Consider the following 144179-nt stretch of genomic DNA (forward strand, 5'->3'; position numbering starts at 1 on the left):
CTCTCCACAAAAATGAATTCTGTCAACCCTCCTCCCACTCTGGTAAATTTCCTCTGCACCATTTACTAGGTCATAAGATCCTTCCTAATATTTGCAGGCCAGAATTGGAGACAAACCTCAAGCTGAGGCTTAACCAGTAATTTACAAAGATTTAGCATAACTCCTTCATTTTGTACATTATGGCCCATAAATTCGGGTCGGGGGCTTCCCGCGGGTGTAAGCCCCCGACCTGCTCTTACCTTGCGTGCCGGCCGTTGAGCTGTGGGCCCCCATGGAATTGCGATCCTGGGCCTCCTCCAACTGCCAGCGCACAATGCTTGCTTATCCCAGGGGCACAGTTAGTTCGATGCGTCCCCTGGGATCACGTGGGCCTTGTAGCGCCAATGGTAGCAGAGAATGCATCATTCCTAAGTTTGACAGGAAGGGCTGTCAAACTTATAAAAGCTATAAGCCCCAAAACATCGCGAAATCTTCAAAGTTTTTTCTTACAAAATCACATTTTTAAAATACATGAAATAACTATTTTAAACTAATTTAAATTTTTGAATAAAATTAATTTTATATTCTAACGGGGCTAAAAATGAATTTACCTTTCTTTAAAGTATTTAAAAATAATAAGTCCGTGGAAAAAATGTTTTAATTTTGATTAATTAATCACTTACCTTGTAAAGAGCAGGCCTTGCGTCTGCTTTGTATATGTGCAACTCCTGGAGACTTACCTTCCCAGGAAAACCTGCAAAATAAATGTAAGTTCGATGCACATGCACAGCCTCTCCTGTGCACTTGTTTGAACTCTGAACCCCTTCCTTCAGGGTAACGGAAGTGCCGGTTTCCTGCGCATGTGCAATGCAAGCAGGTAACCGGCACTTCCATTGGGCTTACGGGTGAGGAATCCATGTGTACACACCCGTGGAGACCCGAATTTCTGGGCCTATATCTCTACTATTAAAGCAAAAGGTCTTCAAAGATTTTTTTTAAAGATTGATCATATGGTCCTTCCACCTTTAAAGACTTGTGTATGTGCACTCTGTTCCTGAATGCCCTGGAATATTTTCCATTTCCCTGTACATTGCGTCTCCTCATTCGTCTGCCCAAAATTCATCACTTCACACTTCTCTGCCTTAAATGTCAGCGGCAAAGTATCTGGCCTTTCTCCAGTCTACCTCTGTCCTGCTGAAGTCTGCTGCTATCCTCCTCACTGCTTACTACAATTACAAGTTTACTACATATCCAACCATGCTCCAAGCTGACTTGCTTTTCAGATGAAAAGAATGCGGAATGCAGAAAACATCATTTTAATTTTCGTCGAAACAGAATTTAGTTCTTGTTGTTCCAATGTCGTTAAACCACTTTAAATTAATTGGACTCAGAAGCAATCTACATTGATTTCAATGCACAGCTACATTTGCAGCACAATACAGCGAAAATAGGCGGCTTGTAACCTTAAATTCTTCCACTGTGTTGTATTTAAACCCCCTAAATTTATAGTTTAGGAAATGTTAAGTGGAATATTATCTCTTCATGTATTTTAAGAACATAAGCAATAGGAGCAGATTTAGGCCCTTTTCCCTTTGCCCCTCCTCCATCATTCAATAAGATCATGGCTGATCCTCTACATCAAATCCAACTTCACGCACTACAGTCATAGAGTCATAACGGCACAGAAGGAGGCCATTTGTTACATTGAGTCCTTGTCGGATCTCTGCTGAGTGAACCAGTTAGTCCCACTCCCTCGCCTTATCCCCGTAGCCCTGCTAAAAAAAATCCAGCTTCTCTAACCTGTCCTTGTAGATAAGATCCCCCATCCTGGGAACCAATCTGGTAAATCTCGGCTGCACCTTTTGAAGGGCCTTCACATCCTTCCTAAAGTGGGCCGACCAGAACTGTATTCAATACCCTAGTTGTGGCCTAACCAGTGCTTTATAACGATTTAGCATAACTTATTTACTTTTGTACTCAATACCTCTATTATGAAGCCCAAGATCCCATATGCTTTCTTAAAAATTCTCTCAATGTGCCCTGCTGCCTTCAGGGAACTGTGTGCATTAACTCCAGGGCCCCTCATTCCTTGCACACTAATTAAAACTATGCCATTAAGTGTATAATGCCTCTCCCTGTCCCTTCTGCCAAAATGCATCACATCACAATTCTCTGTATTAAATGTCTTCTGCCACTTGTCTGCCCATTCTGCTAGTCTTTCTATGTCCTGATGCTTTCGATTGGTATTAATATCATTGTTTGCCATATCCCCAAGTTTGGTGTCATCAGCAAATTTAGCAATTTTGCTCTGCATTCCAATATCCATGTCATTGATATATCTCAAAACAAGCTGTGACCCCAGCACTGACACTTGAGGAACACAACTGTCTGGTATCAGACACTCTGAAAAAGAGCCATTTAACACAACTCGCTGTTTTCTGTCCTAAAGCCAATTCCTTATCCAAGCTGCCACTGCCCCACCTATTCCATGCACCTCAATTTTGATAACCAGCCTTCTATAGGGTACTTTATCAACGCATTCAGAAAATCCATGTAGACAACATCCATTGCATTCCCTTCACCAATACTCTTTGTTAATTCAGCAAAAAATTCAATTAAATTAGTCAAACACGTTCTGCCTTTCACAAATCCCTGTTGGTTCCCCTTAATTAGCTTGAACGTCTCTAAGTGCCCGGTAATTTATTTCTTGGTCATTGTTTCTACAACTTTACCCACCACTTATGTTAACTGACCAGGTGTAGCTGCTAGGATTTTCCTTACACCCTTCTTCTACAATGGTGTCACATTTGCCACTTTCCAATCCTCAGGCACGACCCCCACATCTAGGAAAGATTAGGAAATTATGGCAAACCCTTCCGCTATCTCCTCCCCCAATTACCTTAGCAACCTGCGATTTAAGACATCTAGACCAGGCGACTTGTCCGCTCTAAGCATACCCAGTCTTTCTAGTACATCCTGTCTATCAACTTTCAACCCTTCTGTTGCTTCTCGCTTTTGCTCCTCTATCGATATTTTGACAGCATTCACCTCTTTATTATACACTGATAACATGTGCTCATTGAATATTCTAGCCTTGCCCTGCGCCTCGAAGCATAATAGCACTTTCTTTGTCTCTAATAGGCCCCACACCGTCTCTTACTATCCGCTTACACTTTACAGGCTGGTAGAAGATTTTAGTGAACTTCCATTCTACTATCATATTATCTCTTTGTCAATCTTCCTTTCATCATCACTTCCCCTCTCAACTTATTGCATTTCGTCTGGTTCTCCTTTGAAGAATTCACTTGAAATGCATCATGCAACCCCTTTTTTGTTTCATTATTTTCTCTATCTCCCTCGTCATCCAAGGAGCCCTTGTTGGAATGGATCATCTCCTCCTTAAAGATCACTCATTGTTCCGTTGCAGTTTTCCCTGTCAGTCTTTGTTTTTCAATTTTACCAGGGCTAGATCCTTTCACATCCCATTGAAGTTAGCCCTATTCCAGTATAGAAACTCCACTCTTGATTTCAGAAATTCCTGCCCCTCCTTTCCCTTTACCCGAGCAATATCCCAATCGATATTTGGGTAACTCAAGTGCCCCAACATCACCACTCTAAAGCTCTTGCATATCTCTGCAATTTCCCTGCAGATTAGCCTGTGGGGGACTACGATCTCCCGCATAAAGAAATAGGCAACACAGCGAGCTGCAAGATATTGGTCTTTACTCCAACTCTCACAGTAAAGTACTGAATTTGTGAAGCCCGCGAACCTGTGATGACTCACGGATTGGTCACCTGCTGGAACCTGATTGGTTTTCCTTCTATCAGCAGCAGGCAAGTCTGAACGTGCCTTATTCCTCTCAGCTTGCAACTGTCTTGCGGGGGAAGGGGAATACAGCAGTTAAAAGGGGATTATACAGGTTTATCTACATAAACACAGTGTTTCCCCAATGTGGCAAAGGCACATACGCCCCCCCAGAATCCTCGTTAACTGTAAAAGTCAGTCTCTGCGGAGGTTTGACCAAGCGGCCGTAGCGGCTGTAGTAGCCATCTGGCGTGTGAGGAGGGCTGTCTGGGAGGTCGGCCGGTTGGTTCGTCGGCTGGTCTGGCGGATGGTCTGCTGGTGGGCTGGCTGAACGGGCTGCCGGTGAAGGTGGGGCGGCGGCCGGAAAGTAAGGTTCTGGCGTGTCTTGGTCCTCTGGTGGGGCCGCCGCCAACACAGGAGGTCTGCCCTGCCGTGGGGGAAGAGCCGACCGAAACGGGAAGCTAAGGTCCAGGTGCGCCGGTTTGAGGTGGTCTACTGAAATAAGGTCCGGCTGCCCGCCGACATCGATAAGAAAAGCTTTTTCCTCTGTCTCCAATACTGGGAAGGGGCCGGTGTATGGTGCCTGCAGTGGGCCTCTGTGCATGTCCCAGTGCACGAAGACAAACTCTGCATGTCGGAAGTCTCGAGGCACATAGGACGGCTGCGGGCCGTGTTGCGAAGTGGGCACTAGACAGAGTTGCTTGGCCGCGTCCTGGTGCAGGGAAAGCTGTCTGGCGGCCGACCACGGCTCCGTTGTCAGGGGGAGGAGGTCGCCTGGTACTCTGAGCGGTCAGCCGTAGACCATCTCGGCCGCAGAGGCGCGGAGGTCCTCTTTGGGCGTGGTACGCAATCCGAGGAGAACCCAGGGTAGTTTGTTGATCTGTCTGGTATCGACCAGGCTGGCGCGGAGAGAGGCTTTCAAAGAATGATGAAAGCGCTCGCAGAGCCCGTTGGCCTGCGGGTGGTAGGCTGTTGTCCTGTGGAACTTGGTGCCGAGGCCGGCAATGATGGCATTCCACAACTGGGAGGTGAACTGGAGGTGATATGTCGGTCGGCACACCGAACCGGGCCACCCATGTCGAGACGAATGCTCGCGCAACGTCGGTCGTGGTGGTGGAGGCGAGGGGAACCACCTCGGGCCATCTGGTGGTGCGGTCGACGATCGTGAGCAGGTGTGTAAAACCATGCGATGGCGGCAAGGGGCCTACCAGATCGACGTTGACGTGGTCGAAACGCCTCTCGGGAACCGGGAAACACTCTAATGGTGCCTTGGTGTGCTGCTGGACCTTAGCACGCTGACACGGCATGCATGTGTTGGTCCAGTCTCTCACATCCTTGTGGAGTCCAGGCCAGACGAACTTGGCGGACATAAGTTTCTGAGACGCACGCATCACTGGATGTGAGAGGCCGTGGATGATGTCGAAAACTCGCTTGCGCCAGATGGATGGAACGACCGGCCTAGGCAAAGGGACTGAGACATCACACAGGAGGTTTGTGCCAGCTGCGTGGAAGTGGATGTCGGACAGGGTGAGACTGGTAGTTGACGTCCTGAGGGCCTGGATCTCCGCATCGGCAGCCTGGTCTCTCGCCATGCTGGCATAGTCGATGCCCAGGTGCACAGCGTGGAGCGAGGGTCTTGAGAGGCAGTCGGCCACCAAATTATCCTTGCCGGCGACGTGGCGGATGTCCGTGGTGAACTCTGAGATGAAGTTGAGTTGGCGCTGATGGCGCGCGGACCAGGGTTTGGTTACTTTGGCCATGGCGAAAGTGAACGGCTTGTGGTCCACGAATGCGGTGAACGGCAGGCCTTCCAGAAGGAAACGGAAGTGCCGGATTGCCAGGAACAGGGCCAGCAGCTCTCTGTCGAACGTGCTGTAAGCCTTCTCGTTCTTGCGCAGCTGTCAGATGAATGATGCCAGTGGCTGCCACGCCTTCAACCCACTGTTGCTGGACGGCGCCGACGGCGTAATCCGAGCGTCCGTGGTGAGGATGGTCTTGGCGCCCGGGATGGGGTGGGCCAGTACTGTGGCGTTGGCAAAGGCGCTTTTGGTCTGGTGGAAGGCTGTCGCCATCTCGCTGGACCAGGTGAGTTGCTCTTTGCCCGTTTTGCCCCTGGTGGCTTTGTAGAGGGGGCGCATGAATGCGGCGGCACTGGGCACAAACCGATGAAGGAAATTGACCATCCCCAAAAATTCCTGCAGCGCCTTAACCGAGGTGGGCTGGGGAAAGCCCGCCACCACCTGCACCTTGGAAGGTAGGGGAATGGCTCCCCTTGGCGAGATTCTGTGGCCGAGAAAGTCAATTTGGGCTGCTCCGAACTGGCATTTGGCCGGGTTGACGATTAGACCGTGTTGGCTGAGGTGCTGGAAAAGGGAACGCAAATGCGCGATGTGCTCGGCCTTGCTGGTACTGGCCACGAGGATATCATCCAGATAGGCGAACAGGAAGCTCAGGTCCTGTAGGACGGAGTCCATGAGCCGTTGGAAGGCCTGTGCGGCGTTCTTAAGCCTGAAGGGCATGCGCAGGAACTCAAACAGTCGGAAGGGGATGATGACCGCCGTCTTCTGGATGTCTGCGTGGTAGACGGGGACCTGATGGTAGCCGCGAATCAGGTCGACCTTGGAGAAGATGGACTTTCCTGCTAGGTGTGCCGAGAAGTCTTAGATGTGCGGAATGGGGTATCTATCGGGCGTGGTGGCATCGTTGAGCCGTCTGTAGTTGCCGCAGGGGCGAGAGCCACCGCCCGTCTTGGGTACAATATGGAGGGAGGATGACCAAGGGCTGTTCGAGCGGTGGATGATGCCCAGTTTTTCCATCGTGGTGAATTATTTCTTGGCCACCGCTATCTTGGCTGGGTCCAGGTGTCTGGCTCGAGCGAACACTGGTGGTCCCGTAGTGGCGATGTGATCTTCGACCCCATGCTTGGCTGCCGTGGCTGAGAGGGTCGGTTGTGTGAGCCTAGTGAAATCTGTGAGTAGGCGGGCGTAGTCGTCATGCGGCAGGGCGGAGCAGGACCCGACGAGGGCTGGGCTGTTGCTCTGCTGGCAGGCCAGTGAAGCGAAAGTTGCTGCATCGATCAGGCGCCTGTCGCGGACGTCGACCAGGAGTCCGTGGGCGCAAAGAAAATCGGCGCCCAGCAAAGGATGTGCCACCGAGGCCGTCACGAAATCCCACATAAATCGCTGGCCATTGAAACAAACCTCGGCCCGTCGCTTTCCGAAAGTAGCAATGGCTGCGCCATTTGCCGCCACGAGGGGTGGGGCACTGCGTCCTGCCTAAATGTCGAGCTGTGAGGCAGGAATTATGCTGCATTAGGCTCCGGTTTCGCAAAGGAATCTGCACCCAGAAAGAGAGTAGGTTATGTACAGCAGTTTTACTGTGGTGCCAATGGCCATCGTGGCGGCGGGGGTGCGGTCAAGCGGGCCTGGGCGGCGGCCCGGGGCTGGTGCGTTGGGCCGGGCGGCCACCTTGGTTTGATCAAAAGAGCAGTGTGCTCTGCAGCGTTGGGCCTTGTGGCCAAAACGCGCGTGGTAGTAGCATAGTTCTGCGGCCTGGCATGGCGGCACGCGCTCGGTGGTGTCAGGGAGCCTCGCGGCTGCACAGCCGAGTTGGGCGACGGTGAAAACTTTGTCCGTGGCGGCTGCCAGTTGTACGCAGTCCGTGATTGGGGACCCCGCGAGGGCAGTCTGTACCTGCTGAGGAAGCAGGCTGAGGAAAAGGGCCCGAAACAAAAGGCACTGCGGTACAGAGCCCAGGAGCGCAAGCATCCGGCTCATCAACTGGGTCGGGGTAGATTCGCCGAAACCTGGTAGTGAGAGAAGCCTGCGGGCCCTCTCCTCCTTGGACAGGCCATAAGCCTGCAGCAAGCGGCCCTTAATGATTGAGTACTTGCCGGTCTGTGGTTGGTTCCCCAGCAGGTCGAGAACTTCGGTGGTGGTAGAGCTTGCTAGTGCTGAGACTACGTGGAGGTACCTTTCTTCATCATCTTGAACCCTGCGAAGGGTGAATTGGGCCTCCGAGTGCGCGAACCAAGCTGGTGCTTGGTGTTCCCAGAAGGTGAGGTGCTTCAAGGACGCGGCGCCGGCCGACATCAAGCTGCTGCTGGTTGCCATCGGGTCGTTCCTGGCCTCTGTAGGGCTGCGTGAGTCGGGGGCTTCGGCGGTCGACATCCGGGGTCACCAATGTGGGGGACTACGGTCTCCCGCATAAAGAAATAGGCAACACAGCGAGCGTCAAGAAATAGGTCTTTACTCCAACTCTCACAATACAGTTCTGAATTCGTGAAGCCCGCGAACCTGTGATGACTCACGGATTGGTCACCTGCTGGAACCTGATTGGTTTTCCTTCTATCAGCAGCAGGCAAGTCTGAACGTGCCTTATTCCTCTCAGCTTGCAACTGTCTTGCGGGGGGAGGGGAATACAGCAGTTAAAAGGGGATTTTACAGGTTTATCTACATACACACAGTGTTTCCCCAATGTGGCAACGCTCCTGTATATCACTCTAACTCTTTGGAGTCCTATAGAATACGCGAATACCATCATCATATGCTCTTTGCTGCTGAACTCTAACCAAATGGATTATGTCATTGTCCCCTCAAGAACATCCACACTTTCCAACAGTACAATGTTTTCCTTAATCGGCACTGCCATCCCACCTTCCTTTTTTCATTTGCTCTCTTTTCTGAATTCCTTGTACCCTTGAATAATAAGTGTCCCGTCCTCACAGTTTCAATGCCACGTTTCCGTTCTTGCCACAACATCATATTGCCACACAGCTATTTGTGATTTTAGCTCAAAAACGCTACTCACCACACGTTGAGAGTTTACGTACATGCATTCTAAACCCATCTCTGAATTTGTCATTGTCTTTTTTAGTCTGCTCCTACATAAAATTGTATTATTACCGCCTCAAGTACTGTCTTCTCTAGTACTAGCTAACACAAGCACTCTTTTATGCACCTTATTCCTCTTTTCTACTTGAATATGCTGGTGCTCTTTTCCCTGCCAAGTTAGTGTAAATCCTCCCCAACAGCAATAACAAATCTCCCCCCGAGATTAATGGACCGGAGTCTGTTGAGGTGCTCACAGGTGATGAGTTCATAATCCCACTTTAGGAAACTTAAATCTTAAATTGGGGTAATTGATTAGTTGACGGCAGGAAAATAAATAGGAAACAACGGGAGGTCGTACATAGTCAACTAGATAATTAAGGTCCTTCAGGGAAGAGAATGATAGTAAACTGTTTGGGGTGAATTGTCACACCGCAGGGTGGAAACAGGCGGTAGCGATTTTGCAGCCCGTTTTCAACCCTAATGATTGTTGTTGCCGGTTATTATTGTCTGATATTCAAATTTTGTAACGCTGGAGCTTGCAACGTTCCAATCCGTACTGCATTCCAGCTTGTAAACAAACTCAGTGCTGTTGCTTTAATTGTGGGGATCACCTCACTTCCTGCCAGCCTCTCTTTCTGCTCTCAGTGTCTCAACGCTTCCTGGTATGAACTTCTGCGAGGCGGAGCAAGACAATCAGTCGCCGTTAGTTACAGCTCTCATCTCTCAATTTAGCTCACACTAGAACATGGAGAGAGCCGCCATGTTAATGCTATTTGGTGAGTCGTGATCAATTTCATACCTGCTTTGCTGGATTCTGGGTCTGCGAGGTAACTGAGTGGGCAAATGTAAGCAGGAGAGTGGGACTGAATCCGGTGGTGACCGATCTCCGGTAGTTCAGTGGATTAAAGCAACTCCTAGCAAACTAAGTAGACCACTTTAGATCGGCAATCTGTCAGAGTGGATATTTGTTTGTGCTGAATTCTCCATGAGTAACATTGAGACAGTGCAAGTGGTATTAGTTTTCGGGAGAGGTGAGAGATTTGCAGCGTCTGAGATCAGATATGCAATGTATCCACTCTCCCCAAGGGCAAAACAGAAAACCGGCGCCCTTACAGCCATGTTCCAGGGTGAGTCTCCTTCTTCACAAAGGAGAGGGGAAAGATAAGAGTAATTGAAATAAAACGGTTAAGAGTATGTCTGATAAATCACAATATCACCTGATGAGTTGTGCGGTTTCACAATGTTGTTCGGTTGACTTAAAGGTTCTTCTGTCGGTTCAGTAATGCCGGCTAATCTGTGGAAAAGAACAGGAATGTACCCGGTGGGCAAAGGAAGATGCTTTCTGGCCGGCACAGTCACAATGGATCGAATGGCTTCCTGTGCCGTACGTTTCCATGTTTCTACAATTTAGGAGGTTTGGAAAGAGGAGAAGAACAATATTATCTGACAGTGGATATTACAGTAAATATATTTTTAGCACTGCCTTTGTTTCTGGGACACTTTTCTTTCCGTGAACATTCGAGTTGAAACCGCAGCCTTCCGTTTTCACACCTAACTGTTGCTACTTTTCTCTGCATGACTGAACATTGTCCATTTGTTTGCTTATTTTTCATTCTCTTTTCACTCTTTCATCTCAATGTAAGGCGTTTTGTGATATTTGTGAGCCTGCGTGTACTGTCTGTGCAATTACATGTTTCTGGTGAATATTTCGGGCAGCTTGCAGACCGAGAAATTTATTTTAACCCCTCTTCCTCATTCAGTCTACAAGAGCTGAGCATCTGATTGTGATATTGATCTGCCCAGAGTGCGGACACTAATGTCCGTTAACAAACGCTGGGCTGCATCTGCCCTGCGGTGCTGATAATTTATCTCTTAGACTCCATTTTTTCAATCTCAATTTCCACCGTCAGTACCTCCATTCATTCCATAAGGGAGATTCCACGGTGGACTTGCTATTCTTTTCCGTGCTATGGTCGATTGTGGAGATTAGTAAAGATGCTCAGTTTTTTCACACACACACCACCCAGCTGCTTTCCTTTGCCTTTCAGTAATGGTTTCACTCAGTCACAAAATGGACCATGTGTGTATCTGTGCATCATTTACCATGGCTTTGTTTCTTCAAGGCAAAGGCACATCCTGATACCAGCCATGGATTTTTGAAATTGTTTACACATGGTCGTCTCGATAGGCCTTATTTATTTAGCCATTCAATCTTACAGTGCAGAAGAAAGACATTTAGTCCCAGGATCGAGGTTTTAACACATAACCATGCAAAATATGAAAGATTATATGGAATCTGATTCAATCACACTTTCAGGTAGTGTGTTCCAGATCTTAAAAAACCTCTGTGTCAAATCATTTCACCTCATCTCCGCTCTGGAACTTTAGCTGTTTATCTGAAATCTTTGAACTTTGCTTGCCGACAGTTTATCACTCCTTGCTCTATCAAAGCCCCATATATTGCTAATAACTCTGTTGTAAGGAGAGCAATTTCAGCTCCTCCAATGGATGGCACTCATACCGAGTATTATCCTGGAAACTTTCTCTGATCCCTCGCGAAGCACTTGAAATCATTTCTAAAATGCGGTGTTTAGAATTTTACACAATACTCCAGTTGAGGCCTAACCAGTAATTTGTGAATGTTTAGCTGGACTTCCTTGTTCATCTATTCAGTGCATCTTTTTTCAAAGCCAAATATCTCGTACACGCTCTTAACTGCCTCTTTAATTTGCCCTGCCACATTCAATGATCGGTCAGCATGTGCTCCCAGTTACCTTTGCTCTTTGACAACTTGAAGATATTGTCATTTGTATTATAATGCCTCGCCATGAAGTTTCTACCAAAGTGCTTCACTGCACTGTTAGCCACAGTAAATTCCAGCTGTCATAGTCTGCCCATTTCACCACTCTGTCTATTTCCTCCTGAATCTGCTGCTATCCAGCTCTCTATATATAACCTTGCCAAATTTTCCATCAGTGCAAAATTCGAAATGTTACCCCTTATACACAAGTCCAATTCATGTAGGTAGAACACGATTATCAATGGTCTTAATACCGCCCCTTGGAGGAATACCACTGCATATTTCCACACATTCAGTAAAACTTCCATTCACCACTGCTCACTCCCTCGTATCAATATATTATCGCCCCTATAATACCATGAGCCTCTGCAGTTCGGGTGATTCTGTTATGTGATACTTAATTGCAATTCCAGATATACAAAATCTACTGCACAACTTTCATCAGCCCTCAGGGATATTTCATCAAAAAACTCAATCAGGTTAGTCAAACACAATTGTTCTTGAAAAAAGCTTGCTTCTGTAAGTGAGAACTTAATGTTGTCCTTGACAATGGTCTCCAGTAGTTTTCCCAGCACTGAAGGTGGACTGATTAGCCTGGCATTAACAGATGTATCGCTCTCCCCGTTTTGAAGAGTCACGTGATATTTGCAATCCTTCATTCCTCTGGCGCTACTCCCATTTCTAAGGGGTTTTGTAAGATTGCGGTCAGAACTTCTGCTATCTCCTCAACCACTTCCCTCAGGAATGTAGGATACCTCCCATATGGATTGGCTGACATGTTAATGTAATTAACGCAATCTTATTTTTCATATTCTTTTTATGTATTTTATCCAATCCAGTAGATCTACTGCAAAAATGGACTCCATCCTCTTCCTATGTGAAGACGGATGCAAACTACTCATTCAGTACCTCAGTCATGCTCTCTGCGTGCACAAGAATATTTCCTCTTTTGACATTAATCGGCCCCACCATTCCTTTAAAATTTATTAAAGGTGTATATTACCCACTAATCTGTTTTCATGGGCTTCCTTTGCACTTCTTATATCGTTTTTACATTTCTGCCTGCACTCGCCCTATTCAACCTGGTGTTATGCTGCGTTCTGCAATTCACATTTGTCATAAGCCTCCTGAACTCCGCTTAGTGCAATCTCTATTCTGTTTCTCATCCAGGCACTCTAACTTTGGAAGCCCCATTTTTCCTTCTTATGGGCACATGCTTGCTTTGTACAGAGGAGAACAAATCCAGCTTCTCCAGCTTCTCCACATAACTGAAGTCCCTCATCCCTGGTACCATTCTGGTAAATGTACTCTTACCGTTCTCTGCCATAAGGTGAACATTCCCAGCTTCACAGGTCTCTGCACATAACTGAGGTCCATCATCCCTTGTACCATTCTGTTTAATATTCCCTTAACCTTCTCTGCCATAAGGTGAACAATCCCAGCTTCACTAGTCTCTCCACATAACTGAAGTCCATCATCCCTGGCACCATTCTTTTTAATATTCCCTTAACCTTCTCTGCCATAAGGTGAACATTCCCAGCTCACTAGTCTCTACACATAACTGAAGTCGATCATCCCTCGTAGCATTCTGTTCAATATTCTCTTAACATTCTCTGCCATAAGATGAACAATCACAGCTTCGCTGGTCTCTCCACATAACTGTAGTTCATCATCCCTGCTACCACTCTGGTTAATCTTCCATTAACCTTCTCTGCCTTAAGGTGAACAATCCCAGCTTCACTCGTCTCTCCACATAACCAAAGTTCATCATCCCTGCTACCATTCTGGTTAATCTTCCATTCACCTTCTCTGCCTTAAGGTGAACAATCCCAGCTTCACAACTCTCTCCACATAACTGAAGTTCATCATCCCTGCTACCATTCTGGTTATTCTTCCATTAACCTTATCTGCCTTAAGGTGAACAATCCCAGCTTCACTAGTCTCTCCACATAACTGAAGTTCATCATCCCTGGTACCATTCTGGTAAATATTCACTTAACCTTCTCTGTCATAAGGTGAATAATCCCAGCATCTCAAGTCTTTCCACATAACTGAAGTTCATCATCCCTGCTACCATTCTAGTTAATCTTCCATTAACCTTCCATGCCATAATGTGAATCATTCCAGCTTCACTCGTCTCTCCACATAACTGAAGCTCATCATCACTGCTACCATTCTGGTTAATCTTCGCTTAACCTTCTCTGCCATGAGGTCAACAAACCCAGCTTCACTAATCCCGCCACATAACTGACGTCCATGATCCCTGCTACCATTCTGGTAAATTTTCCGTTTACCTTCTATGCCATAAAGTGGAAAGTCCAAAATGCACTAGACTCTCCACATAACTGAATTCTGATTATCCTCCTGCAATTCTGGCAAATTTACTCTGCACCGTTTACAAGGTTATCAGGTCCTTCCTAATGTGTGGTGGCCAGAATTGGACACAGTACTCCAGCTGAGGACTAACATGTGATTTACAAAGGTTTAGCATAACCCTTTTTCCTTTTATATATTATGTCGCTAATATTAAACAAAAGATATTAAAGATTTTTTTGACACATTGATCAATGAGTCCTGCCACATTTAAATACTTTTCTATGTGCGCTCTGTTTCTGAACGCCCTGTAACATTTTATAATTTCCTATACACTGCCTCTCCTCTTTCGTCTGCCCAAATTCCAAAACTTTATATTTCTCTGTATTAAATGTCAGCTGCAATGTACCTGCCCATTTCACCAGTTTCTCTCTGTCCTCCGGAAGTCTGCTACTATACAGCGCATTGCTTACTACATATTTCAAGTTTACTCCTTTTCCAACCAAGCTGCAAGCTGACTTGCTTTTCAGATGAAAGAAATGGAGAATATAAAGCACTTGGCTTTCATGCACTTCCAAATGCAATTTAAAGTTTTTTATTTCAATGTCGTTTAATTACTTTAAATTATTTGGACTCAGAAACAAACTACATTGATTGCAATGTTCAGTTGTATTTGCAGCACAATAGTTGTGTAGTAGTCGTTTGTACAGTTCTATTTCTTCCATTGTGTTTCTATATAATTCCCCTAATTTATATTTTCCGAGAGGTAAAGTGGAACATTTTCTCTTCATATATTTTACGAACATAAGAACATCAGAATAGGAGCAGAAATAGGGCATCCTGCCGTTCTCGCCTGATCCGTCATTGAACAAGATCTTGGCTGATCTTTGAACCCCACTGCACCTTCACGCATTATCCCCATACCCATTGATTCGCTTAATAACCAAAAAATGATCGATCATGGACTTGAATATATTAACGACTGAGCCTCCAAAGCCCTCTGGGGTAAAGATTTCCAAAAATTCACCACCTTCTGATTGAAGAAATTACTCCTCATCTCAGTCCTAAATGGCTGAGTATGTATTTATAGACTGTGAACCCTGGTTCTGGACGCCTCAGCCAGGGGAAACATCCTTCCTGCATTTACCCTGTCTAGCCCTGTAAGAATGGTATATATTTCAATGAGATTAGCTCTCATTCTTCTAAACTCTAGAGAATATAGGCCTAGTCTGCTCAATCTCTCCTCATAGGTCAATCCACCCATCCCAGGAATCAGTCTGTTGATACAACGTTGCAGTCCCTCTATGGAAAGTATATCCTGCCTTAGGTAAGGAGATCAAAACTGTACACAATTTGAAGGTTTGGCCTCACTGGGGCCCTATATAATTGCAATAAGTGTCTTGAATTCAATTTCATTAATAATTGAATGTCTGAGAATCATTCTGTTAGTGCACTTCTAATTGTAAATGTCAAAGCAGAATAGTGTAAATGTGTCAAATGGAAAATCTTGCAGGCCTATGAGGAAAAACATATGAGGGGGTCTAATGTTTTGGGTCTGAAAAAGAGCCAGGACAGGCACGAGGGGCCGAATGTCCTCTTGCTCCGCTGTCAGGCTCTGTGATTCGCTGATTCTATCTGTGGTGGTAAGCAAGGTATTAACTAATTATACGGTTAAACTATATCAGAGAGATTGTCACAGTGCATTTTCATTCAATATGTTTATCCTCATTCTTGGGTCTGATGCCGTTCCCTTGCTGTCAGGGTTGAATTCCTCATTGTACGAGGTGACGCGCTTCTGAGCTGTAACCAGGGGTTCTGTTGTCAGCATTTTCTTTCACTGTTAACCTCAGGCTGAAATATTTTCATCATCTATTTTTATCGGTAATTAAATCCACTTTTTAGTTCCACACAGATTGCACCTGAACAACCCCAGCTTCTCTCATCCCTCCTCATAAATTAAGTGCATTTCCCTGGTACCATACTGACAAATCTGCACCTAGCCTTCTCTGCTCAAAGGAGAAAAAATTAATCTTCTCTAGTCTCTCTTAATAACTGAAGTACTTCTTTCCCGGTATGTTTATGATAAATCTCCCCTTAACATTCTCTGCTCTAAGGAGACAAATCCAAGTGTCTCTAATCTCTCCGCATAACTGAAGTTGCTCAGGCCTGGTGCCATTCTGGTGAATCTCCAATTACACCTCTGCGCTCCAACGTGGACAATCCCAGCTGCTCTCCTCTCACTACATAACTGAAGTCTGTAAGATCAAGACCATCAGTTCAGCTGCTACATCACACAGTTCCCCTGATAACAACGCTCAAACAGTTCTGAGGCTTCGCCCTCTCTGAGCACTGACTCTGAGTCTTTCCCGAATCTCTCTCCTATCCCCACGCATGCTCTTCCCCTGTTTAGTTTGCCTGTGAAACCCATCACCTTGGCCTTGAACTTATTTTTAGTGAACAGCTGACCATCTGACTTATTTTCAGACCTTAAACAAGCTGATGTATTGAATTATTGTCACTTCAGTTACTGTAATTCTCTTGCAAAACAGCATTCTGTCTGATAGTATCCTCCGATTTATCCCATTCTGTTTTGTGATGTCCCTAAGCACATCCCCTTTTCAAGTTTGGAAGTTGCTGGTGGAATATGAAATAACTATTTTTATTTTAATAATTGAATCAATTTGTACTAATAAACGACAGTATGGATTTCCAGTCGGCTAAAGCAACGCACACGGTGGTGGATTATACAAGAATTAATTAATTTTTCAGTTGAAATTGTATAAGAAAGATTGCCACAATGTACTTCTTTAAATGTGTTTAAACACATTCTCGGTTCTGAACCACTGTTCTTACTGTCAGGGGTTAAATTACTCTCTGTCCGAGGTGAAGCGATTCAGAGCTGAAACCATAGGCTTCTGTTTACAGCATTTACTGTTACTGTGAAATTCAGCCTGAGAATTAAATAGAATACATTGCAATAACAGCACAGAGACAAGGCCATTCGGCACCAAAAGGTCTATGCCATTGATTATACTCCACATCAGACACCTCCCAATCTATTCAGATGACACTATCAGCATATTTTCCTATTCTTAACTCCCTCATGTTACCAAATAGTTTCAAATTAAATGCATCGATGTTATTCACCGCAACTGCACCATGTGATCCCATTTTCCTTATTGTGTCCAATCACTGCGTGAACAATTGTCTCCTAAAGGCCTTATTGGATAAATTGAACTAAGTCATCATCTCTCGGTTTGAAAAAGCACGGTTTAAATTGTTACTGGACTTAATTTGGAGAATAGTGTTTATTGTCAGGAGAATAGTGGAGCATACTGATCCCCCGATAGCTCAGTTAGTGCCTGCAGTGCAGACCTAAGAAGTACATAAATGTAAGGCCGAATGGTCAACATCGGCTCCTTGCTGAGTTCCCTGATCTCCAACAAGCGGATACTGGCGCTACCATTCAGCTCAGTGCTCTGAGGACAGTGAAGGAAGCCTCTGCCAAAAGTCGTGATGCAGCACTTTGATATCTGTTGCCTGCTGCAGAGCGAGCATGCGCGGTAGGAGGGTAAAGTTCTGCCGGGCTCACCACTGCTGACCTCAGGTCAAGCAACCCACTCAGTGTCTGCACTCAAACATGAACAGATAATGCCGGGGGTATTGGACACTTCGCGAGAGAAACTGAATTTTTAATACAGTCACTGTATATTATACTAAATACATTGTAGTTGTCTCGCTTGTTTTGAGACACTGTTCTTTCTGCGAGCAGCTTTGTTCCTCTTTCTTTGAACTGAAGTTCCTTCGAGTTGAAACCGCTGACTTCCGATTTCACAACTAACTGCTGCTGCTGTTCTCTGCAGTATTTAGCATTTCCCTTTGTTTGCTTATTTTTCATTCTCTTTAGCATCTTGCCTCTCAACTTCAGGCACGTTTTGCTATCATTGAGCGTGTGTATACTGCTTGTATATCTAAATCTTTCTGGTGAATAATTCAGGCAGCTTTCAGATATAAGAATTTATTTCAATTCCATTTCCTCATTCAGACTGCTGGAACTGAGCATATCACTGAGAAACAGATCTGAACAGTGGGCTGAGACGAATGTCCTTCAAGCAATACAATGCTGCAGCTGCCTTTGGTGCTCAGAATTTAGACTTTATCTCTTCAACTCAATTTTTTCCCAATCTGAATTCCTACCGTTACTGCCTCCATCTAATCCATAATGGAGATTCCACGATAGCCTTGTGTTTTGTGGTATGGTCGCATGTGGAAATCTGTAAAGATGCTCATTATTTGTACACAGACTCCACCCAGGTGCTTGCTTTGTCTTTAAATGATGGTTTCACTCCATTAAAAATTGACCATTTTTGCATCTGTGCATCCCTTAATGGTGTTTTGTTTCTTTAAGGCAAATACACTACTCTCTGCCTCTTATCCCTTAGCCAATTACGTACTCAATTTACCATCCTGCCTATACTGTCATGTGCTTCTACATTTCGCATCTGTTATGTGATATTAATTGAAATTCCAGATATACAAAATCGGCTGCATGGCCTGTTTGTTATTTCTTCAAAAAACTCAGTCAAGTTAGTCAAATATGATATTTCTTGAACAGCTCCAAGTTGACTGTTCCTTTTTACACCATGCTTCTGTAAGTCAGACTTAATATTGTCCTTAACAATGGTCTCCAGTAGTTTTCCCACCACTGAAAGTAGACTGATTAGCCTGGCATTAACCGGTATATCTCTCTCCACTTTTTTGAACAGTCACATGATATTTGCAATGATTCAGTCCTTGGGCACCACTCTGATTTCCAAGGAGCTTTGCAAAATCGTGGTCAGAACTTCAGCTATCTCCTCCACTACTTCCCTCAGCAATGTAGCATACATTCCATATACATAGATACATAGAAGATAGGAGCAGGAGTAGGCCATTCGGCCCTTCGTGCCTGCTCCGCCATTCGATGAGATCATGGCTGATCTTTTAATTCAGTATCCCGTCCCCGCCTTCTCTCCGTAACCCTTAACCCCTTTTGCCCGTAGAAATATATCTAATTCCCTCTTAAATATATTTAATGAGCTGGCGTACACTGCCCTCTGTGGCAATGAGTTCCACAGGTTCACCACTCTCTGAGTGAAGAAATTCCCCCTCATCTCTGTCCTAAATGGTTTAGCCCTTATCCTCAAATTATGTCCTCTAGTTCTGTTCTCACCCGCCAAGGGAAACATTCCTTCTGCATCCAGTCTGTCTAGACCTGTCAGAATTTTATACACTTCTATGAGGTCCCCTCTCAATCTTCTAAACTCCAGTGTGTACATCCCTAAACTACATAGTCTCTCCTCATAGGTCATTCCCGCCATTCCTGGTATCAGCCTGGTGAATCGCCGCTGCACCCCCTCCATGGCAAGAACATCCTTCCTCAGATGAGGCGACCAAAACTGTACACAGTACTCGAGGTGTGGTCTCACCAGTGCCCTGTACAGCTGCAGCAAGGTATCCCTGTTCCTGTATTCTAACCCTTTTGCTATGAAGGCCAGCATACCGTTTGCCTTCTTGACCGCCTGTTGCACCTGCATGCTCGCCTTCAGTGACTGGTGTACAAGAACACCCAGGTCTCTCTGTACTTCCCCCTCTCCCAATCTATTGCCATTTAAATAATAATTTGCCCTCCCGTTCCTGCACCCAAGGTGGATAACTTCGCACTTGTCCACATTATAGTGCATCTGCCATTTATCCGCCCAATCGCCCAGTCTGTCCAAATCGCTCTGGAGCTTCCTGGTCTCTTCCTCTGAGCCCACCCCCCCTCCTAGTTTAGTGTCGTCTGCAAATTTGGAAATGCTGCATCCGACTCCCTGATCCAGGTCATTAATGTAAATTGTGAACAGCTGGGGGCCCAGGACAGATCCCTGTGGTACCCCACTTGTTACTGCCTGCCATTCAGAAAATGAGCCGTTTATTCCAACTCTCTGTTTTCTATCTGACAGCCAGTTCCCTATCCACGCCAAAACTTTCCCCTTTATCCCATGAGCCTCAATTTTCCATGCTAATCTTTTATGTGGGACCTTATCGAAGGCCTTTTGGAAGTCCAGGTACACCACATCTACTGGCTCTCCCCCATCTATTCTACCAGTTACTCCCTCAAAAAATTCCAATAGATTAGTCAAGCACGATTTACCCTTTGTAAATCCATGTTGACTCTGTCCTATCCTGTCCCCATTTGCTAAGTGCTCCGCTATTTCATCCTTAATGATGGACTCCAGCATTTTGCCCACAACTGATGTAAGGCTTACAGGTCTGTAATTACCTGCTTTTTCCCTACCCCCCTTTTTGAATAGTGGGGTAACGTTAGCTACCCTCCAATCCATCGGCACTGTTCCCGAGTCTAATGAATTCTGAAAAATCATCCTTAGTGCATCCGCTATCTCTAGGGCCACCTCCTTCAGTACCCTAGGATGCATGTTATCAGGCCCTGGGGATTTGTCCACCTTCAATCCCTTTAGCTTCCTTAACACCATATCCTTAGAGATATTGATTTGCGTCAGTTCCTCCTTTGCCAATGTCCCTATTTTTCCCGATATCCCAGGGAGGTTTTTTGTGTCTTCCTTCGTAAAGACTGACCCAAAGTATGCATTTAGTTGATCTGCCATTTCCTTATTTCCCATTATATATTCCCCCGTATCTGACTGCAATGGACCAACTTTGGTTTTCACCAGTCTTTTCCTTTTGATATACTTATAAAAGCTTTTGGAGTTAGTTTTTATATTTTCCGCCAGCTTGTTTTCGTAAGCTATTTTGCCCCTCTTGATTATGCCCTTTGCCCTCCTTTGCTCTATCTTAAACTGTTCCCAATCTTCCGCTCTGGCGCTTTTTTTGGCTATTTTATACGCCCTATCTTTGGATATGGATCGTGCGAATTGTTAATGTTAATATCGGCAACTTATTTTCTACATCCTTGCTATCTATTTTATCCTATCCAGTACATCTACTGCAACATTAACTTCATCATCTTCCTAAGTGAAGACAGCTGCAAACTATTCATTCAGTACCCCAGTCATGCTCTCTGCCTCCACAAGAATCTTTCCTCTTTTGACATTAATCGGCCCCAACATTACTTTAATGCTTATAAATGATACATTTTACCCGCTAATTTGTTTCCATTTGCTCCCCTTTCCCTTCTTATGTAATTTTTCAATTTCCGCCTGCACTCTCCCTATTCTACCTGGTGTTCTGCTGTATTCTGCAATTGACATTTGTCATAATTTAATTTAACCTCCATTGTCTTTCTCATCCAAGCGCTGTAGCTTTGGAAGCCCCATATTTCCTCCTTATGGGTACATGCTTGCTTTGTACCGAGGAGAACAACCCCAGCTTCACCAGTCTCTCCACATAACTAACTTCTGTCAATCTTTCTACCATTCTGCTAAATTTCCTCTGCATCATTTATAAGGTCATGAGATCCTTCCTAATGTGTGGTGGCCAGAATTGGACACAATGCTCCAGCTGAGGCCTAACCTGTGATTTACAAAGGTTTAGCAAACCTCCTTCCTTTTGTATTTATGTCTCTACTATTAAAGCAATAGATCTTAAAGGTTGTTTTAACATATTGATCAATAGGTCCTGCCACCTTTAAAGATTTGTGAATGTGCGCTCTGATTCGGAACGCCCTGTAATATATTTTAATTTCCTATACATTGTCTCTCCTCATTCGTCTACCTAAATTCCATCACTTCAGATTTCACTACATTAAATGTACCTGCCCACTTCACAAGACTGTCTCTATTCCGAAGTCTGCTGCTATCCCCCTCACTGTTTACTACAATTTAAAGTTTACTGCATTTCCAACCAAGCTCCAAGCTGACTTGATTTTCAGTTGAATGAAATGGTGAATATAAAACACATGGATTTCATTCACGTCAAAATTGAGTTTTATTCTTATTGTTTCAAAGTCGGCTAATTTCTTTAAATTAATTGGACTCAGAAACAAACTACATTGATTTCAATGCACAGTTACATTTGCCGCACAATACAGGGTTATTAGGCGGATTGTATCATTCTATTTCATCCATTGTGTTTGTATATAATACCACTAAATTTACAGTTTACGAGATGTAAAGTGGAATATTATCTCTAAATGTATATTAAGAACATAAAAACATACGAAATAGGAGCAGGAGTAGGACATCTAACATTCCAGCACTATCCCTAAACACCATGATTCAATTAATATCCAAAGATTAATCGATATTCTGCTTGGATATAATTAACGACTGAGCCGCCACAGCCCACTGGCATACAGAAATCCAAAGATTCACCACCCTTTGAGTGAAGAAATGTCTCCTCATCTCTGTCTTAAATGGCCGACCCATTATTCTGAGACTGTGGCCCCTGGGTCTAGACGGCCCAGCCAGGGGAAACATCCTTCCTGCATCTACCCTGTCAAGCCCTTTAAGAATTTTATATATTTCCATGAGATCACCTCTCATTCTTCTAAATTCTAGAGAAAATAGGCCTAGACTACTCAGTCTCTCCTCATAGGACAATCCCCCCATCCCAGGAATCAATCTGTTGAACCATCGTTGCACTCCCTCTATGGAACTCTAATTGTAACTGTCAAAATGGAATGGGCTAAATGATCCAAAGTGAAAAACTTGCAGGACTTTGAAGAAAAAACATATGAGTGGGACTAATGTGATTGGTCTGGCAAAGAGTCAGCACAGACACGATGGTGCTGTGGTTCCAGCGCTGCTGGAAAGTTCTGTGATTTGCTGATTCTATCTGTGGTGGTAAACACAGAATTAATTAATTATATGGCCAGAAACATAAAAGAAATATTGTCAAAATGTATTTTCCTCCTTAAATTAAATTCCTCATTGTCCGAGGTAAAGTGCTTCTGAGCTGACACAATAGGTTTCTGTTTTCAACATTTTCTTTCAGTGTTAGCTTTAGCCTGAAATATTTTCAAAAACTATTATTAACTGTATTTAAATCCACTTCTTAGTTCCTCGCAGACTGCACCAGAACAACTTCAGCTTCTCTCATCTCTCCTCATAACTGAAGTCCATTTCCCCAGGAATCATACAACTAAATCTCCACCTAGCCTTCTCTGCTCTAAGGAGATCAACGTATATCTCAAGTCTCTCCTCAAAACTGAAGTCCTTCATTCCCGGTACTTTTATGTTAAATTTCCACTTAACATTCACTGCTCTAATGACACAAATCCAAGTCATTCTGGTGAATTTCCGCTTAAACCTCTGTGCTCTAAGGAGAACAATCCCAGCTTCTCTAATCTCTCTACAAAGATGAAGTCTCTAAGATCAAGTCCATCAGTTCAGATGCTACATCACACAGTTTCCCTGGTCACGACGTTCAAACACCTGAGGGTCCGCCCTCTCTGAGCTCTGATTCTGCATCTTTCCTTAATGTCTCTCCTATCCCCACACATGCACTTCTCCTGTTTAATGTGCCTGTGAAACCCACCACCTTGGCCTTGAACTTATGTTAGTGAACAGCTGACCATCTAACTTCCTTTCAGGCCTTAAACAAGCTGAAGTATCGAATTATCGCAAAACTGCATTGTGCCTGATAGTATCCTCCGATTTATCCCATTCTGTTTCTGTGATGTCCCTCAACACATCTGCTTTTATACAGGTTACAAGATGCTAGTGGAATATGAAACAGCTTTTTTATTTTATTAAATTGACTTGAATTGAATTGCACAAATAAATGACAGTATGGCGTTTCAGTCTGCTACTCCATCACACATGGTGGTGGTTATAGAGTCATAGAGTCATAGAGTTTTGCAGCACAGAAAGAGGCCCTTCGGCCCATCGTGTCTGCGCCGCCCATCCATCCCTGTCCAGTCTAATCCCATTTTCCAGCATTTGGTCCATAGCCTTGTATGCAATGGCATTTCAAGTGCTCATCCAAATGCTTCTTGAATGTTGTGAGGGTTCCTGCCTCTACCACCCTTTCAGGCATTGAGTTCCATATTCCAACCACCCTCTGGGTGAAAAAGTTCCTCCTCAAATCCCCTCTAAATCTCCTGCCCCTTACCCTGAATCTATGCCCCGTTGTTATTGACCCCCCCACTAAGGGGAAAAGTTCCTATTTATCTACCCTATCTATGCCCCTCATCATTTTGTACACCTCAATCAGGTCCCCCCTCAGCCTTCTCTGCTCCAAGGAAAACAACCCCAGCCTGTCCAGCCTCTCTTCACAGCTGAGGCGCTCCATCCCAGGTAACATCCTGGTGAATCTTCTCTGCACCCTCTCCAAAGCAATCACATCCATCCTATAGTGAGGCGACCAGAACTGCACACAGTACTCCAGCTGTGGCCTCACCAGCGTTTTGTACAGCTCCATCATAACCTCCCTGCTCTTATATTCTATGCCTGGGCTAATAAAGGCAAGTATCCCATATGCCTTTTTAACCACCTTATCTAACTGCTCCGCTGCCTTCAGGGATCTATGTACATGTACACCAAGGTCCCTCTGACCCTCTGTACTTCCTAGGGTCCTACCACTCATTGTGTATTCCCTTGCCTTATTTGTCCGTCCAAAATGCATCACCTCGCACTTTTCAGGGTTAAATTCCATTTGCCACTTTTCCGCCCATCTGACCAACCCGTTTATATCGTCCTGTAGCCGGAGGCTTTCCTCCTCGCAATTTACCACCCCACCAATTTTCGTGTCATCTGCGAACTTACTGATCATACCTTTTACATTCTCATCCAAATCATTTATGTAGATCACGAACAACAAGGGACCCAGCACCGATCCCTGAGGTACCCCACTGGACACAGGCTTCCAGTCACAAAAGCAACCATCAACCATCACCCTCTGCCTCCTGCCACTCAGCCAGTTTAGGATCCAACGCGCCAAGGCACCCTGGATCCCATGGGCTCTTACCTTCTTAACCAGTCTCCTATGCGGGACTTTGTCAAAAGCTTTACTGAAGTCCATGTAAACCACATCCACAGCATTTCCCTCATCCACCCCACTAGTCACCCCCTCGAAAAATTCGATCAGATTTGTCAGACATGATTTACCCTTGACAAAGCCATGCTGACTATCCCCGATTAATCCTTGGCTCTCCAAGTGGAGATTAATTTTGTCCCTCAGAATTTTTTACAATAATTTCCCCATCACAGATGTTAGACTCACTGGCCTGTAATTCCCTGGTTTATCCCTGCTACCCTTCTTGAATAATGGTACAACGTTAGCTGTTCTCCAGTCCTCTGGTACATCCCCTGTGGCCAGAGAGGTTCTGAAAATTAGTGTCAGAGCCCCTGCAATCTCCTCCCTTGCCTCCCACAGCAGCCTGGGATGCATCTCGTCCGGGCCTGGGGATTTATCCACGTTTTGGCCTGCTTAAACCGCTAGCCTCTGCTCCCTCTCGATGCTAATATGTTCAAATATGTCACAGTCCCCTTGCCCGATTTCTATGTCTGCATCGTCTTTCTCCATAGTGAACACAGATGCAAAAAATTCATTTAAAACCCCGCCTACATCCTCTGGCTCTACACACAGATTGCCACTTTGGTCCCTAATGGTCCCTACCCTTTCCCTGGTTATCCTCTTGCCCTTAATATACTTATAAAACATCTTAGGATGTTCCTTTATTTTGCTCGCCAGTGTTATTTCATGGCCCCTCCTCGCCCTCCTAATTTCTTTTATAAGTATGCCCCTGCACTTTTTATACTCCTCTAGGGTTTCCTCCGTCTTTAGTCTTTTGTAACTGCCAAAAGCCCCCCTTTTATTTCTAATGCATTTTTGTATATCCCTTGTCATCCAAGGTTCCCTTTGCTTGTTGGTCCCACCCTTGACCTTTACAGGAACATGTTGACGTTGTACTCATTCAATTTCCCTTCTGAAAGTCTCCCATTGTTTTGATGTGGATTTTCCTATAAGTAGCTGCTCCCAGTCCACTTTGGCCAGATCCTGCCTTATCATATTAAAATCGGCCTTCCCCCAATTTAGAACCCTTATTTCCGGGCCGTCTTTGTCTTTTTCCATGACCACCTTAAATCTCACTGAATTATGGTCACTGTCGCCAAAATGCTCCCCTATTGACACTTCCACCACTTGCCCGGCTACATTCCCCAGAATTAGGTCCAGTACCGCCCCCTCTCTTGTAGGACTTTCTACATGTTGGCTCAAAAAGCTCTCCTGGTTGCACTTTAAGAATTCTGCACCCTCTAAGCCTTTCACACTCTGACTGTCCCAATTTATATTGGGGAAGTTGAAATCCCCCACTATTATTACCCTATTATTTTCGCACTTTTCTGAGATTTGCCTACATATCTATTCCTCTAACTCCCCCCGACTGTTTGGGGGCCTATAGTACACTCCCAGCAAAGTGCTTGCCCACTTTTTGTTTTTAAGTTCCACCCATATGGCCTCATTGGAGGAACCCGATAATATATCATCCCTCCTTACAGCAGTAATTGACTCCTTAATTATTATCCAATAATTAAGAACATAAGAACATAAGTACATAAGAAATAGGAGCAGGAGTAGGCCAATCGGCCCCTCCAGCCTGCTCCGCCATTCAATAAGATCATGGCTGATCTGATCCTAACCGCCAATCCACTATCACAGAACCATCTCCTGAATCTAACAAAATTTGACACACGAAATAGGAGCAGGATCAGGCTACACGGCCCCTGGGCCCGCTCCGCTACCCACAGGGCCATGACCGATCCGAACCTAGACTCATGTCCAAATTCCTGCCCGCTCCCCGTAACCCTTAACTCCCTTTACTTCTAGGAAACTGTCTATTTCTGTTTTAAATTTATGTAATGATGTAGCTTCTACAGCTTTTTGGGGCAGCATATTCCATGGACCTACCACCCTCTGAGTGAAGTAGTTCCTCCTCATCTCAGTTTTGAAAGAGCAGCCCCTTATTCTAAGACTATGCCCCCTAGTTCTAGTTTCACCCATCATCGGGAACATCTTCCCTGCATCCACCCGATCCAACCCCTTCACAATCTTATATGCTTCAATAAGATCGCCTCTCATTCTTCTGAACTCCAATGAGTAGAGTCCCAATCTACTGAACCTCTCCTCATATGTACATCCCCACATCCCCGGGATTAACCGAGTGAACCTTCTTTGTACTGACTCGAGAGCAAGTATGTCCTTTCACAATTATGGACACCAATTAATGAATTATACGGTTGAAAGTGTATAAGAAAGATTGCCAAAAAATACTTTTTCGAAGTGTATATATACATTCTTGATTCTGATGTATTGTACTTACTGTCAGGGGTTAACATACTACCTGCCAATGGAGAAATGCTTCAGAGCAGAAACCACAGGCTTCCGTTTACAGCATTTGCTGTCATTGTTAATTTCAGCCTGAAATTAAATAGATTTACATGGAAATAAAAGCACAGAGACAAGGCCATTCGGCCCCAACAGGTCTACACAACACCAGCCACCTCGCAATCGAATTCAGATGACACTATCAACATATCCTCCTATTCCTTTTTCCCTCATTTTAGCAACTAGTTTCATCTTAAATGCATCTATGCTATTCACCGGAACTACACCATGTGGTCCCATTTTCCACATTGTGTCCACTCTCTGGGTGTTGATGGGTCTCCTAATCTCCTTTTTGGAAAAGTTGAAGTAAATGATCATCTCTCGGTTTTATACGGCACTTTTTAATTTGTTACTGGAATGGATTTGGAGAATTGTGTATATTGTCAGGAGAATAGTGGAGCATATTGGTCTCCTGATAGCTCAGTAAGTGCCTGCAGTGCAGAGCTAAGAAATAAATCATAGTAAGACTGAATGATTAACATCCGCTCCTTGCTGTGTTCCCTGATCTCCAACAAGCGGAGGTACTGGCGCTACCATTCAGCTTAATGCTCCGAGGCCACTGAAGGAAGCCTCGGCCAAATGTCGTGATGTAGCTCTTTGATATCTGTTGCCTGCTGCAGAGCGAGCATGTGCGGTAGGAGGTTAAAGTTCTGCCGGGCTCACCACTGCTGAACTCGCGTCAAGCAACCCACTCAGTGTCTGCACTCAAACATGAACAGATAATGCCGGGGGCATTAAAGATTTCGAGAGAGAAACTGGATGAGAATGATTTTAACACAGTCACTGTATATTGTAGTAAATATATTTTAGTATTTTCTTTGGTTCTGAGACTTTGTTCTTTCTGTGAGCAGCTAAGTGCCGCTTTTTATGAATTAAAGCTCCTTCGGCTTGAAACCGCAGGCTTCCGTTTTCACACCTAACTGCTGCTACTGTTGTCTGCAGTACTGACCATTTTCCTTTATTTGATTATACTTCTTTCTCTTTTCCGTCTTGCATCACAATTTTAGGTGCTCTTTGATATAGTTGAGCGTCTGTGTACTGTCTGTACAACTAATGCTTTCTGGTGAATAATTCAGGCAGCTTTCAGATCCAGGAATGTATTTTAATTCCATTTCCTCATTCAGTCTGCTGGAGCTGAGCATATCACTGAGACAGAGATCTGCACAGTGCGCGGAGACTAATACACTACTAAGACACAGAGCTGCATTAACCTCTTAATCAACAACGTCTCCAAACAAAATTGCCCCTGGTAATGCCTGAATCCATTCAATAATGGAGCTCCGGCTCTGCCATTGCCATTCTGTATCGTGGTGTAGCCGCATGTGGAGATCTGTAAAGATGCTCAGTGTTTGCACCCACATTCCATGCAGTTGCATTCATTTGTCTTTCAGTGCCGTTGTCACAAAGCCACAAAATGGATCTGTTATCATTTCACGTGTTTTGTGTCATTAGGCCCAAGGGCACATTTTGTTAATTGCCGTGCATTATTGGAATTAGATGCAAATGAACATCTCGGTAGAATTTCTTCAGTCACGGTGGGTGAATCTATAACAAGGAGCAGGATATCTAAACTGATGCTAAATAATTTGGAGTGAAAACCGGAAATACTTTCTCACACAAAGTGTAGTGTAAATCTGGAACTCTCTGTAATTAGTGTCTGCCTACATTATGTGTTCATGTACTGGAGCGGGAGTTGAAGTAAAAGGAGCCAGAATATCACCAACTCAGTTACACTGTGAAATGTCCATAAAACAATACACGGCAGTCAGTCAGTATATTCAGCCGCTAAAGGTTTTGGTGTTTGAGTAACTGATTCATGTTCTCTCTTTTTAGTGGTTTTTGGGGCTCGGAGAATCGTTTCTCAAGGTTAGTGTCGACGCTTTTCTCTAATATAATGAAATTGAGCAATTAAATATCAAACTGCTCAATAAATGAATTTGTTATTATGTAATTGAAATTCATTGCTGTAATGCATCATCTTGTGAAGTTTGTAGCAGTAATGCATGTCTGCATCTCAGTAGCTTTCATTGCTCAGGTACTATGAGAGATGTCTTTATTTTCTAACATTTTGGTCAGCGATTCAAGGAAAAGTACAATAAATATAGGAAGACATATCTAGGTTCAATATACGTAAAAAAATGGTGATGGAGAAGATAATGACATCAAAGATAGAAAAAAATTCCAGGACCCGAGTGTTTCTACCCGATGGGCGTGTGGCGGGAGGGGTGGGGGAGGTTAATATGACTAGGTGAGGAAATTGCTGATGTGTTAGTCATGAACTTGCAAAAGTCTCTCGATTGATGAATTGGCCAATTCGATTGGAAACTAACAGGCACTGTTTATTTACGACGGGAGGAGAGATGAACTTGAAAATTTTTGGCCCATCAGTCTACATCAGTTTTGGGGAATGCACTACAATCTATTATTAGGAACAGCGTGACTGAGCATTTGGAGAGACATGAACTGACCAGAGAGATCCAGCATGGATTTGTAAAGTGCAAATCACGTCTATCGAACCAATTGTTATTTTGAGAAGGTACATAATTGGAGTTAAACAACTGTCTATGAATGCTATTTATAGGGACATCCAGAAGGCATTCGAGTAGCCATGCGTGCAATTGAAGGCAACGTATTGAATTGGAAATGAAATGGTTATTTTGTTGGAGAGAGTTAGTAGGGATAATGGCTCTGAACTCACATTGGCAGGATGTGAATAAAGGTGTCCCCGGGGATCTGTACTGGGAACTCAGCTTTTCACCATATTTATAACTGACTTGGATGAAGGAATAGAGAGCCATATATCAAATTTCGCTGGCGAAAATAAGTTAGGTTGCACAGTACATAATGCACACGTGAGCAAAAAGTTGTAAAGGGACATTGTTTGATTGGGTGAGCGGGAAGACAGTAGCAGATGGAATTTAAAGAGAGAAAGTGTGAGTTCTTTCCCTTTGGACGTACAAACAAGATTCTTCGATTTTCTAATTGCTAAAAAGCTCGGGAAATTGGAAACATGGAGTGAATTAAAGGTCGAAGTACAGGGATAGCTAAAATCTAGTGGAGAGGTACAGATAATTACAAAGTTTAATGGAATAATGTGTTTCATCTCAAGAGAGCTGGAATACGTGGCGGTGGAAGTTAAGTTAGAGCTGTACAGAGTCTGGCTAGACCCCATCTGGAGTAACTGGAGCTGTACAGAGCTATGGCTAGACCCCGTCTGGAGTAACTGCATTATGATCAGGGAAGCGGGCCTTAGGAAGGATATAATGGCCCAACAATTGCATCGGGCGCATAGATACAGATATAGAGATGCAGAGAATGGATAGTTGCTCCTTGGCGATGCAGAGTTGTGTGCCACGTATGACATCACTAAGGCCAGGAGTGCAGCGTACATCCTCTGCGTAAGGGAAGAAACACCCATAAATTCTGTTAAAGATAAACCACGCCCAGAAAAGGCTCTTTCAGTCTCTTCAATTGACACTATTTTTTCAAAACTTATCAAAACTTATAAAAAAAGATAGTTTATCTGGTCTTACTTCATATATCAATCCTTTGTTTTATGCTTTCATCCAGACCCACAATCTATTAGTCCCTTTGGATACAACTTCCTTTTTTGATCCTCAGTAAAGGGCTAAAATTGTCCTTTATCTCTTACAGGTAATGTTGTTGAACTTCAGAAAGAGATTCCCAACCATATATTCAAAGTTAATTTTCAGTATTAAATATATTATTCAGACCTCATTTAGGCTGGTAATAAACAAATCTATTCTCCATGATAAAGAGAGATTATTATATAAGTTATCTTGTTCATTTATTATTTGGAATAATTTTTTCACTGAAATTTGTTAGAATTTCATTTTATTTTACTTTCTTTTTCAACTTCCCAAATAAGTAAAATTAAACTCAAACAACAAAAAAGTCTCCTCCACCAAAACGTCCACAATTTACAGTCACAGATCTTTTAAAATGTGACACAGCCTCTTGTGCCCATTTTCAGTAACCGTAAGATTTGCGGATGTAATTGCTAGGCAGTTTGTAATTCGCCCAAATCTGCACCTTTCATTAGTACTTCCCCATCGGTGCAGATCATGTGTTAAGGCGAACCTGGAACAATCACAACTTCGGGAGTTAGTGCCTGTGCAAGCACTTGTGGAAATCCCGAACTTGCAGTAAATGTGACGGAGCACTCTCAGAGTACGCCGCCATACACACCGCAAAATCTGCCCCATTGGCTTTGGAGGGGGTGCAGCGGAGATTGACCAGAATGATAACAGGTCAATAAGGGTTAATTATGGGGAGATGTTCCATTGTCTAGGCTTGCATTCGCTCGAGTACAGAAGCTTAACGGGTGATCTAATTCAGCTGTTTAAGTTCATTAACGGATTTGATCTGTTAGAAAGAGAGAAACTATTTCAGCTGGTGGGAGAGTACAGAACAAGCGTGCATAACCTTACAGTTATAGCTAGGTCCTTCAGGGGTGATGTGATGAAGCACTTCTATACACAAAGTAAGCTGAAAACATTGAACTCTCACTCAAAATTACGGTTGTGACTAGATCAATAGGAAATGTCAAAAGTGAGATTAGTAGATTTGTATTAAGAAAGGGTAATACGTTTTATAAAACCAAGCCAGGTAGATGGAGTTAGGATACAGATCAGCAATGATAGTATTGATTTGTGAAACAGGCTAGAGGGGCTCATGACCTAGTTCTGTTCATATGTTCTTACATCCTTAATCTGGTGTTGGTTTATAAAGTGCACTCAGCATTCCAAGTGGAATGTATATCTTGCTTAGGTCTAAAGTGGGTGAACTCTCACTCCAACCACACTGAAGTGAATCAACTTGAGTTTTGCACACTCACTTAATCTAGCAAAGTCCCCTTGCAACATTCTGCTGCTAGCTCCTGAATTTGCAATGCCACCGAACGTAGTTTCGACATTAATTTGGATGTAATGAACTATATTCATTCCTGTAACTCATAGAGCAATGCAGTGAAAACATGAGGCCACATTACAGAATCCTGGGGACACCACTTATCACATCCTGCCAATGAGATTACATACCCGTCATCCCTGCTCTCTGTCTCCTAACTCCTTATCAATTCGCTACCAACGTCAATAGGTTGAATTCAGTTCCATGTGATTGACCGGACAAATGCTCTACTTAATGTCACGATTACTGATTTTGATCACACAAGTGGATCATTTTGTTAGCACCCCATGTACTGACATTTGGCTTGAGCCAGAGATGAGCTGCAGGAGTTCAAGTGTCAATCTGCCATGAGTCCCATATCCCTTTTATTAATTCGCTCTTTTCTGTATTTCTCTATTCTGCCCTTAATTAACGGCCAATAGCCCAACACTTCACTACTCCACTAGGTTTCCAATCCCCTGCATTTCTAGAATTGAATTATTCGTGAACAGGTCCACAGTGACCCTCTGTGCCTCTCCTGGCATTCTTTGAAAGGCCCATCGAGAGTTTTATCAATCGTTTCATGCGAGCAGCAAAACCAGTTCCCGCTCCTTTGCTGTTGCTGCTCCTCACACACATCACCTTTACTGAGGCCAAATCTCACCAACTACTAATCCGTCCCAGTCAATGAATCCTCCACTGATCCTCACACACATCGCCTTTACTGAGGCATAATCTCACCAACTACTGATCCGTCCCAGTCAATGAATCCTCCACTATCCCCTTGGACTCTTCAATGGATCAACGAACGCCCCTGCCAATTTCCATCCAGAATGATGGTTTACTATTATATATGTATTTATATAAAAAGTCTGATGTGGAAGGGTATACGTGGAATAACCAATATACTTGTGATATGGATGGCAATTACTCCTTGGAAAAAAAGTATCTAAATGGTGTAGAGGAGAAGAGGAAACTGGGGGTACAGGCACACAAATCACTTATAGTTGAGACGCAGGTTAATAAGGCCATAACTAAGGTGGGTTTGCTTGCGTTGTTTTCTATGGAACAGAGAAGTCTGAGGAGAGACTTGAATAAGATGTTTAAAATGATGAGGGGCCTAGATTGAGTGGACAGGAAGCACCTGCATCGCCTCGCATAGAGGACAATAAAGAGGAGGCATAGATTTAAAGTAAATTGTAAAAGGATTAGAATGAAGTTGAGGAAAGCTTTTTTACACCCAGAGGGGAGTGGGGTTCTGGAACTCACTGGCTGACAGGGTGGTCGAGGTAGAATCCCTCATCACATTTAAAACGTGCTTGGCTATGCATTTAAGTTCCATAACCTACAAGGCTATGGACCAAGAGCTGGGAAATGGGATAAGGCTGGATGGCACTTTATCGGTAGACTCAGACACGATGGCTCGAATGGCCTCATTTTGTGCCAGAAATGTCGGTGATGCTATGATTCTAGGAAAGCTAAGAATACCCTGGCATTCATTTCTAGAGGCCGAGAATTGGAAAGCAGGGAATATAAAATAGGGAGCTTCATTAAAAGACATGAAGGTGGATAGGAACAGACAAAAATTTAAGGAATGAATGCATGAATTTCAACAGTTATACATTCCTTTCTGGCGCTAAAACAGAAAAGGAAAAGCAGCCAAAACATGGCTAACAAAATATATTACGGATAGTATTAAATCCAAGGAGGAGTCACAAAAATTTGCCAGTAAAAGTAGCAAGCCAGAGGATTGGGAGCAGCTGAGAGTTCAGGAAAAAATGACCAAGAGATTGATTAAGAGGGGAAAAATACAGTATAAGAGTAAACTTGCAAGAACCATAAAAGCGTATTGTAAAAGCATCTACAAGTATATAAAAAGAAAACGATTAATGAAAACAAATGTATGTCCCTTACAGTCAGAAGCGGGAGAATTTATAATGGGGAACAAGGAAATGGCATGGCAATTAAACAAATCCTTTGGTTCTGTCTTCACAGAAGAGGACAGCAATAACTTCCCGAAAATTCAAGGGACCCAAGGATCTAGTGAGAAGGAGGAATTAAAGTAAATTAGTATTATTAAAAAAATAGTGGTGGAGAATTTAATGGGACTGAAAGTTAAGTGACGTTTAAACAGATGCTGCGAGTTGGGAATTGTTTCTTACTTTGCACCAAGGAAAGTGTCCGAGAGCGGGAGCAGTCAAACAACAACCTGCGAAAGCAAAAAAGCAACGTGACAATCAGGGAAGGAGCTGATTGTTAATAGGACCTGGTGACTATTTCTACAGGCCAGTCGTTAAATTAAAAGTAAAGTCTCTAGTTCAGAGTAAGTAATGTTTAAAGGGAAGTAAGGTCCCTAGTGTATTTAATATTCTTTAATTTAAAGGAAGAAAAGGGAGTATATTAAGGGTAGGACATGGCATGGCAGCTCGGCAATGTGGAGTGCTCCTCCTGTGCTATATGGGAAGTCAGGGACATTTTCGGTGTGCAGTGCGAACACATGTGCAGGAAGTGTCTATTACTACAGCTACTCGAATTCCACACTTCGGAGCTGGAGCTGCGGCTGGAGTCACTGTGGAGCATCTGTGAAGCTGAGATCTTCGTGCATAGCACGTTTAACGAGGTCGTCACACCGCAGTTAAACAGTGCACAGGCAAACAGGAAATGGGTGACCGCCAGACAGAGTAAAATAGCTAGGAAGGTAGAGCAGAAGTCCCCTAGGTCCATCTCCCTCTCCAACAGATTTTCAGTTTAGGATACTGATCGGGGAGATGGTTTCTCAGGGGGATGCAGCAAGATCCAAGTCCGTGGCACTACGAGTTGCACAGCTGCACAGGAGGGGAGGAAAAAGAGTGAGAGAGCAATAGTGATAGGGGATTCTATCGTAAGGGGAACAGATAGACGTTTCTGTGGCCGCAGACGTGACTCCAGGTTGCTATGTTGGCTCACTGGCGCTAGGATCAAGGATGTCACTGAACGGCTGCAGGGCATTCTGAAGGGGGAGAGCAAACCTTCAGAGGTCGTGGTTCAAATTGGTACCAACGACATGGGTAGAAAGAGGGGTGAGGTCTGTTGTGTATGTAACCGTTTACCTTTAAGGGAACTATAGAATGTGACCGTTCGCCTTTAAGAGCACTACTTTAGGGTGGCACTATTTATTGGCTCATGTATACTGTAATACCGATAGTGACCACACCAGTATATAAGGGTTGTGATGCGTTAACAAGATCAGAATCGCCCGAGCCTCTGAATAGTAAAGACATGCTTTATTTTATTAACCGTGGAGTCTGTGATTATTTATAATACAACCCACAGACTTAACCTTGGCGACGAGTCGGTTCGAACCCTGCGGCAGTTATTCCACGGCGGCTTCGTCCAAAGACAGGACATTGAAGAGAGGTTTCAATCCTCAACACCCCACTGAAAACTGAAGGGCAGCAGAAGTCCTGACAGCTTCCAGCGACTGGAAGCGACAGGCATTAGGACCCTGAAGCCTCCATAACCTCGTGGGTAAGCCGAGCAGCGTCGGCTGCAAAGACAGGGCCACCGATCGGGAGATAAGGGCAATCGCAATCCCTGATAAGAGCTGTGGTGAAACGCGCGAGCGGGTAAGCCAGAGCCCGGGAGGGAGCGAGCAAGAGCCGCGCGAGCGGGTGAGCCAGAGGCCGAGAACTGCTTCGGGCGGGCGGCGCACCAGCGATCGCACAGGAGATAAGGGCCGCAGTCGGGCTGAAAGTCAGCGTCGGGGAACGGGTGAAAACCGCCATTGAAGATGGCGGAGAGCGACGAGAAGCGCGGGAAAACCGCCATTGAAGTGGGTGGGGAGAGCGAGAAGCGCGGGAAAGCCGCCATTTTTCGCGGGAAAACCGCTGGGGAAGATGGCAGAAGCGTGAAACCGCCATCTTAGAAAATTAATAAGAAATTTCAGAAACAAGAAATAAGTGAAGCAATACTTGTGGTGTTCTCAAGAAGAGGGGAAACATAAGTATAAGTAAAGCAATATTGTGGTGTTCTCAAGAAGAGAAGAAAATTAATAATAAGTAAAGAAATACTTGTACTGTGCTCGAAAAGAGAAGAAGATGCCTAAGCGAGGAAATATTAATGATTTTAATGCTGAAATAGAAGACTGGGCCACGTATGTGGAACGCATAGAAATATATTGCGCAGCCAACGACATTGAGGATGACGACAAGGCAATAACCTTGTTAAATTCGATGGGAGCAAAAACATACGGGCTTTTGAAACATCTAATAGCACCAGTTAAACCAGTGGACCAGACCTTCGAAGAGATCGTAGCAGTGCTGAAGAATCACTTGAACCCCACACCGTTGATGCTGGCTGAACGATTTAAATTTTACGCCAGAACCCAGAGGCAAGATGAAAGCAATGCGGAATACTTAGTTGAACTGCGTAAGCTAGCGAAATACTGCCAGTTTGGAGGGAATTTGACAGAGGCGCTGCGGGACAAGTTCGTATGCGGCTTGGCCAAAGAAGGAATGCAGAAGCGACTTCTGGAGGACAACGACCTCACACTGGACAGGGCTGTCCTCATAGCTTCATCGCACGAAGCCGCAGCGAAAGGAACGGCGGAAATGCAGCTAAAGGCGGCGGCACTCGGGGTGGACCAAACGACTGCAAGCATTTCCAAATGCTACCGTTGTGGAAAGACAACGCACGACCAGAATCAGTGCTGGTTTAAGAATCAAGAGTGCAGGAAATGTGGCAAACTGGGTCACATCGCGAATGTATGCAGGTCCGGAAAGAAGACCAACAAACAAAGGAAGCCACCACCACAAGAAAAGTACAACAAGGTGCATCAGGTGGCTGAAAAGAGTTCAGACGAACAAAATTCAGACTCAGACCCAAACAGCCAGGAGTTGGATAGTCTGAGAATCCACAATGTGGGTAAAGTAACTGATCTACAGACGATCTGGGTCACACTAAAAATAGCTGGAGTCCAAGTACGAATGGAGCTGGACACGGGATCAGCTGTATCAGTCATCAACCAAAAGGACTATCACCGGCTATTCTCTCACATACCCTTAAGAAATACCAAATTCGTATTACAGACATACACAGGGCATCATGTATACCCCCTGGGAAAAATACGAGTCAAGGTGAGAGATAGGGGTAAAGAACACCCACGAATGTATCTGTACTTACTACCTGAGGGAGGACCACCACTTCTGGGACGGGAGTGGATCAAGGAAATAGACATGGAATGGCACTACCGACAAGCAATGACGAGTGAGGACTCGGTGCAGACAAGCAGCTCAGACTCCGAGCCGGAAGACGATAAGTCCAGCTTATGTATGAAAAACAAGGTTAACATGAACTCATGGACTAAGGTTGGGAAATTGATGGCGTGCATAAAGACAGAGAATTCTGAGTCTGTTCAAGTTACAGACATATGCATTACGGAGGAACAACGGGCTAGAACTCAACGTTATGTCAAAGTACAAGGACAATTAGAACAGTTGAGTGCCCGTCTCGTACAAGAGATGGAAAAGATGAAAAAGTTCTGGGACACCGAATGGGAGTCCCTGGAAAGACAACAGAGACAGCTCGCTCAAGCAGAGAGCGACCATAGAGCCATCGTGGCCAAGTACCAATCACATCTCCCTGAGGCTGTTCAGGAACTAGAATATACACAGAATGATCCAAAGGAAGAGGAATCTTCAGGAAGTCAGGATGGTATTCCAGTTCACCTCTACGACTTGTTGCAAGCAGAGTGTAACGAGTTGAAAGAACAGTATGAACAGGCTCGGACTACAATCCTGGAAGGGGTTAACTTGGCAACTTCCGAAATGCTCGTGTTAGTGAAAGCATATGAACGACTAAAGGTTGACCTTAAGCAAGATTTACAAAGTCTGCAGGAAATGTTTGATGAGCTTCAGGCCAAGGCTGACTCATCGTTAGGGATTCAATCCATAGAAAAAAAATTAGTGGTGGAAGACATACCAGAACAGGGAATACAGGATGTCCAAGAACTCGTTAAATTATTAAAGGAAACACAAAATAAATATGAAGCGGCAATGGCCGAGGTCCAACGACTTGAAGAACAGATGCAACTGGAAATCTTTTCAGTGGAAGAAAAGGGAACTGTAAGAAACACAGAGACCGTAAGAATGGGCCATGAACATGAGCTTAAATCGTCAGAGGAGAAGGGTTTGGAGCTCTCAAAAGTTATTGAAATAGCCGAGGTTGCAACACAGACTGAGAAGATGGCAGCAGAGCAACCCTTAGATACCAAAAGTACGCTGACTCATGTCAAGGTTGAACAACAGAACGCTGAAAAAACTGCTCCGGTAGAGGGATTGAATAGTCCGATCAATCAATCTCCAAAGGAAGTTGAAGTATTAAAATCACAAATGAGGTCATTAGTAAACAACTTGCTGAAAGCCCAGAAAAAGTTAGAGGAAGCGGAACACGTGAAGAAGTCTCTTCAGGAAAGATGTCTGGATTTGGAACAAAAGCTGGCTGACGTCCAGCTGGGTAGGGAGGACATAGAAGACCCTCTCGCTGACATGTCGGACGACTCCGAATATTAATATGTCCTGTTTGCTAGTACTGTTGGGGGGCGGGGGTTCAAACTAACTTGGCAGGGGGATGGGATAAGGATTGGAGCTATAGTAGCGGGTGATGCACACCTACATATATCAGAAAAAACAAGTCAGCCTGGAAGACAGAGCAAATATGTAACAGCACATGGGAGTATGGCAACGCTGGATGGCATTTTTTTAATGCAAGGGGTCTTGCGAGTAAGGCAGATGAATTGATGTTGGTGATAAAAACATGGGAGTCAGATATTGTTGCAATAACAGAGATATGTTTGCGGACTGACAGCTCAAATTTCCCAGGTATAGAATTTTTAGGCGAGAAGGGGGAAGTGTAAAAGAGGAGGGGTTGTCGCATTATTAATCAAGGATTCAATTACTGCTGTAAGGAGGGAGGTTATCTTAGCAGGTTCCTCTAACGAGGTCATATGGGTAGAACTTAAAAACAAAAAGGGGCCAAGCACTTTGCTGGGAGTGTACTACAGGCCGCCAAACAGTCAGGGGGAGATAGAGGAACTGATATGTTGGCAAATCTCAGAGAAGTGTAGAAACAATAGCGTAATAATAGTAGAGGATTTCAACTTCACCAATATAACCTGAGATAGTCAGAGTGTGAAAGGCATAGAGGGGGCAGAATACTTACAGTGCATCCAGGATAACTTTTTGAGCCATCATGTAGAAAGTTCTGAAAGAGAGGGGGCGGTACTGGAGCTAATTCTAGGGAATGTATCCGGGCAAGTGTTAGTAGTGTCAGTAGGAGAGCATTCATTGCGGTGACAGCGACCATAATTCGGTGATATTTAAGGAAGACATGGAAAATGACAAAGATGGACCGGAAATAAAGTGTCCAATTTGGGGGAAGGCCAATTATAACATGATAAGACAGGATCTGACCAAAGTGGACTGGGACCAGCTAATTGTAGGAAAATGCACATCAGAGTAGTGTGAGTCTTTCAGAAAGGAAATAGAGAGAGTACAACGGCATCATGTTCTCGTACAGGTCAACGGTGGGACCAAAAAACCCATCGCACACTGGATGTCAAGGGACATACAAGAATGGATTAGGAAAAAAAGGCAGGCTTCTGGCAGATTCATAGGAATGAAAACATTGGGAGACCAAGATGAATAGAGAAAGTGCAGGTGGGCACTTATATATGCGATTAGGAGAGCGATGAGGGGCATGCAAAAACACTGGCGGGCAAAATAAAGCAAAACCTCAAGTTGTATAATAGAAATTTAGAAACATAGAAGATAGGAGCAGGAGTAGGCAATTCGGCCTCTCGAGCCTGCTCCGCCATTTAATGAGATCATGGCTGATCATCCAAATTCAGTACCCTGTCACTGCTTTCTCCCCATATCCCTTGATCCCTTTAGCCTTAAGAAATATATCTAACTCCTTCTTGAATATATTTAATGAATTGGCCTCAACAGCCTTCTATGGTAGAGAACTCCAGAGGTTCACCACTCTCTGGGTGAAGAAAATCCTCCTCATCTCTGTCCTAAATGGCTTACCCCTTATCTTTAGACTGTGGCCCCTGGTTCTGGACTCCCCCGCCATCGGGAACATCCATCCTGCATCTAGTCTATCCAGTCCTGTTAGAATGTTACAAGTTTCAATGAGATCCCCTTTCATTCTTCTAAACCCCAGCGAGTATAAGCCCAATCGACGAATCTCTCCTCATACGTCATTCCTGCCATCCCAGGTAACAGTCTGGTGAGGCTTCGCTGCACGCCCTCCATGGCAAGAACCTCCTTCCTCAGATAAGTCGACCAAAACTGCACACAATACTCAAGGTGTGGTCTCACCAAGGCCCTGTACAACTGTGGAAAGACATCCTTGTTCCTGTACTCGAATCCTCTCGCTATGAAGGCCAAAATACCATTTGCCTTCTTATCCACCTGTTGCACCTGCATGCTTATCTTCAGCGACCGGTGAACAAGGACACCCATGTCGCGTTGCACTTCCCTTGCTCCCAATCTATTGCCGTTCAGATAATAATCTGCCTTCCTTCCTGTTTTTGCCACGATAGTGAATAATCTCGCATTTATCCACATTATACTGCATCTGCCATGCATCTTCCGAATAATCCGACCTCTCCAAATCATACTGGACTGTCTCGGCATCCTCCTCACAGCACACACGCCCAACCAGCTTTATGACGTCTGCAAACTTGGAGGTATTGGCCCAGTAATTCCGTTCCAAACGCGTGCCTACGGTCGGGGTACTCACGCGTCTGGCCGGCGGAAATGCCGGTTTTCAGCATGCACAGCGCATGCGGAGAAAACTGGCGTTTCATGTCCTCTGAACGAAGGGGTTCAGAGGCACAGCGCATGCAACTGCTCAGGCAGCGCGTGCGCAGTGAAATTCATCGATTTCATTCATGGATTCAGTGAGGTTCAGTCCTTACAACTTACACATGAAAAAAGCATGTGTAAAGTTGCTCCAGAGGCTCCGGTGGAAGATATATTTTATCGTGGAGCTTCTGAAAGGCAATATTTTTGTTTGGGAAAGGGAGGAAAGTTATTTTAAGAAATTATGAGATAAGTTTTAATGTTTAATTCCTTTTTTTAATCGGGTTTTCAGTACTGTAGGTAGAAGGAGCAATTGTGGCTGTGTGAATTGAATTTGCTATGTTTATTAAATGTGAAAATGACTGTTCTAAAATGAGTAATGTAACATTTCCAACATTTTTAAGAAAGAAACGGTTCATCAGTAATATATTCTTTTAAGTAATTATGTATGTATGTCTGTATATATTCCTTTACATATATGTATATATTCCTTTACTAATGTGTATAAAGGTATGTATTTAATTATGATATTCCAATAAGTTACTTTCTCTGAAAGTCATAATTAAAAACATACATTCATACACAAGTGGAGGAATATATACATACATATACACAAAGGAATATATACAGACATACATACATAATTACTTAAAAGAATATATTACTGATGAAAAGTTTCTTTCTTAAAAATGTTGGCGTCATTTTCACATTTAATAAACAGAGCAAATTCAATTGACATAGCCACAATTGCTCCTTCTACCTAAAGTACTGAAAACCCGTTTAAAAAAAAAAATAAACTTTAAAACTTAGCTCAGCATTTCTTAAAATAACTTTCCTCCCTTTCCCAAACAAAAATATTGCCTTTCAGAAGCTCCACGATAAAATATATCTTCCTCCGTAGCCTCTGGAGCAACTGTACTCATGCTTTTTTCATGTGTAAGTTGTAAGGACTTAACCTCAATGAAAGCATGAATGAAACCGGCGAATTTTACTGCGCACGCGCTGCCTGTGCAGTTGCATGCATTCTGCCTCTGAACCCCTGCATTCAGAGGACAGGAAATGCCGGTTTTCCCCGCATGCGCTGTGCATGCTGAAAACCGGCATTTCCTCCTGCCAGATGCGTGAGCACCACAATCGTACTCACGCATTTGGAACGGAATTACTGGGCCAACATTTTACAAGTCAATAAAATGAAAAATTTAACAATTGCACGATTTGCCCCCTCGCATCTGCGACTGTGGGTCCAAGGAGGTGCATTGCGCAAGAGGTTATCATCGTACTTATCCTCACACTGTTCCCTTTCGGGATCTGTATGAAGTGCTGGAAGGATTTCTGGCCATGTTAACACTCTTTCCGTGACCATAACCATTTTCATACCAGCCATTAGGGTGGTTAGTCCTATGGCGTGAGGGTTTTACGCGCTCCCACAACCCATCTGAGGGGGGGGGCACCCACACCCGCAGACGCAAGTATCCCACTGGATGTCCACCCAGAATTTATAGTTGGAGCTCCGACTCCACTTGCCGGGACTGTCTGGAGCGGGGCTCGCAACCCTATTCCTTCTGGCCCAGCAGCGGGGATGCTTACCGCTACGCAAAAGGCCCACTCCGTGCAAAAGGTGACACCCATACGTTTCCTGCGCCTTATCCCTCCCCGTGACTGGAGCCCTATGCTGCCACTTGAAAGACCAAGCTATCATCTGTCCTTTTTGCGGCGCCTTGGACTTCTCATTACCAATGATGAGCAGGCGCTGCGCCTCCACCGCGTTGAGGAGATTGCTGAGGTCATCATCAGTTCAATTGTGAGTTATTTTAATGCCGTGAATTGTGCTCATTCCAGCCATTTCTTGTTGCTAATGTGAGTGGGCCTTTGGCGTAGTAGTAGCATCCCCGCCGCTGGGCCACATGGCGTAGGGTTTCTAACCCCGCTCCAGACAGTCCCGGCAAGTGGAGTCGGAGCTCTGGCTCTAAATTCTGGGTTGACATCCAGTGGGATATTTGCGTCCGTGGGTGTGGGTGGCCCCCCCCCCTTCGTATAGGTTGTGGGAGCCCATAAAACCCTCCCGCCATAGGTCTAACCACCCTAATGGCTGGTACAAAGATGGTTACGATCACAGAAGGAGCGTTAATCACGGCCAGAAATCCTTCCACCACTTCATACATTTCCCCAAAGGGAACACTGTGAAGACACGTACGACGACGACTTTGCTAATTAAATAAATGGAATGAAAAAATGCTTTCAGGGCTTTTAAAAGGCTTTAATTCTGTTTAAAACTACTTCAGATTCTTCAAAAAAAGTAAACGTTTATAAAAGTTATCAAAAACTTCATAAAAATACCAAAAACCTATTTAAAATGCTGCTCTACATGTAAAAATGCTTTGCAGCTTGTGAGAAACAATGGGGGCGTGTCCTTTTAAAATGAGACCTCAAGGGGCGTGTCTCACTTGCACTGCGTGCTCCAGGCTTCGCGCTGGCTGCACTCCTGGGCGGCGTGACGTCAGACGCTGCCCGGGAGTCAACATTTTAAAACAGGAATTCCAGGCATCGCTGATGCTCAACGGCCAGCGCGTCGGGTAAGTGTAGATCGGGGGCTTGCACGCGCGGCAAGCCCCTGACCCGAATTTCTGCCCCATTACAACTAGTTCCATCGTCTAGATCATTCATATATATTGTGATTAGCTGGGGTCCTAGCACCGATCCCCACTAGTCACTGCCTACCACTCGGAAAAATAACTGTTTATTCCAACTCTTTGCATCCTATCTGCCAACCAGTTCTCTATCCAATTCAGTAACTTGCCCCCATTCCCATGTTCTTTAAATTTACACGCTAAACTCTTGTGCGGGATCTTATCGAAAGCATTCTGAAAGTCCAAATACACCACATGCACTCATTCTCCCTTATCTGTTCTACCAATTAAATCCTTCAAAATTCCAGTAGTTTAGTCAATCATGATTTAACTTTTGTAAATCCATGCTGAATTTGTCCGATCCTGTCACTATTTTCCAAGTGCTATATATAAGTATATTAAATGCAAGAGGATAACCAGGGAAAGAGTAGGGCCCATTAGGGACCAGAGTGGCAATCTGTGTGTAGAGCCAGAAGATGTAGGTGAGGTTTAAAATGAATATTTTGCGTCTGTGTTTACTATGGAGAAGGACAATGTAGACATAAACATCAGGCAGGGGGATTGTGATATAAATGAGCAAAATAATCAGAGATTCATACAGTTATACAGCACAGAAGGAGGCCCATCGACCCATCGTGTCCACGCCGGCCATCAAGCCCTATCTGTTCTAATCCCACTTCCCAGCACTTGATCCGTAACCTTGTATGCTATGGCGTTTCAAGTGCTCATCTAAATGCTTCTTGAATGTTGTGAGGGTTCCTGCCTCTTCCACACTTTCAGGCGTGAGGTCCAGATTCCAACCACCCTCTGGGTAAAAAAGTTTTTCCTCAAATCCCCTCTAAACCCCCAGCCTCTTACCTTGAAACTATCACCCTGGATATTGACCCCTCTACTAAGGGGAAAAGTTCCTTTCTATCTACCATATCTGTGCCCCATATAATTTTGTACACCTTAATCAGGTCCCCACTCAGTCTTCTCTGCTTTAAAGAAAACAACCCTAGCCTATCCAGTCTCTCTTCATAGCTGAAACGCTCCAGCCCAGGTAACATCCTGGTGAATCTCCTCTGCGCCCTCTCCAATGCAATCAAATCCTTCCTATAGTGTGGCTTAACTAGCGTTTTGTACAGCTCCATCATAACCTCCCTGCTTTTATATTCTATGCCTCGGCAAAGAAGGCAAGTGTCCCATATGCGTTTGAACCACGTTATCTACCTGCCCTGCTGCCTTCAGGGATCTATGTACATGCACACCAAGGTCCTTCAGATCTTCTGTCCTCCCTACGATCCTACCATTCATTGTATATTCCCTTGCCTTGTTGTCCTCACAAAATGCATCACCTCAGAATTTTCAGGGTTAAATTCAATTTTCCACCCGTCTATATCGTCCAGTAGCATGAGGCTTCCCTCTTGCTGTCTTCCACTCCACTAATTTCCGTGTCATCTGCAAACTTCCTGATCATACATCCTACATTCATATCTAAATTATTGATATTGTGGAGATGCCAGTGTTGGACTTGTGTGGACAAATGTGAGAAATCAGAAAACATCATGTTATAGTCCAACAGCTTTATTTGAAATCACAAGCTTTCGGAGCACTTCTCCTTCATCGGGTGAAGTGGAGAGATGCATATAAGCACAGAATATAGAGTCAGAGTGCACTGCCAGATGGTTACAGGTAAACCTTCTAACTGCCCTTTATCACACCTCGGCAGAGAGATAATCACAGCAATCGAAGGTGTGAATGGTGTCCAAACAGATCAGTCAGGAAAACATTACATCAAAGAACAAAGAGGTGGGGTCATAAGGGGTCAAATGTTGCAGATGCTGGGGTCTGTATGAAAAACAAAAAACAAGCAAAAAACAATTTTTTGCTGGAAATCACAGCAGGCCCGGCCGCAAATGTGTAGAGCGTTGTCGTGTGTCTTGAAGGCCGCTTTGGAGAATGCTTACCCGAAGTTCGGAGCTGAGTGTTCCCCGACTGGGAGGGAACACTGCTGCCTGGCGATTGTTGTGCGGTATCCGCTCATCCGTTGTCGCAGTTTCTGCATGGCCTCGCTGATGTACCATGATCTGGGGCATCCTTTCCTGAAACGGACAATCTCATGATGCTCCACTTCTCCAGCTTCCACCCTAACCACGTTAGAGATGCCATCCCCTATCGACAAGCCTTGTGAATACACAGGATCTGCTCAAAGGAGGAGGAACGCGATGGACACCGACAGACGCTGAAAGACGCCCTCGTAAGAACGGGATATGATGCTCGACTCTTCGATCGACAGTTCCGACGGGCCACAGCAGAAATCGCATAGACCTCCTCAGAATACAAACAAGGGACACAACGAACAGTGTACCCTTCGTCGTCCAGTACTTCCCCGGAGCAGAGAAACTATGCCATGTTCTTCGCAGCCTTCAACATGTCATCGATGACGACGAACACCTCGCTAAGGGCATCCCCACGCCTCCAGTACTCACCTTGAAACAGCCGCCTAACCTCAAACAGACCATCGTTCGCAGCAAATTACCCAGCTTACAGGAGAACAGCGACCACGACATCACACAACCCTGCCACGGCAAACTCTGCAAGACATGCCAGATCATCAACACAGCTACCATCATCACTCATGAGGACACCACCCACCAGGTACATGGTACATGCTCATGTGACTCGGCCAAAGTTGTCTACCTCATATGTTGCAGGAAAGGATTCCCCGGAGCATGGTATATCAGCGAGAACATGCAGACACTGCAACAACGGATGAACGGACAACACACAACAATCGCCAAGCAGGAGTGTTCCCTCCCAGTCGGGGAACACTTCAGCAGTCAACGACATTCAGCCTCTGATCTTCGGATAAGCATTCTCCAAGGCGGCCTTCGAGACACACGACAACGCAAAATCGTCGAAAGAAACTGATAGCCAAGTTCCGCACTCATTAGGATGGCCTCAACCGGGATCTTGGGTTCATGTCACGCTACATCTAACCCCACCTGGCGTATAGTCATCCAGACTCGAGTCGTCGTTGGCTTGTTCTCTCTACACAGCTGCGGCCAGACCTGCTGTGATTTCAGGCAAAAAATTGTTTTTTGCTTGTTTACTGTTTTTCATACAGACCCCAGCATCTGCAACATTTGACCCCTTATGACCCCACCTCATTGTTCTTTGATGTAATGTTTTCCTCACTGACCTGTTGGGACTCGATTCACACCTTTGATTGCTGTGATTATCTCTCTGCCGAGGTGAGATAAAGGGCACTTAGAAGGATTACCTGTAATCATCTGGCAGTGCTCTCTGACTATATATGCTGTGCCTATATGCATCTCTCCACTTCAGCTGACGAAGGAGCAGCGCTCTGAAAGCTTGTGATTTCAAATAAAGCTATTGGACTATAACCTGGTGTTGTGTTACTTCTCACATAAATTATTGATGTATACTACAAGGAGCAACGGAACAAGCACTGACCCCTGCAGTACACCACTGTACACAGGCTTCCAGTCATAAAAAGAACCTGTGATCATCACCCTCTGCCTCCTGCCACTAAGACAATTTTGATCCAATGTGCCAAATTGGCCTGGATCCCATGGGCTCTAACCTTCTTGACCAGTCTCCCATGCGAGTCTTTGTCAAAAGCCTTACATTGAAAAGAAAACCGTGTTTGACAAACCTACTGGAATGTTTGAGGATGTAACTGGCAGATATATAAGGGAGAAACTGTTAACATGGAGTATTTGGATTTTCAGAATGCCTTTGATAAAGTTCCACACAAGAGTTCAGTGTGCAAAAATAAAACACATGGGATTGGGAGTAATATACCGGCAGGGAGAGAAAATTGTTTAACAGACAGGAGACTGAGGGTAGGAAGAAATTGATCTTTTCAGGGTGCCGTAGGGATCAGTGCCTGGGCGCCAGCTATTCACAATATATATCAATGATTTGGTTGAGGGAAATATGTAATATTTCCATGTTTGCTGACGACACGAATTTGGTGGGATTTGTGAGTTATGAGGAGAAGGCAAAGAGGATTCAAGGCGATTTAGACAAGTTGAGTGAGTGGGCAAATACATGGTTGTATAACGTGCATAAATGTGAAATTATCCACTTCGGTTCGAAAAACAGAAATGTAGAGTATTACATAAATGTTGAAATTTTTAGAAATACTGATGTACAAAAGGAACTGGCTGTCCTTGTACACCAGTCACTGAAAGCAAACATGCAGGTGCTGCAATCAGTTAGGAAGGCAAATGGTATGTTGGCCTTCATTGCAAGATGATTTGGGAGGGAAAGCAGTGAGTGAGGGGGACATAAAAAACCTTGCAAATGGACATAGACAGGCTAAGTGAGTGGGCAGAAATTTGGCAGATGGAATATAATGTTGGAAAGTGTGAGGTTATGCACTTTGGCAGAAAAATCAAAGAGCAAGTTAATACCTAAGTGGAAAGAAACTGCAAAGTGCTACAGTACAAAGGGATCTGGGGTCCTGGTGCATGAAACACAGAAGGTTGTTATGCAGGTACAGCAGGTGATCAGGAAGGCCAATGGAATCTTGGGTTTTATTGCAAGGGGAATGGAGTATAAATGCAGGGAAGTCTTGCTTCAGTTATACAGGGTACTGCTGAGGCCACACCTGGAATACTGCGTACAGTTTTGGTTTCCATAATTAAGAAAATATATATTTGCTCTCGAGTCAGTTCAGAGAAGGTTCACTCGGTTGATTCCGGAGATGAGGGGGTTCACTTATGAGCACAGGTTGAGTAGGTTGGGCCTCTACTCATTGGGACTCAGAAGAATGAGTGTCGATCTTATCTAAACATATAAGATTGTGAGGGGGCTTGATCGGGTGAATGCCGGGAGGATGTTTCCACTGATGGGTGAGACTAGAACTAGGTGTATAATCTTAGAATAAGGGGCTGCCGTTTCAAAACTGAGATGAGGCGAAACTTCTTCACTCAGAGGGTAGCAAATCTGTGGAAGCTGCAACATTAAATACATTTAAAACGGACATAGACAGTTTCCTAGCTTATAAGGGAATTAAGGATTATGGGAGCGGGCAGGGAAGTGGACCTGAGTCTAGGTTCGGATCAGCCATGATACTAATGAATGGCGGAGCAGGCCCGAGGGGCCATATGGCCTACTCCTTGTCCTACTTCTTATGTTCCTATGTTCTTATTTGAATACAGGAAAAAAGCTGTCTTACTACACCTGTACAGGGCCTTGGTGAGACCACACCAGGAGTACTGTATGCAGTTCAGGTATCCTTACCTAAGAAAGGATATACTTGCCATAGAGGGAGTGCAGCGAAGGTTCACCAGACTGATTCATGGGATGGCAGGGCTGTCGTATGAGGAGCGGTTGGGTCGACTAGGCCTCTATTCTCTACAGTTTAGAAGAATGAGAGGGGATCTCATTGAAACGTATGAAATTGTGACAGGACTAGACCGACTCGATACAAAGAGGATATTTCCCTTGGCTGGGGGTATATAACGAGGGTTCACAGTCTCAGGATACGGGGTAGTACATGTAGGACTGTGATGAGGAGAAATTTCGTCACTCACAGGGTAGTGAACCTGTGTAATTCTCTACCTCAGAAGGCTGTGGCGGCCAAGTAACTGATTGTTTTGAAGAAGGAGATAGATAGATTTCTAGACGCAAAAGGCATCAAGGGGTATGGGGAGAGAGCGGGAATATGGTATTGAGTTAGAGGATCAGCCATGATCATATTGAATGGCGGTGCAGGCTCGAAGTACCGAACGGCCTACTCCTGCTCCTATTTTTCTATGTTCTATGTTTATAAGTTAACCTTGTATAGACCAGGGTATTACTACATTTGGAGCATTCTGCAGAGTCCTGGTCTCCATTTTATAAAATGGATATCGAAGCACTGGAGCAGGTGCAATGTATAGACCAGGGTTTAACTACACTTGGAACATTGTGCAGAGTCCTGGTCTCCATATTATCACATGGATATCGAAGCACTGGAGAAGGTGCAATGTATAGGCCTGAGTTACACTAAACTTGGAGCACGGTGCAGAGTCCTGGTCCCCATTGTATAAAATAGATATCGAAGCACTGGAAAAGGTGCAATGTATAGACCAGGGTTTTACTACACTTGGAGCACTTTGCCGAGTTCTGGTCTCCATATTATCAAGTGGATATCGAAGCACTGGAGAAGGTGCAATTTATAGTCGAGGGTTTTACTGCACTTGGAGCACTGTGCAGAGTCCTGGCCTCCATTTTATATAATGGATATCGAAGCACTGAAGAAGGTGCAATGCATATTGACAAGGAGGATACCAGAACTGAAAGGCTATATCTATCAGGAAAGATGGAACAGGTTTGCGCTCCTTTCTCTAGAAAAGGGAGGACTGGAGACGGGGATCTGATGTAGGTCTTTAAGTTTATGAAAAGTTTTGTCAGGGCAGACGCAGAAAAGATGAGTCCACATGTGGGGGAGACCAGAAATAAGTTCCATAAATAGAAGCTCGTCACTAATGATGATAATAGGGAATTAAAGAGAAACTCTTTACCCAGAGAGACACCAATGCAAATGTAGATCAGTAATTTAAATCCCTTTTATATTTCGGTTGATCATACAATCATGGAATCATGAAGATTTACAGCACAGACGGAGGCTATTTGGCCCGGCCTGCCTGTCCCGGCTTTTGGAAAGAGTGGCCCATTTTAGTCCCATTCCTCAGCTTTTCGCTTAATCCTGCAAATTAGTCATCTTCAAGTACATGTCCAATTGCCTTTCGAGAGTTCCTCTGGAATCTGTTACCACGACCCTGTCAGATAGTACGGTCAGGAGCTTAGACTTGTACGGCCTTCAGCCCTCACTCTCCCTTTATCTCCCTTATCCAGTCTCGCTGATTCCCCCTCGTTCCATTGCTCAATGATTCTCGCAGTCCTTCTCTCTCTGTTTCTCTCCCAATCCTGTTATTCATCTTTCTGTCGTCTTCTCTTTCTATCGTGTGCTCTCTTCCACTTCATTTGCGAATCCATTTAACCTGTTAATTGCTCTTTCCTCTCTCTGGATGCTATCTTTGATTTGTCGTGATCTCTCTCTCTTCCTCTCCCACGCTGTTCCTGTCTATCTCTGTCTCAATCTCTCTCCCTCTCTTTGTATTTCTCTCTCTGCTAGCCATCACGTAGCTCTGTGCCTTATAACCCCGGGTAGTTTGATGTGGACAGACTAGATAAGGTGGGGTTATAGGCTTGGAGCAGAAAATAATAAGTGGAGTATCAAGAGAGTTGTTCCAAACTATGACGCGTATCGATAGAATGAATAAAAAGAAACTGCAACCAAAGGACAAAGATTTAAATTAATTGGCAAAAGAACCAGGATGGATAAAAAGGGGATTGTTTTCCAAAGCGAGTTTTTATGTTCTGGATGAACTGCCTGAATTGGTGGTGGAAACAGATTGAATATTACCCTCCAAATAGAATTGAATGAATACCTAAAAACGGAATAGCTGTATGGCTCCGGGAAAGGGCAGCGGTTGAGACTAATTGGAAATCTCTTTGAATGCTTTTGGTGGGCCCACAGTTTCAAATGTGAATCCAAGGAGTTTAGCAGGTTGTTCACTCCTTTTTTTCGAATTAAGGGCAGCAGGCACATGGGAACACCATCACCTCAAAGTTCCCTCCAAGTTCCACACCATCCTGAATGGGTTCAATTAGAAGGCCACCGACCTTCTGAAGGGAAAACTAATGAAGGTCAGCAGTTGCTGGCCATGCCAGTGACTGTCACAGCGGTAATGATAACAATATTGCGGGCCCACCAAAACTTGTCAATTATTTGAAATGTGTGACCGTCACAGCCTCGCTGAGATTAGTTTCTAATGCCCTTCCCTTGGTGGAGGATTCATAATTGCATTGGTTCCAGTCACGGTGCGGGTACAATGGTGACATTCGCTCTCTCAGATCGCATCATCACCTGGGCTAAATTAGCAGCACTGGGCTTTTCAAAGCAAACTTCTTTGTTCTGCTCGTATCCCAGAGTAAAATGTTCAGCCTTAAACCAGACTTTTGACAGCAAACTCGAGCTGATTTAGGTTCTTTGGCACCGCCGTTTGATTTCCTACATTACAACAGCGAATACACTGCAAAAGTAATAAATTGTCTGCAAAGTGATTTTGGACGTCCCGCGTTCATGAAAGGTGCTACAGAAATGCAAGTCTTTCTTTGTTTCCTTGTAATCAAATCCCGAACTCACATTTTGTGGAATCTCTGTAAGCAATGTGAAACTGCACTTTAACACTGCACAATCAACATTGAGTTCCCAACCTGGCACTGCACATGAAAGTCCGCAGACCCAATTCTAAAGGCTATTTCTATGTATTTTACCACAGATCCGCTAACAGCGCCAGTGATATCTGTTGACCAACCGACTGGGCTTTATGTAGTAGGAGCGACAGTCACCATTACCTGCACTGTGACAGGAGATTATCGCTATAAAGCCATTTACTTTTACAAATATAATCAACGGCTGTACTCCGATCAAATTGTCACAAAGGACAATATTGGTACATTCCCGGTTACCAGTAAAGACCAAGGAGGGCGGTACCAGTGCCGATATGATATCTTCGTTCATGGAAGGTGGTTAGAATCTCACCTCAGCGAGTCTGTGACGGTCACTGTAACAGGTGAGTGACAGGGAGCAGAGGTTTTTAGTATGTTTTTTTCAAGCTCCTGAAATTCTTTATACAATCATGCTTTAATCATTGGAACAATATGAATGGTTTACTATCAGGAGAGAAGAAGATAACCTAATGGGATTTGATCTTATTGCTCAAATGTAGACAGGATTTGTCCACCCGTTTTATGCCTCGCCTGATAATGATTTCCATTTATTTATTTGTGTAAAATCGAATCGTGACCACTTGTTTCAAGGAACCAGCTAAGAAAAATTATCCTCTACATGTTCGAACTATCAAAGTTTAATGCCACAATGACAGCACGGCGCCAGGGATTTACGTCCACTGAATGTAACGTCACCTCAGAAACCTCTCCAGACTGACTGGCGTTGAAACATTACAGGTTACGCTGTCAGGGAACAGAATCTGCGTGCCGAGACTTGCAAAATGGTCCTGTATTTTAATCTAATTACATTGTGAGGTTCCAGATCAGTCTCTGCATTGCATTTCGGCAGCAACTCACAAACAGGTGACCTTCTCCACCCAGGAGGACCAGGGCAGCATGCACATGGGGAAACCATCACCAACAAATTCACAAACAAAAACATCAATTGCAAATTTCCCTCCATATAAACACTACGGCTGCTAGAGCAGATCTGAGGTGAGAAATTCTGTGGCGAATAACTCACCTCCTGACTCCGAAAAGGCATTCCACCATCTGCATGCACAAGTCAGGAATGTGATGGATTACTCTCCACTTGCCTGGATGAGTGTAGCTCGAACTCAGGAACCTTGACACCAACCAGGACAAAGCAGCCTGCTGGATTGGCACGCCAGCCACCACCTTAAACATTTACTCCAACCACCACCAGCGCAATGTGGCTGCAATGCATACCATCTACAAGATGCACTGCAGCAACTCATGGAGACTTCTTGAGCAGCACCTCCCACACCCACGACCTCTCCCTCCTAGAACGACAGGGGTAGCAGGCGCATGGGTGCACCAACACCTCAAAATCAACTCCATATCACACACGATCCTGCTGTTCCTTCATCGTCGCTAGATCCAAATCTTAGTACTCACTATTTTGTTTTACACTTTGACGTCACCGGACTTGCTGCGATTCAATTAGAAGGCCACCCGTCACATTCTGAATGGGAAGCTAGGGATGGACAGTAGTTGCTGGATATGCCAGCGACTATTCCAGTGGAAACGATAACAATAATATCGGGCCCACCAAAACAATTCAGTTATTTGAAATGTGTGACGGTCTCAGCCTCACTGAGGTTGGCGGAGGTTTCATACTTGAACTGGTAGCGCTCGCAGTGTGAGTATAATGGAGCCTTTTAATCTTTCTGATCGCATCTTCATCTGGGCTAAATTAGATGCACTGGGCATTTGAAAGCAACCTTTTACGTGTTCCGCTCGTATCCCAGAGTAAAATCTCTGGCTTAAAACCGGGCTTTGTACAGAGAACTGGAGCTTATTTAGGTTATTTTGCTCCGCCATTCAATATCCTATGTTACAACAGCGGCTACAGTTCAAAAGTACTAAATTGGCTGTAACTTGCTTTGGGACGTCACAAGGTCATGAAAGGCACTATAGAAATGCAAGTCTTTCCTTCTGTGTAATCAAATTCCGAACTCCCCTTTTGTGGAATCTCTCTATCTGATATGAAACTGCGCTTCAACACCACACATTCATCAGTGAGTTCCCAACCTTGCACTGCACATGAAAATCCGCAGATCCATTTCACATTGTACTTTCTATTTATTTTACCACAGGTCCACTAACAATACCACTGATATCGCTTGATCAACCGACTGGGGCATATGTAGTAGGAGAGACGGTCACCATTACCTGCAACGTGACTGGAGATAGTCGTGATAATAACTTCTACTTTTACAAAGATGATCAATATGTGCAATCCGAACAATTTGTCACAAAGAACGACATTGGAACAATCCCGGTTACCAGTACAGACCAAGCAGGGCGGTACCAGTGCCAATATAGGACCTCCGTCAATGGAAGGCAGTTAGACTCCCTACGAAGCGCGTACGTGATGGTTATTGTAGCAGGTGAGTGACAGGGAGCAGAGATTTTTGATATGTTTTATCATCACTCGTGATATGTTTATTAATTTCTGCTTTAATCACTGTAACAGAATTAATGGTTTAATATTAGGAGAGAGGAATATAACAGAATTGGTTTTACGAATATAAGAACTTAAGAAATAGGAGCAGGAGTAGGCCATTTGGACCTTCAAGTCTGCTCCGCCATTCAATAAGACCATTGCTAATGTTCTACATCATCTGTACTTTCCTGCACTATCCCCATATCCCTTGATTCATTAAATATTCAAAAACATATCTACCTGTCTTGAATATACTAAACGACTGAGCCTTCACAACCCTCTGGGGTAGTGATTTACAAAGATTCTTGACCCTCACAGAGGAGAAATTTCTCCTCATCTCATTCCTAAATGTCCGACCCCTTAATCTGAGACTGCGCACCTTGGAGGTAGCCTCACATTTCTCCACATTATGTTCAAATTGCCGTGTTCTTGCCCAATTACATAGCCTGTCTGTATCCCCTTGAAGCCTCATTGCATCCTGCTCACAACTTATGTTCCAACCCAGCTATGTATCATCAGAAAACATAGATATAATAAATTCGGTCCCCTCATCCAAATCATTGATATAGATTGTGAATAGTTGAGGCCCAAGCACTGATCTTGCGGTATCCCACCAGTTACAGCCTGCCAACCCGCAAATGACCCGTTTATTCCTACTCTCTGTTTTCTGTCCGTTAACTGATCCTCTATACATGCTAGTATATTACCACCAATCGAATGAGCATTAATTTTGTTTAATAACCTATTGTGTGGCAACTTATAGAATGCCTTCTGCAAATCCAAAAACACCATATCCACTGGTTCCCCCTTATCTATTCTGCTAGTTACAACCTCAAAAACCTCCAACAAATTTGGCAAACACGTTTACCATTTCATAAATCCATGTTGACTCTCCCAATCCTATTATTATTTTCGAAGTGCCCTTTTACTAAGTCCTTAATAATAGATTCTAGCTTTTTCTCGAATACTGATGTCAGGTCAACTGGTCTGTAGTTCACCTTTTTCTCTCGCCCTCCTTTCTTAAATAGTGGGGTTACGTTTTGTTTTTACTGCTCAAATCTTGACAGGATCCCTGTAACACTGACCCTGCATTCAGACCCTATGAACCTATTAGCGGCAAGGGGCGTTACTGGAGATAATGGGATGAAAATCGTCACGGGCGGAAGCGCAAAACGAGCGAAAGCAAATCAGCCTCCCGTTTCACACCCCATGAATTCAGATTCCATTGTAGGCAATGGGAACGAAAGTCCGGTGATGTGTAAAACGGGCTGATGATGGGCTATCGCTTGTTTTAGTCTACTGTACAGGACTAATGATTACCTCATTGTGTCAGAATTTTGTTAATTCAACCCGGCCAAAGAATCATGACAGCGCAGCCCGTGGCCAAACTTGGAGAGTAACTGTAACCACATTCTCCAGGTGGGAAAGAGGCGGAGAGTGATCGGCCTCCCGTTTTATTCTCCGCCCAATTATAACCTGTATTGACTTGAATGGATTGTAATATCGTGCTAGTTTACAATTGCCCCTGTGACTGAGTACTGAGGGAATGCTGTGTGATGGAGCTGAGAGACCCGATAATTAGCGATGTGAAGACAAGCCATTCTGACAGGGGAACTGCAGGCTGGCTATTATAATTACACAATCAAAGTCCCTGATTTCAAATTGTACTCCCTAAATCTCTGGGCCTACCACAGCGAAATGTTTAATGCCAAATGTCATCATCCTGATATTTTTTTATTCCACTGAATGTATGATCAATTCACGAGACACCGCCAGATTGGCTGGCCATGTCAGATTACAGATTCTCAGTCAGAAAACCGGAACTGCAGAATGAGATTTTCAAAATCATCCTGATATGTGAAATATTTAACTTAAGCACATTGTAGCATTCCATATCACTCAATGGGTTGCATTTTGACGGCACTCCGCACACCCACGACCTCCATCATCAGAAAGGACGATGGCAGCAGCTGCATGGGAACAGCATCATCTCCCAGTTCCACATCCAAGTCAGACACCATCCTGACTGGGAACTGTATCTGGCGTTCCTTCTGTGTCGCTCGCTCAAAGGCCTGAAAGTCCGTACCAAACAGCATTGTGGGAACACAAGTGGATTCAAGAAGTGGGCTGGCAATCATCTCAAGGGCAACTGGGGTTGGGCAGTAAATGTCGGCCTTGCCAACGACGCCCACGTCCTAAATTCCAGCAAAAATGAATTCCTTCATATGAAATGCACATCCCCACGTTTCATGGGAGTTGTTCACTCTGGTTAATCAGGTTATGGCTCCACAAAGTTAGTAGAAATGTGAATTTCAATCCAACCCTTCTCTTGGTATCAAAGAGGGACATTGCATCGATGAGCCCACGTTATTGAACTGGATCCCCAGCTGGTTTATTTTATGTCCCCCTTCTGTTTGAAACCGTCAGTTCCCCTTTTATAGAATCTCAACCACTGATGCGGACCTTTCAATTTTTCACGTCACAATGGTAATTGAGTTACCAACATTTGACGGCACAAGAAAATGCAGCAATCCATTTCTGTTGTTCTTTTCATTTACTTTACCACAGATTCGCTAATAGCAGCAAATATATTAATGCAGAACAGTGTGAGGTGATACATTTTGGCAAGAAGAATGAGGAGAGGCAATAAATGGTAAAATTCAAAATGAGTGCATGAACATAGACATCTGGGGTTATATGTCGACAGATCGTTGAAGGTGTCAGGGTAGGTAGAGAAAGCGGTTAAAAAATCATACAGAATCCTGAACTTCATAAATAGAAGCATAGAGTACAAAAGCAAGGAAGTTATGATGAATCTTTACAAAACACTGGTTCGGCCTCAAAGCGATTATGTCTAATTCTTGGCACCACAGTATAGAAACGATGTGAAGGCAGTAGAGAGGGTGCATAAAAGATTTACGAGAATGATTCAAAGGGTGAATGACATCAGTTACGTGGATTCAGCAGGGAAGTTGGAGTTGTTCAGCTGAGAGCAGTGATGGTTGAGAGGAGATTTACTTTACATAGGATTACATAGGATTAAGTCGGATATACGACACAGAAACAGGCCATTCAGCCCAACCAGTCCATGCCAACGTTAATGCTCCACTCGGGATTCCTCCCGGTTTATCTCATCTAAATCTATCAGCATAAACCTCTCTTCCCTTTTCCCTCAAATGCTAATCTCGCCTCCCCTTAAATTCATCGATACTTTTCCCTTCAACCAATCCCTGTGATAACGAGTTCCACATCATCACCATTCTCTGGGTAAAGACGTTTCTTATGAATTCGCTATTGCATTTCTTGGTGACTATCTTATATTAATGGCCTCTATTTATGAACTTCCCCACAATTATAAACATTCTCTCTTTATCGAATCTATCAAAACCATTCATAATTTTAAAGACCTCTTTCAGGTCACCCCTCCACCTCCTCTTTTCAAGAGAAAAGAGACCCAGCCTGTTCATCCTTTCCTTATATGTATACCCTCGCATTTCTGGCAACAGCCTTGGAAATATCCTCTGCACCATCTCCAGTTCCTCTATATTATTTTAAAATATGGCGACCAGAACTGAGCGCAGTTAGTGTGGTCTATCCACGTTTCGATTCAGGTTTCGCAAAACTTCCCTACTTTTCAACTCTAAACCTCTAGAAATAAACCCTAATTCTTGGTTTGCTTGTTGATGGCTTTGCTAACCTGTGTCGCAACTTTTAGTGAATTGTGTAGTTGTACTACGAGATCACTTTGCTCTTCTACCCAAACTAGACTCGCACCATCCAATTAATATTTGACTTCCCTGTTCTTCGTACCAAAACGTAATACATCACATTTATATGTGTTTATGTTCATTTGCCAATTATATGCCCATTCTGCAAGTTTATTCATTTCAGCCTGTAATTTGTTGTAGTCCTCCTCAGGATTGACTATACCCCAACCAATTTGGTGACATCCACAAATTTAAAAATTGTGTTTTTGATTTCAAATCTAATTCGAAAATATAAATTGTGAACAACAGTTGTCCCAGCACTGATCCTTGTGGAAAACCACTACACACTTCTGCCACTGTGATAAGCTACCCTTTACTCCCACTCAATGCTTTCTGTCTTGAAGCCAGCTAACTATCCATTCTGCTACTTGTTCCCTGACTGCACATTATCTGATATTGTATATCAGTCTATTATGGGTTACCTTATGGATGGCCTTTTGAAAATCTAGGAAAATTAAACCTACTGCATTATCATTGTCGACACTTTCTGTTAACTCTTCAAAAAATTCAATGATAATGGTCAAGCAAGACTTTCCCTTTTGAAATCCATGCTGACTAATCATTTCTATGTCTTTTGTTTCGGGATGTTCTTCTATTTTATCCTTTAGTAAGTGCTCCATTTTTTTCTACTATCGATGTTAAGCTGACTGATCTATAATTCCCTGGACATGTTCTATGCCCCTTCTTAACTATAGGTATTACATTCACTATCCGCCAAATCTCTGGCACAACACTTTTTTAAACGAATTATTAAATGTTTGTTGTAATACCTCTGCTATCGCTTCGCTAGATTCTACTAAAATGTGTGGACGCAATCCATCCAGATCAGGGGTTTTATTCTCTTTGAGTTTGATTAGTTTAGTTAATAAATCCTTTTTATTTTAAATGCACTTATCTCGTTACTAATCTCATCATCAAATGAGATGCCCACCTGTTCTATCTCCCTGGTAAATACTGAAGCAAAATAATTATTTAATGTTTCTGGCATCTCTCTATCGTTACCTGTGATATTATCCTATCTACCCGTTAATGGCACTATTCCCATCCCAATTCTCTTACTTATTGAGGTGCCTGTAAAATATTTTACTGTTGTGTTTTAAAGATGGTTCTAGATGAAATGTAAAAGCCAATTGCTGAATTAAAGACAGCTGCCATGTGAGGGAAAGAAACCAATTGATACAGGCAGAGGTTATGATCTGAAATTGGTGAAGTCGATGTTGAGTCCAGACGGTTGTAATGTGATTAATCGAAGAGGAGGCAATGTTCCTCGAGCTTACGTTAAGCTTCACTGCAACAGTGTAAGAGGCCGAGGATGGAGATTTCAGAGTGGGAGTGAAGTGGAGAATTATAGTGACAGGTGACCGGGAGCTCAGGTCACCCTCACGGACTGAATGGGGGAGTTCCACAAAGCAGTCACACAATCTGCGTTTTGTATCCCCAATGTGGAGAAGACCACATTGTGAATACGAATAAAATATACTAATTTGCAAAACATACAAGTAAATCGTTGTTTCAGCTGGAAGTAGTGTTTGGGGCTCTCGACAGTGGGAAGGGCGGAGGTAAAAGGGCAGTTGTTGCATCTCTTGCCCTTGCACGGGAAGGTGCTGGGCGAAGGGGGAGGGGTGTTGTGGGGGGGGGAGCTGTGGACCAGGGTGTCGACGAGGGAGCAATGCCTTTGGAATGCACAAAGCAGAGGTGAGAGGAAGATGTGTTTGGTGGATGAGATCACGCTGGTGATTTCGTAAATCCTGGAGGATGATCCATCGAAGGTGCAGGCTGGTGGGATGAAAGTTGAGGACAAGGCGAAACCTACTGTCGTTCTGGGAGGGTTGGGATGGAATGAAAGCAGAAGTGCGGGAACTGGAATGAACACAGCAGTGGGCCATGTGAACCATGGTAGAGGGGAATCCTCGGCTGAGGTAAACGAATTACAAATCAGAAGCACTAGTAGGGAAGGTGGCATCGTCAGAGCAAGTTTGAAGGAGATACCGGGAGAATGGAATAGTGGATGCATTGGTTGTCATCTTCCAAAATTCTATAGGTTATGCAATAGTTCCTGTAGATTGGAGGGCGACAAATGTAATACCACTACTTAAAAAAGGAGGGAGAGTGAAAACCGGAAACTACAGGCTGGTTAGCCTAACATCAGTAGTATGGAAAATGCTAGAGTCAATTATAAAGGATGTGATATCAAGACACTTTGGGCTAGATTTTCAGTTGCTAGCGCCAGCAGTTAGCGCCTTAAGAGAAGTGATTTTCGGGCGCTATGCGTATAGTGCCCATGCACAGCGCAGTTTGCGCACCGCCCCAAATTAAGTTGCCCGTTAGCGCCGGCGCAAAGTTTAGCGCCCGCCCGGATGCGCACGCAGAAAATGACGTCACATCCTCGTGCAACGCCCTTTGGCCGCCCCGATTCCAAACTTCAGTCGGACCGCCCCATTGTGCGGCTGGCGGCCGGAGCGTTTGGAAAAAGGAATGCAACACAACCAGCGCGGGCCCTGGGGGGCGCAAATTAAAGGGGACGTGCACTCCAGTATAAAGGCCAGCCTTTTTTCAGAAAACACTCTTGTGCAACGCATTTCTGGAGACACAACAAGGAGGATAGCTAACTGGTTTCAAGCAGCAAGAGCCAGGTATTTTTGGACTGAGGCCAGAGCGCTGCAAGTGGCCTTTTGGAAATTTGAGTGTTTGCCAGGATTTTATGGGGGTTGCATGGGGTGCCAACGCGGGGCTGCAGCTCCATGTCTGTAGGGCTCGCAGACGCATTGTGAGAGGGGCAGCCCTGGCTAGATGCAGAGGGGGCTACAGACGTCGGCCACGTAGGCCTTACCCAGTCAGGCTATACCGCCAGCAGCACTCCTACCTAAACATGAGTGCTGCGCGATGTGTTAAAAGGATCCGATTCCGAAACGAGTTGATTGTAGAGATCTGCCACCTGCTTCGCCGAGATCTGCGGCCAAAGCTCAGGTGCAGGACGTCTCTGTCGGTGGAAGTGAAGGTGATGGTGGCATTGAACTTCTATGCCACCGGCTCCTTCCAATACGCTGCTGGGGACATAGCAAACATCTCCCAGTACGGCACGCATCACTGCATCCGCCAGGTGACCGAAGCACTGTTCAGAAGGAGAAGCCAATTCATCTCCTTCCCCATGGCCCTGGAGACCCAGCATCAGTGCGCATTGGGATTTTCCAGACTCGGGGAATTCGACTTGGTGCAGGGCGCCATTGACTGTACGTATGTGGCTTTGCGTGCCCCTCTGGAGCATGGTGAGCAGTATCGCAACAGGAAGGGCTAACATTCTCTGAATGTGCAGCTGGTGTGTGACCACAAGCAGCGCATCATGGCAGTCAAATGCAGCTTCCCAGGCAGCAGCCACGATGCCTTTATCCTGCGGCAGAGTACTGTGCATGACATGTTCCAGGCACAGCCTCCCCCAAGAGGATGGCTGCTCGGGGACAAAGGCTATCCTTTGTGAACGTGGCTCATGACCCCGCTCCGCGCGCCCAGGACCGCTGCTGAAGAGGCCTACAACGAGAGCCATCAAACCACCCGCAACATCATCGAGCTAACTATTGGGGTCCTCAAGCAGCGGTTCTGCAGCCTTGATCGCTCCGGAGGAGCTCTCCAGTATTCGCCGGACCGGGTCTCCCAATTTGTGGTGGTTTGCTGCATGCTACACAACCTGGCTATCCGCAGGACTCAGGCACTGCCACCTGACGTTGGACCAGCACCTCAGGAGGAGGAGCAGGAGATGCATGAGGAGGAGGAGGAGGAGGAGCAGGAGTACGCTCCCAGGAGGGAGCGACCAGGGCCAAGGGCCGCACGACGCCACCTTATTACACGGTACTTCTAAGCCCCCTGTCAGGGAATGGCCAGGGGCCATGAGGGAAGATGAATGCAGCCGCTCCGCAAGCCCTCAGCCGGCGAAGAAGAACAACAACCATGGAGACTGCATGAATAAAGATAATTATTTATTACACAAAAATGAAAAGCCCTTCCCACATGAATCCCCAAAAACAATAAACGGGCCCCACAAAAAGCCCAACAAACGACTCACTCCCGCAAACTGGGGAGGAGTCACTCCACATTTCTTCAAACCGGGCCTCAACGTCGGCCTAATGCAAAAAATAAGCCCCCCAACAACACAACCATGGGCAAAATAAAGATGGCCACCGCCATATAAAAGGAAAGCTGGCCACACCCTCTACTGCGTGGCCCGCGAGGGCGAGACCTTGCCCAAACTTTTGCCTCCCCTGCCCGGCCTGCTGCTCCTTCGCAAGCTCTGCCCAGTGGCTGCTGCGAGGCTGGGGGAAGGCGCCTGAGGCTCAGATGCCCTTCCGCCAGATGCCGCTGGGGGGTGGCCTACATGGCGTTTGTGCCTCGAGGGGCCGTCTGCTGAGTGGCGCACCTGAGCCTGGCCACCATCAGCTGCAGCCGCTTGCCCTTGACGCCCCAGTGGGGGAATGGCAGCGACGGATGGCGCAATGTGGGCCAGCTGGCGTCTGGGATTCGCTGGCTGGTGCTGTGGCGCGGTGGCACTCGGCCGGGCCCGCACTGCAGGATCCGCAACAATCAGCCGTATAGCGGCTTGCTGGGATGGTCCAGCGCGGCGGCTGCCCTGGCGATGCCTGCCTGAGACAGTGCATGTGGCAGCAGTGAGTGCCCCTCTTGTCCTGGTGTGCGCCCGCATCACATCCGCCAGGGTCTTGATGGCATCAGTCAGCATGCCGCCACTCACGGCAGTTGCTGCCCCGAACTCGCGAACACTGGTCGCCAGCAACTCGATGGCCTCAGGCATGCGCCCCACCACGCTCATGAGCTCCGTGTGGCGCCGGTCCAAATCCTCAGCCATCTTATCCAGCTTCCGCACCTCCTCCGAGGTGAAGGTGTCCGGACTGGAGTCGCGACTCTCCCGCTGGGCAGGAGGGGGCCGAACTAGGGGACCCTTGTCACGTTGGTGGCGGCGAGTGTGCCAATCAGCAGCACTCCCCTCTGATACTTGCCCCCTTTGGGGGGAAGGCCGCGGGCCATGCGCACGGCTCCTGGGTGGCTGGACGCCACTGGTCCCAGAAGCTGCATTGCCCTGCGACAGTTCCTCCAGGCACTCGTCCAGTGAGGAGGTGTCAAGCATTTCCTCCTCTCCTGCGGGACGTGAATGTTCCCCCGATGGTCAGGCTTGCTCCTCCTCCTCCTCCTGCTCGGAGGTGCTGTCACTGGCAGCTTCAGGGTCCTGGTCGTCACCAGCTGAAAGCAGGAATGCACAAGAGTAGCTTCAGAGTGAGGAGACGGCATCAGCGAGGGAGTTAGGACTGGTGGCATTCAGCGCATTGGTGGGACAGTGGCAAAGGAGGTAGCTCGGATGGGCCAGTGCGACGCGAGAGGGCCAAAAGGCGAGGTCCTTACCATTGCCGGGCAGTGGAGGGTCGGCAACTCTGCACGCTGTGGGGACGAGCACACGGGCTCCCATGAGCACACACATGCACTCCTCCAGCCGCGTGAGCTTCTGCAGCTTGGCGCGGCCACCCCTGGCACGGGCCTGGCGATTAAAGGCTACTTTAGCCTGCAAGAGAAAGGACAGGCTGTAAGTGCGCAGTGTAGCCCTGATGTACTGTGCAATGCCTCCCATGGTGGAATAGCTTGGACAGAGTGAAGCCCTGATGTAGTGTGCACAGCCTCCCATGGTGGAATAGCTTGGCCAGAGTGAAGCCCTGATGTAGTGTGCACAGCCTCCCATGGTGGAATAGCTTGGCCAGAGTGAAGCCCTGATGTAGTGTGCACTGCCTCCCATGGTGGAATAGCTTGGCCAGAGTGAAGCCCTGATGTAGTGTGCACTGCCTCCCATGATGGAATAGCTTGGCCAGAGTGAAGCCCTGATGTAGTGTGCACTGCCTCCCATTGTGGAATAGCTTGGACAGAGTGAAGCCCTGATGTAGTGTGCACAGCCTCCCATGGTGGAATAGCTTGGCCAGAGTGTAGAGTGCCGAATGGCCAATTGATGCTCATGATTGTCCCAATGCTGCTGGCTGAGGGCTGGCCAATAGGACTTTCAGCTCCCTTTGCCCATCATGTCAGGTGTACATGCAAGAATGAGGAGGAGACTGGAAAGGGTACTCACTCTGACAATCCTGGTCAGATCGTTGTATTTTTTACAACATTGTTTGTGGGTCCTGGGGGCATCGCCGGTGAACGTCACCCTCTGGGCGATCTGCTTCCAGGCTTTGGTGTAGTTGTGGTGGGTTGGATTCCTCCCACTCTCTGGGAACATGATCTTGCGCCTCACCTCCAGAGCTGTGACCACTATGTCCAGATCACCCTCTGAGAAGCGCAGGGCACGCTGACAGTCCTTCTCTGGCGTTGCCATGACTCCCTGGGGCTGAGCAGCAGTGTTGAGGCCTCTTTGCAAGGCTGCAGTGTGCAGGGCGTGGCAACAGACCAATTCGTCCCTTCCCCCTTTAAGAGCTGGTCGGCGCCACGGGGTCTGCTGTCAGTCCAAAAATGACCGCACCCGCGCTGCGCCCCGCCTGGGCGCTATCCCTCTGGACCGCCAGCTTAGCACCTAAAGATAGTAGTGGAATGCCTCTTTTAGCACTCCACCAACCTCTTAGGGCGAAGCCACTGAATTTCCGGCAACGGGGCGCTACTTTGGGGCGGGCGCTAACTTCGGGCGGGCGCTAAGGTTAGCGCCCCAAAACTGCCTATACTGAAAATCTAGCCCTTTATTTTTCCTGCCAAAGTGGATCACCTCGCACTTTCCCACATTATACTCCAACTGTCATATGTTTGCGCATTCATTTAGCCTCTCTGTATCCCTTTGCAGCTTCGTTTAGACCTCTGCACAACTTGCTTTCTCACCTATTGTTGCATCTTCCGCAAACTTGGCTAAATGACACACGGTCCCTTCGTTCAAGTCATTAATGTAGATTGTAAGTAGTTGAGGCCCCAGAATCGAGTTTTGTGGCACCCCACTAGTTACCGTTTGCCAACTGGAAAATGACCCATTTATCCCGACTCTCTGCTTTTAGTTAGTTAGACAATTATCTTCCATGCTAATTTATTACCCGCTACTCTGTGTGCTCTTATCATATGCTGTAACCTTTTATGTAGCACATAATCGAATTCCTTCTGGAAATCCAAATACATCACATCCACTGGCTCACCCTTATCCACCCAACTCGGTACATCCTGAAAGAACTCCAGCAAATTTGGTAAACATGATTTCCCTTTCATATAAACATGCTGCCTCTGCTTGACTGCATTATGATTTTCCAAATGCTCTACCACTGCTTCCTTAATAAAGGACACCAGCATTTTCCCAGCGACAGATGTAAGGCTAACTGGTTTATAGTTTCTTGCTTTCTGACTCCCCCTTTTCATAAATAGGTGTGTTATATTTGATGTTTTCCAATCCGCTGCGACCTCTCCAGAGTACAGTGCATTTTGGTAGATTGCAACCAATACATCCACTATCACTGCAGCCACTTATTTAAAGACACTGGAATGCAGCCAATTTGGTCCAGGGGACTTTTCGTCGTTTACTCCATTATTGTACCAAATACATTTTCCTTAGTGATAGTAATAGTCATTAGTTCCCCCCTCCCTGTTGTCCCTTGATTACACATTAGTGGGTTAATGTTAATGTTTTCTACCGTGAAAACACATACTAAATATTTGTTCAGAGTCTCTGCCATTTCCCCGTTCCCCATTATTAATTCCCTATTCTCATCCTCTAAGGGAGCAATATTTACTTTAGCTACTATTTTCCTTATTATGTAGCTGTAGAGGCTCTTACAATCTGACTTAATATTTCTTCCTGGCTTACTCTGGTAATTCATATTCTCTCACATTATTATTTTTTGAGTAATCCAATGCTGTTTTAAAGATAATTGGAATCCTCTTGCCTCCCACCAATCTTGTTTGCATTTGGTTTCAATTTGATACCATCCTTTACTTCCTTAGTTAGCCACGAATAGTGCTGCTTTTTCTTAAAGTATTTCTTTCTCACTGGAGAATATTCTTGTTGGGAGTAATAAAATATTTCCTTAAATATCTGCCACTACATTTCAACTGCCTTTCCTTTCAATTTGTTTTTTTCCAATCCACTATAGCCAGCTATGCCCTCATGCCATTGACATCACCTTTGTTTAAGAGCAGGACACTGGTTTGAGATACAACTTTCTCACCCTCCAACTGAATTTGAAACTCAATCATGTTATGATCACTCTTTCCAAGAGGATCCTTTTGTATGAGGTCATTAATTAATGCTATCATATTACACAGTACCAGATACAAGGTAGCCTGCTTGGTTCCATTACTGAAGTCCTAGGGGGAGTGTTTGATGGTGCTGTTGGGGAGGGTTTAACTAAAATGGCAGGGGGTTGGGAGCCTGTGCAGGGAGACAGAGGAAAGGGAAGCAATGATAGAAACAAAAGACAGAAAGGAGAAAAGCAAAAGTGCAAGGCAGAGAAATAAAGGCTACAAATCAAACCGGGCCATAGTAAATAAGAATTCTAAAAGTACTAAGAGTGATGAAAAATCAAGCCTGAAGGGTTTGGGCTAGATTTTCAGTCGCTTGCGCCAGCAGTTAGCGCCTTAAGAGAAGTGATTTCCGGGCGCTATGCGTGTAGCGCCCGGGCGCAGCGCAGTTTGCGCCCCGCCCCAAATTAAGTTGCCCTATAGCGCCGGCGCAAAGTTTAGCGCCCGCCCGGATGCGCGCGCAGAAATTGACGTCACATCCTCGTGCAACGCCCTTTGGCCGCCCCGATTGCAAACTTCAGTGGGACCGCCCCATTGTGCGGCGGGCGGCCGGAGCGTTTGGAAAAAGGAACGCAACACAACCAGCGCGGGCCCCGGGGGGCGCTAATTAAAGGGAACGTCCTCTCCAGTATAAAGGCTAGCCTTTTTTCAGAAAACAGTCTTGTGCAACGCATTTCTGGAGACACAACAAGGAGGATAGCTAACTGGTTTCAAGCAGCAAGAGCCAGGTATTTTTGGACTCAGGCCATAGCGCTGCAAGTGGCCATTTGGAAATTAGACTGTTTGCCAGGATTTGATGGGGGCTGCATGGGGTGCCAACGCGGAGCTGCAGCGCCATGTCCGTAGGGCTCGCAGATGCATTGTGAGAGGGGCAGCCCTGGCTAGAGGCAGAGGGGGCTACAGGCGTCGGCCACGTAGGCCTTACCCAGTCAGGCTATACCGCCAGCAGCGCTCCTACCTAAACATGAGTGCCGCGCGATGTGTTAGAAGGCTCCGATTCCGAACGGAGGTGATTGCAGAGATCTGCCACCTGCTTCGCCGAGATCTGCGGCCAAAGCTCAGGTGCAGGACGTCTCTGTCGGTGGAAGTGAAGGTGACGGTGGCATTGAACTTCTATGCCACCGGCTCCTTCCAATACGCTGCTGGGGACATAGCAAACATCTCCCAGTATGGCGCGCATCGCTGCATCCACCACGTGACCGAAGCACTGTTCAGAAGGAGAAGCCAATTCATCTCCTTCCCCATGGCCCTCGAGAGCCAGCATCAGCGCGCATTGGGATTTGCCAGACTCGGGGAATTCCCCTTGGTGCAGGGCGCCATTGACTGTACACATGTGGCTTTGCGGGCCCCTCTGCAGCATGGCGAGCAGTATCGCAGCAGGAAGGGCTACCATTCTCTGAATGTGCAGCTGGTAGGTGACCACAAGCAGCGCATCATGGCAGTCAATGCCAGCTTCCCAGGCAGCAGCCACGATGCATTTATCCTGCGGCAGAGTACTGTGCATGACATGTTCCAGGCACAGCCTCCCCCAAGAGGATGGCTCATCGGGGACAAAGGCTATCCTTTGTGCACCTGGCTCATGACCCCGCTCCGCGCACCCAGGACCGCTGCTGAAGAGGCCTACAACGAGAGCCATCAAACCACCCGCAACATCATCGAGCTAACTATTGGGGTCCTCAAGCAGCGGTTCCGCTGCCTTGATCGCTCCGGAGGAGCTCTCCAGTATTCGCCAGACCGGGTCTCCCAATTTGTGGTGGTTTGCTGCATGCTACACAACCTGGCTATCCGCAGGACTCAGGCACTGCCACCTGACGTTGGACCAGCACCTCAGGAGGAGGAGCAGGAGGAGCATGAGGAGGAGGAGGAGCAGGAGGAGCAGGAGTACATTCCCAGGAGGGAGCGACCAGGGCCAAGGGCCGCACGACGCCACCTTATTACACGGTACTTCTAAGCCCCCTGTCAGGGAATGGCCAGGTGCCATGAGGGAAGATGAATGCAGCTGCTCCACAAGCCCTCAGCCGGCGAAGCCACCAAACACTAAGAAGAACAACCATGGAGACTGCATGAATAAAGATAATTTTTTATTGCACAAAAAAGAAAAGCCCTTCCCACATGAATCCCCAAAAACAATAAACGGGCCCCACAAAAAGCCCAACAAACGACTCACTCCCACAAACTGGGGAGGAGTGACTCCACCTTTCTTCAAACCGGGCCTCAACGTCGGCCTAACGCAAAAAATAAGCTCTCCAAAAGCACAACCATGGGCAAAATAAAGATGGCCACCGCCATATTAAAGGAAAGCTGCCCACACCCTCTACTGAGTGGCCCGCGAGGGCGAGACCTCGGCCAGCCTTTTGCCTCCCCTGCCCGGCCTGCTGCTCCTTCGCAAGCTCTGCCCAGTGGCTGCTGCGAGGCTGGGGGAAGGCGTCTGAGGCTCAGATGCCCTTCCGCCAGATGCCGCTGGGGGGCGGCCTACACGGCGTTTGGGCCTCGAGGGGCCGTCTGCTGAGTGGCGCACCTGAGCCTGGCCACCATCAGCTGCAGCCGCTTGCCCTTGACGCCCCAGAGGGGGAATGGCGGCGACGGATGGCGCAATGTGGGCCAGCTGGCGTCTGGGATGCGCTGGCTGGTGCTGTGACGCAGTGGCACTCGGCCGGGCCCGCACTGCAGAATCCGCAGCAATCAGCCGACGGGCGGCTTGCTGGGAGGGTCCAGCACGGCGGCTGCCCTGGCGATGCCTGGCTGACACAGCGCGTGTGGCAGCAGTGAGTGCCACTGTGGTCCTGGTGTGCGCGCGCATCACATCCGGCAGGGTCTTGATGGCATCAGTCAGCATGCGGCCACTCGCGGCAGTTGCTGCCCCTAACTCGCGCACACAGGTCGCCAGCGACTCGATGGCCTCAGGCATGCGCCCCACCACGCTCATGTCGCCGGTCCGAGTCGTTGGCCATATTATCCAGCTTCCGCACCTCCTCCGAAGTGAAGGTGTCCGGACTGGAGTCGCGACTCTCCTGCTGGGGAGGAGGGGGCCGAACTAGGGGACCCTTGCCGCGTTGGTGACGGCGAGTGTGCCGATCAGCAGCACTCCCCTCTGATCCTTGCCCCCTTTGGGGGGAAGGCTGCGGGCCACGCGCACGGCTGCTGGGTGGCTGGACGCCACTGGTCCCAGAAGCTGCATTGCCCTGCGACAGTTCCTCCAAGCACTCGTCCAGTGAGGAGGTGTCAAGCATTTCCTCCTCTCCTGCGGGACGTGACTGTTCCCCCGAAGGTCCGGCTTGCTCCTCCTCCTCCTCCTGGTCGGAGGTGCTGTCACTGGCAGCTTCAGGGTACTGGTCGTCACCAGCTGAAAGCAGGAATGCACAAGAGTAGCTTCAGATTGAGGAGACGGCATCAGCGAGGGAGTTAGGACTGTTGGGATTCAGCGCATTGGTGGGACAGTGGCAAAGGAGGTAGCCCGGATGGGCCAGTGCGACGCGAGAGGGCCAAAAGTCGAGGTCCTTACCATTGCCGGGCAGTGGATGGTCGGATACACCGCACGCTGTGGGGACAATCACACGGGCTCCCATGAGCACACACACGCGCTCCTCCAGCCGAGTGAACTTCTGCAGCTTGCCGCGGCCACCCCTGGCATGGGCCTGGCGATTAAACGCTACTTTAGCCTGCAAGAGAAAGGACGGGCTGTAAGTGCGCAGTGAAGACCTGATGTAGTGTGCACTGCCTCCCATGGTGGAATAGCTTGGACAGAGTGAAGCCCTGATGTAGAGTGCACTGCCTCCCATGGTGGAATAGCTTGGAGAGAGTGAAGCCCTGATGTAGAGTGCACTGCCTCCCATGGTGGAATAGCTTGGACAGAGTGAAGCCCTGATGTAGAGTGCACTGCCTCCCATGGTGGAATAGCTTGGACAGAGTGAAGCACTGATGTAGAGTGCACTGCCTCCCATGGTGGAATAGCTTGGACAGAGTGAAGCCCTGATGTAGTGTGCACTGCCTCCCATGGTGGAATAGCTTGGCCAAAGTGTTGAGTGCCGAATGGCCATTTGATGCTCATGACTGTCCCAATGCTGCTGGCTGAGGGCTGGCCAATAGGACTATCAGCTCCCTTTGCCCATCATGTCAGGCGTACATGCAAGAATGAGGAGGAGACTGGAAAGGCTACTCACCTTCACAATCCTGGTCAGATCGTTGTATTTTTTACGACATTGTTTGTGGGTCCTGGGGGCCTCGCCGGTGAACGTCACCCTCTGGGCGATCTGCTTCCAGGCTTTGGTGTAGTCATGGTGGGTTGGATTCCTCCCACTCTCTGGAAACAAGATCTTGCGCCTCACCTCCAGAGCTGTGACCATTATGTCCAGATCACCCTCTGAGAAGCGCAGGGCACGCTGACGGGCCTTCTCTGGCGTTGCCATGACTCCCTGGGGCTGAGCAGCAGTGTTGAGGCCTCTTTGCAAGGCTGCAGTGTGCAGGGCATGGCAGCAGACCAATTCGTCCCTTCCCCCTTTAACAGCTGGTCGGCACCACGGGGTCTGATGTCAGTGCAAAAATGACCGCACCTGCGCTGCGCCCCGCCAGGGTGCTATCCCTCTGGACCGCCGGCTTAGCACCTAAAGGTAGGAGTGGAAAGCCACTTTTAGCGCTCCACCTCTCTCTTAGGGCAAAGCCACTGAATTTCCGGCAACGGGGCGCTACTTTGGGGCGGGCGCTAACTTCGGGCGGGCGCTAAGGTTAGCGCCCCAAAACTGTCTATACTGAAAATCTAGCCCTTTGTCTCTTAATGTGAGGAGCTTTCCTAATAAGGTGGATGTATTAGCTGTGCAAATAGATGTAAAGGGATATGATATAATTGGGATTATGGAGACATGGCTCCAGTGTGACGATGACTGGGAATTCGACATCCAGGGGTATTCAATGTTCAGGAAGGACAGGAAAAAATGAAAATGAGGTGGGGTAGCAGTGCTGGTTAAAGATGAGACTAAAACAATAGTAAGGAAGTTTATTAGCTCTGATGATGTGGAATCTGTAGGTGCAGAGCTGAGAAATGCCAAGGGGCAGGAAACGATAGTGGGAGTTGACTACAAACCCCCAAAGAGTAATGCGGAGGTTGGCGATGGAATTACACCGGGAATTACAGATGCGTTCAATAAGGGCACAGCAGTTATTATGGGTGACTTTATTCTACATGTAGATTGGGCTAACCAAATTAGTAACAATACTGTGGAGGAGGAACTCCTAGAGTTTATACGGGATGGTTTCCTGGAACAATATTCGAGGAACCAACTAGAGATCAGATCATCTTAGACTGGGTATTATTTAATGAGAAAGGATTAATTAGTAATCTTGTTGTGTGAGGCCCCTTGTGGAGGAGCGATCATAATATGATAAAATTCTTCGGTAAAATGGAGAGTGAAGTAGTTGACTCAGAGACAAGGGTACTGAATTAAAAAACTGGAAACTACGATGGTATGAGGCAAGAGTTTGCTAGGATGGATTGGGGAACGTTACTTAAAGGGTTGATGGTGAATAGGCAATGGCAAATATTTAAAGATCGCATGTATGAACTATAGAATTTTTTCAGCCCTGCTTGCATAAAAATAAAACAAAATGTGACTCAACCGTAGCTAACAAGGGAAATTAGGGATTGCAAAAGATCCAAGGAGAGGACATACAATTTGGCCAGAAAAAGCAGCAACCCTGAGGATTCGGAGCCCTTAATATTCAGCAAAGGAAGAGAAAGGGATTAATTAAGAATAGGAAAATAGTTCATAAGTGTAACCTTGTAGAGAACATAAAAACAGACTGTAAAAGCTTCTATAGGTTAGTTAAGAGAAAGAGATTGGTGAAGTCAAGCGTCGGGTAACATAGGTCTAATGAGAGGGAGGAATTGAATGAAATCAGTATTTGTTGGGAAATGGTGTTCGGGAAATTGATGGGATTGAAGGCCGATAAATCCCCAGGGCCTGATAATCTACATCCAAGAGTAACGAAGGAAGTGGCCCTAGAAATAGTAGATACATTGCTGGTCATCTTCCAAAATTCTAAATATTCTGGAACAGTTCCCATGGATTGGAGGATAGCTAATGTAACCCCAAAATTTAAAAAGAGTGGTAGAGAGTAAACAGGGAATTAAGAAACGGCAAGCCTGACATCAGTAGTGAGGAAAATTCTAGAGTCCATTATAAAAGTTGTAATAGCAGAGTACTTGGAAAACAGTGACAGGATCAGACAAAGTCAACATGGATTTACAAAAGGTAATTCATGTTCAGTAATCTACTCTAATTTTTTGAGGATGTAACTCGTAAAATAGATAAGGTATAACCAGTGGATGTGCTGTATTTGGACTTTCAGAATGCTTTCGATAAGGTCCCACGTAAGAGATTAGTGTGTAAAGTTAATGCATATTGGATTGGGGTAAGGTACTGTCTTGGGTAGTGAAGTGGTTGGCAGACAGGAAGCAAAGAGTTGGCATAAATGTGTCTTTTTCCGAGTGGCAGGCAGTGACCAGTGGGGTACAGCAGGGATCGGTGCTAGGACCCCAGCTATTGACAATATATATAAATGATCCAGAGGAGGGAACTAGATATAATATCTCCAAGTTTGCAGATGACACAAAGCTGGGTGGGCGTGTGTGCTGTGAGGAGGATGTAGAACAACATCAGTACGATTTGTATAGGATGGGTGATTGGGCAGATGCATGGCAAATGCAGCATAATGTGAATACATGCGAGATTATCTACGTCCCTGGCAAAAACAGGAAAACAGATTATTACCTGAAAGGCAATAGATTGGGAAAAGGGGAAGTGCAAAGAGACCTGGGTGTCCATGTGCACCAGTCGCTGAAGGTAAGCATGCAGGTGCAGCAGGCTTTTAAGAAGGCAAATGGTATGTTGCCCTTCTTAGCGAGAGGATTCGAGTACAGGGACAACGATGTCTTGCTGCAGTTGTACATTCCTTGATGAAACCACACCTTGAGTGTTGTGTGCAGTTTTGGTCGCCTTATCTGAGGAAGGATGTTCTTGCCATGAGGAGAGATTCGATCGATTTGGCTTACATTCGCTAGAATTTAGAAGAATGTGTGGGGATCTCATTGAAACTTGTACTATTCTAACAGGACTAGACAGACTAGATGCAGGAAGGATGTTCCCCATGGCGGGGAGTTCAGAAGCAGGGTTCAAAGTCTAAGGATAAGGGGTAAATCATTTAGGACTGAGATGAAGAGGAATTTCCTCACCCAGAGAGTGGTGAAACTGTGGAATTCTCTTCCACATAGGGCAGCTGAGGCCAAAATCATTAAATATATTCAAGTAGGAGTTAGATATATTTCTTGAGGCTAAAGGGATCAAGTGATATGGGGAAAAAGCAGGACAGGTACTGCATTTGGATGATCAGCCATGATCTCATTAAATGGCGGAGTAGACTGGAGGGGCCGAATGACCTACACCTGCCCCCATCTTCTATGTTTCTATGTTTCTATACTGTTCTAGGAAACCATCCCAGATACACACTATGAACTCCTCCTCAAGGCTACCTTGGCGAATTTGATTTGTCCAATCAATAGACTACCGAATAAGGTCAGAGTATGCGGAGTCAGGAGATAAGTAGCAGAATAGGTTGCTAGCTGGCTTCAAGACAGAAAGCAGAGAGTGGGAGTAAAGGTTAGCTATTCACAGTGGCAGAAGGTGCGTTGTGGTGTTCCACAACGATCAGTGCTGAGATCACTGCTGTTCACAATTTACATTAACGATTTAAACTATTCAATCAAAACACAATTTCTGAATTTGCAGATGATAACAAATTGGGGCAATAGTCAATAATCTGGAGGAGTGCAATCCATTATAGGGGGATATTAATAAACTCGAAGAATGAGCAAATAATTGGCAAATTAAGTTCAACATAGATACATACGAGGTGATACCTTTAGGTAGGAAGATTAGGGAGGTCACTTATCACTTGGTAGGTTCGAATCTAGGTGGGGTAGAGGAACAACATTTCCACTGATTTCAAATACATACATTCACTTAAATTTGCGACATAGGTTAGCAAGGCCACTTAGAAACAAATCAAGCACTAGGGTTTATTCTAGAAGGACACAACAGAAAAGTAGGGAAGTTATGCTGAGCCTGCATCGCACCTTTGTTGGACTGCATTTAGAGTACTGCTTGCAGTTCTGGTCGGCATATGTTAAAAAGGATTTAGATTTAAGGGAGAAAGGGCAGATGAGATTTACAAGAATGATACAAAAATGTGATGCTATACATATAGGAAAAGATTAAATTGCTGGGTCTCATTCCTCTTGAAAAAGGAAGGATGAGGAGTGAGCTTATAGGGGTCTTTAATATTATGAAAGGTTTTAATAGATTGGATAAGGAGAGAATGTTTCCACTTGTGGGGAGGAGCATAACTGGAGGCCATCACTAGAAGAGTGACACCAAGAAATCCAATAGATAATTGAGAAGAAACTTATTTTCCCAAACAGTTGTGAGAATTTGGAACTCGCTTCCAAAGTGAGTGGTTGAACCGAATAGTATAGATGCATTTCAGGGAGGCAGGACATGAAGATGAGGGAGAAGGGAACAGAGTGTTACGCTGACAGATTTAGATTTAGACAGGAGGAGGCTCGAGTGTAGCATAAACGCCGGTATGGACTGATTGGGCCGAATGGCCTGTTTCTGTGCCGTATATCTGATGAAATCCTATGTAATCCTATCGAGTCATCATCTTCCAAAAGTCTCTCGATTGAAGAATTGAACGATTGGATTGGAAAATAGCAAGACGCAGAGCATTATTTAAGAGGGAACGAGAGATCAACTCGGAAATTATGGGCTCATTAGACTGCTCTCAGTTGTGGGGAATGTAAAACAATCTATTATTAGGACAGAGTGACAGAGCATTCGGAAATAAATGAGCTGATCAGAGAGATCCAGCATGAATTTGTAAAGGTTAAGTCACCTCTGTCGAAACTAGTTCATCGTTTTGAGGAGATACCTAAAGTGGTAGGTAAAGGACTGTCTATGGATGTTATTTCAATGGAATCTCAGAAGGCATTCGACTAGCTTGTGCATGGAATTGGAGGAAACTTATAGACTTCAAGGACAGGAAATTTACTATATTGCTGGAGACAGATAGTAGGAATAATGGCTCTGTAATCACACTGGCAGGATGTGATTAGTGGTGTCCACCGGGGATCTGAACTGAATCTCAGGTTTTCAGTAAATTTAACAATGACTTGAAAGAAGGAATAGGGAGTCGTATATTTAAGTGTGCTGGTGAAATTAATTGAACTGATGCAGTAAATAATGCACTCTTGAGCAGAAAGTTGTAAAGGGACATTGATGGATTGGGTGAGTGGGAAAAATGTAGCAGATGGAATGTAAAGTAAAAAAGTGTGAGATCTTCCATTTTGGACATAAAACAAGATTCCTGTATTTCCTATTTGGTGAAAAACTGGGGAAAATGGAGGATCAGATAGATTTAGGAATCAAAGTACAGAAATTAGTAAAATCTAGTGGAAAGGTAGGAACATCATTACAGAGACTAGTGGAATGTTAGCCTTTATCTCAAGATGTGGAGATGCCGGAGTTGGACTGGGGTGGACATATGTAAGAAGTCACACATCAACAGGTTATAGTCCAACAGTTTTATTTGAAATCACAAGCTTTCGGAGCGCTGCTCCTTCGTCAGGTGAAGTGGAGAAATGCATAAAGACACAGCTTATATCTCAATATATAGTTTTATCTCAAGATATAGTTTTATCTCAAGATAGCTGGAATTCGAAGTGGAGGAAGAAAGTTGTAGCTGTACAGAGCACTTGATTACGGAGACATGGTTGCAGCGTGACCAAGACTGGGTGCTGAATATCCAGGGGTATTTGATATTCAGGAAGGAAAGTCAAGAAGGAAAAGGAGGTGGGGTGGCACTGTTAGTAAAGGATGACATCAGAGCAATAGTGAGCAAGGATATTTGCTCAGAAAATCATGATGTAGAATCAGTTTGGGTGGAGCTAAGAAGCACCAAGGGGCAGACAACATTGGTGGGAGTTGTCTGTAGGCCTCCAAACAATAGTGGATCTGTAGGGGATGGCATCAAACCGAAAAATAGAGATGAGTGCAACAAGGGTTGTACAGTAATCATGGGTGGTTTTAATCTACAAATAGGCTGGCCAAACCAAATTAGCATTATTAGAGCGGAGGATGAATTACTGGAGCGTGCACAAGATTGTAATTTAGGCCAGTACGTTAAGGAGCCAACCAGGGAACATGCTATCCTAGATTGGGTATTGTGCAATGAGAAGGGGTTAATTCATAATTTAGTTGTTATGGATAATTTAGGAAGAGTTACCATAATATGATGCAATTCTTCATTACGATGGAAAGTGAACAATTCCAATCAATCAAATTTTTAACATTACTGTGGAGTAGGAATTCCTGGAGTGTTTACAGGATGGTTTCCTGGACCAATATGTCGAGGAACCAAACAGAGATCAGGCCATATTAGAATGGGTATTTTGTAACGAGAAAGGATTAATTAGCAATCTTGTTGTACGAGGCCCCTTGAGTCAGACGATCATAATATGATCGAATTCATCATTCAGATGGAGAACGAAGTTGTCGACTCACAGGCTTGGTACCTAAATTTAAATAAAGGAAACTACGACGGTCTGAGGCGCAAGTTGGGTAGGATTGCTTGGGGAATGTCACTCAAAGGGTTGATGGTGGATATGCAATGGCAAACATTCAAAGACCGCATGGATCAACTACAGTATTTGTTCATCCCAGTTTGGCATAAATATAAAACGAAAAACGTGACTCAACCGTGGCTACCAAGGGAAATTAGGGATAGCATAAGATCCAAGGAGAGGACATATAAATTGGCCAGAAAAAGCAGTAAACGTGAGGATTGAGAACAGTTTAGGATTCAACAAAGCAGCACAAAGGGATTAATTAAGAAAGGGAATATAGAAATAAGAGTAAGCTTGTAGGGAACATAAAAACCGACTGTGAAAGCTGTTATAGATATGCGAAGAGAAAAACATAGGTGAAGTCAATCGTAGGTCCCTTGCAGTCAGAATCAGGGGAATTTATAATGGGGAACAAAGAAATGGCCGACCAATTAAATACATATTTTGGTTCTGTCTTCACAATGGAGGACACAAATTACCTCCCAGAGATGTCGGGGAACATAGGGTCTGATGAAAGGGAGGAACTGGAAGAAATCAGTATTTGTACGGAAATGGTGTTAGGGAAATTGATGGGATTGAAGGCGGATAAATCCCCCAGGGCCTGATAATCTACATCCTAGTGTACTTAAGGAAGTGGCCCTAGAAAAAGTAGATGCATTGCTGATCATCTTCCAAAATTCGATGGAATCTGGAACAGTAACCATGGTTTCGAGTGTAGCTAATATTACCCCACGATTGAAAAAAGGTGGTAGAGAGAAAATGTGGAATTACAGACGGGTAAGCCTGACATCGGTAATGGGGAAAATGCTAGAGTCCATTATAAATGATGTAATAGCAGAGCACTTGGGAAACAGTGACAGGATCGGACAAAATCAACATGGATTTAAAAAATGTAAATCGTGCTTGACTAAACTACTGGAATTTTTTGAGGATGTAACTGGTAAAATAGATAAGGGAGAACCAGTGGTTGTGTTGTATTTGGACTTTCAGAAGGCTTTCGATAAGGTCCCGCTTAAGAGACTAGCGTGTTAATTTAACCAACATGGGATTGTGGGCAATGTATTGAATTGGATAGAGAACTGATTGGCAGAGAGAAAGCAAAGAGTTGGAATAAGTGGGTCTTTTTCCGAGTGGCAGGCAGTGACTAGTGAGGTACCGCAGGGATCGGTCCTTGGACCCCAGCTATTCACAATATATAATACTGATCTTGACAAGGCAACTAGATGTCATATCTCCAAATTTGCAGATGACACAAAGCTGGGTTGTCGTGTGTGCTGTGAGGAGGATGCTGAGAAACTCCAGGATGATTTGGACAGGTTGGCTCATTGGGCAAAAGCATAGAAGATGCAATATAATGTGGATATATTTGTGGTTATCCATTTTGGTGGCAAAAACAGGAAGGCAGATTATTATCTGAGTGGCAATAGATTGGGAGAAGGGGAAGTGCAACCAGACCTGGGTGCCCTTGTGCACCAGTCGCTGACGGTAAGCCTGCAGATGCAGCAGGCATTTAAGAAGGCAAATGGTATGTTGGCCTTCTAAGTGAGAGGGTTTGTGTTCAGGAAGAGTGATGTCTTGCTGCAGTTATACAGGGCCTTGGTGAGACCACATCTTTAGTAGTGTGTGCAGTTTTGGTCGCCTTATCTGAGGAAGGATGTTCTTGCCATGGAAGGAGTTCAGCGAAGATTCACCAGGCTGATACTTGGGATGGCAGGAATGATGGATGAGGAAAGATTGGGTCGATTGTGCTTGTACTCGCTGGAGTTTAGAAGAATGAAAGGGTATCTAATTGAAAGTTATAACATTCTGACAGGTCTGGACAGATTAGATGCAGGGAGGATGTTCCCGATGGGCTGGGAGTCCATAACCAGGGGTCACAGTCTAAGGATAAGGGGTAGGCCATTTACGACAGAAATTGGAGGAATTTCTTCACCCAGTGAGTGGTGAACCTGTGGAATTCTCTATCACAGAAGGCAGTAGAGGACAATACATTAAATATATTCAAGAAGGAGTTGGATATATTTCTTAAGGCTAAAGGGATCAAGGGTTATGGGGAGAAAGCAGGGGCCGGGTTCTGAATTTGGATGATCAGCCATGATCGCATTGGATGGCAGAGCAGGCTCGAGGGGCCGAATGGCCTACTCCTGCTCCTATCTACTATGTTTCTATGTTTCTATGTTTCTAATCCGAAAGTAGGGTCCTTAACCTAAACAAAGCAAAGTACGAAATATGAGGAGGGAGTTGGATATAATAGATTTGGGAGCTTAATTTAATTGCATGACAGTGGATTGCAATGATTAACGTTTAAGTAACGAAAGCAAGAATTGCAAAAGTTATAAATTCCTTTCTGGTGCAAAAACCGAAAAGAAAAAGCGGCCCAACAATGGATAAGCAAATAAATTTAGGATAGAATTAGCTCCAAAGAGAATCCTTATAGAGTTGCCAGAAGTAGCAAGCCTGAGGATTGGGAGCAGCTTAGAGTTCAGTAGAAAAGGACCAAGAGTTTGATAAAGAGGGGAAAATAGAGTATGAGAGTAAACTTGGAAGGAACATAAAAGCGGATTGCAAAAGCTTCCACAAGTATCTAAAAAGAAAACGATTAGTGTAGAGAAGTGTAGGTCCCTTACAGCCAGAAACGGGCGAGTTTATAATGGGGAACAAAGAAATGGCTGGGCAATCAAACAATACTTTTTCTGTCTTCACGTAAGAGCACATTAATAACATCCCAGAAATTGTAGGGTACCTGAGGTCTAGGCAGAACGAGGAATTAAATAATTTAGTATTAGTAAAAAAATAATGCTGGAGAAATTAAAGGGACTGAAAGCCGATAAATCCCTAGCATCTGATAATCTGCATCCCAGAGTACCATAATAGGTAGCCATGGAAATTGTGGATGCATCGGTTGTCATCTTCCATAATTCTATAGATTATAGAACAATTTCTGCAGATTGAAGGGTGGCAAATGTAACCCCACTATTTAAAAATAGAGGGAGAGAGAAAACCGGGAACTACAGACCGGTTAGCCTAACATCAGCAGTAGGTAAAATACTGGAGTCTATTATAAAGGATGTGGTAATCGGACACTTAGAAAATATGAACGGGATTAGAAAATGTCAACATGGATTTATGAAAGGGAAATTGTGTTTGACAAACCTACTGGAGTTTTTTAAGGATGTAATTGGTAGAATAGATAAGGGAAACCTAGTGGATGTGTCGCATTTGGCTTTTCTGGTGGCCTTTGATAAAGTCTCATATAACAGTTTTGTGTGCAAAAGTAAGTATATGTGATTGGGGGTAATATACTGGCATGGATTGTTAATTGGTTATAGACAGGAAACAGAGAGTAGGAATAAATGGGTCTTTTTCGGGGTGGCAGGCAGAGACTATTGGGGTACCGCAGAGATCAGTGCTGCGGCCCCAACAATTCATAAAATATACCAATGATTTCGATGAGGGACAAAATGTATTATTGTGAAGTTTTCTGATGACACAAAGCCAGGTTGGATTGTGATTTGTCAGGAGAATGCAAAGAGGCTTCAAGGCGATTTAGAAAAGTTGAGTGAGTGGGCAAATATATGGCAGATGCAGTATAACGTGGATAAATGTGAAGTTATCCACTTAGGTATGAAAAACAGAACGGCAGAGTACTACTTTAAAGGTAATAGATTGGAAAATGTTGATGTACAAAGGGACCTGGGTGTCCTTGTACACCAGTCGCTGAAAGTAAACATGCAGGTCCAGCAACGGTTAGGAAGGAAAATGGCATGTTGGCCTTCATTGCAAGAGGTTTGAGCACAGGATCAAGGATGTCTTACTACAGTTATACAGGGCCGTGGTGCGACCTCACCTTGAGTACTGTGTGCAGTTTTTGTCTCCTTACCTAAGAAAGGATTTATTTGCCCTAGCGGGAGTGCAGCGAAGGTTCACCAGACAGGCTCCTGTGATGGTAGAACTGCCGTATGAGGAGAGATTGGGTCGACTAGGCCTGTAGTCGCTAGAATTTAGAAGAATGAGAGGGAATCTCACTGAAACGTATAAAATTCTGACAGGGTTTGACTGGGTGCAGGGAGGATGTTTCCCCTGACTGTGGGGACTTGAACGAGGGGTCGCAGTCTGAGTATACGGGGTAGGACATTTAGAAATGAGATGAGGAAAAACTTCTTCATCAGAGGGTGTTGAACCTCTGGAAATCTCCACCAGAGAAGGCTGTGGAGGCCATAGCACAGAATATATATAAGAAGGAGAGAGATAGATTTCTAGACACAAAAGGCACCAAGGGATATGACGAGAGAGTGGGAATATGGTATTGAGATAGAGGAACAGCCATGATCATATTGAATGGTGGAGCAGGCTCGATGGAACGAATGGCCTACTCCTGCTTATATTCTCTATGACAGACCACGTCTGGTGGAACTGCATTCAGTTCTGGGCAGTGGACCATATGAATGATATGAAGGCCCAAAAATTGCGGTCAGTCTCGATGGAGCTGCAGAGAACTGAGACTTGCTCTTCGGCACTGCTTAGTTGTGGGCAGCATATGACATCACTAAGGCCAGGCGTGCAGCCTACAGCCAATGAGTAAGTGAAGACACGCCCATAAAAGCAGTGAAAACTAAGCCACGCCCACATTAACCTCTTTCAGTCTCTTCCATTTTAATTACATTTTAAAAAACTTTCCAAACTTCTAAGAACTTCTAAAAATATTTAACTAACTGGTGCTTGTACTTTTTTATATATCCGCCGTTTGTTTTATTTGTTTTCATCAAAACCACAATCTATTGGTCCCTCGCAATACAACCTCTTGTTTTGACACCCAGAAAAAGTTTAACAATGTTTTATATCTCCTACAGGTAATGCTGTTGAACTTCAGAAATACATTCCCAGCCATATTTTCAATGTTAATTTCCAGTATCAAAATATATTTTTCAGACATCATTTAGACTGTTAATAAATAAATCTGCTCTCCACGTTATAGAGGGATTATGTTGTTTGTGATAGAAACATAGAAGATAGGAGCAGGCCATTCGGCCCTGCTCCGCCATTCAACGAGATCATGGCTGATCATCCAAACCCTAGCACCCGGTCCCTACAGCGACAGCCATCCCACACAAGCTCTATCCCCGTAACCCCGCGTATTTAATCCCCCCTAACACTAAGGGCCACTTTTTTATCATGGCCAATCAACCTCACCCGCACATCTTTGGACTGTGGGAGGAAACCAGAGCACCCGGAGTAAAACCCACGCAAACACAGGGAGAAAGTGCAAACTCCACACAGGCAGTCACCCAAGGCCGGATTTTACCTGGGTCTCTGGCACTGTGAGGCAACAGTGCTAACCACTATACCACCGTGCTTCCTTTATGTTGAAAGTACAGAATTGTTCACTGAAATCTGCTAGAAGTTAGAAGGAGTAAGGACACCGATCAGCAATGATCGATATTATGGCAGAAACAGGCTCGAGGGACTGAATGGCCTAGTTCGATTCCTATGTTCCTATATGCTAATTATGATGTGGTTTGCTGAAGTGCTCACAGTATTCCAGGTGTAATATATATCTTGCTTAGGTCGAAATTGGTTGACCAATCAGCCCCCGACACTGAACTAAATTGCCCAGAGTTTTGCCCACTCATTAAGGTAGCAATGTCCCATTACAACGGTCTGCTGCTATCGCCAGAATATACAGCTTAGTGCCGTCAGTGGAGTTGGATATCTGGAACTTTATTCGTTCCTGTAACTCATAGATCAATGCAGTTAAAACACGAGGCCGCATTACAGAATCCTGGGGACACCACTTGTCACTTTTTGTCAGTTAGATTACAGACACATTATTGCTGCTCTATGATTCGTAACTGCTAATCAATTCAGTACCAATGTCACTAATTTGTCTTCAATTCCATGCGCTTTACCGGACAAATGCTCGACTTAATATTACGATGACTTATTTTGATCTAACCTGTGTATAATTTTGTTAACAACTCAAGTCCCTTTTTATCCAGCTTCCCTGGCATTCCACTCTCCTTAATTTGCATGAATGATTTATTGGTGAACAATCCACAGCGGCATTCTGTGCCTCTCTTGGCATTCTCTGAAAGGTCCATCGAGATTTCTGTCAATCTTTTCATACGAGCAGCAACGCCCACTCCCGCCCCTGCTCTGTTGCTGATCACGACACCCATCACTCTTGCTGAAGCCTAATCACACAATCTATTTATCCATCCCAGTCAAGTAATTCACCACTAACCCCTTGGGTTGTTCAATGTGTCAACCAGCACCGCTACCAATTTCCATCCGGATTAATTGTTCACTATTATTATATATATGTACAAAGTGTGAAGTGGAAGGATATACGTGGATCAACATATGTAAGTGAAATCAGGATAACACTTACTACGTAGAAACTAATTTCCAAAATGGGGTTGAAGAGCAGAGGAATCTGGGGGAACAGGGCACAAATCACAAAGATTTGAGGCACAATTTAATTAACACATAACAAAACAAAGAACGCCCTGGGATTCATTTCTTAAGGCAGACCACATTGGAGCACTCTCAACAGTTCTGGTCTTAATATTATAAACTGGATATAGAGGCACTGGAGAAGGTGCAATGTATATTTACTACGATGATACCAGACCTGAAATAATGTAACTATCAGAAGAGATTGAAAAGGCTCGGGCACTTTTCTCTAGGTATATAAAGACGAAGGGGTGATGTGAAAAAGCTCTTTAGGATTATGAACGGGTTTGATAGGGCAGTTGTAGAGAACATTTTTCCACTTCCGTGGGAGACCAGATCTAAGGTCCATCAACATAAAATCGTCATTGATGAATCTAATAGGGAATCCAGGAAAAACCTCTTTACCCAGAGAGTAGTTAGAATATGGAACTCGCTAGTTGAGGAGAAGGATATGTTGATGGGGTCAGAAGGAGAGGGTGGGAGGAGGGTCGTGTAGAGCATAACAGCAGACATGGAATTAATGGATCGAATGACCTGTTTCTGTGCTGCCGTATAATGTAATGCAAACAAACAAGGCAGTTGCAATCCATGTGGGTGATTGCTGAATTGCTTTGATCTATTGGCTTAGCCTGAGACTTGACTCACAATGGCAACATCATGAGCCTCGCTGAAGCCTCCCGACGTGCTTTCGCATTCTAGCACCTGTGGTAGCACTGTGGCCCTAATCACAAAATCTCAACGCAGACTCTACTCTTGCTCATCTGTTACCTACACTTACATTCACCCCTTCAACATGATCCACGCTCCTGGTCTCTCCACAAGACATAGTTGCCTTAAAAACTCCAGTCCCATCCGAGTCTCTTGCTAAGATATGCTTTCTCGCTTTCATCCCAGGACCTGTTCATTGAGCGACTCCTTGTCCTCAGTGTTTTCAGTTCCCATGTCAGTTTCTCTCCCCACCCCGTGTGTTCTGAGCTCGGCTGTGTTCCTAAACCTCTCCCTTCTCTAATACCCAAGCCCACCATCACCTCCCCTAGAACTTTTCATCTCAGTACACTCCTCTATTCCTAAGGTCATCCACTCAGCTGCCTCTGATCCTTCAACTCCTTCCCTTGCCCTGCAAAAGAAACCATCCCCTTATCCCGCTCACCCTGCCCTGAACTTGAATTGCATTTTATTTCCTATTATCTCCCATCTCCCCATATGCCCTATCTGAACTCGTTCTGAGCACGAACACCACCTCCTGCTCCCTTGACACAAGAGAGCACAAGTACCTCCCTGCTCTTCAGAAAGTGCCAGGGAATATTTACCATTCACCTGTGAGGAAGACAAGGACTTCGGGTTAATGTTTCATCCAAGGTTTGGTATCTCCACAGTGCATCACTCCCTCAGTACTGCAGTGGGCGTGTCGGCCCAGATTATGAGCTCCAGTGTTTGGAATGGGGCTCGAACCCACAATCATCTGACTCAGAGACGAGAGAGTGATAAACACTTACTGCACTGAACTTCGCACATCACAAAGACGGAGAATTCTAAGATGTCTCTCCACTCGCTTTGATGGGTAAACCCACCCATTTGCTTGCAACTTTAGATGCCCTGAAAAGTGCATTAGCGCCTTCTGTCAGCGAACAACGCCATCACAAAAGCAGGTCACTAACATCAATCCCTTTCTATTTCGGTAGAGCATAAATTCATAGCATGATACCGTCTCTCAGGAACAGAAGTAGTCCACTGCACCCATCATGTCTGTGAAAGCTGTGTGAAAGAGCTGTACAATTGTGTCCCACACCCCAGGTTTTAAATTAAAGCTGGACATTAGCGCCCTTCAATACATGTCCAATTGAATCATGAGTGTTCCGGTGGAATCTGTATCCAGCACCTTTTCACTTATTGCTTTACCAATCTTAAAATCATCTGAGTGAAGAAATTCTCTGCCGGTCCCTTCTTGTTCCTTTCTCAATTATTTTAAGTCACTGAGCTCTATTTATGGACCCAGTTTCCAGAGGATACAGATTCTCCCTATTTGCTCAAACTTACCCCTCTTAATTTAGAATACACCAATAAGGTTCTCCCTTAACCTTCTCTGCACAATCGCAGATTCTGCAATCTCTCCACGTAACTGAAGTCCCTCACCCCCGGATCATCCTGGTAAACCTTCACTTTACCCTATACAAGTCCTTGACATCGTTCTTATAGTTTGGTGCCCAGAACACTACACTATACTCCAGCTGCCAGCAAGTCAATGCTTTATAAATGTTTAGCATGATTTTTACCGTAGAACTTCAGCTGAAACCTGAAATTACCCTGAATGAAGAATCTGGCGTGTATTTACCCGGAGAGAACATCACAATTACCTGCAATGGCGACATAAATTCCCCGGGTAGCGATTATACCTTTTATAAAGATGGGGGCAAACTTCCATTTCCCACTACCAGCAGAGTGTCTTACATTGCGTCAACCAGCAGATATCAGCAAGGAGATTACCAGTGCAAGTATGGATACCTTGTCAACGAGCAATGGACCTGGTCCTCACTTAGTGCCGCGGTGTGAGTAACAGTAACAGGTGAGTGAGACGGGCAGCGTTTTTGCAATATCACAACTGGTAAGTTTTTTATTTATCTGGAGAGACTAGATGAGATGGTTTTGTACCTTAAAGCTGAAAAGAATAAGGGGCGGCTCAACAGAGATGTTCAAAATGATAAGGGTTATCGGCAGAGTAAATAAAATAGAAACTGAACCAAAGGCACAGATTTAAGATCATTGGCAAAAGATCCAGAGAGGAACTAAAGAGCACTGTGTTACACGGCGAGATGTTGTGATCTGGAATGCCAAGCCTGGAAGGGTGCTGGAGACATATTCAATAGCAACATTCAAGAGGGAATACATTTTTGATGCATAGTAATGACCTGGACTTGGTTATACAGATCATAAGTCTCAAAGTTGGCAGATGAGAGGAAACTCGGAAATATAGTGAGCAATGAGGAGGACAGTAATAGACCTCCGGAGGACAATTACACAATCCCAAACCAGCGACCTCCACCAACCAGAAGACAAGAGCTTCAGGTGTATGGGAACACCATCACCACCAGGCACCCCTCCCACTCTCAGACCATCCTGACTTGGAAATATATTGTAATTCCTTCATTTTTCATTGCATTAAACCGTGGAACTCCCTGCGGGAGCACTGTGTGAGCACCTTCCCCACACAGATTGCGTCGGATCAAGAAGAATACCCACCCCCATCTTATCAAGGCCAACTTGATATAGGGAACAAATGACGGCCTTACCATCAGCGGCCTCATCTGGAATGATTCAAAAATATTTTGGGACCACCGAAATAACTCCATTATTTGAAATGCGAATCCGCAGAGTTAACGTGGAGGTTCAGTTATCTTACCACATGTTCATCTTCGCTAAATTAGCAGAAATAGCGATGCCCAATTAAGCATTTTCCTTGTTCCGCCTGTATTCCAGAGTAAATTTTCTGGCCTAATATCTGACTTTGGAAAGAGAATCGAAGCTGATTTATTTTCTTTGACTCTGCCATTTGATTTCCTACATTTCAGCTGTGACTTGAGCTCCAAAGTATTACATTGTCTGTGAAGCGATTTAGGAGTTGCTGAGTTCCTGAAAGGTGCTATATAAATGCAAGTTTTCTCTTGCTTTTAATCAGGACCCGAACTCCACTTTTGTGGAATCTCAGTCCCCAATGAAAGGACTTCCCTCCAACGTAGCACAATCACTTTTGAGTGAAAAAATGACATGAACAACCGCAGATCTATTTCTAATTGTGCTTTCCGTCAATTTTACCTCAGTTCTGCTAACAAAGCCAGTGATGTCTCTTGAACAACCGAGTGGGGTGTATGTAGTAGGAGAGAGGGTCACCATTACCTGCACTGTGACCGGAGATTATCGCAATAAAGCCTTCTACTTTGACAGAGATGGCCCAATGCTGTCCTCTAGCCCAATCGTAACAAAGGGCAACATTGCAACATTCCTGATTACACAGCGTAAACAAAGAGGGCGGTACCAATGCCAATATGGAATCTCCTTCAATGGAAGGCAATTATTTTCCCCGCTGAGTGAGGCTATTACGCTGACAATAGTAGCTGAGTAACAGGGGGCAGAGTTTATTAATATGTCTATGTAACATGCTTGGTATTTTCAAAAATCCATGTGTTATTCACAATACCAAAATGAAATGTTTAACGTTAGGAGAAAGGAATAAAAGCGAATGGCCTTTGATCTCATTGCTCAAAGCTTGACAGGATCCGTGTAACAATGGCCCTGAATACACCGCTGTGCATCAAGTGTTATTAACAGCAATACTGAGATATTGCACCTGAAATTTGTCTCGGGTGGAGGAGCAAAAAAGACGAAAGTGAATCGGCTGCACGTTTTTACGCTATCCGATTCCATTGTGTGTGATATTAAACCTACTCGCTCAGCAGAAAACTGGCCGGTGGTCATTTACATTGTCCTGGCTATATCCAGCTCACAGCTTACAGCTCATGGTGGGCAATTGTGAGCAAATCCACCAAGCGGGAAAGAGCTTGTTTCGGGCCGGTTTCACGATTTACACTCCGCCCGATTTTACCATTAATTTACTTCAGTACAACGTAAAATCGGGTCGGCTGATTGGGTCACAACCTTTCGGAAATTACTTTCATTTGACTTCAAGGAGAGTATAATAGTCTGGGGTGAAAAGCGGATTGCAGAACCGTTCACGCCCGGCGGGATATTGATTTCTTGTTATCCTCACAGCTCATCCTCACAAACCATTAATATCACTTAACCTTCTGGATCAAATATTTGTGAGAGGGGAGATGGTCAGAGTTGCCTGTAGAGCCCGATCTCCATGTTCAGGGAGCTTGTTCTATTTGTACAGAGGAGGGCAAAATAATCCAATCAAAATGGTCAAAGCCAATTCATGGGAATCCGCGATCATCTTTGACATCACGGACAGCATGGGGACTGGGTCAGAAGATTACTCCTGTGTGTATAAGGGAACAATGTCAGAGCGGCAGATAACCTCAGACCGAAGTGATACCGTGGAGGTAACGGTAATGGGTAAGAATCAATTTTTTCACTGTAATACAATCGGATATCACTGCTTGTCTCTCACATAATGACAATATCGGAGAATGAAACATATGGCCTGCGGTAGCATTACATGGGCGATAGCGATTTGCCGCTCATTTTATGACCCACCTGATTATGTTTTCCATTTAATTATGTGTACAAAATCAAATTGCGGCCGCCTGATTCAAGGATTCGCCTAAGAAAATGTTTATCACTAAAGGTTCGTACAATCAACGATTAGTGCCACAATGACAGCACGGCGCCAGGGATTTAACCCCACTGAGTGTACTGTCATCTCAAGAAGCTCTGCAAGCTTACAGGAGAATCTGCGTGCTGAGACTTTCAATAAGATCTTGATATGCACGATATTTTAATCTAATTATCTCGTGGGTTTCCATCTCTCTCCCTGCATTGCATTTCGATAGTATTTCAATTCCACGGGACCTTCACCAGCCAGGACGACAAGGGCAGCAGACTCATGGGAGCATCATCCACTCCAAATTCACCTCCACATAAACACTGTGACTACTAGAGCTGGTCAGAGGCAGGGAATTCTGTGGCGAGTGTCTCACCTCCTGACTCCACAAAGCCTTTCCACCATCTCTTTGCACCAGTCAAGAGTGGGATTGAATACTCTCCACATCTCTGGATGAGAGCAGCTGCAACTCAGGAAGCGTGACACAATCCAAGACAAAGCAGGTCACTTTATTGGCAAATTATGCAGCACTTTAAACAGTCACTCTATCCACCACCGGCACAAAGTGGCTGCAGTGTTTACCATCTACAAGTTGCACTGCAGCAAGTCACCAAGACTTCTTCGGCAGCACCTCCCAAACCTGCAACCTCTCCCACCTAGAAGGATAAGTGCAGGAGGCGCATGGGAACACCACCACCTCCAAGTTCACCTCCAAGTCACAAATCAGCCTGACTTGGATATATATCGCTGTTTTTTCATCGTCGGTAGGTAAAAAATTTGAACTCACGACATTGTTTTGCACTTTGACCACACCGGCCTCGCTAAGGTTCAATTAGAAAACCACCCACACCTTCTGAAGGGGAAACTAGGATTGACAGTAGTTGTTGGCCACGCCAGTGACAACCACAACGGTAAAGATAACAATAATTGCGTGCTCACAAAAACGGCTTAATTATTTGAAATGAGTGACTATCAAAGCCTCGCTGATTTTGGTTGCTCTCTGCCTTCCGTTGGCGGAGGTATTTTACTTGCACTGCTGCCGGTCGCTGTTATGGGAATAATGGAGACTTTTACTCTCTCTGATCTCATCTTCACTTGGGCTAAATTAGCAGCAGTGGGCTTTTCAAAGGAACCTTTTTGTTTTTTTGCTTGTACCCCAGAGTAAAATCTCCGGCCTAAAACCGAACTTTGGAGAGTGAACTGAAGCTGATTTAGGTTCTTTCGCACCGCCATTTGATTTCCTACATTACAACAGCGAAAATACTTTAAAATTACTAAATTGGCTGTAAATTGCTTTGGGACGTTCCAAGATCATGAAAGGCGCTAGAAAAATGCAAATCTTTTTTTCTTCATAATCGAATCCCCAACTCTCCTTTTGTGGAATCTCTGTATCCGATGTGAAACTGTGCTTCAGCACCGCACAATCATCATTGAGATCCCAACCTTGCACTTTACATGAAAATCCCCAGATGCATTTCAAATTGTACTTTCTATTTATTTCACCACAGCTCCGCTAACAACACCAGTGATAACTCTTGATCAACCGAGTGGGGTGTATGTAGTAGGAGAGACGGTCACCGTTTCATGCACCTTGACTGAAGATTATCGAGATAAATTTTTCTACTTTTACAAAGATAATCAATATCTGCAATCCTATCAAAATATCAGAAAGGACAACATTGGAAAAATCCCAGTTACCAGTAAAGGCCAGGGAGGGCGGTACCAGTGCCACTATAAAACCTCTGTCAAGGGAAGACGGTTAGAATCTCATCGTAGCGAGTCTGTGACGGTCACTGTAGCAGGTGAGTGACAGGGATCAATGGATTTTGTATGATTTTATCAAGCTCTTGGAATTTTTATAAAATCATGCTTTAATCATTGGAACAACATGAATGTTTTAATATTAGGATAGAGGAAGAAACCGAAAGGGTTTTGAACCTATTGATCAATTCTCGAAAGGATTCATGTAATTCTGGACCTCTGTTCAATTGATGTGAATCCATTACCGACAAAGGGCATTACTGGAGATAAGGCGATGAAATTCGTCACGGGCGGTAGCTCAAAACGGGCGCTAGCGATTCGGCCGCCCGTTTTCAGCCCTGCCTGATAAAGCTTTCCATTTAATTATGTGTATAAAATCGAATCATAATCACTATGTTCAAGGATCCGCCTCCAAAAAAATGTCCCACTTCATGTTTAAACTTTAAATTTTATTGCCACAATGAAAGCACAGCGTGTGGGATTTAACTCCACTGAGTGTAGTGTCAGCTCAAGAAGCTTTCCAGATGGGCTGGCCATAACAGATTACAGGTTTCTCTGTCCGAGAACAGAATCTGCGTGCCAAGACTTTCAAAATGATCCTATTATGTGTGATATTTTAATCGAATTACTTTGTTGGTTTCCATATCTCTCTCTTCATTGCATTTCGTCAGCATTTCACTTACACGGGAACTCCACCAGCCAGAAGGACAAGGGCAGCAGGTGCATGGGAACAACATCCACTCCAAATTCACCTTCAAATAAACACAGTGGCTACTAGAGCAGGTCTGAGGCAGGGAATTCTGCGGCGAGTGTCTCACCTCCTGACTCCACAAAGCCTTTCCACCATCTCCATGCACAACTCCAGAGTGTGATTGAATACTCTCCACATCTCTGGGTGAGAGCAGCTGCAAATCAGGAAGCGTGACACAATCCAAGACAACGCAGCTCACTTGATTGGCAAATCATGCAGCACATTAAACATTCACTCTGTCCACCACCGGCGCAAAGTCGCTGCAGTGTTTCCCATCTACAATATGCACTGCAGCAAGTCACCAAGGCTTCTGCGGCTGCTCCTCCCAAACCAGCGTTCTATTCCTCCTAGAAGGACAAGGGCAGCAGGCACATGGGAACATCACCGCCTCAAAGTTCCCCTCCAAGTCACACACCATCCTGACTTGGACATATATTGCTGTTCCTTCATCGTTGGTACGTCCAACCCTTACAATTCATTACATTGTTGTGCACTTTGACCACACTGGCCTCACTAAGGTTCAATTAGAAGGCCACCCACACCTTCTGGAGGGGAAACTAGGGATTGACAGTAGTTGCTGGACATGCCAGCGACAACCACAATTGTATATATAAAAATAATTGTGTGCTTGCAAAAACGGCTAAATTATTTCAAAAGTGTGACACTCAAAGCCTCGCTTAGATTGGTTGCTCACTGCCTTCTGTTGGCGGGGGTATCATACTTGCAGTGGTACCAGTCGCTGCTATGGGAATAATGAAGACTTTCACTCTCTCTGATCTCATCTTCACCTTGCTAAAGTAACAGCACTGGGCATTTCAAAGCAACCATTTCCTTGTTCCGCTCGCATCCCCGAGTAAAATCTCTGGCCTGAAACCGGACTTTGGACCGAGAACTTGAGCGGATTTTGGTTCTTTGGCACCACCATTTGATTTCCCACATAACAACAGCGAATACACTTCAAGATTACTAAATTGGCTGTAAACTGCTTTGGGACGTCCAATGGTTATGCATGGCGCTAGAGAAATGCAAGTCAATCTTTTTTTTATAATCAATTCCCGAACTCCCCTATTGCGGAATCTCTGTATCCGATGGGAAACTGTGCTTCAACACCGCACAATCATCAATGAGTTCCCAACCTTGCACTGCACGTGGAAATCCGCAGATCCATTTCTAACTGTACTTTATATTTATTTTACCACAGATCCGCTAACTACACCAATGATATCACTTGATCAACCGAGTGGGGTGTATGTAGTAGGAGAGGCGATCACCATTACCTGCAATGTGACCGGAGATTATCGAGGCAAACATTCTACTTATACAAAGATAATCAATACCTGCAATCTGATCAAATGATCAGAAAGGACAACATTTTAACAATCCCGGTTAACAGTACTGACCAAGGAGGGCGATTCCAGTGCAAATATGGGACCTTCGTCAATAGAAGGTGGTTAGAAACTCAGCGCAGTGAGTCTGTGATGGTCACTGTAGCAGGTGAGTGACAGGGAGCAGAGGATTTTAGTATTTTTCCAGCACTCTTGGTATGTTTATAAAATCATGCTTCTATCACTGTAACTGAATTAATGGTTTAATATTTGGAGAGAGGAATAAAACAGAATTGGTTTTAAGAACATAAGGATATAAGACACAGGAGCAGGAAAGGCCATTTGGCCCTTCAAGCTTGCTCTGCCATTCAGTAGGATCATTCGCAATCTTCTACGGCATCTCCACTGTCCTGCACTATCCACATATCCCTTGATTCCCTTAATATTCAAAAATCTATCTACCTCTGTCTTGAATATACTCAACGACTGAGCCTTCACAGCCCTATGGGGTGCTGAATTCCAAAGATTTATCATCCAGTCAGTGTAAAAATTTCTCCTCATCTCATTCCTAAATGGCCGAAACCTTAACCTGAGACTGTGGACCTTGGATCTAGACTCACACTTCTCCACATTCTGTTCCATTTGCCCTGTCCCTGCCCACTCACTTTGCCTGTCTATATCACCTGGAAGCCTTCTTGCATTCTCCTCACACCTTAAGTTGCACCAGCTCTGTATCATCAGCAAACTTGAATATATTACAATTGGTCCCCTAATCCAAACCATTGATGTAGATTGTGAAAAGCTGAGGCCCAAGCAAAGATCCTTACATAACCCCACTTGTTACAGCCTGCCAACCCGAAAATGAATCTTTTATTGCAACTCTCTGTTTTCTGTCCGTTAACCAATCCTCAATACATGCAAATATATTATCCCCAATCCCATGAGCCCTAATTCTGTTTAGTAACCTCGTGTTTGGCACCTTATCGAATGCCTTCTGAAAATTCAAATACACCACCTCCACTGATTCCCCCTTATCAATTCTGCCATTTACAACTTCAAAAAACTCCACCAGATTTGTCATACATGATTTCACTTTCATAAATCCGTGTTGACTCTGTCAATGCTATTTGTATTTTCTGAGTGACCTATTACCATTTCCTCAATAACAGATTCGAACTATTTCCCTACTACTGATGTCAGGCTAACTGGCCTGTAGTTCCTCGTTTCCTCTCTCCCTCCTTTCATACATAGTGGGGCTAGGTTTTAATCTGATTCCTCAACTCTTGACAGGATTCATGTAACATGCCCTGCAATCACTCGCTGTGCACCTGCTCACCGCAAAGGGCATTACTGGAGATACTGTGACATTCCTCACGGGAATTAGCGTAAAACAGGCGAAAGCGAAACAGCCGCCCGATTCACACCCGACAGATTTCTGATTCCATTGCAGGCAATTGAAATGGAAATCCGGCGATGTGTAAAACGTGCTGATGTTGAGCTATCGCCTGCTTTAGGCTACTGTACAAGACGAAATTATACTCCATTGCGTCTGAATGTTGTGCATTCAATCCCGACGAAAAACATGAGCTCACAGTCCATGGCGACACTTGGAGGGTAACTTTAACCACATCCTCCAGGTGGAAAAGAGGCGGATAGGGATCGACCTTCCATTTTACTCTCCGCCCAATTATACCCTCCATTGACTTAAATGGAATCTAATATCGTGCTAGTTTACCATTGTCCCTGTGACTGAGTACTGAGGGAATGCTGTTTGATGGAGCTGAGAGATTGGATATTTAGCGATGTGAAGACAACACATTCTGACAGGGGGCGGCCGGCTATCTCTTAAAATCACGCAAAATCTGACCCTGATTTCCAATTTTACTCACTAAATGTCTGGAACTACCACAGTGGAATGTTTAACGTCAAATGGCTTCTTCCTGCCAAAGTTTTAACTCCACTGAATGTATGGTCACCTCACGAGGCACCGCCAGTGTGGGTGGCCTTGTCAGATTACAGATTTTCAGTCAGATAACCGAAACAGTGGAATGAGATTTACAAAAACATCCTGATACGCAAAATATTTTAACTTAAGTACATTTAAGGTTTCATATCACTCAATGGATTTCGTCTGCACCTCGAAATCCCTCGACTTCCATCATAAAAAAGGACGATGGCAGTCGTAGCATCTGAACAGCATAATCTCCTAGTTCCATCTCCAAGTCACACACCATCCTGACTTGGAAATATATTTGGCGTTCCTAAATCGTCGCTCGCTCAAAATCTTGGAAGTCCATACCGAACAGCATTGTGGGAGCATAAATGGGTTAAAGAAGAAGACTGACCATCATCTTCTCAAGGGCTACTGGGTTCGGGCACTAAATGCCAGCCTTGCCAGCGAAGCCCACATCCTACAGCCGAGCAACTCTGCACTGCCTGATGTGAAATGTAAATCCACACAGTTTATGGGAGTTGTTCACTCTTTTTATTCAGGTTATGGCTCGACTAAGTTAGCAGAAATGTGAATTTCAAAGGAAAATATCTTCTCCTGGTATCAAAGATGGTAATTTCAGCGATAAGCCCAGATTTTGGAACAAGATCCCCAACTGATTTATTTTCTTTTTGAAACCATCAGTTCCCTTTTTGTCGAATCTCAATTGCCGATACGAACATTTCAATTAAACACGTCACAATCGTTATTGAGTTACCAGCCTTTCATGGCACAAGAACATGCAGAAATCCATTTCTGTTGTTCTTTACATTCATTTACCACAGATGCAGTAACAATAAGAAATATATCAACGTGGAAGAGTGTGACATGATATATTTGGTATGAAGAACGAGGGGAGACAATAAAAACTAAAAGCTACAACGCTAAAGTGTATGTGTAACCAGAGAAACCTGGAGGTATTTGTGCACACATTGTTGAAGGCGGCAGGGCAGGTTGACAAAACGGTTATGCAAGCATACGGGATCCTGAACTTCTTAAATAGCAGCATAAAGTACAAAAGCAAGGATGTCATAATAAACATTTATAAAACACTTGTTCGGCCTCAACTGGAGCATTGGGTCTAATTCTGGGCACCGCACTCTAGGAAGGGTTGGAAGGCCTTAGAGAAGGGCAGAGAAGGTTTACGAGGTCGATTCCAGGGAGGACGGACCTCAGTTACGTGGATAGAGTAGAGAAGCTGGGGTAGTTCTCCTTAGAGCAGAGAAGGTGGAGAGGAAGTTTGATTTGTACAATCAAACCTGCGTCCCCTGGTTACCTACCTTGCTGTCACTGGAAAAACGTTCTCCTTATTTAATCTATCGAAACGCTTCATGATTTTGATCACCTCTATTAAATCTCTACTCAACCTTCTCTGCTCTGACGAGTCAATCACAGCTTCTCCAGTCTCTCAATATAACTGAAATCCCTCTTCCCTGGAACCATTCTGGTAAATCTCCTCTACACCATCTGTAAGGCATTGACATCCTTCCTAAAGTGTAGTGCCCTATTCTGGGACACAGTATTCCTACATGGCGTCTAACCAGTGATTCCTACAGCTTTAGCATATCTTCTTTGACTTTGTAGTCTAAGCCTCTGTTTGATACAGCTTTTCTTTAAATGTAACCTCAGCCTATCCCGCCACATTCAAAGACTTGTGCATGTGCACCCCAGGTCCCTCTGTTCCTGCACCACGTTTGAAATTGTACAATTTCGTTTAAACATTCCCTCTTAATTCTTTCTACGAAATTGTGTCACTTCACACTTATCTGCATTAGATTTCATCTGCCATGTTTCTCTCAATTTCACCAGTCTCTCTATGTAATCCTGAAATAAAAACAGAACATGCTGTAAATACTCAGCAGGCCAGGCAGCCTCTGTAGAGAGAGAAACAGTGTTAACGTTTCACATCGATGATCTTTCCTCAGAACTGGAAAACTTAGAGTTATAAAACATTTTAAGCAAATGCAGAGGCAGTGAAATGGGGAAGGGAGGAAAGATCAAATGGGAAGGTCTGTGTTAGGTTGGAAGGCAGGAAAGATTAAATTACAGTAGGTCTGATTGTACAATGCAAAAGGAGATGGTATGGGACCAGTAAAGAAACAAAAGCTGGGTCTAGAGGAAGTGTAAATGGGAATAGCAGAATCATGTCCACTTGATGTGTGTTGATATCATCCTCACTGCTCACTATATTTTCGACTGTCTTGTCTTCTCCAAACGTTTCAGTTATCCCCTGTGTACACAAGCCCAGCTCATTCATATTTTGGTTCTCAAGAATAAGTCTATATTGCATTTTGAATCGATGGTCACTACTTGTTCCTTTCGAATTACAGGTCTACCCAAACCAAATATATCAATGGATTCCAATGTTCTTGTGAAGGGTGGAGAAGTCACCTTTAACTGTACAAGCCCACGGAAGCTTCCTGGCATCACATTTTACTTATACAGACATGGAGAAACGAATCACTCGGATGTCCAGCATGCTGCTGCAGGGTGTAATTCTCTCACCTTCACCATCAGGAATATAGGTCATTCCGATGGAGGAAGTTACACCTGCCTGTACAAAGCGGATGTGAGCGGAAGGCGGCTAACATCGGCTCTGAGTGACCCTGTACATATAACTGTAGGAGGTGAGTGAGATTCACAGAGTCACTGTATTTATCGGACCCCAGCACAAGGGGTGCTTGCATCATAGTTAGTGTGCATCAGTTGTTCTGTTTAAGGATTAAAACTGGCATGTAAATGACATCAATATGTTAAAATTCTTATTGGATGTTGACTCATAGGCTGCCCAATTTACACCCCGTCATACAGGACTGAACAGGTGGGCGATGTGACATTGCCCACTTTTACGCCAGTGCTTGAATACCCTTTGACTCTTATTCCATTAAGTGTTTGCTACTTACTGCGTGACTGATGGCAGAACTAAAGCGCTAACCATTGGATGGTTTTACTTCTCCAACTCCGATTAAAAGTTTGATTCACTCGCTTTCTCCTGTAGTTCCTCATCGATTCTATAATAGTGCAAGATTAACCCAAGGGAAGCTGAGAAAAAAAAATATTCACGTTACCGACTTTAACAAAAGGTCATTTTAACCTAGTAAGCAATAAGCAAAACAAACAATCTGCTGTTTGAAATATACAACAGGTCAGTCGGCGTCTGTGGAGAGAGCAGGATGTTGTGACAAAGCTCCGCACCTAAAAAATTAGCTCAACTCATTCTCTCCTCGCATGCGCAGTTTTGACCCAATGACCAGAATGAAACTTACAGAATGAAACTGACTAATTTACGTGCAATCTGTTATATTTTTGCCGCCAGCTGGGAACAGTCGCTTTGTCCCAGAACACGGTTAATATCCAATGAAAGAATCAAAGAATGAACGAGGCAACTAATCAATCGAACAATGAGAATCAGCTTCGTGCTGCGTCATGTTCTCCCAATGCATTGTCACGTCAACTGCATGCCAAACCCCCGCCGACTTTATTACTGATTCGCTGATATTGCAGCACTGATTTAATGCGGGTCATTTATTATAAAAAACAGAGGAGGAGAGAACGACTTTGAACATCTGAGGCACGTTTTCGAAACAGTGAAAATCCAAGGAACCGCTAACATTAAGTATCGCGAGTGTTGGAAATGCTGTGCCATTTTATGTGAAGAGACAAGGGAATCTGAGGTCGTTCTCCTTAGAGCAGAGAATGTTAAGGGGAGATGTAATAGAATGGTTCAAAATTATGAGGGTTTACGATAGAGCAGATAAGGAGAAACTGATTCTACTGGCAGTAGGGTCGATAACCACAGGGCACAGATTAAAGATCACTGGCAAAACACAGAGGTGAGATAAAATTATTAAATAAACAAGCGAGTTGTTGTAATCTGGAATGCACTGCCTGAAAGTGAGGTGGAAGCAGATTAAATAGTAACATTCCAAAGGGAATCGGACATATACTTGAAAGTGAGAACAAAATGCAGGGCTGTGGGGAATGAGCAGAGGTGTGATACTATTTGTATAGCTCTTTCACAGGCACGATGGGCCAAATGGACTCATTCTTTTCTGTGCAATTCTATGATATTATATCAACCTTTTAATTTCTTATGTATTTTTTCTGTTTTGGAATTCACTCCGGATCCACTGCCTATCGGTGGCTTCTGTTAAGCTGCAGATTATCTATTTTTTGTAGAAACTGTTGTTTAACTTGGTTACGCTGTGTCCCTTTACCTCACTTAGATAAATCCTTTGCGCTGGAGGCTGGTGTTGGCTCTGCTGTGGGTCTGATTCTCATCTTTGTTCTGTTGGGTGTGTGCTTCTGGAAGAAAGGTGGGTTAATCAACATGCATTATCCGTTCATTACAGACACGCAGACCATGCTTACTGCCGCCTCTCCATGAACACAGCACTGACAACCTCCTCCAACCGTCTCCCACTTCACCCATAAGCTCGGACTGTAAATATTTGGAAATCGTAGACTGACAGGCGAAATAGCGAGGGTCGAAGCAGAAAGGGTCCTGGGTAGAAATGCGTCTTTGGTGGAAGCACATAACGGGAGTATTTTAAATAGCCGCCTGTTATTTGCTCCATCCGATATTTAGTATCATTGATTTCAATAGAATATAGATTTTAACGTAGAATGGGCGGCTCAACGCTACTGCTAATTTTGAGCAACTGCATTACTGGGGTACAAATGTGTCTTACTTGATCGTGCAAGATGGATGATATCGCATTTGCCACCTATGGTATTCCCCATGTATGGAACTGAATGTCCTGTGGGGTGTAGAACATGCAGAGTGAGCGATACCGCCCATTTTCCTTTACCAGTCAAGTGGAATTCCAACCCACAGTGTCACATTGTAACGAATGAATCGAAAAACTCGGTATTCTTAGTCTGGAAGGAAACGGCTGAGAGGTGATTTCGTGGAGGTGGTTAGGGTAGTACATGAGTATGGAGGAGGAAAATCTGCAACACAGCATGGAATGAAATTATAGTTTAGCGGAGCAGGAGATGGGCGCTGTGTACAATGGAAATCCTGCCTGAATTCGACCGTTTCCCACCGGTGGGTTAATTTAAAAGTACCCCCTTCGGGTTCCTTCATAAAACATTGGGTGGTTGTGTCGGGACAGTTATGGTGCTGGGGCACAGGTTTCTGTGTCCAAAAGACCTTTTCAGCTCATTGACTCTACTCTTATTCCTATTTTGTAAACCATTATTTGGCTCAGATTTCTAACACTTACATTTTCTTCTCAGGGAAGTGGAGAAGCAGCAGAGAAATGAGGTGAGATCATTGACTGTTGAATTGTCAATTACAACCACACCTGGCCAAGATAAAACTCAGATGCAGATGTTCAGGAATAATTGTACCCTGTATACTTCACTTCCTTTTCATATTAGAAAGAAACTCCCCCACTCACACTCACGCACACATTCCAACACGCAATTAGACGTATATACATACATACACTCACAAATACATATATATATACACAGACTGGTATACATAATCACACACATTCACACACAAGAACACATATATTTTCTCATACGTTCAGTGAAATACACAGATACACGCTCATAATAAAGCATGCACTCAAACTCAAACACACACATATTAAAACACACATACACACACTCAAACACACAATCATAATAAAACACACACACACTCAAACACACACACAATCACACACACTCAAACACACACACAATCACACAAACTCAACCATATTCAAACACTAATCCAGGCAGTTTTCACTTACTTCAGTAATTTTGTTTGCATCTGCACTACATCCCTTTAAATGTGTTTTTGTTCATTATCTCATTAAACTATAGCCTTTCTCATCTGGGGATCCCATATTAACGACAGCTCAATGAGAGATGAAATCCCTCTTTGTGCTCACTGAATCGATATCGCGAATCGGTTTGTGATGATTTCATCAAATTCTTATTTTTAGCCCAATGGAAATTCTGCTCGCCAAAAAGATTGTCCAACGGGAGGAAATATTCACAAACTATGTAATGGTGCCGCTCCACATGGTGAGAGCAGGAGATAGGTCCTCATTAATCACCCTAGACGCCAAACTAATCATTAGTTCCAGGGTAACAAGGAATAACCTGGCCTGGGAACAGTTGGATAAACACATGTTCCAGGACGTGGGCAGAGAGATACTTCTACATATAACATGGGATCCATGTCTGAAATCCAATCAATACCTGTATCAAGAATTTAATGATCTGTGCCATCGAAAATAAAATGATTAATTGACGATATATGTTGTTTTAAGGAACACAGCGCCTCCTGGTGACCAAAGCAGTGAGACCCTAACATGTAAGTTCAGTTTTGTATTCGTACATCCAAAATTCTCCTTTGCATTTAGCTTTTCTTGCAGTTAACGAAAAGGAATGAACACAATATTATTGTTACATTTCTAGTAACCGTTTGTAGACATTTTAATGTATTAGCAAACCAACTGTGAATCACATATACTGTCAATCATTCTGAATCATTTAGTGAATCTGACCAAGAATCAAAATAAACTCTGAATATATATTTTCATCATTCAATGAAAGTAATTTTTCAGACAGGGAGTGATGAGGGACTGTAGTCAACAGATGCAGAGAGGATAGTCGGAAAGAGGTCGCTGGACCCGGCACATAGATGTAAAACAAACCCCTTTTTTATTCCGACCCACTGTGCTAATTTGTTTCTAATAGGAAATATGATCATGCATTGTTTTAAATATTTATATATTTACAGTACAGTCGTGTAATAGATGGCAATTGCTGAAGCAAGGGGAGTCGGTAATAGCATCACAGGTTTTTGCAAACATGCTGAGAAGCTGCACCACGCCACCACTGGTGGATAGATGTAATTACAGTATGCCAAATTTCTGTCGCAGATTTTGATTCTACAAGTGAATCAAGCAGAGGAATTTATCATGAGCAATGTGAAGCAACTAATTACAATCGGAAGTCCGATTTATAAAGAGCACAAAAGATTTGTATGGTATTGCTCATCGAATTCGCAGTGCAATAGGCATGTGGAGTCCGGGCTAAGTAGAGTCTTCAAGTGCAGCATTGCAGGGTCATCTTCTTAGGGTGTCAGTCGGAACCGAGGATGACTTGCTTCCACACTAAAAATTAGTTCTCAGGTGACTACACGCTCTGTCAAAGGTGGGGCAGACGGTGGTTGAAGGGGTGGGTTGGTGGGCTGCATGGGTTGACGTGCGCTCCTTCCACTTTTTGCTCTTGTAGGGTAGTGGATTACTGGACCGGGGTACACAGATGTAATTAAATTCCAATGTTGGCCGTCTTTCCCTTTTGTACAATACTTCACGTTTTATTGTTATTTAATGTTAAATAGCAAAACCCTTTCAAAGATGTGAAGCTAACACATTGGGTTAGGAGGAGCATCGAACTTCTTCTCCAGTAACGTTTAATGCGTTGTAGTGCCACCCGTGGTTAGATGGTGTAACAACAGTGTGAGACATTTACATATAAAGTTTCCAGAATAAAGGATCACATAGGTTATTATAATGAGAAAAGATTGAACAAAAAGGATGACAACATTTTTACAACAGCAAGTAAGATTTTGTAGAGAGGTAGCAACATGCCTGTATGATGTAAATATTTCGGAATCAAGTGTTTCCTTATTCAAATAGCTAAAGTTATTATCATGGATAAAAATGCATTAATATTCAACAATCGAGAGTTTAGCACTCATTGAGATCACAGGACAACTCTAGATTAGGCAAGCTATCGCTGCATCAGCGATAATCCGAGAAACATCAAGTCATACAGTGAAAATCTACTGCCCATGTCGAGAGTAACCTCAGCCAACCCATCCAGTTCCTGGGAAACCGAGGAATTGAGAAGGGAAGCTCAGCATAGGAGGTGCATTCACTTCCTAGTGGATAGTCAAATACCCATTGGTAGTTGTCAATGGCCAGCTAGTTCCCACTATTGAGTGTGGAGATGGTGTCCCATCCATATGATGATAAACAAAACCTCCATAGGAATAAAACTCTTTAATAAAAGAGGGAAATGCTCTAAGTATTTAAACATCAATCCATTTGTTATTGTGTTTTGTTTTGTTTAGATGCTGTTCTTAACCTGCAAACATTGCCGAGAGTAAACGCTGTAAGTTAAAAATGCACTGGGATTTTATTTTTCCATTGATGTGGACTTTTATCTCGCTCATTCCATCTCCTGGAACGATGTGTCCAAATATTTCTTGCCTTCTCCAACAGAGTTCTTCTTCTTTTGAAATATCACAATTGTCTTGTCCAGTAATTAATATGCACGAGGACAAAAATGTTTTTGATCACACTTCAATATGTCTTTAAACGGCGACAGAATGATGTCCAATGCAGAATAATGAACGGATCTCTATTTTTCTAAGCGGTTTGAACAAATGTATTTGCAATAGAACAATAATATTTGAGGGGTGAGGTGTAGATTTGGGCCCGCTATAGGAACTGAAGCGAAATTACAGAGTTCAATTACCACGAATGCAGCTGCAAACACACTCCTGTACAAGCGAATCTAGGCAGTGTACAGCATTTACAGTTTAACAATTGGTTAATGTCTGGAATATGCAGAGCATTTTGACATAAACAAAACCATTTTCTATTTCACCCACTGAACCAACATGCGGTTTCCACGTCTTACACACAACATCCTAGTATCCCACCTGGAAAGTTAAGTTGTCCCTTCATTTTCCGATGCTGTCAGAGATAGGCGCTGGAACTTTTGGCTTAGAGTGGGCCTAAAACAGTGATCTGGATTCAGCCGCCCATTTTACACCTTACTGATGTCCCTTTCCATCGCTGTCAAAGTGATCGGTGGCCGAACCCTTATCGTCCCTTCAGCACCTCTGATCAAGTAGAAAATTCCTCCCGCTCTCTGTTTCCATCATGTCCTGTTGCCCTGCTGCTGCTCGAGTGTCCCTTCTTGTTTTAAACAAACAGCATTACTTGAGGTGAAAACTTCATCTGCAAATGTAACCGTTAGCAGACAGTTAATACCCTTTAGAGCAGTGCAATATTCCCCGTTTAATACTGCTCACTCCAACAACGCTGCTTTTGACATTTTTCGGCTTCTGCCTTGGAGCATCAGCTGATAGAATTTCGCTGAACTGTTACCAGAGTGTAGTTGTTCGATTGCATTTCTGACCATTTGCACCATTCCTTTCAGAGTCAGCGAGACACCATCCAAAACCTCGGTGAGGACTCCGTCCTCTATGCAGCAGTGAAACTCTAGAAGACCAGGCACATCCATCTCAACAGTACCGAACAATGCCGTGGTCATCAGCATTTCACCCATTAAAATATTATTCAGCGAGACTTTGTGTTTGCAAGAAGCCATCTATAGAAATGTAATCTGTGAGAAATGTCTGACCCCACTCCAGGTATTTAGTTTACTTTGTGCGTAATTTAAACAAACATTTTAGAACATGGTAACCAGGAGCCGGCCATTCAGCCCCTCGAGCCTTCTCTATGGAATGAGATCATGGTTGGTCTGAACCACAACTCGGTTTACCCGGTTTGTGCCAATCATTTGATACGCTGACCTAACAAAACTTTTCAATCCCTCTCTCGAAATCTCCTATTGTCCCCCAGCACAGAGCCTTTCTGCGGGTAAACTTCTAAATTTCTACAAAACTTCGCGTGATGATGTGCTTCCTGAATTTGCTTCTGAGCGGCCTACCTCTAATTTTATAATTACCTTGTTATAGATTTCATTACCAGAAGAAATAGATTACCTATAGCCAACCTATCAGATAGTGTAAACATTTTAAGAACCTTGATTAATTTACACAATAATCTCCTGTACTCAAGGGAAAACAATCCAAGTCAATGCAACCTATCCTCAGAATGTAACTCTCTAAGCCCCGGTAACATTCTGGTGAATCTGCGCTGCACCCCTTCCAAGGCCAATAGATCCTTCCTGAAGAGCGATGCCCAGAAATGACCGCAGTATTCCAGACCGGGTCTGACCAAGGATTTGTACAACTCAAGTTTAAATTCCATCCTTTTTGCCATGTTCCTTGAGATAATTGTGACTGAATCGCTGTTTCTGTGTAGCCGGGCACAAAATGCAAACTTGGCCCCCAGTCATGAATTTGAATAATCGATTAACCGCCGGATTGGGGGCTATCAATTTCGCCAATACTCTCGGCACCACCTTGCAGCAGGAGGGTAGAAGCGGTGTTTTAGTAAAGTAAAACTTCTTACGAAGCTTGCACATTACAGAACGGACCTCACTTTGGGGAAATTAGAATAGATCAGGAAACTTCATGAACATCTTTGCCCTCTCCACTACTGCTGGAGTTTCCTCCAGGAAGTCAATTCTGCTCTAAATAATTTGGTGTAAAATATGTTTTGCTTTTACTGCCTGGATGCTAAGTTTCACCATAGCAGAGCGCCGAATGTTAAATCTGGCGCAGAGTATCGCGCGCACCTTGAGGAATGGGATTGACTTTCCTTTCACTGATAAAAACGGGGTTTATTATGTTAAAACTGTGCGATTCCCCTCTGCCCTGCCAGAGTTTCCTCTCTGCGCTCTGCCCGGGTGATGCTTTGTTGCAGGAAATAATTATAACTGTTAATGGCATTGAAGATGATTTAATAGCTTTATAATAGCATATGCATTTGAGCGTACAGCAATGTCATGCGTTCAGTATCTGAATAAATGCATTACAATTTCGCAGAAGTCTAATTACACAGTAGTGGTGTTTGTTTATTTACTACAAGGTCCCATGAGGTTGGAAAGTCCAATAAAAACAACTTGCATTTATATCCTTTCCTTAAACGGTCCAAGGTGTTTCACAGGAAGGTAATCAGGAAAAAATTGAGATCGAGGTATCTGAGAAGATATATATTCCTTGGCTCACCTAGAGTGCAAAAATCAATCTGTCTCAGCCTTGAATATGCTCAACGAATCAGCATCCACAGCCCTCTGGGGTAGAGAATTCCAATGATTCATAACCCTCTGAATGAAGTTATTCCTCCTGATCTCAGGAATGAATCTATTGAACCTTCGTTGCACCACTCCTAAGGCATGTATATCCTTGCTCCGATAAGCAGATCAAAATGGCTGAGACGTTAAACCGAGTCCCCGCTTACTTTCTCAAGTAGACATAAAGTATCCAATGGCACTATTCGATAATGCGCAGGGGAGTTCTCCCCTGTGTTCTGGACAATGTTTGTCTCTCAACCAACATCACTAAAACAGATCATCTCCACCTCATAACAACAGAAAATGCTGGAAAAACTCAGCAGTTCAGGCAACATCCGTGGAGAGAAATTTGAGTTGACGTTTCGGGTCGGAACCATTTTTCAAAATTGGAAAGAAATTAAATCGATCGAATTTAGGACTGCGATCGACAAATGGAGTAAAAGAGACAATAAAAGGTATTCGAAAGCAAACGAGATGGTTATAGGCCGGTGGAGACAAAAGACAGCTGAGATTAGGTGTGAAGTGAACTAGCAGGCAAGAGACAGCTGCCAGGTGAGAGGGAGAAACAGAAGGAAATGCGGGTGGGAAGGAAGACCCAAAACAAACGGGTGGAAAAAATAATAAGTAAAAAAGTAATAGGGGACGAGGTTATGATCTGAAATTGTTGAACTCGATATTGAGTCCGGAAGGCTGCAAAGTGCCTAATCGGAAGATGAGGTACTGTTCCTCGCATTGCACTTCGTGGGACATTGCTGTGCACAAATTGGATGCCGCATTTCTGACATTGCAACAGTGATTGCTCCTCAAACGTACTTCATTTGCTCTACAGTGTTTCCTGAGTTCGTGAAATGGAAGACTTTATTTTTTCTTTCGACTTTAACAGGGTGGAAATACCTTGCCCTTACTAAAGCCCCCACAAAACATACTTTCCGCCCTCTTTCACGTCCACACATCTCCACTAACGGGTGGGTAAACCTATATCGCTCATGATACACTAGCTCCCAAAGATAAAATTACAAACGTTGTGTGGACCAGCGGTCAGCGCTTTGTAAAAGTGAGAACTGAAGATTGGGCTGAAATCTGAACTGTGATTCAGAATGTGGGAGGACCAATCATCGGCAGCCAATGAGGAACAAGAGGGGCTGCTCGCTCACCGTGGACACCATCACATATTCAGGCACTACCCATTGAACTGAGCTGTTTCTGGGAGCCTGAGATTAACTCCTGCTCCGATATAATTAAATGTTTGGAGGTGATGAGTCTGTGGGAGAGGCGCTCAAAGAAGCAAACAGCAGCCCTTAGACAGCAGCGCTCCTCTGTGTCCAAGGTTTGCGTGCTTAGCTGTCAGTGTGGATGTAGCTCAGTGGTAGAGCGCATGCTTTGAATGTATCAAGGTCACGTGTTATAATTTTTAGTCTCTCCAAGCACATTATGACTGTAATTATGAAAATATAATCTCTATTTTCTCTGACAGAGAGCCAGCTGCCCAGCGATACTGATGGCTCACAGCTTTTAAATACTTTTCTGTTCTCAAGGTTTCTGCTCCTCTTTGAATATTTCAAAAACAGGTCTGTGGCATAAATGCAATGACCAAGGTTTAGTTTCCAAGCTGACATCCGATCTTTGAATCAGCAAGTGAGATGGAAGAACCACATGGCGTCAAACAGGAACGAGAGCTGTGGCTGCTCGCTCAGCTTTGTGACGTCACACAATCTGGCCAGTCTGTGACTGTGGGTGAAGAGCAGCTCCGGCCCACTGAATGTTTCTGGAGCCTCAGCTGTTGTAACCTGCTGCCCTCATAAAGCAACATTCAGCAACTGTGGTTAAAGAAAATGCTTGGAGATGCAACTTAGGCTCGCATACCACTGAGCTACATGTCCGGGGCACCAAGCTAATGACATCAAGGATAGAAGGACTGAGTTCCTTACTTTCTCAATGCCAACATTCATTTGCTGGACTTAAAATAAGCTCCTTTTTTGCTCCAAGTATGTACTGAATATGTGCACCTAATACAACTGTGGGTGAAGAGAAGAAACCAGGGCTCAGCACAGAAGTGTGAAAGGGGCATTGAGCAGGAAGACATGGGGACTCCTTGGGCTCCTCCCTCAGGGAAAAAGGAGACTAAGAGTAGACCTCAGAGAGGCCTTTATCATTATGAAGAGATAACAACATATAATCATAGAATCTTACATCACAACAGGGGCATTTGGCTCTGTTGTGAGAGTGTCGTCTCTTTGAAAGAACAATCCAATTTAATCCCACAGCCCACTATTTGCCCCATAACTATCCTTCTAAGAACATATAAGAAATATGAGCAGGAGTAGGCCATTTGGGCCCTCGAGCCTGCTCCTCCATTGAATAAGATCATGGTTCATCTTCTAACCCAACTCCACTTTCCTGCACTATCCCAATTCCATCAATTCCTTTAATATCCAAAATTCTATCGATTTCTGTCTTGAATTTACTCAAGGATTGAGCATCCACAGTCCCCTGGGGTGATTAATTGCAAAGATACACCACCAACTGAGTGAAGAAATTTCTCCTCTTCCCAGTCTTAAATGGCTGTCCCCTTATTCTCAAACTGTGACCGCTGGTTCTATACACTGCAGCCAAATGAAACATTCTCGCTGCATCTAGCCTGTCGAGCCCTGAAAGAATTGTAGATGTTTCGAGAGAATATAGGCCTAGTCTACGCAACATATATTAATAGTACAATCCCCCTATCCCAGCAATCAGTCTGGTGAACCTGTGTTTGCACTCCCTCTAAGGCACGTGTATTTTCCCTTAGTTAAGGAGAACAAAAGTTTTCACTGACAGTCTGAATGCTTATCCTCACATGTAGCATGTACATTGCACTTGTTGACTAGGATCAGTTTCTGAGGATCCTCGTTCTCTATCTCACATCAGTTCCCTTTAGTCAGTCCACTATCAATCAGACTAATCCTGTTGTAACCCTCCAGCTCCCTACGAGGTGTTACCGAGATCTGGAGCAAACTGTTCAGATGCTGCTGCCGACTTCCTTTCGTTAAGTTTCTGCTCATCTCCCCTGTAAACATTAAAAGAAACTGCAGCAAAGCAGCAATTGTGAAGGTTTTGTGACCAGACCAAAATCCGATGTCCGAAACAGGAAGTGAGGTGGAAGAACGACAGGGAGACAAACAGGAACAAGAGCTGTGACTGCTCGCTCTGCATTGTGAATACACACGATCCCGTCAGCCAGCGGCTGCTGTGAGCTGAGATGTTGAGGAGTCCGGGTTGATGAAGAGCAGCTCCGGGCCAATTCAATGCTGGTGGAGCCTCAGGTGTTGGAACAACTTGCTGCCCTCATGAAAAGTGGATGTTTAAACTAGTGGATGGGGTGCCGATCAAGCGCACTGCGATCAAGGGAAAAATTAACGGGCACTTGGGAGCTTTAAATTAGTGAAGTAGAGCCACCACGAATTTGTAAAAGGCAGATGCTGTTTGACTAATTCAATTCAAATTTCTGCTAAAGTAACAGGGCGGATTGATGAAGGGAATGCAATGGATGTTGTCTACATGGATTTTAGGAAGGCATTTTACAAATTACCACATAGAAGGCTGGGTACCAACATTGCGCCACATGGAATAGGCAAGTTAGATATGGAATTGGCTTAAGGACAGAAAACATCGTGTTGTGGTAAATGGTTGCCTTGCAGACTGGAGAATCGTAGACAGTGGTGTTTCGCAAGTGTCTGTGTTGGGGCCACTGCTTTTTTGAAATGTTTAAATGACCTGCATATTTGTATACAGAGTAGAATTTCTAAAATTGCTGATGACACCAAACTTGGGGGTGGGTGACAAACAGTGGGGATGATACCAATAGACTGCAACAGGACATAGATAGGCTAGCAAAATGGGAAGACAAGTGGCAGATGGAATTTAATACAGAGAAGTATGAGGTGATGCATTTTGGCAGAAATAACAGGGAGAGGCAATATACACTTCATAGCACAGTTTTAAAGAGTGTGCAGGGAGAGAGGGACCTGGGAATTAATGTGCATACGTCCCTGAAGGTGGCAGGACATATTAGGAGTGTGGTTAGCAAAGCATATGGGATATTGGGCTTCATAAATAAAGGTATTGAGTGCAAAAGTACTGAAGTTATGATGAACGTTTATAAAGCACTGGTTATGCCATAACGGGAGTATTGCGTTCAGTTGTGGTCACCACATTTAAAAGAGGAGATTAACACAATAGCAAGGATGGATATTAGCACTAATTATGTGGTACCCGTAGGGTTAGAGCTGACACTTACCAAGGGGCAGAAAAAGATAGTGGGAGTTGTATACAAACACCCAAAAAGTAATACTGAGTTTGGGGCTGACATTAAACGGGAAATTAGAGAAGCGTGCAATAAGGGCACAGCATTTATCATGGGTGACTTTAATCTACACTTAGATTGGGCTAACCAAATTAGTAACAATACTGTGGACGAGGAAATAGTAGACTGTATACGGGATGGTTTCCTGGACCAATTTGTCGAGGAAACAACTAGAGATCAGACCATCTTAGACTGGGTATTACGTAATGAGAACGGATTAATTAGCAATGGTGTTGTGTCCGGCCCCCTGGGGAGGAGCGATCATAATATGATAGAATTCTTCATTAAGGTGGAGAGTGAAATAATTGAATCAGAGACTAGAGTCCTGAATTTAAATAAAGGAAACTATGATGTTATGAGGCAGACAAAGGGATTAATTAATAGGGGGAAAATATAATATGAGAGTAAGCTTGCAGGGAACATCAAAACATACTGGAAAAGTCTTTATAGATATGCGAAGGGGAAAAGATTGGTGAAGTCAAGCGTAGGTCCCTTGCACTCAGAATCAGTGGAATTTATACTGGGGAACAAAGAAATGGCAAAACAATTAAATACATACTTTGGTTCTGTCTTCACAAAGGAGGACACAAATAACCTTCCAGAGATGTCGGGGAACATAGGTTTGAATGAGAGGGTGGAATTCAATGAAATCAGTATTTTTAGGGAAATTGTGTTAGGGAAATTGACGGCATTTAAGGCCAATAATTCCCCAGGGCTGGATAATCTACATCCTAGGCTACTTACAGAAGTGGCCCTAGAAATAGTAGATGCATTGCTGGTCATCTTCCAAAATTCTATAGACACTGGAATAGTTCCCATAGATTGGATGGCAGCTAAATTAACCCCACTATAAGAAAGGTGGTAGCGAGAAAACGGGGAATTATAGATCGGTAAGCCTGACATCGGTATTGGGGAAAATGCTAGAGTCCATTATAAAAGATGTAATAGCAGAGCACTTGTAAAATAGTGACAGGATCGGACAAAGTCAACATGGGTTTACAAAAGGTTAATCATGCTTGAATAATCTGCTGGAATTTTTTGAGGATGTATCTAGTAGAATATATAAGGGAGAACCAGTGGATGTGGTGCATTTGGACTAACAGAAGGCTTTCGATAAGGTCCCGCATAAGAGATCAGCTTGCTAATTTAAAGCACATGGCATTGGGGGGAATGTATTGAATTGAATAGAGAACCGGTTGACAGACAGGAAGCAAAGAGTTGGAATAAACGGGTCTTTTTCCCAGTGGCAGGCAGTGATTAGTCCGGTACCACAGGGATCGGTGCTAGGACCACAGCTGTTCACAATATACATTAATGATCTAGCCGAGGGAACTAGCTGTAATATCTGCACGTTTGCAGACGACACAAAGCTGGGTGGGGGAGTGTGCTTTGAGGAGGATGCAGTGAAACTCCAGTATGATATGGACAGGTTGGGTGATTGGGCAGATGCATGGCAGATGCAGTACAATGTGGGTAAATGTGAGGTTGTCAACATTGGTGACAAAAACAGGAAGACAGATTATTATCTGAAAGGCAACAGATTCGGAAAAGGGGAAGTACAAGGAGACCTGGGTGTCCTTGTGCACCAGTCGCTGAAGGTAAGCATGCAGGTGCAGCAGGCGGTTAAGAAGGCAACTGGTATGTTGGCCTTCACAGCGAGAGGATTCGAGTAAAGGAGTAAGGATGTCTTGCTGCAGTTGTACAGGGCCTTGGTGAGACCACACCTTGAGTAATGTGTGCAGTTTCCGTCGCCTTATCTGAGGAAGGATGTTCTTGCCATGGAGGGAGTGCAGCAAAGATTCACCAGACTGATACCTGGGATGGCAGGAATGACGTATGAATAGAGATTGGGTCAATGAGGCTTATATTCGCTGGAGTTTCGAATAATAAGGGGGGATCCATTGAAACTTATAGAATTCTAACAGGACTAGACAGACGAGATGCAGGAAGGGTGTTCCCGTTGGTGCAGGAGTCCAGAACCAGGGTTTACAGTCTAAGGATAAGGGGTAAGCCATTTAGGACTGAGATGAGGAGGAATTTCTTCACCCAGAGAGTGGTAAACCTGTGGAATTCTCTACCAGAGAAGGCAGATGTGGCCAAATTATTAAATATATTCAAGAAGGAGCTAGATATATTTCTTAAGGCTAAAGGGATCAAGGGATATCACAGAAAGCAGGGACCAGGTTCTGAATTTGGATGAGCAGCCATGATCTCATTAAATGGTGGGACAGGCTCGAGGGGCCGTATGTCCTACTCCTGCTCCTATCTTCTATGTTTCTTTGTTTGTATGTTTCTCAGAAGGATGTGAAGACACTTGAGAGGGTGCAGAGGAGATTTAACGGTGATGGGGGATCTTAGTTACAAGGACAGGTTGGAGAAGCTGGATTTTTATCATTACAGCAAAGGAGGTTGAGGTGTGACTTGATAGAGGTGATTATGACAGGTTTGCCTTGGCTACAAGGGGAAAGGCTCTTCCCAACAGCTGATGTTACAATGACTAGGGGACACAGATTTAACCTTTTGGGCAAAAGATACAGGTGGGATGTGCGGAAAAACGTTTTGATTGAGCGAGTGGTGACGATCTGGAAGTCGCTGCCGTTAGAAGAGGCTGGAAGTGGAGACACTCAAATTTTTCTAACGGAGACTGGATAGGCACTTGAGGGAATTAAAGTTGCAGGGCTACGGGGTAAGAGCGGGGGAATAGCACTGAGTGGATTTCTCTATAGACAGCTGGCAAGGACGCAATGGGCCGAATGACCTCCATCTGTGCCGTTATGATTCTATGACTATGTTTGAAACGATTGCTTTAAGGATTCAATGCCGCATGCTCCCGAGCGGAGATAATCGGCCACAGAAATGTCCTTATGACTGTGTAGGTATGAGGTTAATTTGGAACAAATTGTTTATACAATTAAGTTAATTCACATCTAAAAACAGGCTGTGCAGTGCGATTTTGAACTGAGTGCGTTTTAAACAGAGTAGTGCGAGTTGAGTGAATCAGGGAGTTAGGTGAGGAGTGGGAGGAGGAGTTCCCTTGCTTCGCCTTTGCTTTTCCTAACTTTTCACCCTGTAGGAATTGGTTCTTACTTTACACCAAGTAAAGAGCTCGAGAGCAGGAGCAGTCAAACAACAACTGCGAAACCACTAAAATGACGTCACAACCATGGAAGGAGCTGATTGCTAAGTAGGACCTGGTGACTATATGTACATTCCAGTCGTTAAAGTAAAAGTAAGGTCTATAGTTTAGAATAAGTAGTGTTTAAATAATATAAGGTCCCTAGTGTAATTAATGGCCCAGAAATTAGGGTCGGGGGCTTCCCGCGGGTGCAAGCCCCCGACCTACACTTACCTAGCATGCCGACATTTCAGACCTCGGCCTGTGTGGAAGTGTCTGTCGCCCGGTCTAGGTCCCAGCGCGCTGTGCTAGCGTGATCCAGCGACGTAGTTAGTTCGATGTGCCAGCTGGGATCACGTGAGTTCTGGGCAACTAATCGGAGGTTGCAAAAGTTCATTCATGAGTTTGATAGTAAGAACTGTCAAACTCATGAAAACTCCGGGCGCCCAAAACAGTACTTAAATTTAAAATAAAAGTTAAAAAAATCCCACTAATTAAATGAACTATTAATAACATTAAAAAACTATTTAAAAAATTATTCAAATTTCGGAAAACATTTTTTTTCACGAAATCGGGTCCAAAAATACACTTACCTTACTGTAAATTCTACTAAAATAATAAACCTGTGGAAAAAAAATTCTAACTTTAATTATTGGACCACTTACCTTTTAAAATGAAGTCCTTATGCCCAATTTTTACATTTCTAAAATCTAAAGACTTACCCTCACGGAAAAATCTGTAAAAAAAAACGTAAGTGCAAAGTGCACGCAGACACTCCCTTGCGCACACGTTCGTTCAGAGGTCCGGAAATGCCGGTTTCCCACGCATGCGCTAAGCATGAAGGAAACTGGCACTTCCATCGGGTCCACGCGTGGGTACTCCGTCCATACTCACGTGTTGGGACCCGAATTACTGGGCCATTATTCATTAATTTAAAGAAAGTAAAGGGAGTAAATTAAGAGTAGGGCATGGCAGGGCAGCTCGGCAGTGTGGAGTGCTCCTCCTGTGCTATGTGGGAAGTCAGGGACACTTTCTGTGTCCAGGGCGAACATGTGTGCAGGAAGTGTCTCCAGCTGCAGCTAGTCGAAATCCGTCTTTCGGATCTGGAGCTGTGGCTGGGGTCACTGCGGAGCATCCGCAAAGCTGAGATCTTCGTGGATAACATGTTCAACGAGGTGGTCACACCGCAGATAAACAGTGCACAGGCAGACAGGGAATGGGTGACCGCCAGACAGAGTAAAAGAACTAGGAAGGTAGTGCAGGAGTCCCCTGGGTCCATCTCCCTCACCAACATATTTTCTGCTTTGGATACTGATGGGGGAGATTGTTCTTCGGGAATGCAGCAAGAGCCAAGTCCGTGGCACTAGCAGTGGCTCAGCTGCACAGATGGGGAGGAAAAAGACTTGGTGAGCAATACTGATAGGTCATTCGAACGTATGGGGAACAGATAAACATTTCTGTGGCTGCAGACGTGACTCCGGGATGGTATTTTGCCTCCCTGCTGCCAGGGTCAATGATATCACTGAACGGCTGTAGGGCATTCTTGAGGGGGAGGGTGAAAATCGGAAGCCATGGTTCACATTGGTACCAAGGACATGGGTAGAAAGAGGGATGAGGTACTGTAATAAGAATTTAGGGAGCTAGGTAGCAGATTAAAAGCAGGATCTCAAAGTTTGTAATCTCTGGATTTCTCCTGGTGCCAAGTGCTAGTGAGTATAGGAATAGGAGGATAGAGCTGATGAATGTGTGGCTAAAGAGTTGGTGCAGGAGGGAGGGCTTAAGTTTCCTTGATCACTGGGTCTGCTTCTGCGGAAGGTGGGACCTGAACAAGTCGGAAGGGATGCTCCTGAACCGGAACGGGACCAAAATCCTTGTGGGGAAGTTTGCTAGTACTGTTGGGGGGGTGGTTTAAAATAACTTGACAGAAGAATGGGATACGGAGTGCAGCTATAGAAGGGGTTGCTGCACAGCCAAATATAGAGGAAAAAACAAGTCATCCTGTAAGGCAGAGCAAATATGTAATGGCACAAGGGTGTATGTCAAGGCTGGGTGTCATTTGTATTAAGGCGAGGAGTCTTGTGAGTAAGGCAGCTAAATTGAAGGTGTTGGTGCAACCATGGGGGTAGGAAATTGTTGCTATCACAGAGACATGGTTGAGGGAGGGGCAGGACTGGCAGCTCAATATTCCGGGGTATAGAATTTTCTGGCGAGACAGAGGGGTGTGTAAAAGAGGAGGGCTTGTCACATTATTAATCAAGGAGTCAATTACTGCTGTATGGAGGGATGATATCTTAGCAGGTTCCTCTAATGTGGCCATATGGGTAGAACTTACAAACGAGAATGGTGCCAGCACTTTGCTGGGAGTGTACTATAGGCCCCCAAACAATCAGGGGGAGATAGAGGAACAGATATGTAGGCAAATATCAGAAAAGTGTAGAAATATTAGGGCAATAATAGTAGGGGATTTCAGCTTACCCAATATTAACTGGGATAGACCGACTGTGAAAGGCTTAGAGGGGCGGAATTCTTAATGTGCATCCAGGAGAGCTTTTTCAGCCAGCATGTAGAAAGTCCACCAAGAGAGGGGGCGGTAACTGGACCTAAATCTAGGGAATGTAGCCGGGCAAGTGGTAGAAGTGTTAGTAGGAGAGCATTTTGGTGACAGTTTCCATAATTCGGTGAGATTCAAGGTAGTCATGGAAAAGCAGAAACATGGACCGGAAATAAAGATTATAAATTGGGGGAAGGCCGATTTTTATATGAAAAGGCAGGATCTGGCCAAAGTGGACTGATATCAGCTACTTGTAGGACAATCCACATCAGAGGAATGGGAGTCTTTCAGAAAGGAATTAAGGAGATTACAACGCCAACGTGTTCCCGTAAAGGTCAAGGGTGGGTTCAAAAAGCCAAATGAATCCTAGCTGTCAAGCGATATATAAGAATGGATTAGGAATTAAGGGGGGCTCTTGGTGGGTACAAAGTATAAAAACAGTGGAAGCTCTAGAGGAGTATAGAAAAGACAGGGGCCTACTTAAAAAAGAAATAAGGAGAGCAAAGAGGGGGCATGAAAAAACACTGGCGGGCAAAATAAAGGAAAATCCCAAGGTGTTTTTATAAGTATATTAAATGGAAGAGGATAACCAGGTAAAGAGTAGGGCCCATTAGGGACCAAAGTGGCAATCTGTGTAGAGAGCCGGAAGATGTAGTTGTGGTTTTAAATGAATATTTTGCATCTGTGTTCACTATGGAGAAGGGTGATGTAGGCATAGAAATTAGGCAGGGGGATTGTGATATACTTGAACAAATGAGTATTCAGAGGGAGGAGGTGCTAGCCATTTAAGCAGACATAAAAGTGGAGAAATCCCCAGGCCCTGAAGCGATGTATTCCAGGCTGCTGTGTGAGTAAAGGGAGGAGATTGCAGGGGGTCTGATAGAAATGGTCAGAACCTCTCTGGCCACAGGGGAGGTGCCAGAGGACTGGAGAACAGCTGACGTAGAACCATTGTTCAAGAAAGTTAGTGTGGATAAACCAGGGAATTACAGGCCAGTGAGCCCAACATCAGTGGTCGGGTAATTACTGGAAAAAATTCTGAGGGACAGAATTATTCTCCAATTGGAGAGGTAAGGGTTAATCAAGGATAGTCAGCATTGCTTTGTCAGGGGGAGATCATGTCTAACAATTTGATTGCATTTATCGAGGGTGTGACTAGGTGTGTGAATGAGGGTAGTGTAGTTGATGTAGTCTACATGAACTTCAGCAAGGCTGTTGAAAATGTCGCACATGGGAGAATGCTCAAGAAGATAAGAGACCATGGGATCCAGGGTGATTTGGCACATTGCATCCAAAATTGGATTAGTGGCAGGAGGCAGTCGATGATGGTCTAAGGTTGTTTTTGCGACTGGAAGCCTGTATCCAGTGGTGCACTGCAGGGATTGGCGCTGGGTACTTTGCTATTTGTTGTGTACATTAATGATTAAGATATGAAGGTAGGAGGTATGATCATTAAGTTCGCAAATGAAACGAAAATTGGTGGAGTTGTAAATAGTGAGGAGGGAAGCCTCAGGCTACAGGACGATATCGGCGGGTTGGTTAGATGGGCAGAACAGTGGCAAATGGAATTTATCGCTGAAACGTGTGAGGTGATGCATTTTGAGAATAATAATAAGGCATGGGAATACACAATGAATGGTAGGACCCTAGGAAGAACAGAGGATGAGATGGACCTTGGTGTGCATGTACATGGTGCATCCCTGAAGGCAGCAGGACTGGTAGATAAGGTTTTTAAAATGGCATATGGGTTACTTGCCTTCATTAGCCAAGGCATAGACTATAAGAGCAGGGAGGTTATGAAGGAGCTTTACGCTGGTTCGGCCACAGCTGGAATACTATGTGCAGTTCTGGTCACCACACTATCGGAAGGATGTGACTGCATTGGAGAGGTTGCAGAGGAGATTCACCAGGATGTTACCTCGACTGGAGAGCTTCAGCTATGAAGAGACATTGGACAGGCTGGCGTTGTTTTCGTTAGAGCAGAGAAGGCTGAGCGGGACATGTTGATGTGTACAAAATTATGAGGGGCATAGATAGGGTAGATATAAAACAACGTTCCCCCTTATTAGAGTGGTCGTTAACCAGCATGCATAGATTTAGGGTAAGTGGCAGGAGGTTCAGAGGGGATTTGAGGAAAAATATTTTCACCCACTGGTTGGTTGAAATCTGGAAATCACTGCCTGAAATGCTGGTAGATGCAGGAACTCTAAACATTCAAGAAACGTTTAGATGAGCACGTGAAACGCCATAGCATACAAGGCTATGGACCAGGTGCTGGAAAATGGGATTATTATAGACAGGGCTTGTTAACCGGCACGGACATGATGGGCTGAAGGGCCTCTTTCTGTGCTGTGTAACTCTATGTATTACTCTATTAATGCCATTACAACGACATCTGACCCTCAACCAGAAAACAGTGACATTGAAGCTGATATACATTCCTTTCTGGTGCAAAAGCACAAAAGGAAAAGAGGCACAGCCATGGCTTACAAAAGAAATGAAGGATTCTATTAAATCCAAAGTGAAGTCATATAAAGTTGCCAGAAAATCTAGCAAGCCTGAGGATTGGAAGCAGTTTAGAGTTCAGCAAAAATGTGTCAAGAGATTGATTAAGAGGGGAAAAATATAGTATGAGAATAAACTTGCAACGAACATAAAGGTGGATTGTAAAACTTCTGCAAGTCTGTAAAAAGAGAAAGATTAGTGAAGACAAATGTACGTCACTTACATTCAGAAATGGGAGTAATTATAATGGAGAACAAGGAAATGGCAGTGCAATTAAACAAATACTTTGGTTCTGTCTTCATGGAAGAGGACACAGTTAACTTTCCAGAAATGCGAGGGAACCAAGTGTCTAGTGAGAAGGAGGAATTAAAGGAACTTAGTAATAGTAAAAATAATAGAGCTGGAGAAATTAGTGGGAATGTAAGCTGATAACTCCCCTGTGTGACAATTATTCCTGTTTAACTTTCCTCTACCTCTCTCAGTTTCTGTCTCCATTTGTACAACAATTTCTCACAGCTTCCTCTTGCTCACAAACTCCTATCTTTCTCTTAAGTTGTGCTGAATGTGTGCTGCTTTCTTAATTTATATACATGTGCCTTTACTGTTCATGGCTTTCGTCCATGTAATTTCCCTCATTATATTGTTTTCTTTCTATTTTCCTCCATCTTATCTTTTGCCGGTTTCTCTTTCTGCCTTCTCAGTATGTCTGCCCAATAATTTCTCCCTCACTCGCTCTGTCTCTCTATTCTTCTTTCTCTCTTGTTTCACTATCCATTTCAGCATCTACATCACTTACTCTTTGCATCTTTACCTATATTGATTCGTCTCTTGCAGTGTTTACTTTCTTTACCGTGTTACCTCTGCCTCTCTACGCGCTGCAATCAGTTGAACAAAGACCCAGAAATGGAAAATCGGAGGAAATCCATCGTTTTGCTCTTCAGTATATCTGGCTGTTATATATTATTATGGACGCCCATTGTTGTTTATTTTCTAACTCTCCGTATGCCAGCCCTCTCTTCTTCCTCATCCTCCTGCTTCCCATTGAAACTTTCATTCCCAAATATGTGATCAGCTTTTACATGTACGTTGACAAAACCAGTTTTAATCCTCTGTCCCCTCTATCGCCACCCACTCCCCCCCACTTTGATGTCGGACTACATTTCCAATATCCTGTTTTGGATGAGCCATAATTTTCTCTAAACAAACATTGGCATGGCTAAATGCATCATCTTTAGTCGCAGCCACAAATATTGTATCCTAATCACCAATATCAATCCCTACATTGGGCGTTAGCTGCCAATGACCCTCAGCACCTCTCTGATCATAGGTTCTGCGTTATACACAATAGTCACTCTATAACAAAGTTCACCTAATTCCGCGTCAGTAGCATCGCCGCATCCATCTTGCCACACAGAGTTCAGGCCCAATCTACTGAACTCTCCCCTTAGTACATTCCTCCCATCGCATGGATCAATCTATTAAACCGCCATTGCACTGCCTTGAAGGCAAGTATACCCTTTCTGTATTAAATAGACCAACCCCGTGCGCAGTACTCCAGGTGAGGTCTCACAAAAGCCCTGTAGTACAATTGTAGTAAGAATTCCTTACTCTTGTACTCGACCCCATTGCACTAAAGGCAAACATACCATTTACCTTTCTAATTGTTTGCTGTACCTGAATGTACAACTGAATAGTCGTTCAAATTACACTTAAAAATGCTTACAACTCAAAGTTCCTGTTTTACTTGAGGGAGCCAAATGCCTCAAAATTCAGTTTTCTGTTTTCAGGCTTAATCAGATCCAGTCGAACCATATGCATTTGTTCAAAACTATCACGCTTATAACTTTTTCGCTTACCAATTATTGAGGATGAGATAACAGGGCACTTAGAAAATCATAATATGTTTAGGCAGAGTCAACATGGTTTTTTGAAAGGGAAATCGTGTTAAGGAAATTTATTGGAGAATATTGAGATGCAACTAGAAGGGTAGATGAAGAGGAAGCAGGTTATCTGGATGTAGATTATTTGGATTTCCAAAAAGCATTCCTCAAGGTGCCACTTACAAATGGTTATGGAAGATAAAGGCTTATTAGGTTGGTGTAAAACACTGGCATGGTTAGAGGATTGGATAACGGGCAGAAAACAGAGAGAAGGGAAAAACGGGTCATTTTGCAGTTGGCAGGCTCTTATTAGTGGGGTGCCGCAAGGGTTAGTGCTTGGACCACAAATATTTACAATCTTAATTAATGATTTACATGAAGGAACCTATTGTAAAGTATTCAATTTGATGCCGATGCAAAGCTAGGTGGGAAAGTCAATTGTGAGGGGGATACACAGATCCTGCAAAGGGATATAGACAGTTTGCGTGTTTGTACAATAAACTGTCAGATGTACTAAAATGTGAGCAAATGTGAGGTTATTCACTTTGGTATAAAGAATAGAAAAACAGAATATATTTAACTGGTGACAAAATATTAAATGTTGAATTTCAGAGAGAATTAGGCGTTATCGTACAGGAATATTAGTTGGTGGGTGAGTAGTTACAGCAGAACCCATGGGGGTTGAGGTTAATTTTTCCTTGTCTTTGCTTGTAGGCTAGTTCCCATGTTAGAATAAAGTTGCTCGAGTGAAACTGATCCAAAACCATACATGTTCCAACTGTGGTTTCATACCGCTTTCATTGATTGGGTGAAATCATATATTGGTAAGGGAATATCTGTCACAAGAGCCTTCAACTGCGTCTTAGAGTGTTCAGATCTTAGGACAATAAGAATTGCTGCTGAATGAAATGTCTAAGATATTGTGGAACGCCGTATCACAGTAAATTTCAGATATTGTTTGATGCAGTGAGAGGAAAGTGGCTCCAATTGTCAATCATGCTATTTACACGGCACTCTTACGGGCCATACTTGTGTCCAGTTTATTTGGCTGGCCTGGTAAGGTCTGTAAAATTATTCCCGCATGAACAACTTGCTGGAAATAGCAATCACTAGCAAGGTCACCCTCTGTGGAGCTGGGTCATGACATTCTTGGACCTCCTTACATTGGAGAGAAAATGGAAAATGGGCGATACGTTTCCAGGTTGCCGCGAGCAACCCATGAATTTAATATTATTTAAATTTATGTTTCGATGCCCGCAGTAGCCCTAACTACAGAAATGAATTGGTTATCTTGGCTCTTTCAGCTGTCGCAGCATCAGCGATGTCACCCACAGACGAGTACTGCTGAGGGGGTGCGAAAACGTCCGGTCTCAATATTTAATGAAGGTTTTCTGAGGAGAAGCAGGCTGGTTACTGGGGGAGTGACGCTGAGTGGTGGTGAAGGATTTTCAGGTCCATTTAGGCAGTACATCAGCCGTTGAGGTAAATTTAGCTGAGAAGAGACAATCTGGGTATTTCCCGTTGATTGAAAGTTACATTTATATTGAGTTAGTTACAGATGATTCAGGTGATGATGTGCAACGGTCCCCTTCTGATGGGAACAGTTGCTCCAATGATACACGTTGCTGCATCATCCTTCCAATTGGCCCTAAATCCACCCAATCAATCATCCTGTGTAACATTAATAATCACCTGGGCATGTTCAGTCAGCTTTTATTTAATTTTCACAGTGAATAACAGGATAACATTTAATATTATAATCATACCTGTGACAATACATAACACAGTTTGTTAAGGAGAATAGATTACAGTAACCATCGATTTGCAACTTTGCTTAAAATGTTGTACCAATATCGATTGATCCATTAAACACGTTTTGATCTTTGTTGCAATGGCCGATAAACATTGTATGGATAGACATCAGCTATTTCTATTATTTAAATAATTTTGCAATTAAATGCAGTGGATAGTTTACCCCATTCTTTAGCTCCTCTCTGAATTTACCCTGGGTCAGCACATAAATAAATGTGTTTGTGCAGCAATTGAGAACCTGAAGCATGAATGCCACAGATTCAATGTCATTATCATAATCATACTGAATGATGGTTGTACGGAGAGATAGATAATAAACAACAATGGTCATCCATAACAAAATAAAACTGCCCGATATACTGAACAGCAAAATGATGGATTTCCTTCGGTTCTCCATCTCTGGATCCTTGTGATTCTCTCCATTGCTGAGGCCCCGGAGTTCCCTGCGGACTCGACTGGACATTAAAATGTGTCTAGCGGTGAGAACATTGAGCAACAAAATCAGAACGAATGGGACACAAGGGATTAAAGTAAGATTAAAGATGTCAAACGCTGCCCACGTGGGTGCAGTAAAAAAGGTCAGTTTCCAGACACAACCCCGGGGTACGTTCTCCATTATATATTCAGGGTCAAATACAAAGTACCAGGGAATGTTTATTAAACAACCCAGTGCACTCACCACCCCGATAACAACGGCCGCCGTTTTCTCGGTGCAATACTTTGTTTTCAGCTTCGGACAACAAATGGCTACAAATCGATCGAAGGTGAAAACCACTGTGAACCAGACAGAGGCCGCCGTGGCTGCCCAACCCAGGACTGTATGTAAAGAGCACACGGGGGTAATCGTCAAGAATGAAACTGGGAAATAAATTTCAACAATGCACCCTAATATTACAATCGAACAAACAACCAGGAGATCGGCCATTGCCATGGCCACCAGGTAGCGAGTGATACATTTGGAGAGACCGCACTTTCCTCGGGACAGGATCACAATCGCCACCAAGTTAACTGCAAGAGATGCAAAGATCAGTGAGATTTGTTTCCACTCAGAGTCAATGTAAAAACATCATTATTACAATTATTTTGAGTCAGATTTCAGGTTGCTATTGCACTGATTAATGAGAAAACTTTTACGCTCTGTTGATTCCAATCTGCTCTACCTCTGAACTCGCAACGTTCTCCAATTTCTCTCGTATTTCCACTCATGCGCTCTCCGAGTTTAACTTGTATAGGAGTCCCACCTACTGCTCGGTCGAACCTATTTCCACTAAACTGCTGACCACCCAACTGCACTTACGGGCCCCCATCTTAGCTTATATTGTTAATAGTTCTCCCTCCTCACGTACTGACCCCGCCCCTTCAAACATGCTGTCACGAGCACCTGCTCCAAAACAACCCTTGAAGCCTCTGTCCTTGCCAACTACCGCCCTATCACCAACTTCCCTTTCCTTACCACGTGCTTGCTCGTGCTGTCTCCTCCCAAGCCGTGACTGTGACTGTGGTAACCAACCCACCTCTTACATTTCGAGCTGTCTGCAGCCTTCGTTTGGACAATCCACCTCCACCGCCTCTCCGGCGTCTTCCAGCTGGGTGGGACTGCACTCCTGGCTCTAATCGTATCTATATAATTGTAGCAACGGCTTCTGTGTCCGCTCCCACACCGTTACCTCTGGCCCCCTCATATTATCATCTACATGCTGCTCATCAGCGACATCATCCGAAAACACAACGTCTGGACCAAAGGCACGAAGAGGACACCCAGCTCCATCTCACTGCCACCTCTCCCATCATGTCCCTTTTCCTTAATATGTCACACTGCTTGTCAAGAATTTTCTACAACCAATTATTGGGAAGACCGAAGTCGTTGTATTCATCCCCGCTATAAACTCCATTCACAGCCAACGACTCCATCCCTCCCTGGCAACTTTATGGGGCTGGACCAGACCATGCACAACATTGGCATTGTAATTGACCCCGAGTTGAGCCTCCGACCGCATATCTGCTCCATCAGAATGACTGCCTACTTCCACCTCCGTTACATCACGCGACTCAGCCACTGCCTCAGCTCAACTGCTGCTGAATCACTCATCCATGCAGCTGTGGCCTCTAGGATTGCTTACTCCAACACTCTCCTGACCAGCCTCTCATCTTCCAACATCCTTAAGCTTGAGCTCATCCAAATCTCTGCTGCCCGTATCCCAACTCACACCAAGTCCCGTTCATGCAGCATCACCTGAGCTCATTGATTTTCATTGGCTCCCGCTCCGTCAATGCCTAAATTTTAATATTCTCATTCTTGTTTTCCAATCTCACCCTGGCCTCGCCCCTCACTATCTCTGAAATTTCTTCCAGGCCTGCAATCATTTGATGTCCCTGCCTTCAATTATGGCCTCTTGGGAATCCTGGATTTCAATTGCTCCAACATTGGCGGCCGTGCCTTCCACTGCCAAAGAAATATAGACTGGGCGTGGTGAAGGTGCAATAGGATTGGGCATGCTGAACGTTCAATGGAAGTGGGCGGAGTGAAGTTGCAATGTTGACTGGGTGTGGTGTAGGTGGATTATGGCCTAGAAAGGGTAATGTTCAATGGAAGTGGGCAGGGTGGTGGTGCAATGGGAAAGAAGCTCGGTGATGGTGAAATGGGGTCTGGGAAGCGTGCTGCTGTAATAGGGACTGGGCCGTGTGATGCAGCAATAGGGAATGGGCAGGGGGAAGGTGCAATAGGGCCTGGGCAGGGTGAATGTTCAATGGAAGTCGCAGAGTGGATCTGCAATGGGGAGCGGGCTAGATGATGGTGCAATGAAAACTCGGCGATATGAATGTGCAATATGGTCTGGGCGGGGTGAATATTCAATGGAAGTGGGTCGGGTGGACGTGCAATGGGTAAGGGGGCTAGGAGAACGTATAATGGAGAACGGGCTAGGTGAAGGTGCAATGTGTATCGGTCTGGGTGCAGTTGCAATAGGGACTGGGCAGGCTGAAGTTTCAATGGAAGTGGGTGGGGTGAAGGTGAAACATGCAATGAGCTGGGTGAAGTTGCAAAGGGGACGGGGCGGGGTGAAAGAGCAATAGGGATCGGGCGTGGTGAAGGTGCAATAGGGACTGGGCAGGCTGAAGTTTCAATGGATGTGGGCGGGGTGAAGGTGCAATGGGGAGCAGGCTGGGTGGAAGTGAAATGGGGAACGAGCTGGGTGAAGGCGCAAAGGTGGAATAGCAATCGGGCGTGGTGAAGCTGCAATAGGGACTGTGCAGGCTGAAGGTTCAATGGAAGTGGGCGGGATGAAGGTGCAATGTGATACAGGCTGGGTGAAGATGCAATGGGAAACATGTTGGGTGAAGTTGCAATGGTGACTGAGCAGAGTGACGATGAAATTGGGACTGCGGTGCGACGGTCAATCGCCAACAAAAAGTGTTCTCGGCTAAATAAAGAGAAAAAGCAAACTTAAAACTAAAGAAAAAGGCATACACTGAGTGCAGTACAAAGCCAATAAAGGAGAGGAAGGCAAATGCCAATAAGATGTTAGGAAAGATGTGAATATACAATTAGGAACTCCAAGACAAATTACGAAATTACATTATCAACCAGTATAAAAATAAATATTTCAGTATTTGATAAACACAGGAATAGGAAAATAGGGATATGGCCACTAAGGAATGAACAAGGTAAACGCTAAATTAAAAGCAGTGAAATGAAATAAATATTGAACAGTTTTTTTCCTCAGTTTTTACCAGGGTCACAAACATGGTGGGTGTGAAATTAGCCAAGGAATTCAAAATGGATACCAAGGCTTCTAAGATAGATGGGAGCAAGATCATTGATTAGAAGTGCATGTAACAAGGGCAGTACGGTTAACATGGGGGACTTTAATCTACATATAGACTGGGCAAATCAAATACCACTAATGGTGTGGAGGACGAATTCTTGGAATGCATGTGAGATGCTTTCCTGGATCAGTATGTGGAGGAACCAACCAGAGAACAGGCTATTCAGTATTTGGTACTGTGTAATGAGAAAGGGCTAATGATTAATCTTGTGGTAAAGGGTCATTTAAGGATAAGTGACTGTAACATGATTGAATTTTATATTCAGTTTGAGAGTGATGTAGTCCAATCTGAAACTGAGGTCTTCAATCTAAACAGAGGAAACTACAAGGCTATGAGGGGCAAGTTGGTCATGGTAGATTGGGAGACTACTAAAAGGTATACATTAGATAAACATTGGCTAACATTCAAGGAAATAATGCATAATTTGAAACAAACATGTATTCCTCTAGGGAATAAAAACCCAAAATGTAAAGAGATCCAACCATGGCTAACAAAAGGAATTAAAGCTTGTATTAAGTAAAAGAAGGAAGCTTGTAAAGTTGCCACATAAAGCGGCCAGCCTGAGGATTGGGAATTTTTAGAAAGCAACAAGGGGGGACCAAAAATTTGATAAAGAAAACGAAAATGTAATATGAGCACAAACTAGAGACAAATATAAAAATTGATTTTAAAAACTTCTCTAAGTATGTGAAAAGGAAAAGACTGGCTTAGGTAAGTGTAAGACCTTTACAGTCAGAGACGGGAGAATTTATAATGGGGATGAGGAAATGGAGAACAAATTAAATAATTACTTAGTTTCTGTCTTCACGAAGGAAGACACAAAAAAGCTCCCAGAAATACGAGAAAAGCAAGGGTGTGCCGAAAATAAGGATCTGAAAGAAATTATTATTAGTAAAAAAAAACAGCAAAATCAATGGGACTGAATGTCGGTAAATCTCAAGGACCGGAATCCCTACCTCCTAGGGTTTTGAAAGAGGTGGCCATTGGGACAGTGGACGCATTGGTTGTCATCTTCCAAAATTCGATAGATTCCGGAACGGTTCATGCAGATTGGAGGATAGCAAATATATCCCCTCTATTTAAGTAAGGAAGGAGAGAGATAGCGGGGAACTACAGACATGTTAGCCTCACATCGGTCGTTGGAAAAATGCTGGCATATGTTATAAAGGATGCAATAACTCGGGACTAAGAAGCTAATAGTAAGATTGGGCAGAGCCATAGTGGATTTATGAAAGGGAAATCCTGTTTAACAAACCTATTGGAGTTCTTTGAGGATGTAATTCGTGCAATTGACAAAGGAATACGGGTAGATGAGTTGTAGTTGGATGTTCAGAAGGCCTTTGATATGGTCCCACACAAGCAGTTAGTGATCAAAGTTAGGGAACATGAAATTGCGGGTAATATAATAGCAGGTACTGAGAATTGCTTAACAGACAGAAAACAAAGAGTAGAGATAAACGTGTCTTTTTCAGCATGGCTGGCTGTGACTAGTGGGGTACTGCAAGGATCGGTGTTTGGGACCCAGCTTTTCACAAACTGTATCAATGATTTGAATGAGGGGACTAAATGTAACATTTCAAAATTTGCTGGTGTCACTATGTTAGGTTGCAGTGTCTGTTGCGAAAAGGATGGGAAGAGGCTTCAAGAGGATCTCGACAGGCTCAGTGAGTGGGCGAGAATATGGCAGATGGATTACAATGTGGATAAATGTGAAGTTATCCACTTTGGTTGAAAAATCAGACAGGCTGAATATTTCCTAAATCTTGAAAAATTGGGGAATGCAGATGCTCAAAGGGACCTTGGTGTCCTTTTACATGAGTCACTGAAAGTGAATGTGCAGGTGCAGCAGGCCATTGGGAAGGCATGTGGCATGCTGGCCTTCATTATAAGAGTATTTGAGTAAAGGAGTAAAGTAGTTTGCTCCAATTATATAGGGCCTTAGTGAGACCACACCTGGAGTACTGTGTACAATGTTGGTCTCCTTACCTAAGGAAGGATATACTTGCCATAGAGGGAGTCCAACGAAGGTTCACGAGATTGATTCCTGGGATGCCAGGACTGTCGTATGAGAAGAGATGAAGTAAACTAGGCCTGTATTCTATTGAATTTAGAACAATGAGAGGGGAAATCATTGAAACAAACAAAATTTATTACAGGGGTTGATAGGGAGAATGCTGGGAGAAAGTTTCCCTTGGTTAGGGTTCTAGAACCAAGGGCCAAAGCCTCAGGGTAAAGGGTAGGCCATTCAGGACTGAGATGTGAAGACATTTCTTCACACAGAGGATGGTGAATCTTTGGAATTCTCTACCCCAGAGGGTTGTGGCGGCTCAGTCATTGGGTATAATGAACATAGAAGGCGATACATTTCTGACTAATAAGGGCATCAAATGATATGGCGCTAAAGCTGGTGAATGGAATTTGGGCTGAAGATCAGCCATGATCTCATTGAATGGTGGAGCAGGCTCGAGGTGCTGAATGGCCTAATCCTGCTCCTGTTTCTTACGTTCTTATGATAAACTAAACATATGTGTAGACGATAAAACCCCGTGTCTGGAATGACTTTTTCCACTCATAGTCAAAGCTAAGGAAGAGATAGCACAGGCACTGTATATAAATGTAAGTATAAATTCTGAGAACGTTCATCCAGTGTGCTTAACATCGGTGAGAGGAAAGGTATTAGAATCTTCACTCAAACATAAAAAGGAAATTCCTTTTGAAACGGAAAACTTAATAAAGACTAGTCAGCACAGAATTCAAAAGGGAAGGTCCTACTTGACCAAAATTATTGCATTAATTGAAAAACTAGCAGAGAGAGTAGATAAGGATAAGGTAGTGAATGAAATATACATAGACATTTAAAAGAGCTTCCACCGCCATAGCAGACTCGAGACTAAGATCTGAGCCCGTACACTCAGTGGAAAGGTAGCCGAATGGATAGTAAACTGGCTGCTCAATAGAAAACAGGCGTAGAGGTTTAAGGTAGTTGCTCAGACTGGTGAAATGTGGGAAGTATGTTCCACAGGGGCCGCTGTTGTTTATAATTTATAGTAGAGGGTTGGGCTTGGGAATCAGAAGTATAGTATCAAAATTTGCGGATGGCACCAGTTATGTGGTATAGTTAATACAGAGGAAGTCTGTGACAAAATTCAAGAAGATATTAGCAAAGTGGGATCATGGAGAGTCACTGGTAAACTGAATATTAAATAAATATAAATGTAAGGGGGTCGATTTTGGTCGGTGGAATAAGGAGGCCACCTGAGCCTTGGAAAATAAGAATCCAAATGGGGAGAGAAGAATTGGAATTTCGGGCTACAAATTAACAAGAATTTCAAGGAAGCCAGAAGACGTGCAGACAAAGCAATGGAGTTCATTTCAAGAGGAATAGAATGCAATAACAGAGGAGATATGTTAAACGTATATAGAACCTTGGGGAGACCAAAATTAGACTGTTGTGAACAGTTATGATCTGCTTTGTACAATTAGTATATAGAAGCAATGTATGAAGCGCAAAACATGTTAGAATGTGGAAGTCGTTACCATTCAATAAGATCATGACTGATCTGATCTTGGCCTCAAATCCACTTTCTTGCCCGCTCCCCATAAACTTTGATTCCACTATAGTCCACAGCTGTCTGCAGTAGAGAATTCCATGGATTCACGACCCGCTGAGAGAAGAATTTCCTCCTCATCTCCATTTTAAATGGGTGGCCCCTTATTCTGAAATTGTGCCCCCGAGATCTAGATTCCCATACGGGGGGAAACATTCTCTCTGCATCTACTCTGTCAAGCCCCCGCAGAATTATATATATTTCAATAAGTTCACTTCTCAATATTATAAACTCCAATGAGTATATACCCAACCTGCTCAAACTTTCTTCATAAGACAGCCCCCGAGGGAAATGTGAATGACTGAATTGCTCTACAGAGAACCGGCACGCACTCGATGGGCCAGCTGGTCTCCTTCTGTGTGGTTAACTCTATGGCACAGAGTGTTTGTGGAGTTTTGCATAGATGCATGTAAGTGGCAGCTAGATAACTACAGGTAGCAAATATGAATAAATGGATATGTTAGTGGAGTTAGAAGAAGAAATGCGGGAGATGGCTCGTGTGGAACATAAACACCGACATAGATCTGTTGGGAAGGATTGCCTGGTTCTGTGCTGCAAAATTTTATATTATTCTATTCTGTGTAATGGGGAACCTGTGGAGTGAAGTACAATGGAAACTGGGCAGGGGGAAGGTGCATCAGGTGTGGGCAGGTGAAATTGCAATGGGGACCCCGCGTGGTGATGCTGCAATGGGTTCTGCCCCTGGGGAAGGAGAATTGGGGACTGGAAGGTGTAAAGCTGCATGGGGACTTGGCGGGAAAAAGGTACAATTCGGACACGTGGTTCCTCCAGTTTAAAACCGAGCTTGCTCTATGGTAGAGATGTGAGAAAGAAGTAATGACTTCTTGAATGTGTTGAATCATTGTGATATATTTAGATGTGGTCCCAATAAGAGATAGGATGCAGCAAGAGGACATGAATAGCGACCACTGAAGGGAAGCCAGGAGCAGATATTGGGCACAAATTGCATGCACCTGATACGAGGATAGGTGTGTTTTCATAGATAGAAGCCGAGAAACCTTCGACATTCACATGTGGGCAGGAACTGAATATGGTGCTGGGTGTCGACGCCCCACTGCTGTCGGTCTGATATCAATTATGTTGCTGCTGTTAACCAGAGAGTCTTAATTTAGCAAAGTTATAAAAACGGCGGATAACACACCCGATAATTTGAAGCAGAATTCCTTCCCTCCCACCAGACTACGCCACCAGACCGAATGAAGAATTGAGTTTCATTTAAAGTGGGATTAAATTTGTAAAGTGAGAACTAATATTATGACAACGAAAAGCAGATACATCGACAGAACGTTCATTGCTTCTGCAATTTCGAGAAATTATCCTAATGGAATGTATATATATTTATCCCATAAATTATAGCATAATTATCTATTGAATTATCCAGTGCACTAAACATTGAAGGAATTAGATAATTGTCACTCTAAAACATCGACTCAATCAGCTACCAAATTAAATATTGAAATATACAAATAATTATCCAAACGATTGTCAACAGAATTATCAAAATAGTTATTTATTGAGTTAGCCACCGAATTAAGAACTGAGTTATGAACAGAATTGCCAACTCACTTATCCAATCAATCATCTACCGAAATAAACACTGAAATATCGAAATAATTATCCTCTCAATTATCTATAAAATGAAGCACTGAAATATACAAGGATTTATCCACTCAATTATCAATTTAATTAAACACTTGAAATATCCAAAGAATTATCCACTCAATTATCCATCGGTTAAACACTGAAATATCCAAAGAATTATCCTCTCAATTTTCAATCGAATTAAAGACTGAAATATCGATTGAATTATCCTCTCAATTATCAATCGAAATAAACACTGACATATCCAAAGAATTATCCTCTCAATTATCAATCGAATTAAACACTGAAATATCCAAAGAATTATCCACAACATTATCCATTGGTTAAACACTGAAATATCCAAAGAATTATCCACACAATTATCCATCGATTAAACACTGAATATCCAAATAATTATCCTCTCAATTACCCATCGAATTAAACACTGAATTATTCAAAGTATTATCCTCTCAATTATCCATCGAATTAAACACTTAAGTATCAAAAAAATTATCATCTCAATTTTCCATCGAATTAAACACTGAAATATCCAAAGAATTATCCTCTCAATTATCAATTGAATTAAACACTGAAATATCCATGAATTATCCACACAATTATCCATTGGTTAAACACTGAAATATCCAAAGAAATATCCACTCAATTATCCATCGAATTAAATACTGAAATATCCAAATAATTATCCACACAATTATCCATCGGTTGAACACTGAAATATCCAAAGAATTATCCTCTCAATTATCCATCGAATTAAACCCTGAAATATCCAAAGAATTATCCTCTCAATTATCAATTGAATTAAACACTGAAATAGCCAATGAATTATCCTCTCAATTATCCATCGAATTAAACACTGAAATATCCAAAGAAATATCCACTCAATTATCCATCGAATTAAATATTGAAATATCCAAGAATTAATCTCCCAATTTTCCATCGAATTAAATACTGAAATATCCAAGAATTATCCGCTCAATTATCCATCGAATTAAATACTGAAATATCCAAGAATTATCCGCTCAATTATCCATCGAATTAAATACTGAAATGTCCAAGAATTATCCTCTCAATTATATACAGAATTAAACACTGAAATATCAAAATAATTATGCTCCCAATTATCCATCGCATTAAACATTGAAATATACAACGAATTATCCTCTCAATTATCTATAGAATTCAACTCTGAAATATCCAATGTATTATCCACAAATATCAAGCGAATGACACATTACATTATACAAAGAAGTACGCACTCGATTATCCACTGAATTATCTACCGAATTAAATGCTGCAATATCCAATGAATTATGCTCTGAATTACCTACTGTTTTTTTCCAAATGCAACCTATTTTTGAGCTCCTATTGATTTGTAGTATGGTAAATATATCAGATCAGCAGACATACGTTTCAGTTTCCTGGAGTTCACTCTTGTAATGAGACTACTTTGTTTAACCCTATTGCTGTTAAAGATGCTTTTTGTATTTCTTCTTCCACATCTGTTCAGCAGCAATGCGCGTTTCACAATATAAACAGAGACTAGCAATTTGAAACGGCATTCGACAAAGTCCCAAAGCACCCATGAAGTTCTGAAGCACTGTCCCGTTTGTTGTAGCCAAATCAGCAACGAGCAAGATCCAATGAACACATTTTTCGGTGGCGCTGGTTTAAAGTAGGCACGCTGGCCACAGAAAGGGGAGAACTGGGAGAGCAGTCCCTCCTGCAAAGGGTCCTGGTTTAAAAGTGGAATCAGCAATCCCACTTTCTGAAGTGGCAATTTATGTTTCACAGTGAAGGACGGGTAGTTGACAAGTTGTAGCCTCGAACCATACACTTCCCAAGGTAATTCAGTTATAGTTTAAAGAACGTTGCAAAGTAAAACACCATATCAGGAAATATAGAACAAAATGGGACTGTACTGAATCGTGAGATCCGCGGATTTGCTCAAGGTAAATATATGAAGGAATATTGCTTCAATAGATTAATAAACGCAGTCACTGAAATGCCTTTAACATTTATAACTTGGTGCATTATAAAACATTCCTGAAGTGTTCGCTGTATAACTTTCAAAAGAAAAATCACTAAAATAGCAAGAATGTTATTGGGTAGTGCATCCCTTCTTTACTATACTGTAACACCTCTGAGCATCAATAAATACACTATTTATTAGGTGAAAGTTACTTTTCTAGAAGGCGAGCATTGTGGCATGATTCAGTTCTTTTTAGATATTAACGAGTTGCAGATTTAAGTCAGGCGACCCTATTTCTCAATGATTTAGCGTCCTTTGATCCGGAGTCCAGATTGCATGCCAGTCTTTTTAGAAGAATCACGGTATCATCACTGGAGACTACAGTGTGAAGGAAGACACCACATTAATTAAGCAGAGAACATTCGGGTTAATCTGACACCACACCTCACATAACTGTGCTACAGAGGGAATAGGAAAAGCGGCTCTTTGCCAGACACGCAGCACGAGAAGCTTTGTAGTTAAGATACTTTTTTATAAGATTCATGTCTTTGTTCATCACTCACCAGGAACACCAACAGCTGCGAGAATAGGGCAGTAATAGGCTGTTATCTGATGAAGTATCGGGACTTCCATTTAGTGTGAGAATCGATGATTCCTGTAGTGATGGACACACCAGGCCCGGTAGAAACTGAGAAGTGATGCATTGAAAGCAGCCTTTATTTATACAGCAGGAATATCTCCAGGGTACAGTTCTGTCCCGGGGCAACTGATATTAGTTACAGTCATTTGAACAAACAGGTTGCGTCAGCCGCTTCACTCCCAGGTTAATACTGTTATGGGAATAAACATTTCAAAGTGACACGTCAAACACTGGAATAATTTCTTCGATCAAATGGATAACAAATAGGCCTAATGGTAGAATTCTACGGATAAATGTTACAGGCTTTATACCAGGGTGGGAAAGTACTGAGTGGGGTTGCTATCGATCGGTGCTGAGATAGGTTTTGTTGCAAATTTAACTCAATCATAAAACCTATGGACCTCAATGTTAATTTGTCAGTCTTGCAAATATTTTCAAATGAGGGAGGATTCTGTAGGTGGAGTTCACAGCTCAGAAACAGCACAACGCTTTGGGCAAAACCTTCTAAAGGGACAATAATGGTCGTTGTGATTTTATGCTGAAACTTGTAAAATATTACACATGATAAATTGAATGGGATGTCCACCTACTATTTGAATAGTGTTCATAGAGCTGAGGATAACACAGAAATAGCCTTCGGACTTTAATTTGAATTGACACTTAACAAGGGCAAAAAGGGTAAAACAGCAATCAAAACAGCAATAACATATTCACCTACAGATCCAAGTCAATAGAGCAAAAGTCAGCGAAAGTCATTCGGTTACTGTGTGCAGCTCTGCTCCGTCCGAAGCTTAAGAAATCTCTCCACCTTTGGTCACTGAGACACAAGGGAGACATTCAATTACTTGAGGCAGTGCAGAAAACGGCCTCATGGGTGATGCCCAATGTGAAAGCCCCAGTTAATATAAAGGAGGCTAAGAGGTGACGAGGCTATTTGGAAGATAATTGATGTTATGGAAAAGATAAATTAAAACTAAATATTCAATCGAAGTTGGCAGAGTTGGACAAGTGAACCGTAATCCAAACTGGCAACAGGCCGATTTCGGAACGCATCAGAAAGTTATAGTCATTGAGTCATAACAGCAAGAAGAACGCCATTCGGCCCATCGAGTCCATGACAGCTCTCTGTAGAGCAATCCAATCTGCCACATTCCCCCACTCTATCCTCATAGCCCTGCAGGTTTATTTCCCTCAAGTGCCAATCCAGTCTCTCCTTGAATACATTGATTGTCTCCGCTTGCCCAACTTCCGTCGGCAGAAAGTTCCAGGACCTCACCACTCGCTGCATAATAAAGTTTTTCCTCACATCCACCCTCTTTCTTTTGCCCAAAACCTTAAATCTGTGTCCGATAGTCCTGGTAACATCAACTAGTGGGAACAGCCTTTCCCTGTGTCGCCGATTCAAACTCTTCAATACCTTGTAAACATCCATCACATCATTCCACAATCTCCTTTGCTCTAAATAAAACAGATTCAGCTTCTCCAACCAGACCTTGCAGCTAAGATCCCCATTCCTGGAACCATTCTTGTAAATCTAGTCTGCACCATCTCAAGGGCCGTCACATACTTCCTAAAGTGCATTTCTAAAAACAGTGAGCTGGCAAACAAGGGGCTAGCTCAAAGTGTCGGACAGAGTGTGAAATACTCAGAAGTGTTCATAAACACAATGAGCTGAAAGAGCAGCAGAGCACGCAAATTGTTGGAGATGGCGTGAATTAAACAGAAGGTTATAGAACAACAGTGAGCTGACACACCAGAGGCGAGCTAAGAGTGTTGGACACGGAGTGAATTAAACTGAAGTGTTTACAAACACAGTGAGCTGTGACAAAGCAGGGGAGAGCTCACAGTGTTGTACACGGATTGAATTACACTGAAGTGTTTATAAATACAGTGAGCTGACACACCAGGGGAGAGCTCACAGCGTTGGACACGGAGTGAATTACACATGGATTGTTTATAAACACAGTGAGCTGACACACCAGGGGAGAGCTCACATTGTTGGACACGGAGAGAATTACATTGAAGTGTTGATAAACACAGTGAGCTGACATACCAGGGGAGAGCTCACAGTGTCGGACACGGAGTGAATTACACTGAAGTGTTTATAAACACAGTGAGCTGACACACCAGGGGAGAGCTCAGAATGTTGGACACGGAGTGAATTACACTGAAGTGTTTATAAACACAGTGAGCTGACACACCAGGGAAGAACTCACAGCGTTGGATACGGAGTGAATTACACATGGATTGTTTATAAACACAGTGAGCTGACACACCAGGGGAGAGCTCACATTGTTGGACACGGAGTGAATTCCACTGAAGTGTTTATAAACACAGTGAGCTGACATACCAGGGGAGAGCTCACAGTGTTGGACACGGAGTGAATTACACTGAAGTGTTTATAAACACAGTGAGCTGACACACCAGGTGAGAGCTCACAGCGTTGGACACGGAGTGAATTACACATGGATTGTTTATAAACACAGTGAGCTGACACACCAGGGGAGAGCTCACAGTGTTGGACACGGAGTGAATTACACTGTAGTGTTTATATACACCGTGAGCTGCCACACCAGGGGAGAGCTCACAGTGTTGGACACGGAGTGAATTACACTGAAGTGTTTATAATCTCAGTGAGCTGACACACCAGGTGAGAGCTCACAGTGTTGGACACCGAGTGAATTATACTGAAGTGTTTATAAACACAGTGAGCTGACACACCAGGGGAGAGCTCACAGTGTTGGACACGGAGTGAATTACACTGAAGTGTTTATAAACACAGTGAGCTGACACACCAGGGGAGAGCTCACCGTGTTGGGCACGGTGTGAATTACACTGTAGTGTATATAAACACATTCTGCTGACACACCAGGAGAGAGCTCACAGTGTTGGGCAGGGACTAACTTAAACTGAAGTGTTTATAAACAAAGTGAGCTTATAAACCAGGGGAGAGCACACAGTGTCGGACACGAAGTGAATTACAATGCGGTGCTAATAAACATACGGATCTGTAACAACAGGGGAGATCTCACAGTGTTGGACATGGAGTGAGTTACACTGACGTGTGTATACACACAGGGAGCTGAAAAAGTGGAGATTTCAGAGTTTGGACCCGGAGTGAAGTACAGTGAAATGTTTATAAACACAGTGAGCTGACACACCAGGTGAGAGCTCACAGTGTTGGACACAGAGTGAATTACACTAAAGATTTATAAACACAGTGAGCTGACACACCAGGGGAGAGATCACCGTGTTGGACACGGAGTGAATTACACTGAAGTGTTTATAAACACAGAGAGCTGACACACCAGGGGAGAGCTCACAGTGTTGGATATGGAGTGAAGTACACTGAAGTGTTTATAAACACAGTGAGCTGAAACACCAGGGGAGAGCTCACAGTTTTGGACACGGAGTGAATTACACTGAAGTGTTTATAAACACAGTGAGCTGACACACCAGTGGAGAGCTCACAGTGTTGGACACCGAGTGAATTACACTGAAGTGTTTATAAACACAGTGAGCTGAAACACCAGGGGAGAGCTCACAGTTTTGGACACGGAGTGAATTACACTGAAGTGTTTATAAACACAGTGAGCTGACACACCAGGGGAGAGCTCACAGTGTTGGACAGGGAGTGAATTACACTGAAGTGTTTATAAACACAGTGAGCTGACACACCAGGGGGGAGCTCACAGTTTTGGACACGGAGTGAATTACACTGAAGTGTTTATAAACACAGTGAGCTGACACACCAGTGGAGAGCTCACAGTTTTGGACACGGAGTGAATTACACTGAAGTGTTTATAAACACTGTGAGGTGACACGCCAGGGGAGAGCTCGCAGTGTTAGACACAGAGTGAATTACACTGATGTGTTTATAAACACAGTGAGCTGACACACCAGGGGAGAGCTCAGTGTCCGACACGGAGTGAATTACACTGAAATGTTTTTTAACACAGAGAGCTGACACACCAGGGGAGAGCTCACAGTGTTGGAAACGTAGTGACTTGCATTGAAGTGTTTATAAACACAGTGAGTTGACACACCACGGGAAGCTCACAATGTTGGACACGTAGTGATTTACACTGAAATGTTTATAAACGCAGTAATCGGACAGACCAGGTGAGAGCTCACAGTGTTGGACAGGGAGTGAATTACACTGGAGTGTTTATAAACACAGTGAGCTGACACACCAGGGGAGAGCTCACAGTGTTGGACAGGGAGTGAATTACACTGAAGTGATTATAAACACAGTGAGCTGACACACCAGGGGAGAGCTCACAGTGTTAGTCACGTTGTGAATTACACAGAACGATTTATTAACACTGTGAGATGACACAGCAGGGGAGAGTTCACAGTGTTGGACATGGAGTGAATTACACTGAACGATTTATTAACACTGTGAGATGGCACACCAGGGGAGAGCTCACAGTGCTGGGCAGGCACTAACTTAAACTGAAGTGTTTATAAAGACAGTGAACTTAAAAAGCAGGGGAGATCTCACAGGGTCGGACACGGAGTGAATTACAGTGAAGTGTTTATAAACACAGTGAGCTGATACTTCAGGGGGGAGCTCACAGTGTTGCACACGGCGTGAATTACACTGAATTTTTTATAAACACAGTGAGCTGACACACCAGGGGAGAGCTCACAGTGTTGCACACAGAGTGAATTACACTGAAGTGTTTATAAACACAGAGAGCTGAAACACCAGGGGAGAGCTCACAGTGTTGTACACGGAGTGACTTAAACAGAAGTGTTTATAAGCACCATTACTGACACAGTAGGGGAGAGCTCACAGTGTTAGTCACGGTGTGAATTACACTGAACAATTTATTAACACTGTGAGCTGACACACCAGGGGAGAGCTCACACTGTCGGATACGGAGTGAATTACACTGAAATGTTTATAAACACAGTGAGCTGACATACCAGGGGAGAGCTCACAGTGTTAGTCATGGTGTGAATTACACAGAACGATTTAATAACACTGTCAGATGACACAGCAGGGGAGAGTTCACAGTGTTGGACACGGAGTGAATTACAATGAAATGTTTATAAACACAGTGAGCTGACATACCAGGGGAGAGCTCCCAAGGACGGACACGGAGTGAATTACACTGAAGTGTTTATAAACACTGTGAGCTGACACACCAGGGTAGAGCTCGCAGTGTTAGACACAGAGTGAATTATACTGATGTAATTATAAACACAGTGAGCTGACACACCAGGGGAGAGATCACAGTGTTCGACACGGAGTGAATTACACTGAAGTGTTTATAAACACAGTGATTTGACACACTGGGGGAAGCTCACAGTGTTGGAAACGTAGTGATTTACACTGAAGTGATTATTAACACAGTGAGCTGACACACTAGGGGAGAGCGCACAGTGTTGGACACGGAGTGTATTACACTGAAATATTTATAAACTCAGTGAGCTGACACACCAGGGGAGAGCTCACAGTGTTGGACACGGAGTGAATTACACTGAAGTGTTTATAAACACAGTGACCTTACACACCATGGGAGAGCTCACAGTGTTGGTCAGGGAGTGAATTACACTGAAGTGTATATAAACACAGTGAGCTGACACACCAGGGGAGAGCTCACAGTGTTAGTCACAGTGTGAATTACACAGAACGATTTAATAACACTGTGAGATGACACAGCAGGGGAGAGTTCACAGTGTTGGACACGGAGTGAATTACAATGAAATGTTTCAGATGTCAAAGAGCTGACACAACAGGGGAGAGCGCATAGTGTTGGACCCAAAGTGAATTAAAATGTGGTGCTAATAAACACACTGATCTGGCACACCAGGGGAGAGCTCACAGTTTTGGACACGGAGTGAATTACACTGAAGTGTTTATAAACACAGTGAGCTGACACACCAGAGGAAAGCTCACTGTGTTGAGCACGGAGTGAATACACTGACGTTTCTATAAATATAGTGAGTTGACGCACCAGGGGAGACCTCACAGTGTCGGAAACGGAGTGAATTACACTGACGTTTTTATAAACACAGTGAGCTGACACACCAGGGGAGAGCTGACAGTGTTCGGCACGGTGTGAATTACACTGAAGTTTTTATAAACACAGTGAGATGACACACCAAGGGAGAGCTCACAGTGTTGGACACGGAGTGAATTACACTGAAGTGCTTATAAACACAGTGAGCTTAGACACCAGGGGAGAGTTCAAAGTGTTAGACACAGAGTGAATTACACTGATGTGTTTATAAACACAGTGAGCTGACACACCAGGGGAGAGCTCACAGTGCTGGACACGGAGTGAATTACACTGAATTGTTTATAAACACAGTGAACTAACACACCAGTGGAGAGCTCACAGTATTGTACATGGAGTGACTTAAACAGAAGTGTTTATAAACACCATTACCTGACACAGTAGGGGAGAGCTCACATTGTTAGTCACGGTGTGAATTACACTGAACGACTTATTAACACTGTGAGCTGACACAACGGGGGAGAGCTCACAGTGTCGGATACGGAGTGATTTACACTGAAATGTATATAAACACAGTGAGCTGACACACCAGGGGAGAGCTCGCAGTGTTAGACACAGAGTGAATTACACTGACGTTTTTATGAACACAGTGAGCTGACACACCAGGGGAGAGCTCACAGTGTTCAACACGGAGTGAATTACATTGGAGTGTTTATAAACACAGAGAGCTGACACACCAGGGGAGAGCTCACAGTGTTGGACACGTAGTGAATTACACTGAAGTGTTTATAAACACAGTGAGCTGACACACCAGGGGAAGCTCACAGTGTTGGAAACGTAGTGATTTACACTGAAGTGTTTATAAACACAGTGAGCTGACACACCAGGGGAGAGCACACAGTGTTGGACACGGAGTGAATTACACTGAAGTGTTTATAAACACAGTGAGCTGACACACCAGGGGAGAGCTCACAGTGTTAGTCACGGTGTGAGTTACACAGGACGATTTATTAACACAGTGAGATGCCACAGCAGGAGAGAGTACACAGTGTTGGACATGGAGTGAATTACACTGAACGATTTAGTAACACTGTGAGATGACGCACCAGGGGAGAGCTCACAGTGCTGGGCAGGGACTAACTTAAACTGAAGTGTTTATAAACACAGTGAGCTTATAAACCAGGGGAGTGTTCACAGTGTCGGACACAGAGTGAATTACACTGAATGATTTAGTAACACTGTGAGATGACGCACCAGGGGAGACCTCACAGTGCTGGGCAAGGACTAACTTAAACTGAAGTGCTTATAAACACAGTGAGCTTATAAACCAGGGGAGAGTTCACAGTGTCGGACACGGAGTGAATTACAATGAAATGTTTCTGATGACAAAGAGCTGACATAATAGGGGAGAGCGCATAGTGTTGGACCCAAAGTGAATTACAATGCGGTGCTAATAAACACACTGTTCTGAAACAATAGGGGAGATCTCACAGTGTTGGACTCGGAGTGACTTACACTGACTTGTGTATGCACACAGGGAGCTGACACACCAGGGTAGAGCTCACAGTTTTGGACAGGCAGTGAATTATACTGAAGTGTTTATACACACAGTGAGCTGAAAAACCATGACAGAGGTCAAAGTGTTGGACACGGAGTGAATTAAACTGAAGTGTTTATAAATACAGTGAACTGACACACCAGGGGAGAGCTCACAGTGTCGGAAACAAAGTGAATTACACTGAAGTGTTTATAAACACAGTGAGCTGACACACCAGTGGAAAGCTCACAGCGTTGGGCATGGAGTGAATTACACTGAAGTGTTTATAAACGCAGTGAGCTGACACACCAAGGGAGAGCTCACAGTGTTGGACACGGAGTGAATTACACAGAATTGTTTTTAATATACAGCGAGCTGACACACCAGGTGAGAGCTCACAGCGCTGTACACGGAGTGAATTACACTGAATTGTTTTTAATATACAGAGAGCTGACACACCAGGGGAGAGCTCACAGTGCTGGACACGGAGTGAATTGCACTGAATTGTTTATAAACACAGTGATCTAACACACCAGTGGAGAGCTCACAGTGTTGTACAGGGAGTGACTTAAACAGAAGTGTTTATAAACACCATTACCTGACAAAGTAGGAGAGAGCTCACAGTGTTAATCACGGTGTGAATTACACTGAACGATTTATTAACACTGTGAGCTCACACACCAAGGGAGAGCTCACAGTGTCGGATACGGAATGAATTACACTGAAGTGTTTATAAAAAGAGTGAGCTGACACACCAGGGGAGCGCTCCCAAGGACGGACACGGAGTGAATTACATTGAAGTGTTTATAAACACAGTGAGCTGACACACCAGGGGAGAGCTCACAGTGTCAGACACGGAGTGAATTACACTGCAGTTTTTATAAACACAGTGAGCTGACACACCAGTGGAGAGCTCAAAGTGTTGGACATGGTGTGCATTGCATTGAAGTGTTTATAAACACAGTGAGCTGACACACCAGGGGAGAGCTCACAGTGTTGGACACGGAGTGAATTACACTGAAGTGTTTATAAACACAGTGACCTTACACACCATGGGAGAGCTCACAGTGTTGGTCAGGGAGTGAATTACACTGAAGTGTATATAAACACAGTGAGCTGACACACCAGGGGAGAGCTCACAGTGTTAGTCACAGTGTGAATTACACAGAACGATTTAATAACACTGTGAGATGACACAGCAGGGGAGAGTTCACAGTGTTGGACACGGAGTGAATTACAATGAAATGTTTCAGATGTCAAAGAGCTGACACAACAGGGGAGAGCGCATAGTGTTGGACCCAAAGTGAATTAAAATGTGGTGCTAATAAACACACTGATCTGGCACACCAGGGGAGAGCTCACAGTTTTGGACACGGAGTGAATTACACTGAAGTGTTTATAAACACAGTGAGCTGACACACCAGAGGAAAGCTCACTGTGTTGAGCACGGAGTGAATACACTGACGTTTCTATAAATATAGTGAGTTGACGCACCAGGGGAGACCTCACAGTGTCGGAAACGGAGTGAATTACACTGACGTTTTTATAAACACAGTGAGCTGACACACCAGGGGAGAGCTGACAGTGTTCGGCATGGTGTGAATTACACTGAAGTTTTTATAAACACAGTGAGATGACACACCAAGGGAGAGCTCACAGTGTTGGACACGGAGTGAATTACACTGAAGTGCTTATAAACACAGTGAGCTTAGACACCAGGGGAGAGTTCAAAGTGTTAGACACAGAGTGAATTACACTGATGTGTTTATAAACACAGTGAGCTGACACACCAGGGGAGAGCTCACAGTGCTGGACACGGAGTGAATTACACTGAATTGTTTATAAACACAGTGAACTAACACACCAGTGGAGAGCTCACAGTATTGTACATGGAGTGACTTAAACAGAAGTGTTTATAAACACCATTACCTGACACAGTAGGGGAGAGCTCACATTGTTAGTCACGGTGTGAATTACACTGAACGACTTATTAACACTGTGAGCTGACACAACGGGGGAGAGCTCACAGTGTCGGATACGGAGTGATTTACACTGAAATGTATATAAACACAGTGAGCTGACACACCAGGGGAGAGCTCGCAGTGTTAGACACAGAGTGAATTACACTGACGTTTTTATGAACACAGTGAGCTGACACACCAGGGGAGAGCTCACAGTGTTCAACACGGAGTGAATTACATTGGAGTGTTTATAAACACAGAGAGCTGACACACCAGGGGAGAGCTCACAGTGTTGGACACGTAGTGAATTACACTGAAGTGTTTATAAACACAGTGAGCTGACACACCAGGGGAAGCTCACAGTGTTGGAAACGTAGTGATTTACACTGAAGTGTTTATAAACACAGTGAGCTGACACACCAGGGGAGAGCACACAGTGTTGGACACGGAGTGAATTACACTGAAGTGTTTATAAACACAGTGAGCTGACACACCAGGGGAGAGCTCACAGTGTTAGTCACGGTGTGAGTTACACAGGACGATTTATTAACACAGTGAGATGCCACAGCAGGAGAGAGTACACAGTGTTGGACATGGAGTGAATTACACTGAACGATTTAGTAACACTGTGAGATGACGCACCAGGGGAGAGCTCACAGTGCTGGGCAGGGACTAACTTAAACTGAAGTGTTTATAAACACAGTGAGCTTATAAACCAGGGGAGTGTTCACAGTGTCGGACACAGAGTGAATTACACTGAATGATTTAGTAACACTGTGAGATGACGCACCAGGGGAGACCTCACAGTGCTGGGCAAGGACTAACTTAAACTGAAGTGCTTATAAACACAGTGAGCTTATAAACCAGGGGAGAGTTCACAGTGTCGGACACGGAGTGAATTACAATGAAATGTTTCTGATGACAAAGAGCTGACATAATAGGGGAGAGCGCATAGTGTTGGACCCAAAGTGAATTACAATGCGGTGCTAATAAACACACTGTTCTGAAACAATAGGGGAGATCTCACAGTGTTGGACTCGGAGTGACTTACACTGACTTGTGTATGCACACAGGGAGCTGACACACCAGGGTAGAGCTCACAGTTTTGGACAGGCAGTGAATTATACTGAAGTGTTTATACACACAGTGAGCTGAAAAACCATGACAGAGGTCAAAGTGTTGGACACGGAGTGAATTAAACTGAAGTGTTTATAAATACAGTGAACTGACACACCAGGGGAGAGCTCACAGTGTCGGAAACAAAGTGAATTACACTGAAGTGTTTATAAACACAGTGAGCTGACACACCAGTGGAAAGCTCACAGCGTTGGGCATGGAGTGAATTACACTGAAGTGTTTATAAACGCAGTGAGCTGACACACCAAGGGAGAGCTCACAGTGTTGGACACGGAGTGAATTACACAGAATTGTTTTTAATATA

General features: G+C 44.2%; 1 protein-coding gene and 1 long non-coding RNA gene across 3 annotated transcripts; both read left to right on the top strand.

Annotated features, from left to right (window-relative positions):
* The first annotated feature begins 9307 nt into the window (after positions 1–9307).
* LOC147087898 (Fc receptor-like protein 5) lies at positions 9308–100504 on the top strand. 2 transcript variants are annotated; one of them, XM_085977969.1, is made up of 6 exons: positions 9308–9392; positions 28889–28921; positions 51782–52075; positions 53852–54145; positions 96782–97078; positions 98678–100504. In XM_085977969.1, the coding sequence occupies exons 1-6, from the start codon at positions 9362–9364 to the stop codon at positions 98836–98838; spliced, it is 1110 nt and encodes a 369-aa protein (XP_085834095.1). In that variant the 5' UTR covers positions 9308–9361; the 3' UTR covers positions 98839–100504. The 2 variants fall into 2 exon arrangements, with proteins under 2 accessions (XP_085834095.1, XP_085834096.1); XM_085977970.1 differs by lacking the exon at positions 96782–97078.
* Positions 100505–100509: 5 nt separating this feature from the next.
* Positions 100510–105178, top strand: LOC147087899 (uncharacterized). Its single transcript, XR_015075442.1, has 3 exons — positions 100510–100770; positions 102541–102581; positions 103638–105178. It is a non-coding gene; the product is annotated as an uncharacterized LOC147087899 (long non-coding RNA).
* The last annotated feature ends 39001 nt before the right edge of the window (positions 105179–144179 follow it).

Source organism: Somniosus microcephalus, unplaced genomic scaffold (assembly GCF_052327205.1).
Source record: "Somniosus microcephalus isolate GS21.2 unplaced genomic scaffold, FLI_Smic_1.0 unresolved_chr5, whole genome shotgun sequence".
NCBI lineage: Eukaryota > Metazoa > Chordata > Chondrichthyes > Squaliformes > Somniosidae > Somniosus > Somniosus microcephalus.

Coding starts and splice junctions, on each gene's coding strand:
- LOC147087898 (XM_085977969.1), top strand. CDS start 9,362: ATGGAGAGAGCCGCCATGTTAATGCTATTTG. Junction 52,076..53,851: donor TGTGACGGTCACTGTAACAG/GTGAGTGACAGG, acceptor ATTTTACCACAG/GTCCACTAACAATACCACTG. Junction 54,146..96,781: donor CGTGATGGTTATTGTAGCAG/GTGAGTGACAGG, acceptor TTCGAATTACAG/GTCTACCCAAACCAAATATA.